The following is a 144,179-nucleotide window of genomic DNA, read 5'->3' as shown; positions in this document are numbered from 1 at the left end:
ACTTACTTTGTACCCCGAGCTGGTGCCCCTGTTAGGAGAAAACAGCACCAGCCCGGGGTAGCTGTAGCGGAGCGCTTCCTCGTTTCTGCTTCGTTTTGCCGGGACCCCACGACAGGCGCATGCGCAGTAGAGTGAAAAGCCAACTTCTCTGTTAAAGTTTGGCTTTTTCACTCTACTGCGCATGAAGTAGGAAGCGCTGCAGCTACCCCGGGCTGGTGCTGTTCTCTCTGAACAGGGGCACCAGTCCGGGGTAAAAGGTAGGTGATTTAAGTCACTTGGGGGTACCTAACATTTTGGCACCCCCAAGTGACTTTGCCTTTCCTTCTCCTTTAAATGATTTTGATGCTTCCCACTGCTGCTGAGCTGCATTGAACACTACTACCCGTTCCCTTTACATTACCACACATTCCTACCTGCTCTGCTTACCACCTCTCTTTCTCCTCTTCTATCCCTTTCTCTTCTAGTCTCCTCTTGTCTTCTTCATTTCCTTATTACTTGAAGGCAAGGCAAGAAGAGTGGGTCACATTCAGTTCACTAAGTACAGTTTTAGTTGCATAACCTACAACTTGGACATTTTGTTTCTTTTAATGGAATCCTATAGTTGATCTGAGACAAATAGTTGCTAGTGGCAGCAGTAGTTCTATGTTTGATTATCTGGTAAATGAGCCAATGTGCCCAACAAAGTAATTTGTCCCTTACGCTTATGTCTTATTTTGTTATTTCCAATGCAATAATGATGGTTGTACTAGGCTAAACACACAGGATCTTGGGCTTCACTCTTCCATATCAGTTGGCATATCCAGTATTAATTTTGCTGTCTAGTTCAATACTCTATAAAAATATGGTATTTAAACCAGAGAAGGCAGTTATTATGTATAAAATGTATATGTAAGCTTGTGTACATGTTTGTTTTTATTAACATCTACACTAAAAGGGAAATACTGAACAAACAGGGAAGTTGAAATTATTTGTTGTGGGACTGGAGACCTGAGTCAATGCTGTATGTAGATAAATCTTTAACCACCTCATTTATTTATTTAGAGCTGAATTATTTATTGCAGTTAAGGGGAAAAGGGATAAATAAATGCAAGGGTGTTTACAAATGCAGAAGTATGAATCCCTTAGCTGTAATACCATCTCTCCTCGTGTCTCATTATTCACATGCTCCGTAATTCGCAGGTCAACCTATATTAATCTTTTAACAAAGATAAATGGGACCTACAAGGCCATCTAAATGAACAATTTCTATCATACCTATTAAAACAAAATAATTCACTCTCACATTTTATTTTCTTAGGACAAAATATTTAATTTCCCAGAATATGGCTATATAATTGTTTATTTATTTATGCATTTTCACTAACTGATAATGTTTCTTGTCTTATCCAAGACCACAGTAGACAAAACAATTTACAGTTAAGTCAAGAAAAATAAAAAGTATAAATATAATATCAAAGTCAAAGATATTAAGGCCATTAAAGTGCATAGGCATTACAGTGGAAACAATGGCAGTCCTATGGAAATTCTAGAAGAAAAAGCTGGTACAGGGATAGGACCCATTATCCAGAATGCTCGGGACCAAGGGTATTCCGGATAAGTGCTCTTTCCGTAATTTGGATCTCCATCCCTTAAGTCTACTAAAAAATCAATGAAACATGAATTAAACCCAATAGGATTGTTTTGCTTCCAATAAGGATTTATATCTTAGTTGGGATCAATTACAAGGTACTGTTTTATTACTACAGAGAAAAAGGAAATCAGTTTTAAAATTCCAAATTATGTGATTTAAATGGAGTCTATGGGAGACGGGCTTTCCGTAATTCGGAGCTTTCTGGATACTGGGTTTCCGGATAAGGGATCCCATACCTGTACTGTTAAACAGTGCTGTTATTGAGAACAATAGGGGCATACATCTTGCCTTTACCATTATAACTTTGTGGACTGCAACTGAAAACAATAGGACTATGTTACATTGTGTGAATTCCCAGTAAACTAAAATGGATTCACACCTAATATTACCTTGGGTCCCCTATGGTACATGGAGCATAGGTGATGGTCAAGTAAGACCCCTACTCGTGATCAGCTCTAGCAGCCTCATCTAATACCTCAAAGATTTTTGTTCCTCTGCTTGTGAGGGCACACAATGCTATAGTTGCCTGTGGAGAAATGCTGCCAAGGCAGCCTTAATGACATTCTTGTAGATGCATCTACTGGCCCACTCACTAACAGAGGTTAACCAGTCCTGTATGATTAGTCACACTGGGGCTACTATACTTGTTATAGCATTTTACTGCTGCTGGAAAGTCCTCCGTGTGACACAAACTTTAAATTTAAATTGGAAAGCATAATGTAATTGGTATGAAATAAATGGTCTAATTTAACCAGAAAAATACTGTAAAAAAAGTAAAATTTGCAGCCTTGTTTGAGCTCCAGGACTTAAGTGTGTGGAAACAGAGCAATGCATTTCAGGCATTATCAGAGCAATGTAAAACTGCTCTCTTTTTTATTTTTTTGTTATTTTTCAATAGCGAACTGTTCGCCGGAGAACTAATTCGCACGAAAATCGTGTGTTCGCAAGTTCGCAAGTTCGCGAACTTTTAGCGAAGTTCGCAATTTTGGGTTCGCCTTAGCTGGAGCCAAATTTTGACCTCTCACCCCAGAGCCAGCAGATACATGGCAGCCAATCAGGCAGCTCTCCCTCCTGGACCACCCCCGGACCACTCCCTTCCATATATAAACCGAAGCCCAGCAGCCATTTTACATTCTGCCTGTGTGTGCTTGATGAGTTAGCATAGGGAGAGAGCTGTGCAGGGGTTTGAGGGAGAGTTTAGGTAGCTTTGCTGACTAGTAATCTACTTTCTACTGCTCTGTATGTAGCTGCTGGGGACAGCTGTCCTGTGCTGATCATCTGCTGTAACCCAATAGTCCTTGTAAGGACTGCTTTTATTTTCTGATTACTGTTACTCTTCTTTTCATTGTCTACTGCACAATTGCATGTGAACCGGCTGTAACCTTTACACAACTTGATTGGCATGTAGATGCCGGATGTTTTAAAGCAGTTTATTACACAAGTTTAGAAATGTAGTGTGATTTCTGCCCTTTACAGCACAAAACGCAACGCTGTGTCAACAATGTATTTTTCAGAGAAATTTTTGCCCTTGATCCCCCTCCTGCATGTCACTGTCCAGGTCGTGGCACCCTTTAAAAAACTTTAAAATCAGTTTTCTGGCCAGAAATGGCTTTTCTAGTTTTTAAAGTTCGCCTTCCCATTGAAGTCTATGGGGTTCGCAAAGTTCGCAAAAGTTCGCACTTTTTGGCAGAAGTTCGCGAACGGGTTCGCGAACTTTTTTTGTGAGGTTCGCTACATCTCTATTTTTCAATTCTGTTAGTACACCATGTAATAAAACATGGGCATACTGTAATATTCACAAAACGTTTGTATACTATGTAAAGGTTAAGTGGAGCACAGGTTATAGAAAATAATTTTGTGTTTGTTATTTCCCTTTTGTATTTATATTTCAATTAAAGGGGAACTCCAGCTTTTGGATAAAAAACATTTGAAACATTAAAGAGCTCCACACAACAGAGTAACCACTGATATACATATCACTGTAATTTGTTCCTTCTAAAAGTATGAATTGATACCATTTATATATGCTGAAATCCAGCTGCAAAGCAGTTCTACTATTTCTGCATCATTTGAAATCTTAGCAGGGGAGGAGGGACTAAAACATTGATGTTACTAATTCTCCACAGCTTACAGACAGCATGCAGGAACTACATATCCCATAATGCACTGCAATGGCACGCTGCACTTTCTGTATTGACGTGTGCAGGGTATTATGGGATTTGGATTGATGTCGGCTGAAGGCAGGTTGAGGACAGTCAACTACATTTGAGAACAGGGGCCAGGCCTAGGTAACTGTTATTAAATTAAACATCATGAGAAGGCTGCATTTTTTTTAAATAATGTATATTGCAAAGTTGCTTGAATTTATATTTACTTTTCAAAAAACTGTGTTTGAGTGGAGTTCCCCTTTAAATACCCCTTTTATACTGTACAGCATTTAATTAAGTAGCAACTAAACATGAAATTAACACTCAGAATGACTAATAAACCCTATAATATGCAAATGTGTCTGATTTCTATCATTTTTTGGAAAGAGGAAGGGAGGACCGGATTATGCACAGGGATTTATGGTACCGCCTCCATTAACAGGGCCCTTGTATTCCCAATTAAACTTTGTTGTCTGTGTTACTTTTTCCAAACTGGGAAAATCACTGCTTGTTGCCTTCCATTAATTGCATTTAATCCTGTGTTTGGATTTTATGTGAGACAATATTGTTTGATCCACAGATTAGTATGGTAATTGCATTTTGGCTTTGCTTGCCTATAGACTTGTCCACACCCTCTTGCATGCAGTCATTCTCCCTCTTGCTGTGGTGTGGGGCAGTATACTGAATATAGAGAGTTATGGTGCCATGTTTTACAAGGGTTTTACTGGGTTAGTATACATGTCTGTCATCTCCCCAGCCTCTCAGAGGATTGCAAGTTTTTAGCTTGGTGGGTTTTGTGTGCTCTTTATGTTTAGAAGTTGGACTTTACTGAAGAGTCATTCCATTCAGTGTAGCAGAGATTCGTGCTGAATTTACCTTTCTTTCCTTCTCTGTGTCCATTTTATGAAATACATGCCTCAACCAGATGTAGTAAGGGGATTATCCTCATAAGTGTATCGCAAAAAAAATCAACGTGACATTTAGGGGCAGATTTATCAAAACACGCGTTTGAATTCCGAATGGGAAAAATTCGGATTGGAAACTAAAATTTCTGAAGATCGCAAATATCGCGAAAATGCTTACGAAAAAATCTTATTAGTCACGATAATATCGTATTGGCGATCCGAATGTCACGGAATTTTCGTACCGAACCATTGCAAACAGCGGCAGAGCCTCTCCAAATTTTTTGAGCGGGCGCTCGAAAAAATTGAGCGTCCGCATGAACGCTCCGAGCGTTCGGGTCTTTGTAAATCTCCCCCTTAGTGTAAACAATGCTAAATCATTTTTGATTTAGTAAAGAGAATTCTCTATTTTATATGTTGAAAATCTAGTATAAGACTTGAGCTAACATGTTTTTTATGGTTTGTAACAAAGACAAACCACTTTAGTTTGTTTTACTCAAAGAGGAACAATTTGCAGTTTCAGAATTGATTTTGTTGTTTTTTTGTCTCCAAAAAACGTTAAGCTACTTAGAAGAATATTTTAGATCATATTTATTCCCAAAAGATTTGAGAAACAATATAAGAACAGTGTCTTTGCACTCTTTATAGCCGAGTGGAGCCAAGGAGAAAAGAAAATAAAGTTGTTGTTTTTTTCCTGTCTTAATCCATTGTGTAAGCAAGTATAGCTAAGCAAAATAAAAATAAATCTTTATGTTTTATGGCTGTTCCATGTAACTAGTGCCCTATATAAATCTATGTAAGGAACAAACAATTCAAACTGCATTACAATTTCACTGATCTGTATAGTGCAGAACTCATAATTAGTGTGAAAGATGAAGATGAAGAAGAAAACAAAGAAAACATGTTTATTTAGATCTTTGTATGCATATAAAGGCTCAGTAGGTAGGCAAGAGAGACAGAAAGGCACAAAAGATATTTTTGAGCATGTTGTCAATAAGAGAGTAGAGGATACAAAACTGGGCAAGCTGTAGGAGTAGTCATAGAACATATACAAGTATCAGACCCATTATTCAGAATGCTTGGGACCTGGGGTTGTTTAGATAAGGGATCTTTCCATAATTTGGCTCTCCATACCTTAAGGGGGACATTTACTAATCCACGAACGTCCGAAAAGCATCCAAATGTGTTTTTTTCGATATGATCTGTATTTTTGCGATTTTTTTTCGTCGCCGTCGCGACTTTTTCCCCACTGTCACAACTTTTCCGCAAATTGTTGCAACTTTTTAGGCGCCGTCTCGAAATAATCGTACTGTCGCGCCGAGTACGAAAGTTTCGGATTCATTCAAGCTTCGAAAAAATCGCAAAAAGTTTGTTTCCAATCCGTTTTTTTTTCATTCTGGATTCGGATTCGTGGATTAGTAAATCTCCCCCTAAGTCTAGTAAAAGATTATTTAAGCATGAAATAAACCCAATAGCCTTGTTTTGCTTCCAATATTTGCTTCCTATTCATTTTATCTTAGTTGAAATCAAGTACAGGTATGGGATCCCTTATCCGGAAACCCGCTATCCAGAAAGCGCCAAATTATGGAAAGCCTGTCTCCCATAGACTCCATTTTAATAAAATAATTCAGAATTTTAAAACTGACTTTCTTTTTCTCTGTAATAATAAAACAGTACCTGTACTTGATCCCAACTAAGATATAATTAATCCTTAATGGAGGCAAAACAATCATATTGGGTTTAATTAATGTTTTATTGATCTTTTAGTAGACTTAAGGTATGGAGATCCAAATAACAGAAAGACCCCTTATCCGGAATACCTTTGGTCCCGAGCATCCTGGATAATGGATCCTATACCTGTACAAGTAACTGTTCTATTATTACAGAGAAAAAGGAAATCATTTGTAAAAATTAGAATTATTTGCTTATAACAGAATCAATGGGAGATGGCTTTCCCATAATTCAAGAACTTTCTGGATAACGGGTTTCTGAAAAACGGATCTACATAATAAATAGAGCCAGCCACTGCTCATTTAGCCACGATTGCTTAGGCCAACATGTGGTTTCCTCAAAATCCATGCTGGGGCTTCCGTCTTCAAATGGAGCAACTAGAAACACAAATCCTCTGCATAATTTGGAGCTGATTTACCAGTGGAAGAAAAAAATTCCGAGTTACGATTGCTCAATACTTTTGGCACGTGTTATCATAGAGGAAACCACGCATGAGGTAAGGAACTCATGCAGGGTTTCTAGTAAAAAAAAAACCCTTGTTTCCCCTGAGTAGACTTTTTTAAATAAGATAAAGTTCAGCACCATAAAGCTGTAGATAAAGCACATATTAAAAGTATATTGCTAGTATCCCATAGGACAAGCACATAGGAAATGCACATTGCTAAAAGCATATATGACAAGTAGTAGGTGAATATATGCTAGAAATGCTGAAAATATGCAGGTATAGGACTGCATAATATGTTGGCGCTTTATAAATAAATGTTAATAATAATATCTTGTGATTTTATTACTACAAAAAAAAGAAAATCATTTAAAAAAAATGTAAATTATTTGTTTAAAAGTCTATGGGAAATGCCCTTTCCATAATTCAAAGCTTTTTGGATAATGGGTTTTCGGATCAAAGATCCTATACCTTTACTATATGTTTTTAGGTTAGGCAGAAGCTACGAGAATCATTTGTTGGACAATTATGTGAATATTTCATAGACATTACAAATCATGTCTGAGCATGTTGTCAATAACTTGTATTAGGAAAACTGCTAAAAAGAAACCCAAACACTTTTTAATAGATATAAAAAATCCATTTGCACTTTTCTACTGAATATTGTTCAATGCCTGTGGCCTGTCTAGATGACATATACATTGTATATAGTATTTATGTTTTGGGGTTATAAACATAAAACTTACACTTTACTGTGTTGCTGGACTCTGGGATAATATGTTCAAAGCAACACTGATTTTTTAATTATGGGGGAAAGTATAGTTCTAAGTGGTTGGGGATGAAAGAGGTGGGAAAACTGAATTATGATCATGGAACACTTGATTTATTATGCAAATTAACACATTTTCTATTTTAAATTTAGGAAAGCCCTCCATGCTGCAGCTGGTGAGGAGCAGGTTTCCAGTGGATAATATGGTTTGCATTAGCTAACCTGCAGGTCCAGTTGGTCCAGGCAGAGCACATGGGTTGAAGATTTGGGTGCGAGTGCAGATCAGTTTTGGGGACAGTGAGTTAGAACAGCACATTTATCTTATCCTAAATCTGCAGCAATGATTGAACAAGAAATGTCACTTTGAAAATACCTCCAAATTGTTTTTATTTCAGTTCTAATTCCACAAAATCAATCAAGCAGTTGCTTTTATTGCATTTTCAGCCTGCTGCTTCCATTACACTTGCTTCAGCGGTCTTGTCTGCTTCCATATCCTATTTGGTGGCTTAAACATGGCATTGAAGCCTACTGTTAAACCGACCTCAAAATAGCAAGTCAGTCTGAATTGGTGACAATCAGTATCAAACTCATTTTGCACATAAATAACATTATAAGGGTTTCCTTATAATACATGCATGGAAAAATAAGGAACACAGAGGCACCATTCCAATAACTCATTACAACTATGATTTTCACAGCAATGTACTACAGACATAAAAGTTTCTGTTTTCACTGTATTTCTGGCAGTGTTTGCATAACCTCTATGACGCTTTAAACATTCCATGAAAAATGAAATCATACCGTAAAAATATAAATGTGAAAGTACAGACTTTGGATTAAAAGAGCTGCCATCATTTTCAGTGTATCCGCTAAATAGGCATGCCATAATAATAATATATTAATATAACGTAACAGCAGGTGAGTGGTGTTTTATAAAGAGCCTATTTGCATAACTGACTGAACACGGTACATTTTCAGTGACTAATGACATCACAAAGCATCTGTCTGCACAGTGCAAAAAACATGTACATTTAAAGTAAACCTTGCTTGTCAACATTTTCTGCGCTGATTTATACTTTATAATGTATTTTAAGAGCAACATCGATACAGAACAGATGAAGAGATGGATACAAGAAGAGTGTGCTATTCATTAATAACATTGCAGCCACAAACTGTACTTTTACTTGATTATTATGTATGCTTCCAAAAATGAAAATGTAACTGATAAGAGGAATACCATTATTTAAAAAAATTAGGTTCTTATTTATGCTTGTTGCCCATTTTCTGAAAGGGTGATTTAGAGGCAGATTTATCAAAGTACGGTTTTCGTGTATTGTGCTTTTTAAAGTACGAAAAAATTGTATATGGTAGTATGAAAAATTCGTACTTTGCTCTGCAGGAAACGATTTCTGACTTTGATCCTTCAGTGCATGATTTTGGAAGCTTCCCATAGGAATCAATGACACTCTGCAGCTCCAACCTGGCCCAAGGAAAGTCTCCCATAGGAGTCAATGGCACTCTGCAGCTCCAACCCGGCCCAAGGAAAGACTCCCATAGGGCTCAATGGCACTCTGCAGCTCCAACCCGGCCCGAGGAAAGTCTCCCATAGGGCTCAATGGCACTCTGCAGCTCCAACCCGGCCCAAGGAAAGTCTCCCATAGGGCTCAATGGCACTCTGCAGCTCCAACCTGGCCCAAGGAAAGTCTCCCATAGGGCTCAATGGCACTCTGCAGCTCCAACCTGGCCCAAGGAAAGTCTCCCATAGGGCTCAATGGCACTCTGCAGCTCCAACCCGGCCCAAGGAAAGACTCCCATAGGGCTCAATGGCACTCTGCAGCTCCAACCTGGCCCAAGGAAAGTCTCCCACAGGAGTCAATGGCACTCTGCAGCTCCAACCCGGCCCAAGGAAAGACTCCCATAGGGCTCAATGGCACTCTGCAGCTCCAACCTGGACCAAGGAAAGTCTCCCATAGGAGTCAATGGCACTCTGCAGCTCCAACTCGGCCCAATGAAAGTCACAATACCGAAGCTTGAATGAATCAGAAACTTTCGTACTCAGTGCAACAAATACGATTTTGTCGCACAAATTGTCACGCTTTTTGTCACAAAGTACAAAAAATATTGCAGAAAATACGCGAAAGTTGTAAACTATAGAAAAAATACAAATTTTTTGTATTCGGACCTGTCGTACTTTGATGAATGTGCCCCTTCATCAAACTTTTAGCACTCTACTTCACTATGGTGTCAACTGGAAGTAAAAATTAAGAGTTTTCAGCTCAGAAATAGCATATATACAGCTCTAAATTGTTAGAAAAGTTCCTTTCTTTTACAACTGTTCTTCATAGGATAAAATAGGCTCCTATGTTGCCATTTTTTCCCAGCAATGCCTTGATAGCTTCTAAGAGAGACAAGGAGAGGGCTGCGGAAGGGACTGCGATCTAAAAAAAAGTGTTCACCCCTAGGACTGGGGAAGGCTCCCATGCAATGGGCTTATTTATCAGTTTTCAAGGTTTGTGAACTTTTGCAGTTTTCTCTACTTCAAATAAACTGAATTATCAAATAAAAAAAACTTGAATACCTCAAATTTGTGTATAAACTCAAAAATCTCATATTGAAAAATGGTTTGAATTTTGTTAAACTCACAAGCTTTTACATCCAAATGTTTTACATTTCAGTTTTTGGATTTTTTGCACTTTATTGAACCATTTAAACATGATAAATCACCCCCTAAGGGCTGTGGCACACGGGGAGATTAGTCGACCCCGCAACAAATCTCCCTTGTCGCGGGCGACTAATCTCCCCGAAATGCCATCCCACCGGGCAAAATGTAAATCACCGGTGGGATGGCATACGCGGCGCTGAGAATTCCCCAAAATCGCGGAACTTTCCTCTCAAGACAACTTCCGCGATTTCAGGGGAAATTGTGGCGCCACGTATGCCATCGGCGATTTACATTCTAGCCCAACAGACTGCATTTTTTCCTTTATAGTGAAATTCTAGTGCAGATTCACATAAAATGTTGCTACTGACAACACTGGAATTTATCTGGTTTGGCTTTGATTAAATGAGATAAGGATGCATAGCTGAGACAAAGCAAAATAATGATTGAATTAAAAAGAGAACATTAAAATAGGGCAAATTTGTTGCATTTCCCTGTAAATTTAGATATTATTCATTTGAGAGATCTGTATTTTTACTGATGTTATGAAGATATTTGGAGGAGTTTCACTTTTGCTGGTTTGAGACAAATGCGGTCAGTTTCTTGTGGCAAAGAACTTACACATAAAAACTAACAAATAATATAATTATATGCATCCACATCAGGCAGAAAAACAGAAAGAAATGTAGCCTCCTATGGGAGGCTTCCAAAATCATGCACTGAAGGTTCAAAGTCAGAAAGGTTTTTCTGCCGTTTATGATCATTCAGATACGAAAATTTTGTGACTATCGCAAACGATCGTTTCAATACGAAAGTTTCGGATCACTAGTACTTAATTTTGGTATTCAAACAGAAAGAATTTTTGTGACATTTACGATCACCAGAAATGATCGGATTTCGTAATTCGGATTCGTACCTTAGTGAATCTGGCCCTTAATATATCAAGGTACTAAGGACCTACTATAATAGTGACCATAATTAAATTGTTCCCTGTGCAACACATGGACTGTGAATAAAAAGATATTGCAAAAAATATATATATATATATACACACACACACACACATATATATAGTGTATGTTTCAAAAGATGCTTCTTTAAAATGTTTTGAAAGAATGAAGAATATACTGCATGAAAGCAATTTTTATACAATTTGGTGCTGCAGAATGTAACTGCTCTTATTTATTACAGTATTATATTACAGTGAATTGTTATTTTCAGGTTTAGTGGAACAAGGCAGCTTTGAATTCATTTCTCTGCTGATATACAGTAAATCAGGGTAAACTCAAAGCAGGGTCGCTTTACCCCTCCATAAGGGCTATACTCCACAGGAGATTTTGTAGGACGGTGTGGGATCAACAAAATGCATCCTACAAATCAGATGTAGATACATGGGTCAAAATATAATGGAACTGATACAAAAATCAGATGTTTAAACTACATGAAAGGATTGCCATCCGACATAACACACCTGTCGCAAGAGAAAGCTGCATGCTGTGTCTTCATCTGATAAGATAAAAGCTGATGGTGAAAGCCTTTTTTTTCTTATTGAAATACATTGACTGTTGGATGGAGATTCAGGAACAAAACACACCATCTGAGTTTATCTGATCCAACTTTATATTACAGCCTATGAAGTTTAGATTTAGTCTGTTGCTGTTGCATTGTGTAGCGTGATGTTGCATGACAAGATTAGATAAAATCTGACCCACAAAATCTGATCAAAATCTCCCAGGGAGTTTAGCCCTAAATGGCATGTGACAGTTCACTCAATGGCTCAAGTTAAAACTGTTGGAATATAGTGAAATTCTTTGAAATTTGAGTAAAAATTAGTAAGGAGCACGTTCAATGACTGGATCCAGATTTACTTTTGAAAATAGAAGATACATAGTAAAACAAAGCTTGATATCCTGGATTCATCTTTTATTAATTCAGCATATTTGTTACATTACAAATTTCGGGGGTGCTGCAGTTTAAATTATAGTGGTCCTAAAGTAGGGATTTTAGGTAAACAGTTCCCTGTTTTTGTATTATGTAAATAAAGCAAAGGCAAATAAATGGGCAAATCTGTAAATAGTGCTTGATCAAGGGCAGTTCTACTTTATAACCCCTTTTAATTCCATATTTTTGTTAACTTACTTTACTTGCTATTCTTATAAAACCTATTCAACATTTTTAGCAGACAGTATTTCAATACGCAGATGTGTTTATATTAAGTAGGGTGATGCTTGTACTACAGATTTGCTGGGTGGACTTTAATGGGATCTTTATCCGGAGTCCATTACTGTCTTAAACTGTGTCTGTAAAAAGTACCAGTAAATATATAAATCAAGCATGCAGTCCAACAATTGATGCTGATGCTACAATAAACTGAAGATGCAGATATTCCCCCAAATATTAATAGAGAGTCATTATACATGGAACATATTCAGTTAAAACTGAATGTAAGGTACAGCCGGATTCGGTGTGAGACCTGGTATATTCCAGAGTTTTATTAGTGACATTATTGCCTCATGGTACTGAACTTTAGTTAGAGATTTTTTCTGTATGGATATACAGTATATGGTTTATTCATTATAGGTGGGCAAGGAGCAAAAATGTATCCACACCCCCAAACCCTTGAGAGAAATTAAGCAAAAGAAGCAGCATATGGGTGGAAAGTGGAAATCTTACCTGTCTTTTTTTTCTTCTTGTAGGGTTTATCAAAAGCCTCAACCTTACACTTAGTACAGTCAACTGGACAGTAGAAACAAATCAGTTAAAATGGGGGCATGGTACTAAGAAAAGACATTTTCATTTTTAACTCAATAATTTACAAATATATATTTATTAATTCTCCGACACATAAGAGTGTTATATTTATAATAGTCTCCCTTTAAATTTATTAACACTGAGATGGGTTTATGTAAAAAGCAAGATAATGCTGTATACTAAAGAAAATATACACACATCATTTTCTCACTAAATTGAATTCAAACATTATTAGCATTCTTATTAGCAATGATACGCTAGAGTATATTTCTTGCAATTTGGAAGCAGTCGGGTTTTTATAACTCGGATAATAAAGCATTTCAATTTTCTACTTTTTAATGGTCAAAAACAGAAAAATGAACTTATGCCCTTGGCAATGTGGAATTATTTTGGCAACATCAAAATATGTAACAGCCCCATTATCAATTACTATAATCATCAGCTGGGAAACGGCCGTGTGTCAACAGTTTACAGCATTTTAGGGAGGCAGACGCACATAACTTTTTAATGATAGGCATATAAATCCCCCCCCCCTTGCCCTGAAATTTCACAGAAAACACGTGCCCTGTGTCTGACCAGCAGACAGGCTTCCAAGGTTCTAATGAGATCTGAATTCAGCCATATCCTTATGGTGAGTTCTACCCAAATTCATCATTTATTAAAATGCTCATCATCCATTAAAAGGCTTCTAGAATAAATATCATACATATAAGCAGAGAGCACTTACTATAAATGAAAATGAATTTGTGTTGGCGTGCAATATGAAATTTTCCTGGCAATAACTGCAGGCAGAGTGGCTGTGTAATTAAAAATGATTTGTTGCGCAGCTCTTTCAAAAATGGTAGTATCATTTAGTCTATTCGTTATTAGGAGGAAAAATAGTCTTCTGTTAACAGCCAATTTACATAAGCTTATTCCTCAGTAAATACATTTATACTAAGTCATTTTTCCCCTTATTCAGCCTAACACCTGTGCCCTTGTTAGATATTGTAATCTATTGACACTAGAATTATCAATTGGTTAATAACTAGTTTTCACCACATGCTACAGGAAAATCAGCAAGAGCACTCAAGTCAAGTATTTTATCTGAAATGAACCAAGAGTAGCAAGATACAATCATGTGCTTCATGAGCTGCTGCAGTGCTCTATCTTGATAAAACTGTTAATTAAAAACAGCTTAGCTACTTTTTAAAGCTGTTCCAGAAAAGAAATACGACATTATTTTATTTAACAATTATTTAGGACCTCATTTGTACCAGTCCCACCCTAAAAACACCCTTAAAACACAAGAAATGGGGAAATTCAGAATATTAGGGAGGGACAGATTTATCAAAATGTGATGTTAGAGCTCACCTCAGAAAAACTCACCCCCTTTTTTCAATTCTTTTGGGATTTTTTTTAGAAGCATATTATTCTAACATTCATCCATTAATAAATTTATTTCTAAAAACCCCAAAGGAATGAATAGAAAGTGGGTAAGTTCTGTGATGAGCTCTAATTTCACTTATCTTTTTTTTTTAATGATTAATTTTTACTTATTGTGAATCTGCCCCTTAATGTACTGATTGAGCATGTTCAACAAAGCTTCTGAGTTGTTATATAGATTATTTTATAGCATGGTATGTCATTGGTATAAAATAATTAACCTTTTTCTACCCATTCAACTTCTTAATTATATTAAGATGCAATTTTAAAGTTAAATGACAAGGAAATTTCCCAAAACTAAAACATGGGCATATTATAGTCTATCAAAAGATTTACCCGATGGTTGCAGTAGCAATATTAGATCCACTAATGACATCCACCAGCCTATTATGTCTTCTGCTAGCCTAGTAAAAGGAGATCAATATGCTTTGTGCACATGCACAGCTCTATGCACCTGATGATGTCCCCATCTGTTGACTCCCGAGTGCTCATATTAGAGGGACCTGCCATCACCCAAGCCTAAAATACTGCTGGATTGCTGTGGCACTGCTGGCAAATTCATTCATTATCATTTTTTGTAATGCACCCTAATAGATGGTCAAGACTCTAATTTAGGGTTTTCTGGTCCTTTAAGTCTCCCCTTACACAAGTATGGTTTGGATCCCCCATTTGAGAAATAATTGGCTCACCTGGTGTGCATATCATTCATATATTTAAACACCAATGTTCAACTTATTAAGGTCACTATCCTAATTGAGCAATTGTGCACTTTACTGTAGAGCTTCTTTGTAGAGGCTATTAGAAAACTGTATAATTGCTGATTTAGCTATAACAGTCTTTTTTATTGAAAACATTTCAAGCACAACCAATCACACCAATACTTGAAAAAGCTACCCCCACTACTAGATATCTTACAGCAATCTCCTTTCAAATAAAGGGTATTTAGAATGCTACGGAAGCTGATAAGGAGAGTGGTGTCCAGATAGCTTGATAGGCAATGGCAGCGTAGCTGAGACAGCAAGAGAGTATTGTTCCATATAACTCTCTCATCTTTTTTTCTGATTCATATCATGATTGCAGTTTTTATTCAGAGATGCACACAATGAATTCTCTAGGATATTTCTTAAGAATTGCCTACTGTGACTTTCTTTTGGAAAAACCCCCAGGGTCCATTACTACAGTCAGCCCTACTCCAAAACTGTGTACATTTCCTTTAGTGAAACTTACCCAGTGCCATTATGATATAATAACCCTGACCTAGTCAGGTCCAGTCAACCATTGAATCTAAAATACAGCAGTCTCCTACCTTAATTTTGCATGAAAAAAGATAATAAGCTGTATAATAACAGCATCAAAACATGGTTAATGTCATGTGCGTGAAGAATGCATGGGTAAGCAAACGGAACATTTTTACAACTCCAAAAGATTTCTGATGATGTAGATTTTTATCAAGAGAAATAACATTACATTTCACTGTGTACAAAGTACAATTTAATGTTGTAACTTAATTGCAGAGGTAACCACTTAGCAATACTATGGGTTAATTAGGGATTGAAATCACACATTGCTTTACATCCTTTCTATATTTCCAAGATGGATAGTCTTTATATAAAATGGATTATTGTAAAACACAACATAAAAATGCAGAAAGTTTCTTGTGCAGCATGAAGCAATTATGCCTCCTATTGCAAATAAATAAGTAATATACAAAGAGAGGATGACTCAATACTTGTGCTTTCTCTCGTGTACAATAGTGGAAGGACCAATGATGTCAAATCAAAAGGTCACTAGAGAAACTCCGCTTTTATCATTTCATGTAATTTTCAGAGTTTGACATCATTAATTTAGTCTGAATGCCTGGTTACCATAATGATTAAGATCAAATATATATTGCAGTGGTTCGTGCAGTGCCCTAGATAATGCTTTAATTACTCATGAAATTGCTTGCACTAATTTGAGAAGACTTTCTTATTTCAATATCATCTTGGATACTAATATTTTATTCATGGAATGGGGTATGGCTATGTAACAGTTGTACAACGTATATATTTTTTTACTTGAATAGTTCTTGTGCTGCCATTAGCTAGGGAAAGTAATCTCACACATAAGAAGTCTCACACATATTTTACCTAAAACGACTGTTAGTGACTAAGATTAGGAAGGATATTGGTTCCATTAAAGCTTCACTGGAGCAACGGAGTATGTTATGTGGTTTTGTTGGAAAATGTATTTGTATAGTTTTGTAAATATATTTTGAAGCTTCTTAACTATGGTTTTGCTTTGGTTGTTTTTCATTGTAATCTTTACACCACGTTTGTGATAAGGTGGACATACACTTTAAGATCTGCTTGTTTTGCAAGGTCGCCAAACAAGTGACTCTTCTTCTGATATTCCCACCTAAGGTGGGTGATATTGGGCTCATTCGATTGTTTGGCCCTAGGAAATTACACTAATGGGCATTGACACGTTCCCCAATCCAACAGGAAAATCAAACCTGCCTGATTTTTGCCCAGATATTGGTCAGGGAGGCCCATCGGAGTCCTCTTACAAATGCAGATAAACTGCAGAATCGGTCTAAATGACTTGAATCAGCAGCAGCTGAAATCTGCATGTGTATGGCCACCGACAGGCTTTATCTTTCTACATAGTACATTACATTTAATAACCATTTTCAAATCATTGCTAGACAGACAGAAGTGGAAGTTCACCTTCAAATAAAAACTGTATGTTATAGTTGAACCCATTCTAAGCTGTTTTTCTAAGCAAAATGATTGTCCTTCATATTCTGCTTGTTTCTGGTCTACGAATAAAAATGGTTGTCAAAATCACAAACCCCAGCAACCAAAAAGTAGATCGTTTTCAAGGATTTTGTTTTATCTTTATTGCTATTTTTTATTGTTTCCATTCCTATTCAGGTTTTCTACTATTCATCTTCAACTCTATCTACGTTTTGATTGTGTGGGTAATAAAGTTCTAGCAACCAGATAGCTTTTAAGTTCCAAGCCTGACAGCTGCACAAGGAAACTTAATTCAACATCCACAAAAAATAAATAATAAAAACCGATTAGAAATTGGTTGTAAGCTGACCATATATGAACAGATATATTACTGATTATGAAGTTTCATCCTAAAAGGTACATGTATGTCCATGGAAGAGACATTCTCATACCATGGATTTTGGTTCATTGATCTATCCATTTTGGAGATTTTGGTCTTTTTAGCTCTTTGGCTCAAACTTTACTCATGTAAAGTCAGTCTGATAATAAAGGGCTCCACAATCCTTTTCTTACACTCCCTCAGTTCATTTTCAGTCCTCATGCACCCTAACACTAGCCCTAACGCTAAAAGCATTACTCTTTTTTGTTCAAACTTATCTGTACTACTAGAAGTTAAGCACTCAGACACTGCTTGCCCTTTTATATATACAGTGGAGCTGGAATAATTGAGTATACTCGACTTTACAGTATTTTCTGTAACTTACACACACAAAATGGATACAGTTTATCAAATTCTTCACCTGCAATTACCAAAAGAATCAAGAATCAGTTATTTTCCAATTTGGCAGCAAAGATCCCAGTTCAATTCCAACACATGGGAAAAAAACAAAGAGAAATAAAAAGAAACACTAGTCAAACAAAATATTTGGAAACATAAACTAGTCAATGTATATCACTTCTCACGTCTGTTGTTGCTAATGATATGGGTAATCCTACACCTGTGGCACAGTAAAAAGAAGCTTTCTTTTCTAATATATATAATGAGCCACCACCCTCCAGGATGTAAAGGGATTGACAAAACAAAGGATCTAGCTCACAGCATGCAAGAAACAACTTCAATCCAGTGTAGATATCTTATGCTAAAAATATTGCTGTTTTTAATCTCCTTAATATCCATAATTCCCCTCAGGACATTATATAAACAATCTAAAAACCGAATATAGTATAGTATCATTTATTCATTCAAGGTGAAAATCAGCATGGGTTGGTAAAATATACAGCATAAAAGAGTGCATACAAACGAACACAAAGCAACACTACCACTATATTCCCTTTTTACACTTCTAAACCAAATTTCAGGTCAGGCCCCCATGAAGGCAGAATTCTCCTCTCATCTCAATTCTGTACACTCAAGCCAAAAGAAAATGCATTTTGCTACAATTTAAAGCTTCATCTCCCCCTCACAAGTTGCTGCCCAGAAAAATGTAAAAACTTCCCTCACAGTGATAAAAAAGGAGAAAAGGCACCGGTTACATAGCAGATAACAGATAAGCTCTATAGAAAATCAGGGAATCTACACATCTATTATCTGCTTTATAAGCGCTCTGGCACACGGGGAGATTAGTCACCCGCGACAAAACTCCCTGTTCGCGGGCGACTAATCTCCCCGAGTTGCCTTCCCCTGCCATCCCACCGGCGAAAATGTAAGTCGCGGTGGGATGGCACAAGCGGCGGCGCGATTTCGCGCATATCAGCGAAAAAACCTCGCGAGGCAACTTCGGTGATTTGCGCAAAATCGTGCCGCCGCGTGTGCCATCCCACCGGCGACTTACATTTTCGCCGGTGGGATGGCAGGGGAAGGCAACTTGGGGAGATTAGTCGCCTGCGAACAGGGAGTTTTTGTTGCGGGCGACTAATCTCCCCGTGTGCCAGAGCCCTAACCTGTGCCTTTTCTCCTTTTTTGAATAGCTACTCCCATGGCTATACAGCCGCTTGTTTATATAAACTATAGAAGGATTTCTGAAGCAGACATGCAATGTTTACCATTGCAGGGCAATAGCACATAATATATTAATTATTTTGATACACTTTCATTTTTTTGTTGTTATTGTTCCTTTAATTCTGTTGAAGCTGAAGGGTTACCAAGTAGTACCATTCCTGCTTTATGTCTTAATTTGTACAAAGCTTTTTAAATACCCCAAAATCCAAGCAGTACATGAAAGGGTGTTTGTAAAGGATTCATGAATATGTAATGTAAGTTTCGAAGTAAGTGTGAAAAGTAAACTGACCTCAATTACACCAATGTGTTCATTTGATCATGTAGAGAGGACCCTAAGGGCCAGATCGTGATATTTTTTTCCCCAGGATTCTTTTTTTTTTTTTGCACTGATGATCACAATTTTTTTTATTGAAAAATGTGAATTTTTTGGCAAGTTATTATACGTCAAAACCGATATAAAGCATTTGATACAGTACCACACAGAAAGATAAAAATGAGGAATATTGGCCGGGAACATAATATTTGTTCTTGGATAGAGAACTGGCTGAACGATAGATTACAAAGAGTGGTGACAAATGGAATTGGGCCAGTGTTGTTAGTGGAGTTACCCTTCCAAAAAGCAGGTTTCCAGAATAATGGAGAAGATTTTAGCATTGTTGAGTTATAACATGTTCACAAAATGTTTGCGGTGCTCACGTGCCCCGACTAGTGGTAGACATGAGAATTGGAACCAAGAAAAAAAAACCCTGTTTGCTGTTATGGTACTTGGGTCCTATTAAAAGTACTTTGAGTGGGAGAAACAATAGGTTAAGCAGTTCAATTGTGTAGTGCTGGCTCTGAAAGCTCAGAATTAGGCACAATGCAACAATATGGATGACTACACTCCAATATTACAACTTAAAAAATACATTTATTGGTTAAGGAATAAAATTTTAAATAGCACAGTGAATTATTTGCTATGTAAACAGTGTAATTTAGAAATAAAAAATCCTCCCTAAATATTCTGCATTGGCATCTTTGGTGTGTCAAATGTTTAATTCCTGCTGTTTACATATCAGAAGGTACCACACTGAAGGTGTGTCAGTCCAATCACGCAGAAATTATTTTAAAATGTTACATAAATTTACATTTTACTTCTCAAAGTAAGAAGTGAAATAGGTTAACGTGCTCCTTTAAAAATATTTTTTCACAATGTTAATTATCCATTTATTTTTTTTTTTTTTTTTTAGCATTGCAACTGAAGTGCATAATTACCATTTAGTCATTTACATAAAGTTATTTTGCTTAGCATGAGTTGGAATTAAAAATTCATATTTAGTAAAGAAGTCTAACAGCAAAAACTATTTTGTAAATGGCTGTTTGAATTGCAGTGCTTTTCCCCGCGTAGCAGTGCTTGTATGTTCTAATTATAATGACTTCCAGCTAACACGTCACTCTCCGAACACTGCAGAATTCCCCTACATTTCTGGTGCGCAAAGTGCACGGCCGCATAAAACACTATAATTTTGTAATTATGGTAATGAGACGCATTCATTTTATATTGTGTTCTAGTCTAAAATAAAAACGTTGCTAAAAAATAAATAGTTGCTACATACAAAAGATTAAATTTATCACCTGTTTCACATAAATGCCAGTAGCTGAATCCTTCCTTTCATAATATATAACTATTTAAATGCTTTGAAGACTGTTTATGTACAGTAGGCTTAAATTGCTCTTAAGTCATTGGAATTTTTTCTACCATAAGGGCTCTGGCACACGGGGAAATTAGTCGCGACTTATCTCCCAGAGTTGCCATGACCCGCCATCCCACCGGCAAACATGTAAGTCGCCGGCGGGATGGCACACACAAGTCTTTTTCGGCGATTTTGGGAAATCGCGCCGCCGCGTGTGCCATCCCGCCGGCGACTTACATGTTCGCCGGTGGGATGGCGGGTCATGGCAACTCGGGGAGATTAGTCGCCCGTGACAAGGGAGATTTGTCACGGGCGACTAATCTCCCCGTGTGCCAGAGCCCTAAAGGATTTCATTTATGTCCAATTTGGTTCACTGGTTCAGACCATCCTACTGGTGCCACTACTTGGATCATATTTCCTTTTCTGCTAGGGAATTATATGCAACAAAAGGGCTATGGGAATAAATAATGATGACTGTGGACAGGCAGCCTGAATAGCAACTTAGGCAAACTAATACACAGACAACTATGGGCAGATTTATCAAAATATGACTTTAGACTTCTTAAAGGACATATTAACCCCCAACAAAAATGATCAGGGAACAGCCTATTTGAAAACTTTAAATACCTGCCACTTCTGTTGTTCAAAGGTTAATAGTAAGGCTGCAGCATCCCCTTAATCACTTTCTCCTCGAGTAACTCACTTGGCCCCCTCCCTTAGAAATTGACTTTGGCTGTTGACTACTGAGCATGCTCGGTTCTTCTCAATTCAGGTTACCCTCCAGACTAGCAGCCAATGAAGAGATGGCACTTCTGGTTTCTATCCATCTTCTGGAGAAACATATTTTTTTCTCCTAACCCCTGGCCTAAATTAGTTTAACCATTACAGTGTTTAGTCCAAGCCGGACTTCAAAATAAGTTCTGCCTGTGTAAGCTTGAATGCTTAATTGCATGAACTTTACTGCTCATATGTGCTGTTTGCAGATGCAAATGTCACTAAATATGTGTGAGAGGGAAAATGACAGCCAGGTCAAAGCTGCTATTTGTTTGAAAATATAATGGTGCTGGCGAATGTATGGGTTATATACAATACAAATGGTGTGGTTTGGGTGGGGGAGACGTGCCCAACTTATATGGTAGCAAAATGTAAATGCACAAAAACTCACCCATGTTCTATTCTATGGGATTTTTAGAAGCGTATTTATCAAATGGTGAAGTCTAACTTTCACCCATTGACATTGGCATTGCACCTAGCGCAATTGCTGCCAGTGCATCAAAATGTATACATTTGGGCTTGTACTTCCTTACAAACCAGACGTGAGTGATGTGGGTGGCCTCTTCTTTAGGCACAAGTTTGCTGTGCCCATTGACACAGAGCTCTCAGGGAATGCTGGAGCTACTGCCTGGTCCGAAGGTTCCTGGGTTCCTTTGTGCCAATGGCTGCAACTGTTTCAATTAGGAAGGACTGAGCGACACCAAGCATAACTATTTGGAAGTGCAAGAAGCGTATTTTGATGCAAATAGTGAATGGGGTTTACATGCCACTGACTGCAGGGAAATTTGCAGGACTGCAACTGTGCTTGCAGAAATAAATGAACCCTAATGATATACTTCAGGAACTTAGGCTTAAAAAAATTCTGGACTGCATCATTATCTTACTCATTTCATGGGTTGGTTGATGCCTCTGTATGAGTGTTCCAGAGCCTGGGAGAGATAGGACCCAAGAGAACTATAATCAAGCATTGTGAACCCTCTGAATGGAGATTTTCCAGTGTGCATGTAGATTCATGTTAAGTTGTTCCATTACCAGAAGAGCTAGTTAGTGCAGCATTCTAAAGATCCACTGAGAATATTTTCAATGGTGTTTGTGCCATAGAGGCAGAGCCAAAAGTCCGAAAGTAATGTAAGTATTTACTCTTTGTTTAAGAAATACTGCCCCACAATGTATTTGTAAAGGGAGACTCATCTACTCTATTCTTTAGTACAATATGTACAGGTAAAAGGGGTCTGAATGTATCATATGCCTACACTGGGGCAAGTTTATCCAAACTGTACCTGCAGCTGGCTAAAAAAAAATAATATTTGCCTGGTTACTATGGGTTGCTACCCTGGTGTAAAAGTGCCCAGTTTTTATAAATGACCACCATTTTGCTGAGTGGTCATTTATGATATGAATGTGTGATCAAAGCTGCAGAATCAGGCCACTTTAACCATTGCCTTTTTCCTTTGTTCTTGCTAGTATGCAATCACTCCAAAATAAACCAATGAGAACACAGAACTGGATGTTCTATGGCAAAAATAGTACTTTTGTGTAGGGACTTCAGTCTCCAGTGGTTGGCACCAAAGGGGTTAAATGCCACCCATTTGCAACATTCAGCATTTCTCATTTTATTTTTAGAATGTTTTCCCTGTATAGCAAGAAGCGATCTGGTAAGCCTATTCTGCTGCCCCTCTAAAAGCAGACAGATGTTAAAGAACACGGAAAGGTAATAAATAATCAAGAAGTATCCAAAATTTCTCATAAAACCCAACGCTAACACTAGCTCTCATGCCTGGTATAGGCTTTTTATTTAGGTTTAGCGATGATGTGAGTGTCAGAAAGATGAAGGGAGTAGGTGAATTAACATTCCGCCTAACCAAGATGAGGGCCATGAATGTAAAGGAATATAAAGCATTTCCAGCCCTGAATACTTGGGTATCATAATATATTTACATTATAGGGTCTTTTTTTTTTTTTTGAATACTCTTTATTTTTTTTATAATTTTTTTAATTAAAAAAATACTTGTGTCTAAACACGCTCCTGTACCTGCCAGTGTGTCCATCCTGCCTCTTCTGATGAATCGTGTGCAATTGCATTTATTGACTAAGGGGAACCCTGGAGCTAGCTCCACCCTGAACCTGACGTTGCATCAATAGGCTCACCAGATTAGTTTCCACTGAATCGCATTTTAATGCCAATTTAAATGCGGGCTAGTAACACAACTCAGAGAGTGGCCCAATTATGCTAGCATTATGGGGAAATGATGTAGACCAGGGATGACTTTGATGCAGTTGGTCAGCTTGAAGTATCTTGCAAAATATGGACAAGCAATCCCTGTTTGCATAAAGGGGAGGGCATTGCTTAATGCACAGAATGTCTTAATGTCCTATATATAATGATAATGGGTGAGTGCAGAGGATCTCTTGTTGCTGTCTGTATCAATTTTGTGGTCACAGCCTCATTGCACCCCCGCCTAATGGTTTAAAATTCAGTGATGAGCACAACTTATGTTGTTTAATAAAAACATGGCGATTTGCATGCAAAATTACATTTTCCACTCTCCTCTTGTGATTGGAAATGAACCTTTAGCTGACCATATACAGGCCAGTCTGTGTACCTTTCCTTCTTCTTTAGATCCACATTCTCCTTAATTAATTGACCACTAGTTCTGTATTTGCAAGGGTCAGGCTGGGGGACCATGTAGGTGTCTCCTGTCCTGCCCCTAACTTGTGCTCAATCATTAGGGCCTTTATGCATGGGCTTTTCTTCCTGTGTCCATCTTTGGTGAATGTTTCATGTGTTCCAACATAGGGGTATGCAGCCCGTCCTTCTGGATTGCACAGTACTTACTGAGGCGTGTGCAAGCACTAAACACAAGTGGAACATGATCTAAAAGTGCTGTATTTATGAGGGGCAGGCTGGGGGAACATATAGGTGTCCCTTGTCCTGCACATAACTTGTGCTCAATCATTAGGGCTCTTACATACGGGCATTTCTTTCTGCAACCCCCTAAAATGAATCCTTCATGAGTTTCACCATGGGGGAACACAGGAAGAAACACAGCCCAGGAGAGCGGCATCCCTTCCTACCTGTCGGCGCACCTGTTCCTGGGTCCATATGTGCATGCTTACACTGGCGTCTGGACATAAGCACGTTCTGTCACACAGTGCTACGCGATTACGACATTTGGTGAGAACATTTGAACATTTGTTTCTTCTGAACCTTGCCTGAGCTGGCTTTGTGGTAATACAGTTTGGCCTTCTGCCTGTTACCGACTTCCTTTTCTTGCTGCCAGGCCTGCCCTATTGCTTGTTTTTGACAACGCATTTGCCTAATCCTTGTTTGTACTTAATTATTGGAATCCTCTCTGCTGTGATAAGGTTCCCTGTCTATCCCACAGCAGAAAGTTCCCAGGTCGGTATCCCAGGGCTCCCCGTTTTACCAAGGGGGGTTTTCTCAAGCGGTCCCAGGGCTCCTGATTAAAAGGGTAGTTCACCTTTAAGTTAACTTTTATTATGTTATAGAATGGCCTGTTCTAAGCAACTTTTCAATTGGTCTTCATTATTTATTTCTTATAGATTTTTTTTATCTATTTGCCTTTTTCTTCCAACTCTTTGCAGCTTTCAAATAGGGGGTCACTGACCCCGGAAACCAAAAAACAATTGCTCTGTGAGGCTACAGTTTTATTGTTACTGTTACTTTTTATAACTTGTTTTTCTATTCAGACCCTCTGCTATTCATTTACCATCCTCTCATTCAAACTGCTCCTGGTTGCTAAGGTAATTTGGACACAAAAAGTGAAATACTGTAACTAAAAAACTGAAAATAATAAAACACTAAGACCAATTGCAAATTGTCTCAGAATATTATTCTCTGCATCATACTAAAGGTTATCTCAAAGGTGAACAACCCCTTAAACAGACTGTTAAGCTATTCTTCCGGACAGCACTGTACTCACTGAGGCGCATACAAGCATTGAACCCTGTGTTCCAGGCCCAGACTGGGGCTCAAAATAGACCCCGGCATTTCAAGTAAACAGAGGCCCAAACATCCCCCCATCAGCCCACTAAATAGTGACTGTCTATAGTATTTTACAACAGCCTTTGCCAGAACCCACAGATTGCCAGTCCAAGCCTGAATTCGATCTGGAAAAATGAGCTGCATTTCTTGCTGCATTCATCATCAGTGGAATGTATAATGGATCCACCACAAAGGGGGGACACAGGAAAGAAAGCCCCAAATGTGTAAGAGCCCAGCAGTAATAATAATTTGCATCCCTAAGTGCTCTAGTAGAGGTATAGGACCCGTTATCCAGAATGCTCGGGACCAAGGGTATTCCGGATAAGGGGTCTTTCTGTAATTTGGATCTTCATACCTTTTTTTTTTCAATTAACTTTTTATTAGTTTTCAGGTTTTGGGGTACAGAATGAAGAGGGGGAGGGGAAATAGGATAAGGGTAGGTAAAGACAGGATACAAGTAACATGACAAGGCATTATTGTTTTACAATATCTTGCTATTGTGTTATTCAAACTTAATTTAGAGACAATTTTCAGTAAATGACAATATATTGCTCTGGTTTAAACAAGATGTTCTTTATGTGATAAACATGCAAATAACATTGTAATTCTGTTATAGTATTTACATCGTTGGAGTTGCAACTCATATATATAGGTATTTTATATTCCCTGTTTAGACTCTATGTATTCAGACCATAATCTCCAATTTTGAAAGTGTTTAAATACATTTCCACGTTTGTATGCTATAGATTCTTCCATGTTTTTAGAGTCTTCTAGTAGGTGAATCCATTCAGCTGTTGTCGGTGGTTCTGTGTCTTTCCATTTTCTTGGGATGATTGCTTTAGCTGTCGTGATAATGTATTTAATCAGAGCATTGGAGATTATATCATTTTTTTTAGAATCATATAGTAAAAGTATTGATGTAGAATTAAATTCTAGTTCTTTGGGGAAGAATTTCTCAATAATATTTTGAATATGTTCCCAATATTGTTCTAATTTTTTACATTTGTACCATAGGTGTTCGTAGGTTCCTATTTCAGAGTTGCATCTCCAACACATGTCAATTATATCAAACATTTTTTTTAGTTTAACTGGGGTCATATACCACCTTGAAAGTAGTTTATAGTTGAATTCTTGTAACTTCGTTGAGGTGAATATTTTGGAATTGTTTTGGCATATGTTTTCCCAGTTTTCTGGGGTTAAATTGATATTAAGATCTTTTTCCCATTTTTCAGCAAATGGTGGTTTGATGTCATGTTTTGCTATCAGTTTTTTGTAGAAAAATGACAGAGGCCTTGGGATATAAGTATTCTTGTTGATCAGAGTTTCAAACCAGGTAAGTTTTCTTTCTAACTTTGTTATTTGTAGTGTATTGATATACTCTTTTATTTGTTCGTAAAGGTGAATTGGGAGGTTGGATTTTTCTTCAGATATAAAACTTAACTTTTCTGTTGTTGACATTTGTTTTTTTTCTAGAAAATCATTTGGATCTTCATACCTTAAGTCTACTAAAAATCAAATATTAATCAACCCCAATAGGATTATTTTGCATCCAGTAAGGCATAATTATATCTTAGTTGGGATCAAATACAAAACACTGTTTTATTTTTACAGAAAAAAAAGCAAATCAGTTTTAAAAATCTGAATTATTTGATTAAAATGGAGTCTGTCGGAGACAGGCTTTCTGTAATTTGGAGCTTTCCCTTACCTGTACTTGTATCTGAGACATTGGTAAATGATCCCCATACTGACGTCAGTGCAGTTATTATACGGCTAAAAAGCCATATAATAAAATGTTTATTGTTATCTGCAAAAAAACAAAAGCATACTGTAGAAGGGAATGCATTTTAAATGTTCACTGGAGTGGCGATTTCCCTTTAAGAGCTACATTCCCCAACTAGTTTTCCCCTGCATGCTGCACAGAGTTGTTTGTATTCCAAAGTCCCACCAATCACAGCTGCCCAGACATTATCAGCTGAAGGCAGGAAGCAATGTCAGATTTGTTGCTTTGCCTTGCACTCAGTATTCCACATGTTCCTCAGAGCATTTGTGGATTTATTATTTAATATAAAAGGCAAAGCTGTTGGGGAAGGGAAAGGAAGTGCTGAATATAGTAACAGAACTGCAACGTTTGTGAAGTCTGCAGCTTTGTGAGAGAGCCCTACTGGTAAGTGACTTGTGTAATAGATCTGTGGGTGGGACTCGTGCCTGAGCGGAGATCTATAGATTCCAGTACAAGGGGTTTGTCTCCTACAGCAGAGCTTCTTCCTGCAACTGAACTGCCAGCACAGCTTTGTGTAACATTCAGCTGGAGGGGGGAATAAACATACTCGAAATAAGCCGCTATTATTTGTTGCCACTATAAGTAGGGCTTGTTTTTGTGCTCTGCTGGCCAAGAATGCATTTATGCTATAATATAATCTATATCACTTTTATTGTTGCTAGCAAAAAGAGAGCTGGTAATAAAGTAGCTTTATTAGTAAACAACATGTGTAAGTGGGTGAAAAATATATATAAATGCAATGTTATAGTGAATGTAACATTCATTCAATTAACTTTATTAAAGGAAGGAAATGTATGATCACTGGGGGTGGGGGGGCTGCCAAATGTTAGGCACCCCCAGTGATTGTAAACACTTACCTGATTCCCCGGGCTGGTGCCCCTGTCAGCAAAAAACTGCACCTGCAAGCAAGCAACCTTCTTCCTCCTGTCTTCTTTATTTGCAATTCTGGGGCTTACACATGCACAGTGCAGTGAAAAATACCATTTTATATGTTGAAATGCAGCTCCTAACCAGTTCTTCTTGTTCTGCATCATTTGAAAATCTTGCACGGGAGGAAGGACTAAAACATTGATGTTACAAATTGTAACAACTTCTCCACAACTTAGGCTGATGCCACACGTGGCGTTTTTACGCTGTGTATTTTCGAATTCTCTCGGCGGCTGAAAAACGCTCAATATCATCATCCATAGGAATAACTTGAAAAGACTCGAAGCAAACCACACAATGCGTAAATACGCTAGAAAACGCCTTACCACGGATTTTCCAAGCGTTTGCCGAAATACGCCAGTATTTGCACAGCAAGCTATTCCTATGTGTACACAAAGGCAGCTGCCAGACCTAGCGGAAATACGCAGCGTTTTTACTATTTCGCACTATTAGCACCATGGAAACGGGATTTGCTACGTCACCAGTACTAGGCTGAAAAACGCCATAGTCAGGGGCTGTGTGGCTTGTGCTGCGTTTTTAGGCTGAGAAAATACGCAGCATGAAAACACCACGTGTAGCATCAGCCTTACAGACAGCATGCAGGGACTGCAATATCCATAATGCATTGCACTGTGATGTTCATTTCTTTATTGACATCAGGTGTACAGGGAATTGTGGGATTTGGGGGAATCAGGCTGAAGGCAGGCTGAGTATCTGACAGCAGCCCAGAGCATGTGCTGGGAATCAGCAGAAAAGAAGATGAGGAGCTGCTGGGGGCATCTCAGACAGTTCTTCCCTGCTAAAGGGCTGTGGTTACTTTGGGCTGGTGCAGAAGCCCCAAACATAATGTATAACACCTCTAACCTATTTATTTAGTTAAGCTTTAGTTCTCCTTTAAGTTGTGTATGGGTGTATGGGAGTTCCCCTAAAGCTTTTTTTACTTTTTGCTTTACAATTTTTTTTTGTTCGTTTTTTAATTATTAGTCTTCTTTTTCTGCCTCTGCCTGCAACTAATATATTATCTGGGTGTCAGGGACACTGACCCAGGAAAGGAGACATTGGCACAACGTATATAGTGCAAGTGGGGCTTAGCCCCTGCGTGTTAATTGAAAGTGTAGCAGCAACGTTTCGAAGGCGTACCCCTTTTGTCTGGCATCAGGGTCACTGACCCAGCCCACATCCAAAAACACATTGACTGTGCAGGTATAACTGTATTGTCATTTTTTTTAAGCCTTCTTATATATGTTACATGTATAAACATGTATACATGTTTACTGTTTAGCAACAATGTCCTATCCTGTGAGCACAGACAGACAGAGCAAATTTAATAAATGAATGTATCACTATGTGATACAATCTATAATAATTCAGCATGTGTTTGTAAGTTTGGAGTGGGACTCTCCAGTTGTGACTGAACATCAGGGCGGACTGGCAATCTATGAATTCTGGCAAATGCCAGATGCCATAGACCATCACTATTTATTGGGCCGGTGGGGGGCTGTTCAGATCTTTGTATACTTGAAATGCCTGGGCCTGTTGTGAATACCAGCCCAGACCTGCTGAACATCCAGCATACCATCAGAGCCAAAGGCCAGTGATACTAAACTACAATGTTTAACATCCCTCAAAGGTGAAGGTTAATGGCACACACTGTTTTTCTGCCAGTAGACAAAATGCCTGTTTGACTCCTGTAAGGACTTAAATTGATTTAAATGGCAACCGCATATCACTGTGCACATAAGACAGGTTCTGTGCTTTGTGACATTAGTCCAGATAAAGAGGGCTGGAATGCAACTTTTACTACATCACTTATATAAGGCCTTTTTTTGAACTACAACTAATATTCTGTTACAGCTCTTGGAATTTGTTTTAAGAGTAATTCAACAGACCATCGATCCTCTTCCTTCCGTCTTCTGTCTTCGGAATCCCGGGGCTGGCGCATGTGCAGTAGCGTGAAAAAGCAGGGTTTTTTGTTAAAGTTTAGCTTTTCACTCTATTGCGAAAGAAGAAGACAGAAAGACAGAAAGAAGAAGACAGAAGAAGGAAGAGGATCACTCTGTAGCAGCTACCTAGCAGCTGGTGCATTTTAGGTATAAGGTAAGTGATTAAAAATGAATTAAACCCAATTGGATTGTTTTGCCTCCATTAGGAATGAATTACACCTTAGTTGGGATCAAGTACAAGGTACTGTTTTATTACTACAGAGAAAAAGAAAATCATTAAAAAGGTAATTATTTGATTAAAATGGAGTCTATGGGAGATGGCCTTCCTGTAATTTGGAGCTTACTGGATAATGGGTTTCCTAAGTAATAACCTCAACTGAGTGTCTTACAATGTACTTTGTTCTACTTAGTTACATATATTTCTTTTTCCTTTGCTATCTTATAGACGTCCCCGTAGTTTGTGTGATAGGCTGGTAAGAGCTGATTTGGGTACTAAACATAGTGATCCACAGAGGTTACTCGTACCTTTGAGAAATGGCATCTACCCTTGTGGTAGATGGGATCAGTGTTCAAGTGTAATACGCACAGATTCCTTCATCCATCCCTGTTCTGGTTGCAGGTTTGCCATTAAATGTCACTATATATGTGACTCGGATTATGTGGTTATTTACTCAAGTGTCCATGTGGACTGGCATATGTGGGGAAAACGATACAATCTGTACGTGATAGGATAAGTCAACACAAATCCACTATTAGGAAGGAGGTGGTAAAGTTACCGGTTCCAGCGCATTTTTTAACTGCTCACCCTAATGCAACTGCACTAAGATTCCTTGTAATAGAGTCTTACAAGGTAGGGTGATGTATATGCTATTGCAGAGCTAAAATGCCTCAACTGCAATGCAATTTAGCCTTCTCATTGAGTTAAATGCATTTTTTTTAAAAATTATCTTTTTTGTGAATTTTATTAACCCATATTTTACATCCACCAAGCAACTTATTGCAAAAGCCTGGCTTGTACCACAATTACTTTTTCCTGAAGTCAAGTCTAAACTCTATAACATTTTAATTATAAAACTCACCAGCATTCTCCATGATAAACAAAAACAATTCCTGAAGGTCTGTAAAGCATGGATCAAATATAGATTTCCACAATCCTTTCATGAATCCATACAGACTTACTAAATAATCTACAATAAGGCAAGTTATCTTCTTATAAATCCAAAGATGGATAACTGACCTTTATTCCACAATTTATAGTGTTTTCCCTATGTTTGCTTTTTCATTCCTAACCCCATTTGCTTTTACTTTTGTTCCCTCTTTTCCTTATTTTCTCTTTCTGTTATATCACTTTATTAGCACCTAATTGACAGAACAGTGTTGTACAATATTCTATATGTTGAGATTCTGATCATTATAAGGACACATTTGATTTTGGTGGACTCACTGTTATATATTTTCTGTTGACAATTATAAATCAATAAAAAAAATATTGAGACATAAAAGATATTATACACACCGCAGTACTTTCCAGCCTTTGAGTTTAACAAGCCCAGTGCATTCAACAGTAGTAAAACCAAAGCAACTATTGTTGCCATCCTGATAGATTACCAGCTGGCTGGTAAAAATGACCTTTATGACCATTGTTATTAATAGGGAAGTAAATCACATAATAAGGGAGTGTGGTGTCTAGTAACAACACCAATGTCACAAAGAGGATTTGGATAATATTCCAGGTAAAAAGCAAGGTTCACTGCTTAACATTATTAGTTCTTTTAGGTTAAAAAAGCAGCACTCTGGACAACTCTAAAGATAAAACCATTCTGTTCTGCTACTAACTAACTTTCAAGCTGGCCATACACATAAAGATCCACTTGTTTGGCAAGGTTGCAAAGTCTTTGCCTCAATTGGCTATTCATGCAGAGGCCAAAATAAAGTTGCTTCAATCATGGACCCATGTTGGACCAGTCATGCGAGGACTGTATCCACACAGCAATGTGGTCCTTGTCCAAAGGAATTTTCAAAGATGCCCAATAAATATCTGACTGACTTTTAGACAGATATTGGCAAAGCAGGCAGTCACAAATGCCCTAAATATGAGCTAATAAGCTGCTAACTCTGGAGGAGCCAAGTTTTTACACAGTACCAGCCTGTGTATGGCTAGCTTTAATATGAGCTATGTGGGCTTTATTAAGGGCAATTAACTTGTATAAAAAATTTTTTTACAGAAAAATATCCACTTACAAACATTCATAAATCAAGTTGAAAAAAGGGGGATTTCTAGTACATAAAAGGCTAATAGCTATGTGTTTTAAAGGCTTCCATTAAGCATGTTCCATGCATACATTTTTAAAAATGTACTGAAATGTGCCTGTTCTAAGATCTCAAATCATTTTTCAAAAAAATATGAGAGTAGGTGGCATTACTGGAAGTTCTGGTTCTGGCAACTAGATCATGTGTGCTAATTCCATCCCGTTGCCAACAAAAGAACTATTAATTGGAGGAATTGTTTTTTGTAATAATGGAGCTTCTACTCACACATAACACCAACATGTTCTGTGCCTGGTAACATCTGTGGGGGTGTAAAGGTCACTGCTGTTTGACTCTGGAGCAAATGCTAAGTAACGCAAGAATGCAATATTTGTGATAATGCCTCTATGGACAAACTGAGGTCTATTCAGGATTAGTTTGCTTTTGTGGGAGTAGCTTGTTGCCTTGCCTGGACAAAGCCCTGATCTCAACCCAAATTCCAGAGACAGGTGTCTGGCATTTTTGGCCATATTGTGTACTCTTTGGGGAACATTTAATAAAACTTGATTTTTTGTTTTTGTTTTTAGAAACTCACATAAACTCTTGAGAGTTTTTTATTAAATACATTTGATCAATGATGTATTTATTAATATTCACGTTAATTTGTAAGTTGATCATACAAAAAACTTGAGAATGTATTTATTTGCCAAACATTTTGAGAATATTACAGGAAATTTTCAAAAGAATCAAGAACTTCAAAGCAATGTTTATTTTCCTTGAATCTTCCTTTTTTCCCAAATAGAAAGTGCTCCAGTGGCCATTAGAAGCATTGGCACTCATTCTTGGAAAATAATGTATTTAAGTTTAACTTGGAACTATGTGAAAGAGAAAACAATGATGGGATTAACTTCCCGTTGAAAGTGTGTGAAATAGAAAACAACCATCTATTCTGGATACCTAAACCGTTAAGAATAACCCCAATAGATCTACTACCAACCTCCAAACACGCACTAGACCTATGGGATACAATGGCACACAAATCAAAACGGACCCCAACCAACACCAGATTTATAACTCTATTCCACAATAAAGAATTTACACCAGGCTGCACCCCCGCGAACTTCAAAACCTGGATAGCCGCAAACCTGACTACTATAAAGTCCCTCGCACCAGAGCAAAAAGTAATCTCATTCCAAGAATGTATAGATTGAAATACCAAACACCCAACTGTTTCAATACTTACAACAAATAAAACACTTTATCGAATAAAAAATTAAAACACACACAAACAAACCAACCACTCACCTACTTTGAGAACATCTGCCACAGGCAATCCCAGCCAGCGCACCTAATCGCTACAACAAAAATACATGACCAAATGGGAAGAAAACCTGGGGATCACAATACCAGAACAAACTTGGTCACATAGATGGACCACAGCTAGCAAAACTTCAATCTGTGCAGCCTCAAGCGAAAGAGCATATAAAATCATCTATAGATGGTATTACACCCCAACCCGCATCAGCAAACTCACTAATAACCCAGAACTATCAGCCTGTTTTAGAGGCTGCGGAGAACGAGGATCATTCCTACACACATGGTGGACATGCAAAATAGCTCAAGAATTCTGGTAAACAGTAGAAACTCTGCTCTCCGAGTTCCTCCACTGTACAATAGAACCAACCCCACAACTATTCTTGCTAGGAATGAAAGCGAGAAACACACAATCCAAACAATCACGCAAATTAGCCACACATATCCTAACAGCAGCAAGATCACTACCTACCAATGCTAATCACAAAAATAAATTGGATCAGAGCCATGGAAACAATCAGAGACAGACTCCTTGATAGGAGCTATGAAGGGGAGCTGGAGTGGTATCCATGGGCCCAATATCTGGAGAGCCAGCAGACAGAAAGCACCGCATAGAAACCGTCTGAGAACCGGTAACCCCTAACTTTCCTTCTACCCTGCTCCCCTACCTCCCTATCCCACTAACCCTACTTCTTTACCCTAACCCCAATTAACCTACAACCCAATAAACTACAGCCTTACAGAAATGAGCAATAACCAAGACAACAAAAGGAAAATGTACAAAACCATTATGTTATCACTATTAAAGCCCTCACTATACATAAGAAGGAAAAGCTGTTTGATTGTATAGCAAGATACACAGAAAGGGGTTGTGGGAGCACTCCAAGGCTAAATAGAGTATACAAATACAATGGAAGTGCAACTGATCTGGCCAAATTAACTACAAGCATACAAAGAGAGGGGAATTGATCAATAGATAGTTTACTTACGCATAGATAACTGATCTGGCCAAATTAACTACAAGCATACAAAAAGAGAGGGGGATTGATCAATACATAGTTTACTTATGAATAGATAATTTACTTATGAAACAGGGGACCAGGGAATGTGCATTGATCAATCCCCCTCTCTTTTTGTATGCTTGTAGTTAATTTGGCCAGATCAGTTGCACTTCCATTGTATTTGTATACTCTATTTAGCCTTGGAGTGCTCCCACAACCCCTTTCTGTGTATCTATGTATTTTAGCAGAGTTATTCTGCAGGAAGAATGGCCAAACTTCCATGTGGGTTAGCACCCCCACACCCATCCCTTTAATGGTGGTCTTATGCCTTTAATAAAATGGGTGTTGGTTAATGGGCAGTCTTCTCCTTTACAAGCCACAAGCGGGGGAGGATTAAGCCTGTAGAACCAAGCTGTGGTCCTGGCAATCTCTCTCTATAAAAGCTGAAGGCATGGGAGTGACTAAGCCCTCTGACTCAAACCAGCCCCCAGGTCAAGAATGGGAACAGTGCACGGGAGTGTCAGCCTTTGAAAAATATGACCAGAGGTAAATAGATAGGACCACCATACGGGGTTTACCTTGACATGGTATGGTGGCTTACCAATCTTATGATCATAATTTTGTAACTTAAAACCCATGTTTTTATTAAAACATGCACTAGCATAGATAATTTACTAATGAAACAGGGGACCAGGGAATGTGCATTGATCAATCCCCCTCTCTTTTTGATTGTATAGCAAACCTGTTGATCTAGATTTTTCCTAAAAAAATCATTAAAAAAAACCTTCAAATTAATTAAAAAAATAAAATAGAAACCAATGATGGGATTAACTTCATTTTGAAACTGTGGGAAATTAAAAACAATAATGGGTTTAACTTTCCCTTGAAAATGTGTCAAAGACAGGCTGTCAGTGGTTCTCGGCAGCTTAAACCTGGCGTACTTTTTGTCATTTTAAAAAAGTCACATAAAGTTTTATAAAGCTCAAACATTTGTGGGTCTTAAAAAAAAATATACAGAATTATCTCAAATTTTGTATAATGTATCGTATAATGCAAAAAAACACAAACATAAATCTAAAATAACCATAACATTAAAAAAATTCAAACTTTTCTCAAAAAACCTTAGTAAATGGGTCCCTATGTGTAAGTAGTCCCAAGACCAATTGCTCCCATTATAGTTAGACAAATATGCTATGTACATGTCACACAGATGAGTGACTCCAGCTAGAGCAACTGGAGATGGCTTGCAAACACCATGGAAACAGCCCCAGTTGTGTGCAGGTATAATCTAGAAGATCTACACATGTACACAAGTATGTCTACTTGACCTCATACAAGTGGCCTTACTGTTAGCTGAACTTAAATAAGTATCATATACAGTAAATATGACACCCTATGTACAGTGTGTGTGTGCATGGGGGGAGCTTTGCATACCACACATTATTATACATTATATAAATGTACAGTGTTGCATTAATACATTTTGGCCATTGTTTGTTCAATGCATTAATGCATTAAAAATGACTGACACTTTATTAATGTGCTATTTTATAGGTTACGGTATTGGTTGCAACATATTGTACTGTTGGATTGTAAGCAGTAAATGTCCAGGTGGAAATATAATGCCTGAAGGGTTTTAATGTTGAGGTAAATAGTGTGCCTTGTGAACCAGATGAGAAATAAAATGTGTTCCATTTTGTATCTAAAAGAAAGAACTAAATCTAAAACTTGTATTGTGGGAAAAAACCAGAGACCATTCCTTTTGCTGTACTTCTTAGTTTCTATTCAGGTATTTTCGATGGCCAATACAGAGATATAAGGGACATATTTTCCTTATTTATTCACAGGTTGATTATACATATATAATATAACAGCCCTTGTGAGAAGCATCACACATTGATTTTCACCTCACCAAGCCATTTCCTTATACCAGGTGGCTATTTTTAATAGGAGAACTGAGCTCTGATCTTGATTGCTATTGATTGATTTGTGTTACCTTTAATGAATTGCCATGCTTTCTTGTACATGTCTCTGGTGGGAAATGTCAGTAGCTTCAAGAAAGTCTAATTATTTTGTAACTGTACAATAAAGTGTTACTGAAGTAGAACTTGATCTTTTAAAAAATATACAATCTTTCAAGCTTTATAGTGTCCTTTCTTTAGTACAAGTGCCAATTTACTGATTGTTGCCAGGTTAAACACTTCTTTTCCGGTTCTTGAAAAGCACTTGAAAATGAATGGCTATCATTTAGCCAGGTCAGAGAGCCTGCTATTATTCTCCACTGAAAACCTGTATTTATTGTGTTTGTATGTAGTAAACAAATTTATAGGAGTCTGTTTAGGAATAGAAGACTTGTAATTTGTTGTTATAGAGCACATTTTGTGAACGAAGTAATCCATTTTTACTACTTATAGTGAATTTTGTGGGCGCAGACCACAGTGATTCAAGACTATTTCTCGCACCTTTCGTTTTATGTTACTGCATGATTTTGAGCCCTTAAAGGCCATGGTAAATGGGATGAAATTGAACAGTTTCCTACATAAGTGCTTTCCAGCTCAGTGGGAGGGTGGCAAAAAGCCTGAATTCGCCTTGTCATAGACTTCAGTGGTAACTTCTCTGACCCTGTGGGTGCAACTGTGGGTCAATGGGGTATTGTATGGAAATACTTCAATGAACGTTTCTGAACAATAATTCAATTAGAAATGCATTTGCCACCCACCTGCACAGCTGGAAACTGTGTGGACAACAAACACTCAAATTCGCCCTTTGTGCATTAAGAGTTGGTTGCCATTACTGCAGATAAGATCTTTTAACTTCAATGTGTAGCCCTAGAGTATAAATTAAAAAGGATAATAGAAGGTAACTTAAAGTTTTGTCATTTTTATTAAGGCAAATGTTACTTTTTTATGAACATTAAACTCCTGGGTGACTGTGGAAGGATGTAGCTATGTATATATATATCATTTACCCATCCTGTTTATACTACAGGTTCTGCATAGGACCTGGGGTTTCAAGGGGTCTTTCCGTAATTCAGATTACCATACTGTAAGGGCTGATATATTAGATAGCTTCAAGAAGGGGCTGGATGGCTTTTTAGCAAGTGAGGGAATACAGGGTTATTGGAGAGTTGATACAGGGATTGGTCCGATTGCCATCTTGGAGTCAGGAAGGAATTGTTTTCCCCTCTGAGGCAAATTAGAGAGGCTTCAGATGGGGTTTTTTGCCTTCCTCTGGATCAACTAGCAATTAGGCAAGTTATATATAGGCATTAAGGTTAAACATGATGGACCTAAGTCTTTTTTCAACCTGACTTACTATGTTACTTTTTTACTATGTATGTCTTTTAAAAATAATACGGATTAATTATATCTTAGTTAGGATCAAGTACAAGGTAGTGGGATATACATAAATACATGCATACTGATTGCCACTGAATCTTGCTGTGTGCCAAACTGTAACTGTAAGTTAAACAGGTTGGTCGCCTTTTAATTAACTTTTAATATGATGTAGAATTTGCTATTATGTGGCAATTTGCAATTGGTTTTCGTTTTTTATTTTTTGTGGTTTTTCAGTTATTTAACATTTTGTTCAGGAGCTTATGCAGTTTGTAATGTCAGTAGCTATCTGGTTGCTAGGGTCTTGTTTACCTTAGCAAGCAGGCAGTGGGTTAAATGAAAGACTGGAATATGAATCAGAGAATGGCCGAATAGTAAGATAACAAATAAAAAGTAACAATATTAATATTAATTTGTAAGCGCACAGAGTAATAGTTTTTGGCTGTCGGGGTCAGTGACCACCATATAAAGCTGAAAAAAATGAAGTAGTGGAAGGCAAATAATTTAAAAACTATAAAAAATAAATAATGAAGCCCAATTGCAAAGCTGCTAGGAATAGGGTGTTCTATATCATACTAAAAGTTAATGTAAAGGGGAATTTTCCATCCAAAACCAAGACTTATGGGTAAGCTAACTTCCTAAGTATTTTTTTCAGCCACATTTGCTTTTGTTGCTAATTCCTAGGGGCTGGTAATCATACCTGGTAAAGATTTAAGCAATGAGATAACTACTGTACTTTCATTATATTATGCTGCTGCACAATTTAAAAAACTGAGAAATCATCCATATAGATGACATGACACTATCCAATCAATGGCAGAATTGGTGGTGCCAGTATCAATTTATTGTAATATTGAATAGCCCTGATGAGTTTCATTTTAATTTCCCTTTCGTGGCATCAAGACCTATCTGGTGATTGTTAACTGAATAGGTCCGTATTAAGCGCTGATTGTCACAAGTTTGATAACGATCTAAGAGAAATCCATTGCAAATCCAAACAAACAATCGCATGTCTTGATGGATAAAAAAGTCAATAATACGAAAAAATACATTGTGTGAGGGCAATGTTGTTGGCTTGAATGTAATATAATTGCAATAATCTGGGGGTTTCTTTGCACATTTTAATTGGTTTATTTATTTCACACTTGTATTTCCACAGAAATATGAAACCTCAGCCCTGGATAAGAACCATGTTCATTCTGCATATTCTGCGTGCAAGTTGTGTTTACAGTTCAAGACCTAACTTTATTCTGATAATGGTTGATGATCTTGGGATCGGAGATGTTGGCTGCTATGGAAACAAAACAATTAGGTCTGATAAACATTTTATATTTATATATGTATATTGAATTGGTTATTAATGTAATATCTTCAAATGAAATAGTTTGCATTTTGAATATATAAAGTACATGAGTACAAGTAACATGCCCATATACAGGCAATGCTACTTCTTTGTGCCAGCTTGTGCATGTGTAGGCATATGGTGATTGGCTATACATTAAAATGAGGAGCTAGATGTTAACCATAATTATAAGAAATCATTTGTAATTTAGAATATGTAAATTCAGCACCATTAAATAAATGACGAGAATTGTGTAGTATAACTTATTAAGATTTATTATCCATCGTGTTCTACCTCTCTAAGCCAAGCAGACCATGAAATACTGTATAAGTCATGTTGACTTATGGGTAGCAGAATCCTTTAATAGGCTAAGATTACATGTGTATTCCAGTCTACTGGAGGACCATGCTGCCCCCAGTTCTGCATGACTTACTTATCCAGTAGTCCCTCCTTTTCTTGCTGGAGTGGTTGAATTTCATTGAGCTAATGGTTGGGGAGTTGGGGGTAAAGGTAAAGGTAAAAAAAAAAATATATATATATATATATATAGGTATGGGATCCATTATCTGGAAACCCCTTATCTAGAAAGCTACAAATTATGGAAAGCCTTTCTCCCATAGACTCCATTTTAATCCAATAATTCAGATTTTTAAAATTGATTTCCTTTTTCTCTGTAGTAATAAAACAGTACCTTGTATTTGGTCCCAGCTAAGATAAAATTAATCCTTATTGGAGGCAAAACAAACCTATTGGGTTTAATTAATGTTTTATTGATTTTGTAGTATCAGTACGGTATGGGGATCCAAATTATGTAAAGACCCCTTATCTGGAATACCCTTGGTCCCAAGCATTCTGGATAACGGGTCCTATACCTGTATATATATTAATATTAATTGGGATGTGCTGGTTGCATAAGTATTCAACCCCCATGTAAGTACTTGGTAGGACCATCTTTAGCTGCAATTTCAGATGTTATAAAAGGCACTAAGCTTGCCCAGTCACAGTAACTCATAGCAACCAATAAGATGTTTGTTTTTAAAAATGTAAGCATTATATATACACCTTTTTTGTCTGTTACTAACTATACAAGTTTGCACATTGCTTGGGGGTGATTTTAGACCATTTTTCCAAGCACATCTTCTCAAGGTTATTCAGATTAGTTAGCTAGTTGTATTACACTTGTGCCCCTCATTTTTTTTACATAGTCCCACTGATTCTCAGATGAATAACAATCAGAGATTTAATATATATATATAATGTATATATTTAATGTATATATATAATATACAGATGAAGCGCAGGTTTTCCCAAAACTTAACTAGTTACAAGATAACACAGGCTATCCTGTTGTGTTATCTCGTGCCATCTCCCTGCTGTGTCAGGGGGAAAAAAGCCTTCTTAGGCTGTTATTCTGTTTTCAGACAGCGGGTGGTGCCTGGAAAGTAACATGAACGTGCACAGTAGGGGGTCCATTTTGACACCAGACTTCTCCAGCCTTATCTTTTTTCTGGAATGTGGGAAGTGCTAAGAGGGATTAAGATTACCCCCTGGTGAAAGCAAATAGAGCACTAGTCTCTCCTGTGGGTAATTACACACTGGGCTGTTTCTGGGCAAATTCAGTTGGTACAACGTATATCAGGCGCATAATCATATATTTTTAATACTGTAGTTTGGCATTTTTCCCTCCTCTTTTCACATTATGCAATTTTGTTTTCCTCAATCATTTAACTATTAGAGTTCCCAGATCCCTGCAAAGAATGGGCCCAGACAATAAATAAGTTCCCTTTTCTCTGTAATAATAAAACAGTACCTGTACTTGATCCCAACTAAGATATAATTACCCCTTATTGGGGCAGAACAGCCCTATTGGGTTTATTTCATGGTTAAATGATTCCCTTTTCTCTGTAATAATAAAACAGTACCTGTACTTGATCCCAACTAAGATATAATTACCCCTTATTGGGGGCAGAACTGCCCTATTGGGTTTATTTCATGCTTAAATGATTCCCTTTTCTCTGTAATAATAAAATAGTACCTGTATTTTATACTGGTTTTTTTTTTTGTGGTTAGGATGGTTTTGAGAGAGGGCCATTTGTATAACTCAGCCTGCAGCCTTGTGCTTTATATGGGCACATAACCCCTCAGTGACTTCTAAAATCCTTATCATTTACAGTAGGGGGTACATTATCCCTTATAATATACGAGGCCTGCAGCTTTGTACCTTTATCACATAATGCCTCCAATATCCCTTTTAATACATAAGAGATTATTACAGCCATGTTTTTCATTTATAGTTATTAAGGTTAAGGCCACAGGCAGTGACAGCAGCTTTGGACAAGTATAAATGATAAATAAAGCAGAGATTATCAATAGTTAAGAAATATATCTTTCCACAACTTGGGACAACCTATCTGTACTGAACCCAGTGAGTTTCTTACGCCCTGTAGGCAACACTGACACCCAACACTGCACCACACCATACCTCCCAACATTTAAAAATTTAAAAGAGGGACAAAAGTATATGCTGCGCTAAGTGATGCAATATTTTTTGACCACGCCCCTCTGACCACACCAACATTACAAAACACCCCCATTTTCCATGGTTGGAATGGTAGCATCAGGCACACCAAGTGCAATAGTGTTTGAACTCTTTTACTGCCAACGACGTATGGCATACGTTGTGGCAGTAAAAGGGCTTAAATGCCAACGACGTGTCCCATACGTCGTTGGCATTTAAGCGCAGCTCTCTGCAGCGGCGGCATCTGCCGCCGCTGCAGAGAGCTTCTATCCATGACACCCCCCTGGGCAACGTGACAGGGGGGCTGTCATGAGGGTCCTGCAAGACGTTCGCTCGCAGGACCCTCCAGGAAGCAGCAGACGCGATCGCATCGCGTCTGCTGCTTCCTCCTTCCCCCCTGCCAGCCGGCCCACTGAAGAGGAGGCGATCGGGTCTTCAGGACAGATAAGAACTTTTTTTTTTTTTATTTACACACTTACACACACACTTACATACATTTATACACACTTACATACATTTACACACACTTACAGCACACAGTTTAGCAGTTTTTTTTTCATTTTTCACACTTTTATACACTTATTTACACTCATATACACACTTACACACTATAACACAACTTTTACACATGTACACACATCTATACACAAACACTTTGTTTTGTTTTTTGTTTTGTTTTGTTTTTTTTTTCATTTTGCCACTTTGTTTTTAGTTTCTTTTACCCAAAAACTGTTTATTTTGACAGCGTGACTATTACATAGTTACATAGTTACATAGGGTTGAAAAAAGACCATTGTCCATCAAGTTCAACCCATCCGAGTAAACCCAGCACACAACCTATACTAACCAATCTATACACTCACATACATAAACTATATATATACACAACCAGTAATACTAACTGTAGATATTAGTATCACAATAGCCCTGGATATTCTGCTTGTTCAAAAACTCATCCAGGCCCCTCTTAAAGGCATTAACAGAGTCTGCCATTACCACATCACTAGGAAGGGCATTCCACAGCCTCACTGCCCTCACCGTGCAAAACCACCTACGCTGCTTCAAATGGAAGCTCTGTTCCTCTAATCTATAGGGGTGACCTCTGGTGCGCTGATTGTTTTTATGGGAAAAAAGAACATCCCCCATCTGCCTATAATCCCCTCTAATGTACTTGTACAGAGTAATCATGTCCTCTCGCAAGCGCCTCTTTTCCAGAGAAAACAACCCCAACCTCGACAGTCTAACCTCATAGCTTAAATCTTCCATCCCCTTTACCAGTTTAGTTGCACGTCTCTGCACTCTCTCCAGCTCATTAATATCTTTCTTAAGGACTGGAGCCCAAAACTGCACTGCATACTCAAGGCGAGGCCTTACCAGGGACCTATAAAGCGGCAAAAATATGTTCTCATCCCTTGAGTCAATGCCTATTGGATCAGATATTCTGACTACTAATTACACTGTCATGTGACTTATTTTGTTGTTTCACTGATTTGCACAATTTTTGTGATTTTATCGCATTTTATCCCTGTATAAGTGTTCCTAATCTGTTTTTAGCGTAGCTTTGCCAGGTGTAACTTTGGTGTACAAAAATAACTTTGCCTATTTTAAATTCATCAGAATGTGTACTTTCCAAAAATATATGGTTTCCTGGGGCTCTCTGTATAGTTAGGGGGGGGGGGGGGTTACTGCACATAATACGCTGTCAGGGGGCTCTGTGTTGAGCTGAGTTGGCAGGCGAGAAATCCTTATGCGCTATTTTCATTTTGGGGTCAGTACACACTGCAGACTTTGGTATATCTATGCATATTGGGCATCAAACTGTTCTGTAGGCCTCTGGTGTTCCTATTTGGGGTGACTTGCCTTTGTACGCAAGAAATTGTGTTTCGGCACATAATACACATAATACACATAATACACTGACAGGGGGCTCTGTGTGCAAAAGCTGAGTTGGCAGGCGAGAAATCCTTATGCGCTATTTTCATTTCGGGGTCAGTACATACCACAGACTTTGGTATATCTATGCATATTGGGCATCAAACTGTTCAGTAGGCCTCTGGTGTTCCTATTTGGGGTGATTTGCCTTTATCTGATCTTTATCAAGAAATTCTGAGAGATAAATGCGGCAAATTGCAACATTTTTATGCGATTTTCTAAATGTCATATAAATCTGCAAACTTAGGAAAGCTTTACAGCTTGGTACTTTGGAGCAAAAAGAAATGTTTACCCATTATAGATTCGGGGGGATGTGTACTTTCCAAAAATATATGGCTTTCTGGGGTGAGTGTACTTTTTTTGTACCATTATCCCACATAAAGGATGTAAATGTGTTGATTTAGCAGGAGCTGAAATGATACTTCATATGGGGGTATGTTCCCATCGGGCCCCTACATGCCACATACTTAGCTAAACCTATACATATTGGGCATCAAACTGTTCAGTGGACCCCTGGCGTTCATATTTAGGGTATTTTATTTGGTTATTTTATGACCTGTAGGAGATAAGATACTATAGACTGGAAGTTTTGAAGCAATTTTTAAAAAAAATCAAAAATTTTGATAAAAAACAATAACTTTAGGAAAGCATTGCGACTTGATAGTTTGGAGTAGACAGACAGTTGTGCCTATTCTGTATTCCCCAGAATCTGTTCTTTCCAAAAATGTACAATTTTCTGGGATAAACCTTCTGTTAGTGGAAATTTTGTCCTTGAAATCTAAGGTATGCCGCTTTCTGGAGCAGTGCTTTGGAAATTTGGTAATGTACTGCTGGGAGTTTTTGAGAAATCTCCATAAAACTATATATATTTGGTATTGGCACGTTCAGGAGACATGGGACTTTCCAAATCAGTTGTATATTCGTGCATAAAATAATTTTTGTTTCTAGTATGTGTGTTTATATTATGGAAAATTAGATTTTTTTTGCATTTTTAGACATTTAGAAGCCTATATCTTGTTACAGAATTGGAATTACACAAAAATTCTACCATATTTTGAAAGCTTAGGTTGTTCTGAAAAAAACGATATATTGTTTTCCTGGGTAAACTAAAAGTCCCCCAGAGGAAAGGCCCCTAAAGTGAAACAGTGCAAAATGTTCAAAAACTGTCTGGCAATACAAGTTCCGCTTTGTCCAAAACAGCTTGCAGTAAAAGTAAAAAATAGCTGGCATCATAAATCATGAGCTGCCCTTGAAAATACAAAAAGGAGGAGGCCAGGACGCGCCTGTGGCCATCAATGGTCCTTCATAGTTCAATTCCCTTGGTGCGTCTGCCTCTATCAATGGGGCTCAATGCTGATACCATTTCTGATACATGCCCTACCTAAGGCATCAGCTTTGAGACCCAAGGAAGCTCAGCTGCCAGGGCGGGACTCGAACTCCAAACCTTACGGGGTAGGAATCGAACTCCAAACCCGGCGATGTAAGGGCGTGCGCTCTACCACTTCGCTATCCTTCCTCCTCCCACTTGTAACATGTTTTTTCGTAATCTTGTCTTCTGCATATTGGCGGTTGGTGTATCCTAACCGACTGACTGAAACACTCAGGGTTAGAGCCTGCTGCTTGCCCCAAGCCCTATATAACTAGGGGGGCTGTTATAGTAGGGGGGAATGAATCCTCCATTTATCAACATTCTCTGGGGGGAATGAATACAAGGGTATAAATTTTACCCCCGGGGCAAGAGAGGTCCCCAAATTTGCCCCATTGACTTATGATGGGGATTTTGGCAAATAACTAGTTTGTCGTAGACCCATGAATGAGGTGTCAAACCGTGCAGCTTATTCGGGAGTGGGGTGCTATGCCTTTTCTGAGGGGTGGGCGGTTAATTGCCCCAGCAGGGGGCAATTAACCACCGTTTGTCATATACCCATGAATGAGGTGTCAAACTGTGCGGCTTATTCGGGAATGGGGTGCTATGACTTATCTAGGGGGTGGGTGGTTAATTGCCCCAACAGGGGGCAATTAACCACCGTTTGTCGTAGACCCATGAATGAGGTGTCAAACCGTGCGGCTTATTCAGGAATAGTGTGCTATGACTTTTCTGAGGGGTGGGCAGTTAATTGTCCCAGCAGGGGGCAATTATCCGCCCATAGACTTAACATTGAGACTAACTTTGACTGAGTCCCACACCATTTGTCGTAGACCCATGAATGAGGTGTCAAACTGTGCGGCTTATTCGGGAATGGGGTGCTATGACTTTTCTAGGGGGTGGGAGGTTAATTGCCCCAGCAGGGGGCAATTAACCACCATTTGTCATATACCCATGAATGAGGTGTCAAACTGTGCGGCTTATTCGGGAATAGGGTGCTATGACTTTTCTAGGGGGTGGGCGGTTAATTGCCCCAGCAGGGGGCAATTAACCACCGTTTGTCGTAGACCCATGTTGTGCAAAACTATAAGTTCCATGCAGGATGCTGCTGCTTTGCAGAGCGATTTGACAAAATTGGAAAACTGGGCAGCAAACTGGAAAATGAGGTTCAATGTTGACAAGTGCAAAGTTATGCACTTTGGTAGGAATAATATAAACGCGAACTATCTACTGAATGGTAGTGTGTTGGGGGCATCCTTAATGGAGAAGGATCTAGGGGTTTTTGTAGATCACAAGTTGTCTAATTCCAGGCAGTGTCATTCTGTGGCTACTACAGCAAATAAAGTGCTGTCTTGTATAAAAAAGGGCATTGACTCAAGGGATGAGGACATATTTTTGCCGCTTTATAGGTCCCTGGTAAGGCCTCACCTTGAGTATGCAGTGCAGTTTTGGGCTCCAGTCCTTAAGAAGGATATTAATGAGCTGGAGAGAGTGCAGAGACGTGCAACTAAACTGGTAAAGGGGATGGAAGATTTAAGCTATGAGGTTAGACTGTCGAGGTTGGGGTTGTTTTCTCTGGAAAAGAGGCGCTTGCGAGGGGACATGATTACTCTGTACAAGTACATTAGAGGGGATTATAGGCAGTTGGGGGATGTTCTTTTTTCCCATAAAAACAATCAGCGCACCAGAGGTCACCCCTATAGATTAGAGGAACGGAGCTTCCATTTGAAGCAGCGTAGGTGGTTTTTCACGGTGAGGGCAGTGAGGCTGTGGAATGCCCTTCCTAGTGATGTGGTAATGGCAGACTCTGTTAATGCCTTTAAGAGGGGCCTGGATGAGTTTTTGAACAAGCAGAATATCCAAGGCTATTGTGATACTAATATCTACAGTTAGTATTACTGGTTGTATATATATAGTTTATGTATGTGAGTGTATAGATTGGTTAGTATAGGTTGTGTGCTGGGTTTACTCAGATGGGTTGAACTTGATGGACAATGGTCTTTTTTCAACCCTATGTAACTATGTAACTATGTAACCCATGAATGAGGTGTCAAACTGTGTGGCTTATTCGGGAATAGGGTGGTATGACTTTTCTGAGTGGTGGGCAGTTAATTGCCCCAGCAGGGGGCAATTAACCACCGTTTGTCATAGACCCATGAATGAGGTGTCAAACTGTGCGGCTTATTCGGGAATAGGGTGCTATGACTTTTCTGAGGGGTGGGCAGTTAATTGCCCCAGCAGGGGGTAATTATCCGCCCATAGACTTAACATTGAGACCAACTTTGACGAGTTTTGCCACGGCAAGCACCACTCACATTTTCTTCAGGAAATGTACCTATCTAGTTATTATTATTACCGTGGCAAAACTCGTGCCCCTGCTGGGGCAATTAACCGCCCACCCCTCAGAAAAGTCATAGCACCCCATTCCCGAAAAATTCGCACGGTTTGAAACCTCATTCATGGGTCTACGACAAACGGTGCGGGACTCAGTCAAAGTTGGTCTCAATGTTAAGTCTATGGGCGGTTTGACAGTAAGTGCCCAGCTGGTATATAATACAGGAGATATCCTCTGAGCGCTGTTACCCCCTGCTGGTATATGTGCCACACCTCTCACAACTCTGGTCATGCCCATTCCCACACCTTGTGTCTCAACCCTTTCTCCTTGTAGACTGTAAGCTCTTTTGGGCAGAACCCTCTTCACCTCTTGTATCGGTTATTGATTGCTTTATTTGTTACTCTGTATGTCCAATGTATGAAACCCACTTATTGTACAGCGCTGCGGAATATGTTGGCGCTTTATAAATAAATGTTAATAATAATAATAACTAGAGAGATACATTTCCTGAAGAAAATGTGAGTGGTGCTTGCCGTGGCAAAACTCGTGCACCTGCTGGGGCAATTAACCGCCCACCCCTCAGAAAAGTCATAGCACCCCATTCCTGAAAAAGCCGCACGGTTTGAAACCTCATTCATGGGTCTACGACAAATGGTGCGGGACTCAGTCAAAGTTGGTCTCAATGTTAAGTCTATGGGCAGATAATTGCCCCCTGCTGGGGCAATTAACTGCCCACCCCTCAGAAAAGTCATAGCACCCTATTCCCGAATAAGCCGCACAGTTTGACACCTCATTCATGGGTCTACGACAAACGGTGGTTAATTGCCCCCTGCTGGGGCAATTAACTGCCCACCCCTCACAAAAGTCATAGAACCCTATTCCCGAATAGGCCGCACAGTTTGACACCTCATTCATGGGTCTACGACAAACGGAGGTTAATTGCCCCCTGTTGGGGCAATTAACCGCCCACCCCCTAGAAAAGTCATATCACCCCATTCCTGAATAAGCTGCACGGTTTGACACCTCATTCATGGGTATACGAAAAACGGTGCGGGACTCAGTCAAAGTTGGTCTCAATGTTAAGTCTATGGGCGGATAATTGCCCCCTGCTGGGGCAATTAACTGCCCACCCCTCAGAAAAGTCATAGCACCCTATTCCCGAATAAGCCGCACAGTTTTACACCTCATTCATGGGTCTACGACAAATGGTGCGGGACTCAGTCAAAGTTAGTCTCAATGTTAAGTCTATGGGCGGATAATTGCCCCCTGCTGGGGCAATTAACTGCCCACCCCTCAGAAAAGTCATAGCACCCTATTCCTGAATAAGCCGCACAGTTTGACACCTCATTCATGGGTCTACGACAAACGGTGGTTAATTGCCCCCTGCTGGGGCAATTAACTGCCCACCCCTCACAAAAGTCATAGCACCCTATTCCCCAATAAGCCGCACAGTTTGACACCTCATTCATGGGTCTACGACAAATGGTGGTTAATTGCCCCCTGTTGGGGCAGAAAAGTTGGGGCAATTAACCGCCCACCCCCTAGAAAAGTCATACCACCCCATTCCCGAATAAGCCGCACAGTTTGACACCTCATTCATGGGTCTACGAAAAACGGTGCGGGACTTAGTCAAAGTTAATTGCTGCCCCCTGCTGGGGCAATTAACCTCCCACCCCTCAGAAAAGTCATAGCACCCTATTCCCGAATAAGCCGCACAGTTTGACACCTCATTCATGGGTCTACGACAAACGGTGGTTAATTGCCCCCTGCTGGGGCAATTAACCGCCCACCCCTCAGAAAAGGCATAGCACCCCATTTCCGAATAAGCCACACAGTTTTACACCTCATTCATGGGTCTACGACAAACGGTGGTTAATTGCCCCCTGCTGGGGCAACTAACTGTCCACCCCTCACAAAAGTCATAGCACCCTATTCCTGAATAAGCCGCACGGTTTGACACCTCATTCATGGGTCTACAACAAACGGTGGTTAATTGCCCCCTGCTGGGGCAATTAACCGCCTACCCCTCAGAAAAGGCATAGCACCCCATTCCCGAATAAGCTGCATGGTTTGACACCTCATTCATGGGTCTACGAAAAACGGTGCGGGACTCAGTCAAAGTTGGTCTCAATGTTAAGTCTATGGGCGGATAATTGCCCCCTGCTGGGGCAATTAACCGCCCACCCCTCAGAAAAGTCATAGCACCCCACTCCCGAATAAGCCGCACGGTTTGACACCTCATTCATGGGTCTACGACAAACTAGTTATTTGCCAAAATCCCCATCATAAGTCAATGGGGCAAATTTGGGGACCTCTCTTGCCCCGGGGGTAAAACTTATACCCTTGTATTAATTCCCCCCAGAGAATGTTGATAAATGGAGGATTCATCCCCCCCTACTATAACAGCCCCCCTAGTTATATAGGGCTTGGGGCAAGCAGCAGGCTCTAACCCTGAGTGTTTCAGTCAGTCGGTTAGGATACACCAACCGCCAATATGCAGAAGACAAGATTACGAAGAAACATGTTACAAGTGGGAGGAGGAAGGATAGCGAAGTGGTAGAGCGCACGCCCTTACATCGCCGTGTGTGGAGTTCAATTCCTGCCCTGTTGGGTTTGGAGTTCGATTCCTACCCCGTAAGGTTTGGAGTTCGAGTCCCGCCCTGGCTGCTGAGCTTCCTTGGGTCTCAAAGCTGATGCCTTAGGTAGGGCATGTATCAGAAATGGTATCAGCATTGAGCCCCATTGATAGAGGCAGACGCACCAAGGGAATTGAACTATGAAGGACCATTGATGGCCACAGGCGCGTCCTGGCCTCCTCCTTTTTGTATTTTCAAGGGCAGCTCATGATTTATGATGCCAGCTATTAACCCTTTTACTGCCAGCTGTTTTGGTCAAAGCGGAACTTGTATTGCCAGACAGTTTTTGAACATTTTGCACTGTTTCACTTTAGGGGCCTTTCCTCGGGGGGACTTTTAGTTTACCCGGGAAATTAATATATCATTTTTTTCAGAACAACCTAAGCTTTCAAAATATGGTAGAATTTTTGTGTAATTCCAATTCTGTAACAAGATATAGGCTTCTAAATGTCTAAAAATGCAAAAAAAATTTTTCCATAATATAAACACACATACTAGAAACAAAAATTATTTTATGCACGAATATACAACTGATTTGGAAAGTCCCATGTCTCCTGAACGTGCCAATACCAAATATATATAGTTTTATGGAGATTTCTCAAAAACTCCTAGCAGTTCATTACCAAATTTCCAAAGCACTGCTCCAGAAAGCGGCATACCTTCGATTTCAAGGACAAAATTTCCACTAACAGAAGGTTTATCCCAGAAAATTGTACATTTTTGGAAAGAACAGATTCTGGGGAATACAGAATAGGCACAACTGTCTGTCTACTCCAACTAAGTCACAATGCTTTCCTAAAGTTATTGGTTTTTATCAAAATTTGTGATTTTTTTAAAAATTGCTTCAAAACTTCCAGTCTATAGTATCTTATCTCCTACAGGTCATAAAGTAACCAAATAAAATACCCTAAATATGAACGCCAGGGGTCCACTGAACAGTTTGATGCCCAATATGTATAGGTTTAGCTAAGTATGTGGCATGTAGGGGCCCAATGGGAACATACCCCCATATGATGTATCATTTCAGCTCCTGCAAAATCAACATATTTACATCCTTTATGTGGGATAATGGTACAAAAAAAGTACACTCACCCCAGAAAGCCATATATTTTTGGAAAGTACACATCCCCCCGAATCTATAATGGGTAAACATTTCTTTTTGCTCCAAAGTACCAAGCTGTAAAGCTTTCCTAAGTTTGCAGATTTATATGACATTTAGAAAATCGCATAAAAATTTTGCAATTTGCTGCATTTATCTCTCACAATTTCTTGATAAAGATCAGATAAAGGCAAATCACCCCAAATAGGAACACCAGAGGCCTACTGAACAGTTTGATGCCCAATATGCATAGATATACCAAAGTCTGCGGTATGTACTGACCCCGAAATGAAAATAGCGCATAAGGATTTCTCGCCTGCCAGCTCAGCTTTTGCACACAGAGCCCCCTGTCAGTGTATTATGTGCCGAAACTTCCCCTAAGTATACACAGACCCCCACAAAACCATATATTTTTGGAAAGTACACATTCTGACAAATCCAACAAGGGTAAAGAGTCCTTTCTACACCAAAGTACCAATCTGCAAAGCTTTCCGAAATTTATTGGTTTTTATGACATTTCAGAAAATCGCCTAAAAATGTTGCAATTTGCCGCATTTATCTCACACAATTTCTTGCGTACAAAGGCAAGTCACCCCAAATAGGAACACCAGAGGCCTACAGAACAGTTTGATGCCCAATATGCATAGATATACCAAAGTCTGCGGTGTGTACTGACCCCAAAATGAAAATAGCGCATAAGGATTTCTCGCCTGCCAACTCAGCTTTTGCACACAGAGCCCCCTGACAGCGTATTATGTGCAGTAACCTCCCCCCCTAACTATACAGAGAGCCCCAGGAAACCATATATTTTTGGAAAGTACACATTCTGATGAATTCAAAATAGGCAAAGTTATTTTTGTACACCAAAGTTACACCTGGCAAAGCTACGCTAAAAACAGATTAGGAACACTTATACAGGGATAAAATGCGTGTGCAAACGCAATGCAACTGTGCAAATCAGTGAAACAACAAAATAAGTCACATGACAGTGTAATTAGTGGTCAGAATATCTGATCCAATAGTCACGCTGTCAAAATAAACAGTTTTTGGGTAAAAGAAACTAAAAACAAAGTGGCAAAATGGAAAAAAAAACAAAAGAAAACAAAAAAAACCCAAAGTGTTTGTGTATACATGTGTGTACATGTGTAAAAGTTGTGTTATAGTGTGTAAGTGTGTATATGAGTGTAAATAAGTGTATAAAAGTGTGAAAAATGAAAAAAAACTGCTAAAATGTGTGCTGTAAGTGTGTGTAAATGTATGTAAGTGTGTATAAATGAATGTAAGTGTGTGTGTAAGTGTGTAAATGAAAAAAAAAAAAGTTCTTACCTGTCCTGAAGACCCGATCGCCTCCTCTTCAGTGGGCCGGCCAGCAGGGGGGAAAGAGGAAGCAGCTGCAGCCGCCGCCGCTGCAGAGAGCTGCGCACAAATGCCAACGACGTATGGGACACGTCGTTGGCATTTCAGCCCTTTTACTGCCACGACGTATGCCATATGTCGTTGGCAGTAAAAGAGTTAAAACACTAGTGCACTTGGTCTGTCTGATGCTGCCATTCCAACCATGGAAAATCGGGGTGTTTTGTAATGTGGGTGTGGTCAGAGGGGCGTGGTCAAAAATATTGCATCACTTAGCGCGGCATATACTTTTGTCCCTCTTTTTAATTTTTAAATGTTGAGGGGTATGGTATGGTGCAGTGTTGGGTGTCAGTGTTGCCTACAGGGCTTAAGAAACTCACTGGGTTCAGTACAGATAGGTTGTCCCAAGTTGTGGAAAGATATATTTCTTAACTATTGATAATGTCTGCTTTATTTATTATTTATACTTGTCCAAAGCTGCTGTCACTGCCTGTGGCCTTAACCTTAATAACTATAAATGAAAAACATGGCTGTAATAATCTCTTATGTATTAAAAGGGATATTGGAGGCATTATGTGATAAAGGTACAAAGCTGCAGGCCTCGTATATTATAAGGGATAATGTACCCCCTACTGTAAATGATAAGGATATTAGCAGTCACTGAGGGGCTCTGTGACCATATAAAGGCACAAGGCTGCAGGCTGAGTTATACAGGGAACTCTGAGTATCACTCATGTATGATAAGGGATAATGTACCCCCTACTGTAAATGATAAGGATATTAGCAGTCACTGAGGGGCTCTGTGACCATATAAAGGCACAAGGCTGCAGGCTGAGTTATACAGGGAACTCTGAGCATCACTCATGTATGATAAGGGATAATGTACCCCCTACTGTAAATGATAAGGATATTAGAAGTCACTGAGGGGTTCTGTGCCCATATAAAGGCACAAGGCTGCAGGCTGAGTTATACAGGGAACTCTGAGCATCACTCATGTATTATAAGGGATAATGTACCCCCTACTGTAAATGATAAGGATTTTAGAAGTCACTGAGGGGTTCTGTGCCCATATAAAGCACAAGGCTGCAGACTGAGTTATACAAATGGCCCTCTCTCAAAACCATCCTAACCACAAAAAAAACCCAGTATAAAATACAGGTACTATTTTAGTATTACAGAGAAAAGGGAATCATTTAAGCATGAAATAAACCCAATAGGCCTGTTCTGCCCCCAATAAGGGGTAATTATATCTTAGTTGGGATCAAGTACAGGTACTGTTTTATTATTACAGAGAAAAGGGAATCATTTAACCATGAAATAAACCCAATAGGGCTGTTCTGCCCCCAATAAGGGGTAATTATATCTTAGTTGGGATCAAGTACAGGTACTGTTTTATTATTACAGAGAAAAGGGAACTTATTTATTGTCTGGGCCCATTCTTTGCAGGGATCTGGGAACTCTAATAGTTAAATGATTGAGGAAAACAAAATTGCATAATGTGAAAAGAGGAGGGAAAAATGCCAAACTACAGTATTAAAAATATATGATTATGCGCCTGATATACGTTGTACCAACTGGATTTGCCCAGAAACAGCCCAGTGTGTAATTACCCACAGGAGAGACTAGTGCTCTATTTGCTTTTACCAGGGGGTAATCTTAATCCCTCTTAGCACTTCCCACATTCCAGATAAAAGATAAGGCTGGAGAAGTCTGGTGTCAAAATGGACCCCCTACTGTGCACGTTCATGTTACTTTCCAGGCACCACCCGCTGTCTGAAAACAGAATAATAGCCTAAGAAGGCTTTTTTTTCCCCTGACACAGCAGGGAGATGGCACGAGATAACACAACAGGATAGCCTGTGTTATCTTGTAACTAGTTAAGTTTTGGGAAAACCTGCGCTTCATCTGTATATATAATATATATATATATATATATATATATAAATGTATATAGTCCCAGAAAGTACAGCACTCAACAGGTCTTATGCAAGCAAAAATACGGTTGTTGTTTTTTTTTCATGGGACAATTACATTATTTGTTACTAGCATCCAGGCAGACAATATATTTTTTAGTGTGAGTGCTTCCTACTTTGGGACTATATATATATTATTTAATAAAACTGGTTATACATGTATAAAATGATAAAAATTAACCGAAACTATTTAAAATAAGGACATTTGTGGATCATAGTGTCTCTGTAATGAAAACAACTATTGACAGCCTTACCCGGGGCAAGCATGAATTTAATTCCAACCTTGTATGTAGCAGTTACATTTATGTGGGTGACTGGGCTTAATAGCTTCTCGATAATTTTAATGCAATGTTTTTCAGAACACCTAATATTGACAGATTAGCAAAAGAGGGGGTGATGTTCACTCAGCATTTAGCAGCTTCCCCACTTTGCACTCCGAGTCGTGCAGCATTCATGACTGGCAGATATGCAATTAGATCAGGTAGGAAAAGACCCCCTCAATGTGCTTTTCCTTTTTCAAATGTGCATTTCCTTGTTTGTATTAGAAGTATGTCCTCCCTCTAGGTACAGCACCAAACGGCAAATGAATGTGATATATTAAGAACGACTTGTCTGCTTGTGATGTGTCTTTTATAACAATCAATACTGAATACTTTATATTCTAAGTACAGATTCATGCGGAAGATGAGGTCTTCCATCTCCTTTAGTTTATTGCACAATACAGCCAAGCTATAAAGACTTGCCTTGTATTCTGTATACCAGCACACCCAAGCAAAATTGCATTCACATTTAAATATATTTTTATTTTGAGGGTTTTCTTGGAGTGCTAATTTGACCAAATAAATAAATATTCAAACTATTAGTGCAGATCCCCTAAATATACTGATTGCTGCAAAAAAAATCACTTTGAATGGGCACAAAGATGGATTTGAAATTATGCCTATTATTAGACAATATATAAGGTACACCTACGTCGGTGCATAAGGCAAAAAAACACAGCATACTCCTGTGTATTTGATTTGAACAAGCTTAGAAAACCTGTCTGAGATATTCTGTGAAATTATTTTGGATAGCCAGCACTCCTGTAATTGTATGGCATTATGTTTAGGGTAGTCCAAATATTTTCGTTAATTTGCGCAACTTTTCCGTACTTTGCATCAGTTTGTGCCACAAAATCGTATTTTTTGCAACAAGTACGAAAGTTTTGGAATTCATTCAAGCTTCAGTATTGTGACTTTCCTTGGGCCAGGTTGGAGCTGCAGAGTGCCATTGAGCCCTATGGGAGACTTTCCTTGGGCCAGGTTGGAGCTGCAGAATGCCATTGAGCCCTATGGGAGACTTTCCTTGGGCCGGGTTGGAGCTGCAGAGTGCCATTGAGCCCTATGGGAGACTTTCCTTGGGCCGGGTTGGAGCTGCAGAGTGCCATTGAGCCCTATGGGAGACTTTCCTTGGGCCAGGTTGGAGCTGCAGAGTGCCATTGAGCCCTATGGGAGACTTTCCTTGGGCCAGGTTGGAGCTGCAGAGTGCCATTGAGTCCTATGGGAGGCTTCCAAAAACATGCACAGAAGTTTCAAAGTCAGAAATTTTTTGTGCCTTTTAAGATATTTTCATGTGACCACGATCTGAAATTTTCGTACTTTAAGCGCACATCAGAAAATATCGGATTTAATCCGAATTTTTCTACCGTGCTTTTTAATGTCCGAAATTCGGACTTTGATAAATGTGCCCCATAGTGTATGTAGTTGTCTTTGTATGCATGCTGGTCCTTTTAGCAAAACTGGAATAATATTGGAGAGAACCGTCTCATGGCACTCTTGTAAGGGACCAATTTACTAAAATGCTAATGTTTCTCATTTTTATATTTTTTTTAATTTGAGTAAACTCATTTCCACGAATGTCTGACATTTACTTAGAAATCCGAATCAAAGTCAAAACTCCAAAACCTCTACAAGGCAAAAGAAGGATCTTTCAGAAAGGGAAGGGATATCTGCCATTGACTTCTACATGATCTCGGCAAGTTTTAGCTGGTGAATTGTCGGATTCAGATTTTTAGCCTTTTGGACACATAGTGAATCTCGAAAAAGTTGTAACTTTTAGTGCTAAAAATCAGAATCGGGAAAAAAAGCAAACAGTAAATGACCCCCTAAATGTTCATCAAGATGATCTAATCGGCACTTTTTCTTATTTCAGATGGATTATTATTGGCCCAGTAAAGTACTTTACAGTTGATTGATTTACCTGGAGGGGAGGGGCTCTTCAGATATCTTAGCGTGAATGTTCTTAGCCAATGACCCAGAACTTTTGCAATGTGTAGAATAACAATATAAGCAATGGTTCTCATGTGGATCTGGAAAGCCAATTTAAAATTCCATTAGTAAACCATGCACACATTCTACTATATTTTTCATAATTAAGCTGCACACACAAGAATATATTTATTTAGAAGAAGCAGCAAGACTATTTCCATACTTATTACAGTTATGAGATCTCTTATCAGGAAACCTGTTATACAGAAAGCTCTGAATTATGGGAAGGCCAGCTCCCATTTTAACCAAATAATCATAATTTTTAAAAATGATCCCCTTTCTCTTTGTAATAATAAGACAATATCTAGTACTTGATGGTATGCTGCATAAATCCATATTGGTGGCAAAAAACTTCTATTGGGTTTATTTAACTTTTAAATGATTTTTGGAAGGCTTAAAGATCCCTTGTCCAATAAAATACAAAGTCCCAAGCATTCTGGATAATAATATCTGTATTGAATAGAAACCTGAACAGAAATAAAACTATGTATGGAAAAATGTCAACATATGTAAATATTACTTAGGCAAATAGGTTATAATTTACCTTTCTGATTGATTTGTCCTATGTAAGTGGTGTTTCTTTTCTAAAACACATTTTATAGTTGCAAAATTATGTCTTTTTGTGTTTTATACATGAAGGTAGCATATTAAATGAGGTCCAGAATTCATGAATTTCACAAAAGTCGATTTGTTGTTATTGTGGGGGACATGTATACCTAGAGCACGCCTCTATAAGAAGTGATGTTTATTTAGTAAATTTTGGCTAGATGTTTCCCTATATCTAAAGAGAGCTTAAGATCCTTAACAGAATTATATTTTAGTAATCGGGAAGTCATGTGCTTCAGTAGTGAATGCTTCTCTTGGGACAGAGCCTGTTATATTTCCTCTTGATGGCAAAGAAACTTTGATAATTATAAGGATAAAAGACTTGGAATTCTCTTAGAGTTAGATTCATTACTCCCAGTGTCTTCTAAAAATAAAAGATATCTCTTCACTTCAGGCTATATAACAGAAGCTCTGTCAATTTTATGGGCCTGTGTTATATAAAATTTATTTGCAGGATTTATTATTATGATTTGAGGATTGTTTCCTGAGTAGATGTAGTGAGCTGTATTTCAGCCGTGATTCATCACTTGAAAAACAACAGAATCATTAGATGTATTCATATTCTTCTTTCAGAAGAAGAAATTTGTTTTAGAGCAAAAAAAAACCCCATGTCATATGAAAATAGGATTATAGATTTTATTTTTCAGTATTCTGGAAATGGTTAGTCTTAAATATTCAATCCCATTCTTTGTATACCACAAGAACATCTGAACACAAGAAACACTCTTTCTTAAACTGTTAAGCGTGTAGCGATTAATACCATCTCTAATAGGGTCGTGTAAGAGTTGTCTCCCCATTTATCTTTCCTACTCTTTATATCATGATCAGTTTGTTCAGCAAAACATATTATACATGAAAAATGAATCTTTTTGGACAATAAATTACCGAAAGATACACCTATTCCTTAAAATGTTGCTGCTAGCCACTGTTCAATTCTGTCGGTTGATACCCGTAGTTTAATATATTATACCGAGGTGAAACATACAACAATATAAATCCACATCCCTCTCTTCCTCAGTCTTTGTTTGCTAAAACATATGCTCTGTCACCGATTGAGAAAGTGGAATTTCAGAACACTCAATACTTGTGTCAAGAAGAACAATGTGCTAGAGCAAACCGCGTTTTGGGAGAAACGTTTGCTAAATAAAAAGTGATGCTGGTAAAACTTAGCAGTTCAATTGCTACTGTATTAATTCTGCATTACATACTACAGGGATCAGTGTTGCATAGAGAAGTCTACTGGCTTGGTTGCTTGAGAGTAGATATACTATCTATAGTCTTCACACCTGCCATAATGAGAGAGTGCATATCTTTAGGGAATTTACTGTAAAAGAGCAGGCGGCCCTGGAGACTTTCCATCATCATAGAATATACTATATTTTCTGCTACTTTTAATGAGGAAATATGTTCATTTTAACAATGTTAGAAGGTTTCTGCATTAATAGTTTGTATGTTCTTTTTCATTATTATTCTGGGCATTAAGTGCACCTTCATTACTGCACATAATAGTGTCTCTTCTAGCCTATTGGCTACAATGTGCAAAAAAAAAGCGACAAAATGCCTATTGATTGAAATAAAATAAAATACAGCGAGCTAATGCCCATTGACTAATATATTTTTCTCAAAATATTTCTAAATCTCATAACTCCTGTCCAAAGTGATTTTCTTAAGATCAGTTACTGTATTTTAGACTTCTAAATAAAAGCCATAGCACAATGAATGACTATTGGAACATTACATATGTGTTTTTCCTATATTTAGGCATGGCCTCTGAGTCCAGAATGGGAGTGTTTATATTTTCTGCATCATCTGGTGGACTGTCTACTGACGAATTAACATTTGCTACAGTTCTAAAGAAGGCTGGTTACTCTACAGCAATTATAGGTAGGATGATCTAAACACATAAATGTAAATACATGGTGATCCCATATATAACTTTAGGTAAATAAGCTGTAATGCTAAAACTCTAAACCCATTAACTACTATTCACTGTACAAAGTAATATATTTACTGTATATAGTATGTTTTGGAGTTTTTCAGATAAATAGACCAGATGCAGTTTTCAGATGTAAATTGCTTTTCCCCCACAATGCAATGCATTATCAGTGGGGAAGCCATCACTCATCATGGCAAGCCTGTTGTGCTTATAAGGCACACTCAGATGTAAAAAGGGTTGGTGAACCACACAAGCATTAAAAAAGTTCTTTGGAGATGCCAAATAAGGATTATGATTGGCTATTTAGTTGCCTCATGTGGACTGCAGGAGGCTCTGCTTGGGGTAAAACTGTTTCTGTGCTTCCAAAACTTGCCTTCAAGCCCCAAATGTAAAAATGGGCACCTATTTTGAGGCCATGGGGAGCAACATCAAAGGGGGTGGTGGGCAACATATTGCTCATTGCCCACTGTTTGGGGATCGTTGACTTAGACCATGTCCATTCAGAGTTCTCTAACATCAGTAACCACACTTGTACATAATTCATCTGAGCATACTGGGGGGCTTTGGCACTCAGTGCAACTATCCGGAAGTGCAAGGAGTATGTTTGGATGCCTTTAACAAATACTATCAATACACATGCAATTGAATGTCCTGGTTAGCAAACCACACTTGCACTCTGAATTGAGCCTTCTGAAAACATAAATGGTTGTTCAGAGGGTGGTTGTCACTTCTGGCTTGCAGTGCACATAGTGTTTTTTAAAGCGCAATTCACTTGCCACAAGTCTCTTGTGGCTATTGACAAAATAGGGGGAACCATGGACCAAGGTAGCAGTAACTCCAGGGTTCCCTAGCATCAATGAAAACTCTAAAGCAGACTGGGATGGCCTGAATGGTGCTTAGCCAAACCATGTGGAAATGCAAGCAAGTATATTTAAGGAATAGCTTCAGTAAGTATACAACTTTGCAGTTGTATTCATAAATAAGACTTCTGGAAACATGGTCATTTTAGAAAGTGGTTTTCCATTTCATAAATGGAATGATTTTAGGGTGACTTATTTAAAGGGACAATATACATCCCTTTTCAACATGAGCTCAATCAATAGGGCTTGTTTTAGCAAAGAAATATCAATTGTTTTTGTTTATTGGCACACAAAAAAAATTGTTCCAGTTTCACTTTAGCACCTCCTGGGCCCACAGAGCACAGAGGAAGTTAATAAAACTAATTACCTGTCCACTAATTACCTGTCCATTGTCTAAGCAGCAGCATTTGATTAGCTCATTTTTAGAGAAGGGAGATATTCTTTTGTCCAAAGGTAGATGGGGAGCTCTGAACAAATTGCCCTGTTTATAAAGTAAGGTGGATGGGAAGTTCAGGAAAGAACCCAACTATCAAACTTGTAATATGGCAAAAAACTTGTTTTTTTTTAAAGAAAAAAATAATAGGCAAAATACATTTTCAATGCAAGATGTTTAGGTGTATACTGTGCCTTTAATGTATTTATATGGTTTTCCACATAATCAATATGAAGCTAATTTACTAACGCAGGAAATAAATTGCATCAGTGCAGTTACCAGTAATTAGTTTTATCAGTCTTCTGCTGGCCAAACATGAATTTCTCAAAGCACTTCCCATTATAGATAAAGAGAATTGTCGCGTTTGCCCACATGTTTCGGGCAATAGCTGCTCACTTGTGATGTGATACCAGTAGTTTCCATTTATCTTATTAGGACTGTGGCATTTTGACACCGCATTTTGTCCTAAAAATATAATATAATGAGAACCTGCTATGAGTGTCATTGTCTTCTGTTGTGATCAGACTTCTATTTCTGCTTTACGTGCTTTTAAATTTACTCTTTTGTGGGGAGTGGTTTGGCATCAATGTAAAAATGTAAACCTCAGCTAAGAGTTATGCTGCTATGGGCATTTACAGTCTTTGTAGTACACTAAGTCACAAACAATACCTGGAAGGCATTTTTACTGATAAAACTGATCTCTCAAAGTGAAACATTTCATAGGATTATTGGATGCCTTATTGATGGAATTATTGTATTATTTATTTTTTTGCAGAAAGGAAAACTAAGCTACTGAAATGTAACTGTTGTCCCTCTGCTCTTTTCTTTAGGGGAATATGCTCTCCAGGGCATTTGCACAATTGTTTGATGTGAAAGGATGATGGATAGCAGTTGAGATTGGGAAAGTGTTCACTTGTTCTACCACAGTTCTTAAAATGTTTTATCTGAAGTATTAGAAGGTAGAAATGTGTGGCATTACCCCTTTCACATCTAATGATGAATGGGGCTCTCAAGATGTAACCCCCAAGATTACTCATGATGAATTCCACGTTTCAGCACTCCTGTTATATTGCTCAGTGAGCTATTTGCCAATGCAACAGGACAGGAAAAGAACTGATTTTTTTCTACAATTTTTTCCTTTTTTTAAAAAAAAAATGACATTACAAAAAAAATGTTTGCATGTAGATCCCTACAATTAATTCTAAGGATACATATGATGTTGGCCCTCAAGTAGTGAATGTTTATAAAGAGTTATAGTAACAGGTTTGGCAGTATTTGAACTCTAAATCCCCTTCCTATATATACCATATATTTAATGTGCCTGGTAGTATTTTTATGATGTGCTTAAACTAAGGATTTTTTTTTACCATTTAAAATACCAACAAAGCAAAGTCTTCCAAGTCTTCATGTAGGGTTAAGAGCAGACTGAAGGTTTCTTTTTGGTATTACCCACCCTGTGTGTGTGGTTAGTTGGGGTAAAGAAAAAAGTTTTAATGTGTGGTGTTTCTACCAAACCCTTATCTTTGCAGTTATCAATTGTGGCAGGATTGCCAAAATGAATTTTGAGGTACAATTTCTAAATCGCACAACTAAATTGCTTACACTATTAACTAATTGCCAAGGTGATGAGAGGATGGATCGTAGATTAAACACTGATTTCCTAAAATCTACATTTTATAACCTGAGGTGGTCCCTACCATACCTATAGAGTTAAACAAAGGCTTGAAAAAAAAGACCAATTTAAAATAAGACATTGAAATATAACAGAGCATATTTTTTTGTTTGGAAAAAGAGAATAAAGTTAATTGGGAAATTAGTGAAGGGAATCAGCCATGTGGTTTATGTATTCATTTCCTTGTCACTATCAGTTAGATTTCTGGTGTCAGTCTGTTAAGGCAGACTTAACATATAATTTTATTATACAAGTGACTTACTAAATAATCATGTCAAATTGAGATAGCTATACCAGTAAATGTTGACCTTAAACCACCATGTAGAGATGCTTTGTGTTTTACAACTACAGGGCAAGATGCACATTGTAATATAAGCATTAAGAAATGTGGGAGTAAAGGACACAGATCTGTTCCCTAATTGAAAAGGGATGTTTCTGTGCCCTTGCTTTGTGAGTCAGTCTTATATCAGCCATATATATTTGATAAAACTTAAATTCAGTTCTGGATTATATCAATAGAGCATATGACAGGTTTGTGATAAACAATGGCGGAATAGATTTCATTTCTCTCTGATGAGATTAGGGACTGATACCCAATGGCTCCAACAAGTCTGCCCCAGCCTGATTGGAAACAATAGGCAGATAATCCAGTTATCTTGGCACCTATAAATCTCCCCACTCCTGCATAGTAACAAAAGGGATTTGCTGGGAGGCTGGGCCAACGGGGTATAAAAAGAGCCCCAAAGAGAGCTTGGAAGTGAGTCTTCAGAGAGAGGGAACAACTGCACATTGGATCTACAACTTCACTACCCTTTGGCCCTTATTCACTTGGAGTTTTATTTGGACTTTGTATAGACTTTTGTGGGACTTCAGAACTGCGTTTAGTTATCCATAGAGGAATTTGTCGTTGGTTTCTACAAAATAAAAGGATAAACTGTCACGTGGTTTTGTCTGCAATATTCTGCCCTGCTTCATTGACATGACAGAGCATATTGTTAAAGAAATATAATTTTGTGTGTTTTAAATATGGGCTATTTAATGTTATATTGATAGACAGAGGCCTGCTATTGTTCAGGGGTATAGTTTCCCTTTACTAATACCTAACCAGATTAGTATCAATTCAAACAATTGTCCATTAATGGTTTACATTTTTGATGCTTTTTTAATGTTACTCAAAAAAAAAAGAAACATGAATGCCTCATATGTGCCTAATGGCTACAGGACTGTATGGCTACTTAATAGTTAATGTAATGAAATAAATAATCCGCAGATCTGTTATAACATTATTTGTCTTTATTTGCATGTAGGAAAATGGCACCTTGGACTGAACTGTGAAAAAAACGATGATTTTTGTCATCATCCTCTTAACCATGGATTTGATTATTTCTATGGGATTACAACTACAAACCTCAGGGACTGCATCCCCGGCCATGGAAGTGTATTTGTTGCAGGAGCTGCAGAATATATCAGGGCAATGTTTCAGATTTCATCTCTAGCACTGTTCACATTTGTTCTGATTTCCTGCACAGGACTAGTCGCCATTCCTTGGAAGCGCATTTTTTACATTGCTTCCTTTACCTCTGTTTTGTTGGGTGCTGTGATACTCTTTTTTTGGAATTTCCATTACTTGAATTGCTTTTTAATGAGAAACTATAAGATTATTCAGCAACCATTAGTGTTTGATAATTTTACACAGAGAATTACAAGAGAAGCTTTACATTTTATTAAGAGGTAAGTTCTTTCTTTTTTGTTGACACAAATGCATTTTTTCCCTCATTAAATGTTTGCCTGTCTGTTTCATCTCATTAAAATGTAAGGTGGTCATACAAGGAAAAGTAATGTTGGACAGTGAGTTCTGAAAGAATTGATACTACATTGCTATCTGTGATTCCTATTAACAGTTTGCAATATTATTGGAAATCACTTTGAATTACAGTCCGTTTAGAAAGAAGACTGCCAATGCTTCTCCTCAGCACATAGAATCTTTCTACTAGTGACGGAGGCTATTTCTCCCTCTTTGTTTCCCTACACTGGCCAACCAAGCAAAGACATTTGGTCTTTCCTGTGTCTGTCCAAATCTGACCAAAGCCATTCAGTCAGTATTATAAGTAAGTGAAACAGGGATTGATACAGCACTACTGCAGTCAGCACTGTATTCACGAGGGAAGCAGCAGGTCTCTGTGCACTGAATGGAGAGAGACCAGCAGCAGTAAAAAGCTGAACCCAGTGTGGAAAGTGCCAACTGCTGCCATTTTTCTGCTCTTGGCACAAGTCTTGGGGCTCATTTATCAACACAGGGCAAATTTTCCAGTGGGCAGTAACCAATAGCAACCAATTAGTGGTCAGCTTTTTTCAGCCAGCTGTAGGTAGAACAATGAATCCAGCAGTTCAAATGGTTGCTGTGGGTTATTGCCCGCTGGCACATTTGCCAAGTTTTCAAAACTAACCCTCTATTCTGTAAATAAACTGTAAGGTAGAAATGCTGTACATTATTTTTTGGGCTTCTTTACCATCCCAGGGCAACCACAGCCCTTTAGCAGGGAAGAGCTGTGCCTCCAAAATGCCCCAGTAGCTCTCCATTTTCTTTTCTGCTGATTCACTGCACATGCTCCATACTGTTTAGTTTAGAGACTTCCATCAGATTGCAGTTAACTTGCAAACCATTAGTATGTAGCAAGTTTGGTGTGACCCTCCAGGTGTAGTATAGTGTTACTGGGTGTTTTTGTGAATTGCAAGTGATCATATGCAGAATAGTGTGACAGATCTAATAAACACAAACCCAGCTACATACCCTGTGTATGTGGAATGTTTAATTGTAATTCCCAAGTAGAATACCTTTAACATTATGTTAGTCAGTTGGATCTAAAAGGGAAAAACCAATCATTCTAATATGACTGTGGCTCATAATTCAATATCAAATTATCTAGAAATGTCCAAAACCATTAACAGAATTACATGAACCACAAATACAGATCGACATAACATCATAATAAAAAACAAGTTAAAATTCATGTATTCCAAGAAGTACTGTTTCCCCCTACTGTAAAATACAAGGCTGTCACCTCAGAGTGTGAACCCATGAAACCAATGGCCTTGTTGGTTTATGTGGTTATGATACTCCTTGCTGAATTCTAATGCCTTGTGTTTTACAATAGGGCGTATATTATTATATCCTAATTTGATTGTGGTCAAAACACATAAGAAAGGCACAACACAAAGACATTCTGCTGAAGATTCACACAGTACAATGACCGCTGAAATTAAGTGAGCAATTTTCTCTGCTCGTTAATTGTAAATAGATTAGGTGGTTTTTTTTTCCTTTTTGCTGTCGCACGGGAAAAAAGAAATCAATATACTTTTTTTTTTCCATTGTTCCTTCTCTAAGTAATTCATAGTTTAAAAAAATGAAATCCCCTGCAATGCAGCTGCTTGAAATCTTTTCAGAGCTGAATTTTATGATTGGCAGGATAGTTATTGGTTATACTGCTTGTAATTACTGAAGCATGCTACATCCATTAATTTAGTCACTAGGAGTTTTACAATAATATAAAATGTGAATAGATAGTAATTAATGTACTTTAAATTTTAATGCATTTATTACTTAAGCCCTGCTAATAAATGGCCTAATTCATAGACAGTTCGGATTTTATAAAGGTCAGGAAATGCCATACTTAACCTTTAGAATTAACAAAGCATGTATCTTGCACTTTTCTATTTAAAAAGATACTTTTTCAAAGTCAAAGACCTTTATTTGGTTATAAGGAGCTATAAAACCATGGGTTGTGGACAGACATGATCAATTTACTGTTCAATAAGTAAATGAAATAGAATAATGACATTTGTGCCTAAACTGTGACAGTAGTTAATAAAAAAAAAGTGTCATTGCAAATCATTTGCATTTGTAGTACATAGAAAAAACTGTTTATGTGCATGCATACTTATTTACTGGAATATCTGACCAGATATTATACAATCTGCTCACATGTGAAAGCAGTTTGCATAGAGCTCTTGAATACACAGGAAGGTCACCTAAATGGGCCCAAAGTATCACTTGTGAATCCTATCTACTGTAGGCAGTTGGCTCTTACACTGGGTGGAGATTTTTAAAGACACATACCTGATTCCTTAGACTCAAAAGAAACCATGATTCATTATAAAAACAATTTCCAAGACCCTTTAGGCTCATTGTGTCTTTCAGCCAGGTTTGGACTGAGATTTAAAATAGGTCCTAGCATTCCAAGTTCACAGATGCCCAAATAGCTCTCCACAGAGCGTATAATTAGTGACATGCTTTTCCCTAAAGATTCCCAGTCTGGGCCTGTATGTATCTCCTCCAGTTGTGATGTGATGAATTCTGGGACTTGAAGTCCATGTGTTGTCAAGAGAATCTGTGCACCACCCACTATGGAAAGTAGAGGCTCTTTAACTCCCAAAATCTCTATTCAAAGTAAAAGGACTTCACAATGGCACAAATTGAGGGGTTGCATTACACTGTGAGCCTATGGAGGCTGAGGATCCCAGTGAGCACTCAGACAGTCTTTCATGGTTGCCTTGCAAAAAGCATTCTATGCAAAAAGCATATTTCTTTTTGGAAGTTCAGATAGTGATTATGCAACTTTTTTACATACCAACTGATTGAGCTCATGTCCCTAGGTCGAGATTTAAAGACAGTCAGAATTGTGAAATCAGTCATTCTTCAATTAATTTTCTTTTTTATTTCAACTGCAAGTATGGGATCTATTATCTCAAAACTTCTCAAACCAAAAATATCTAGAATATAACAGAAGCATTTTTGCAGATTTTGCTTTTTTGTAATAATAAGGCAGCACCTTGTACTCGATGTTAACGATACCAACATAAATCCATGCTGGTGGCAATATAATCCTGTAATGTTTTTTATTTATTTAGTAGCCTTAAATGGGAACTCTGGCATCTGAACCAGAATTTGTTAATGTGCCCCACACAACACAGAAACCCCTAATATACTTATCACTGTAACCTGTTTCTTCAAAAAGTATTAATAAATAACATTTTTATATGCTGAAATGCAACTGTTGAAAAGTTCTTCTCTTTCTGCATCATTTTAAATCCTGGCAGGGGAGGAGGGACAAAAACACTGATGTTACAAATAACTTCTCCACAGCTTACAGACAGCATGCAGGAACTACATAACTCACAATGCATTGCATTGTAATGCCACTTTCCTTATTGAGATCATGTGTGCAGGGGATTGTGGGATTTGGAGAATGCAGGCTGAAGGCAGGCTGAGGACAACTGACTACTGGTACATTTTATTTAAGTCTCAAAGTAGTCTGTCAGATCAACAGGGGGCTGGGCTTAGGTAACTGTTCCAAACCTTATTATTACATTAAAAATCATGAAAAGGCTGCATATTTTTTACCTGATGAATATTTAAAAGTTGCTTGAAATTACGTTTCATTTTTAAAAAGCTTTGTTTGGGTAGAGTTCCCCTTTAAGGAGCTGTTATTCAGAAAATCTCAGGTTACAAGTTTTCCTTAAAAGCAATCCATAATATGTTTATAAAATCTTTTTTAGAAATGTTTAATTGTTGTTGCTTTATATATCTTCGTGTTGTAACTAGGTTTGATCCCTCATGTCTATTTATAAATCATTTCTTAGCTTTGAAACTGGTGAAAAGCATTATTTCCTGTGGAAGACTAAAAAAAAATAGTTTTTGGCAAAATGAGTGAAAGGCAATTTGACATTTACCAACTTGTCAAAAATAAATTGCAAAGTCCAAAATGGTATAAAGGTGATAGGAATGATATTAACATGTTACTATTTCATTGTTGACAACTATTTCTCTTTCTATTTGTTAATAGAACAGTTTTCAACACTTCGTAAATTGGCAACTCTTTTTTGACAGGAAAATGTAAAAATGCATTGAAATAGCGTTATTTTCGTCATTTTATAAGCATTTTTGCTTAATTCAGTTTCAACTCTTCATGAATGGTATTCATTTTTTAATGCCTTTCGCTTTTTCTGTGCTAGGCAGCTACTGTGCTAGGCAATTCATGTGGCTCTGTCCCTAGTTACAGGATTTGACTGCAGTTTTCAGGTCCTTGGCACAATGCCTTTAGAAATATTTAGTATTTATTTTACATTATATTTAGTTTGAGCATGTGTATTTGCAAGTTTGGAAAAAATGTGTTTTTCTATGCTAATATGCTAATGAAAATGTGTAACCTTAAGTGTAACTTTATTTGTCTTACAGCAACAAAGATACACCATTTCTTCTATTTATGTCCTATGTTCAGGTCCATACAGCTCTATATGCTTCTCAGAATTTCAAAGGTAAAAGTAGTCATGGGATATATGGCGATGCAATTGAAGAAGTTGACTGGAGTGTAGGTAAGAAACTGTACAAGCAATATATAACATTATTCTTTACTTGCTGAAGGAAAGTTGTTTAAAGAAACCTTTTTGTCATTATTTCTCCTCCCAAAACAAAGGGGGAAATAAAAAAACAGTCCAAACTGGAAGGACAAGGAAAAATGTATTCACTGAGTGTGCATACCACATGGCCATTCTTCTTCTAATTCCCAGCAATCCCTTGCATAGCCTTAGCCTTGTGCATGCAAAGTATATGAAAATCAGCAATGATACTATAGTGTGCATGTACAAGGCCAAGCCTACAGCAGGGAATAAAAGTAAATGATGGTGTGCAACTTCCTTAGAAAGAATCTCAAAAGGTATTTGAGAAAAAAAAAAGAAAAAAAAATCATAGAAGAAAAATTAAAACTGAAGGTGTATGGGGAGAGAAAAAAGCACAAGGAAGATGTAAAAGTATTTGAGGGATGGAAAGGGAGAGGAAGTCAGATAGCACAACATGAAGGGGCTTAAAGGGGTTCTGCCTGATTTTTATGGTATAGTTAGTGTTTGTCCACGGTCTGTGCCCTGTTTGTTATACTGATTCATGTAGAGAAATCCCTAAATTATTGGGTATAGTATAGTTTTTCCTGATAAAATTCAGGACCGTACCGGCAGTGCTAATAGCCCATGGAAGCACTATTTGTTTAGGGTAGGTGAATCCTTTAGCAGTCAGGGAGCTGCTATCTTGTTCTGCTGACTAGCTACTGGGGGGGGGGGGAAGGGAGAGGTGATATCATTCCATCAGCAGTAAAGTGTGACTGAAGTTTATCAGAGCACAGGTCAAATGGCTTTGACTACCTTGGAAAGTAAGGGAATTGCTACCCCCAAGTGACTACCAAATGACAGGAAAGTTTTAGGTAGTGCTACTGAGGGCAGAGAAGTTGAATGACTAGCATGTTAATGATATAATCTAATGACCGATAAATATCAGGTGTTATACTCTATGGGCACCTAAAACACAGATCACACCACATAAGCCTACCTTGTTTACCTGTTTGTTAAATGAACACTAAATATTTAACTTCATGTTTCAGTATATTTTTAAAAAACAATTCAAACATATTTTATGAACACCAGATTTTTTTAAATTGTTAGTGTTTGTTATGCAAGGTACTGTTAAATGCTCAGGTAGTACAAATGATAAAGTTCTGATATAAGAAAAAATGAAAGCCATAATTTTGACCTTGTCAGAAGCTGAAAGCAGATGACACCACTGATAATGCAGGGAAATATGAATGAACTAGTGATGAAGGAAAGATAACTCTAAATTTGACTGACATGCCACCAAATTGGATTGCTTAGTGCCATGCTGATGTGTAGGCAAAAATGATATTCTTAAGAAGATGGCAAAAATGCTAGATTGCACATCTATGAATAATTACTCTGCATGGAAGCTTTGCAATTTGGAATCTTTCATGCATAAAAGGGTTAATGACGGGCCTTAGCTGAAGGAGGTATGTTGTGACTATTATCTAATACATACATTACACTGTATATTTTTTATTGTACAGCAGTTATTAAAATTGTTAACATAATGAAACCTGTACAATCAGAATAAACAGAGCTTACTTTAACCATTGATTTTGCTGTTGAATATTAACACATACAGTAGATACTGTAACAAACATAATATGGAAACTGTGGTGATTAGGCAATAAATAGGACAAAGGCTACCAAAGTTCAGTAATTCATAGGAAGCAATCGTGAAGGTAGATAGAGTAATTTGTCTTCTGGACTATATGTGCCTGTTGTCTCCTCTGTGCAAAAGTATGGTATTAATGAAAAGAAATCTTAGAAATAACCCTAGTTCCCCTCCAGAGGAATCTTTCTTCCTTCCAAACTGCTTCTGGTCCTCATCACTTCAATCACCACGTAGGAGCATAGATTCGCTCACTCTCTGTGCTGCTCTGCATTTGTTAGCCTTGAGAAACAAAAGCTGCTTGTGCAGTTTGGGAAGGGAGTGATGGGGCCCTAGGGCCTCAGAGTTTGGTTCTACTTTTAGTGGAAAGAATGGACAAACTATTGGGAGGGCCTGCAAATAATCTCACAGAGGTAATGGTGACCTCTTTAGAGGATTATGGAGGATGCTAAAGCTCACTTCTTCTAGCATGTTCTTCTTACAAACATACCAAAAAATATCAGATGTATGATAACCAGTAGTTTGTTTTTTCCTTACACCAAATGCATTAAAGGACATGTAAAGCCTACATTTGCCTACAATGTATATCAGTTGAGCATGCCTCCCCCAACCAAATGGCATCATTTGTACTGCATATATCTCCTCCGCTTGCCAGCACCATCACTTTTTCCTAAAGCAAATAGCAGTTTCACCCGGTGGCCATTTTTCCTCTGATACATAATCAGTTACATTTAAATCTGCAAACAGCACACACACACAGACCCTTATTCAGCATACATTTCATCAAGAATACAGGCTCACACAGGCACAACTGTCAGATAAAAGTTCTGCTTTGTTTGAGCACTGTAATGGTAAAGCTGAGCTCAGGAGAAAAAAATTGAAGCAGACAGCTAGAGCTGGGTTTCTATGGAAACCAGCAATGCCATCTCTTTACTGGCTGCTAGACTGGAGGGCGTGTTTAGTAATCTGAGCTGAGAACAACTGAGCATGCCCACAAGCCAACAGCCAAAGCAAATTCCTGAGGGAGAGGGCTGAGTGGGTTTCAGGAGGAGACGGAAATCTAAGTGATTAAGGGGATGTTGCAGCCTTACTATTAACCTTTAGACAACCAGTGTGGCAGGTATTGAAAGATTTCAAAGAGGCTGTTCACTGATTAAATTTGTGTGTGTGGGGTTTACATGTAGGGGTTTTTTACCACACAAAAAGAAAAAAAAATTTCCCCAGCGAAAATAAATGCATGGCAGTGCAGTGTCAAAGGATGAGTCATGACTAGTATATATTGGACAAACAATCCCTGTTACTTAAAGGGGAGGGCATATCTTGGTAGCTTCAAGGACAAGGAAAGGTTAATATAAATTAAAAGTAAGTCTAAAGGCATTCTTTTTAAGTACTTACTGCATATCTAAATTCCCAGATCCCTGCTTGCTTCTCTGAGATATGGTGCTGGCAGCCTACAGCAGTGTGAAGACTACAGTGACATCACTGAACTCTCTCTCCCCTTCCTGTAGGTGCCAGCGGCAGCCTTCCTATTCTCTGAGCATGTGTGTAACTTGATCCTGTCTGCTGTTCTGAGCTACACATGCCCACCAGCCAATCAGAATCTGCCGGGGTGGGGGGAGGGAATGAAACACATGTGCAGTATGAAGCAAGGAGGGAAAGGAAGGGATAATACCTTTTTAAAGATGGCTGCCTGTTCTAGAAAATGTGAAGTAAGTGTGACTATTTGATTAGGTGAGCCAAAAGTGTGGCGTTTTTACTAAACAATAGGAGGACTATTGGGCAGTATGCTTTTTACATTTTGACTTGCATTCTCCTTTAATGCACAGAATGTCTTAATGTCCTATTTATACTGATAATGGGCGAGTGCAGAGGATCTCTTGGTGCTGTCTATATGAATTTTGTGGTCACAGCCTCATTGCACCTTTGCTTAACGGTTTAAAAAATTAGTGGTGAGCACAACTTTCCCTTTGTTCGCTGTAGTATATATGTAAGGCTATAGAAATGGAAAAGGCGGTTTACTTTTTGGATGTAAAATTAAAGCTAACCACACTGAAGGAAATAAGGGATGAGAGGTGGAATTGTAGGGTTTATATGAGCAAAATACACAGATGTTGTAAAACAAAAAAAAAACCATGTTAAATATATAGAAATATACAGTATAAAGCAAGGCAAGTATATTAGATGACATTCTTATTATAGGTCATTTTAATTACCCAAATGGGGAGGCGTAAAAACAAACTTACATTTTACAAAACTTAAATTTTGAATCTAAAAAGCTTGATTGAATGAAACCGTAATATATAAAGCCAAATGCAATGAATTTACATTCTACTCATAATTCAAAAAAAAAAAAATTTTGTTTGAAAAACTTAAAAAACTTGAATTGAAAAAATTGCTTACATTTTTTTTTGGGGGGGGGGGGCAACTCCCATTGACTTCTTCATGAACTCATGCTTTTAGATACCAACGTTTTGCATTTGAGTTATTCAATTTCTTTGTGCTTAATAAATATCAGACATTTTGGAAACAACAATTCATATTCATGAGTTTTAGTGCAAAAAAATTGAATCATGGTAGAAATGTTAATGTACACTTTGGGAAAAGAAGTAGATTGTTGAGTATAATAAAAAGTCTGTTATTTGCTTCAAGTCTTTGAGAAGCTATTTAGATAAAATGGCCAATGTATCATTGCTTGGGTATAGTTAGCAAGTGGTAATCATAATTAGAGCTCTGTAAAAACATTACCAGAGCTTTTAGATTAAACAATTCATTTTACACGGTGGAGCAATTTGTGTCATCAGCGCAAACAATTGTCGGAAACCTTTCTCCCTGCATCTGACTTACATCTGTGAATAAGAAAAAATGCTCAGGACTACACTAACTTAGCCACTGTGGATATATTTATAACCACAATATGAATTTTTCTGAATGCAACCTTTTTTCCCCCAGATTTTACAGCATCATTGTGATTGGGAGACAAGTTTTTATTGTACATTTCAGGATGTGGATGCAAGTTGTGGCTAGCACTATAATAGTGGGGTACCCTAACTTCCAGCGTGCCAATGCGTGGCATTAATAACAGCATTAGCAATTTGCTAGCCGCAGTCTATTGTGGGAACCCTGGAGTGGCAGTAATATCAGGGTTCTTGGCATCAGAGCAGCCTGGGTAGGTACATTAGCACTCATAAAGTACACAGATGCCATTGAACATGTTTGGGTGCAGGTCAGGGTTGAGCCCTAATCCCCCGCAGGGGCCCCCGCCCGACGTCCTCCCCTGAGCGTGCATAAGGGAAACGCATCAGGGGAGGACAACGATTGCCCTGGGAGTGGCAACAGGGATTGGTCTGGGCCGCTGGGGCCCACCGGCTGTTTTCCTGGTTTCCTGGAGGCCCAGTCCGACCCTTATGCAGGTACCTTTTATGACTGGTGTCAGTTCACATACAGAGTTATGCTTATTTTAAGCACTGGACTAATATATTGTATATGAGGCTTTATGTTTTTAGGTTGTACTCCAGATTCTTTTGTACAGTATAAGAGAATACATTTTAGTTTAATTTAGTACTTTTGTTTAGAGTTTTGAAAATAACCAAATCAAGACCATGTCTTTCCAAAGAGCATTCTTTAAAAAAGGGTTGCGTTCTTTTAGCCAGCACACTTAAGGGGGCATTTACTAACATTCAATTTTTTTCCCCCCAATTTGTGTTTTTTTGTGCTAAAACTTGAATTCTAAAAAGTTGCAGTTATTGTGTGACAAGTCATAAAAGGCACGATTTTCACAACTTTTCCATGACTTTTTTTCATTCGTGCTTTTTCAGTTCAGATCTTTTGATAAATGACTGCCATTTGTGGAAATGAGTTTTAAACAAATATAAACCCGAAAAAAATACGTTTTAGTAAATCTGCCTTCATGTGGTTAAGGATTTTGATTGTTGATGCTTGTTTAGCGTCAGTGGGTTCCTAGGAGTTCTAAGAAGCAAAGTGTACAATCAATCATTAAAGAAATTGAACAAACATTTGTTTATATGTATTTATTTAGACATACAGTGGTGTCAATTGCATCTTTTATTGGGTAGCATTGGCAACACTTCGGCAAGATTGGCCTCTTCTTACTATTTCATGCCTCAATCCTAAACAAAGTAACAGAAGCAAGCTGATTAAAAGGAAACTGTTATGGGGAAACATGCTGTTTTAAAAAGGCATCCATTAACAGTGCTCCTTACACTTAATCCTGCACTGAAAATACTCCTCTCTTTATGCCCAATTAAAGTAATAGGTAAATGGCATACCTCCTAACATTTGAAAAATGTAAAGAGGGACAAACAAAATGGCGTGCATAACACAGTGGAATTTTTGGCCACACCCATTTTTGTGACCACAAACACTACACTCTATTGTTTTAAAATAAAAATGTAAATAAATTATTTGCACAACACACAGTGTAATATCATATTAAAAACTACACCATCAAAACCATGACAGAATTCCTTAACAGACATGGAGGAGAACTGACTTTTGGTACATACAATTTAAAAATAACTCTAAAGCACCAGTAACATCAAAAGGGGAAACAGCTCTTGCCTAGTGCTAGTACGATCAAAACAGACCCATTTTGAAAAATACATTTTAGACTTACCCTGTTTAGTTAATGTTGATGTATATTTAAAAAGTGCATTTTCTTTCAGTGTTAACTTGCTGCTACCTTCAGCCTCCATGTTTACTGTATGTTTCCCAACGTGTGATTCCCTTGAGGGCAACTCAACGTGTGGCTTCATTTTCTGCACTACAAGAAGTCAATTCCTTCCTTATCAGTTGCTTTTTTGTACTGGTGGCAAACTTGCCAGAGGTGTTGATGTGTCATATAGTATAAGATCAATTGAAACACTGAACATTTTACAAGTATAAAGGGTAAAGAAGACTCTCAAGTCAAAGTAAAGCTCTCTTCAGAAAAGGCACAGGGCTAAGTCAATATTCTTTGAAATGCGACCAACATATAATGTTTTAGGCACAAACATATTAAGCTTTATTTTTATTTATTCCAGTTTATAGCTGGAATCACTATCAGTAACAATTTGATTCACAAGAGCTTTTACTTAACCAATGGCAGATCCTAATCTGTGGTTTTGATTTTAGCATGATAATTAGGGGTACTCTCACAACAATTAAAATTTAATATAAGCTTTGTCTCATGGAAATATACTGCTTTCTAAATATGATTATTTCAGATAATTATCCTGTTAATCATCACTGCCTCCCTCTCACCAATCTGTCACTCTTCATGCTAAAGTCAAGGTAAGTTATTGATTGGCAGGTAGTAGTGATGGGCGAAATGTTTTGCCAGGCATGGATTCATGGCGAATTTCCACGTTTCACAATTGATGGATTGTTTCACAATTGACGGATTGTTTCACAAAACGGATGAAAAAATACCGCGTGGAAAAATTTGCCGTTCGTCCAAAAATTGTCGAAAGAATAGTTGTGTCAAAAGAATAGTCATACGTCCAAAAATTGTCACAAGAATAGTTGTGTCAAAAGAATAGTCATGCGTCCAAAAATTGGCGCAAGAATAGTCGCGGGCGTCAAAAGAATAGTCGCGTGTCCAAAAATTGTTGCAAGAATAGTTGCGGGCAACAATATTTTTTGCTGTGCAACATTTTTCCATTTCACGAATTTTTCACCGTTTTGCGAATCTTTTGAAAGATTCGCAATTTTTTTGCCGAAGCGAAACGGGACAGATCAGAGGTCTAATGCATCTTTTTTGGTGGGGTGGGGGGCTCCCTTCCCCCCCCCCCCAAGGACTCCAATTCCTGCATGAAGAAAGAATATAGAAAGACAGATTGTCCCCGTGAGATCTACTTCTGACTCCTCCCCCAAGACACAGTGTACGTACACAACGCAGCATACGTACGCATTCCCACTAAACGCGCTGCACCTACGCATCCTCTGGTTTAGACGTGGTCTACTAGAAATTCACGGGGGATCGACTGGTGGACCACAATCAACATATTGGCCACCCCTGATTTAGAAAGTTTCTTATTTTAGTGAGAGGAAGCTTATATTACATTTTCATTTTTGCCATAGTTCCCCTTTGGGATAGTTTGCTCCATACAGGGCTTTGTAAAATTATTAAGACATGTAACTACAGAAAATAAGACAGACATTCTTAATGAAGTTCACTTTAAACATTCATAAAACACTTCCCTATGAAGTTCCTTCATTGGACACTTTAATTAATTAAACACAGTTCTAAATATAAGATGTTTTAATCTTGTTTACAAATTCACTTGTGATTTATATGATGTTGTTTTCCCCAGAACTGGTTTTGCAGGCTGTAGATTTTTTTAATTTGTTTATTGTTGACCTTAAAATGGTGCAGTAGTTATGAAAGTATCCCGCTGTATTGTTTCTAGGAGACATAGTCAATGGTTCTAATCACATGTAGCACATGCAGTGAGCAGCAGTGTAAAACTGAAATCTTTTTTTTAAATATTTTAATGTACAGTTTTAATGCATTTGTATTATATGATGTGTGTGTACTGTATGTTATATTTGTTTTGTTATTTCAGGAGAACTTTTGAATGAATTAGACAAAAGCCACCTTCAAAACCAAACAGTTGTTTACTTCACTTCTGACAATGGTGCACATTTAGAAGAAATCTCATCCTCTGGTGAAGTGCATGGAGGCTGTAATGGGATCTATAAAGGTAACTTAATTCTGCATGTATCTATGGATATTCTTGAATACATAGAAAGCCTGTATAGAACAGTGGCAATGCTTTGTATTAAATAATAAAAAAATGAGTCTAAAACATCTGGACTTTCTGAAAATAACTAAACTTCCTAACACCATTTCACCACTCAGCGGCGTGACTTTTTCAGTGGTAGGGAATAGCATTCAGTGGTAGGGAATAGCATTCAGTGGTAGGGATTGCATTCAGTGGTAGGGAATAGCATTCAGTGGTAGGGAATAGCATTCAGTGGTAGGGATTGCATTCAGTGGTAGGGAATAGCATTCAGTGGTAGGGAATAGCATTCAGTGGTAGGGAATAGCATTCAGTGGTAGGGAATAGCATTCAGTGGTAGGGAATAGCATTCAGTGATAGGGAATAGCGTTTAAACCCTTAAGGGAAATACAGTCACCAAGATTGTAAGCTCTACGGGACAGGGACCTCCATCCTCTTGTGTCTTTGACTACTTATGTACACAGTGCTGTACAGGAGAATAGATTAATACAAAGAGGGGGTTATTAAAATAATAATAGATAATTACAAATTATAACAAATACAAGATACAGTTGCAATAACATAAGAGTCAAAGAGACAAGAGCATGGGGGTCCCTGTCCCGTAGAGCTTACAATCTAGATGGGAGGGTAACTTATAGACACACATAGGAGAATATAAGTGCTGTAGGTTACAGTGGGTGACACTGCGTTTCCTAACTTACACTGGGTTTCGGCTCCAATTATCTTGACCTGTTTGCTTTTTTCTCCTAGTGGGCTTTCGTGAAAAATAAAGTTTGGCAGCTTTTAGGTCCCGGCTTTTAGGTTTTATGCTCGGAGGCTCGAGCAATCATAAATAGGACCCATAGGTTTGCCTTCCTACATCTGAAGCTGTATTGCATTTTACAGTATATGAGGTACACAAAGCCACACCCTTTTCTTATTGAAATAAGCAATGTAATGTAACAAAGATTTGCATGTTGGTAATTTATAGTAAAAAATAAATAGTTATCCATTTTGCATATCGGAATATATACTTTACAAAAAAAATGGTTTTCTTAGTTCTGCTTACATTTTGCATCTTTCTTCACATACAGTTCACATCATTTGCTGATTTGATGTTTCATATAGTTCATTATTTCTTCAATAATAGTAGATGCACCTTAGTCCCTTAAAGCTTATAGCTTCAGACACAGAGACTCCGATATTGCCTCTATATGTCACATGTGAAGGCAGATGAATTAAAATCTGAAATTTTGATTATTTCCCGAATTCAATAAACTCAAAAATCTAGATTGCACACTTATTTATAAAAAAAAATGAATCTGAGAACTCTCAATCACTTAAATACAGAAAAAAACACTCAGTAACAGTGAAATCACTTTCACTTTCTACTCATCATTCAATTCAATTCAATAAAAATTACTTGAACCTGAAAAATACACCTCCTATTGACCTCCTACATAAACATAAATATATTGCCATGGTTTAGCTCTTAGTTTTTTTCCAATGTTTTAGGGTTTTTTGCCACTAAAATCTTGAATATTTGAGTTTTGGAAAATCAAATTTGAAAATAGCAGCAATGATTTTTTTACAGCAAACAACTCAAATCATAGTAAATTTGAATGTTGATAATTTTGCCCCTGGTAAGACGTAAGTACTCGCAAACCACTTTATACATACATTTTACATAAAATTGCTCATTTATAAGACACCTTATAAACATTTATAATTAAAAACGTCCTTCTGGTTTAGTGCCACTCATGGCAGATATTGGATTTAATGCCGGCATCTCCATTCTGCAGCATCTGCATTTATATTATCAAGCCATAATGCTTATAAAGAGATTTGTGGGTACCCACTGATTGCCATCAGTGTAACATGGTACAGGGTCTTTGTTCCTGATGCTGTAGTATTTTCAGAGTTGGTTGTTACATACCCTAAGGGGCACATTTACTAATCTACGAATCCGAATCCAAATGGGAAAAATTCAGATTGGAAATGAACATTTTGCGACTTTTTCATAAATTGTCACAACTTTTTCGTAGCCGTTACGAATTGCGCGAATTGTCGTGACTTTTTCGTAGCTGTTACGATTTGCTCGTATATTGTCACGACTTTTTCGAATTGAGCGCTCGTAAACAGCGGGCAAACCTTTCAGACTTTGCATGATTTTGGAAGCCTCCCATAGGACTCAATGGCACTCTGCAGCTCCAACCTGGCCCAAGGAAAGTCACGATACTGAAGCTTGAATGAATCCAAAACTTTTGTACTCGGCGTGACGGCTACGAAAAAGTTGTGACAATTCGCACAAATCGTAATGGCTACGAAAAAGTCGTGACAACTTACGAAAAAGTCGTAACGACTACAAAAAAGTTGCGACAATTTACGAAAAAAAATGCAAAATACCGATCATTACGAAAAAAACGCATTGGGACGCTTTTCGGACGTTCGTGGATTAGTAAATGTGCCCCTAAGTGTGGATAACTATATACAACATGGGTTTTTTTTTAGATTTGTGGTGAAGAATAGTGATGACCAAAAAATTTGCAGAATACCTGCATTTCTCTAATTTTTTTCCGTTTCACAAATTTTTTGCCGAAGCTAAACAGGACAGATTCGCTTATCACTAGTGAGTAACAGTACATTGCTGGAAGGGAAATGGCTGGAGATTTACATTATATCAAATAGTCCTTTTGTGGCAGCCGGTAGCACAGGAAAAAGTGTGCAGTTTGAGGAAGGGGGGAATTAATTCTACTTAGTATTAATAAATCATGGAAGCTGAAAAACAGTTGTATATTACAGCAAGGCCATGATCCAAAACATACCACAACATCAATAATGAACAAAGAGATAAAGGTTTTATAATGGCCTTTGCCATACCAAGACTTGAATAACATGTAAAATCTGTGGTGGGATTTCAAACATGCAGTACATGCAAGGTGACTTGAGAATACCTCTGAACTATAAGCAAGGAAGAAAATTCTTGCAAGAATGGAAAGACAGCAGGCTGTTAGCAACATTTGGAAGCTGTGGTTTCTGTCAGTGTTATTAAGGACTGACTGTAAGGTGCCCAAACATTTGTGCATGCCACATTTTATGTCTTGTTTATTAGCTATCAATATTTACAATAAATAGTAAATTTGTTCCCAGTACAGGCTGTATTAAGAAAACCAAAAATGACACTGTGACTTTACCTGAATTCCATGACAGGCCTATAATGGTTATTCTGACCTATCCAGTTAAAAATCATTTTATTCATGCATGCATGCTTGACTTTGGCACAACAGTAACACCATATAATTAATACCAATATAATTTGCAATTTAAGGAGGAAAATCCACCTCATGGGAAGGAGGTATCCGTGTTCCAGGGCTTTTCCGTTGGCCTGGTGTGTTAGAAGCTGGTACGGTTATCAATGAACCAACAAGCAACATGGACATTTTTCCCACAGTTCTTAAACTTGCTGGTTCTCCTGTTCCGCAAGACAGGTACAAACCCTTCTTTTAATACAATTGCAGAATTCTACCATCCCAAGTCCAACAGTGATATTTTCTTTATGTATGCTAAATATAGTTGATGAAAATATGAATTTGTTCTTTCCTTTCTGATCAATTTATATATTCTGTTTGTAGAAATCAGAATTGCACAATTACAAAAAGGATTTTATTTAAATGATATGCACTTTTATTCTTTTTTCCAAGAACACTTGCAAGCTTTCCATTTTGTATATAATTGTATGTTTAAGATTATAAGATTTCTTGGTATTTTACATTGTATATGAGTTATAGTCATTATTTTTTAACACAAAATTCGAATGCGTGTTTCATAATAATTTAACATTACATATCTTTCATTATGAGATAAACATTATCATTAAGAACAAGATATATTGTCCATATCTTATTTGCAGCAAGTCCTTTTTTCTGTGGAACAAAAGAATCAAAGAGTGATGTTTAATTTAACTTGCAGAATGTTTCCAACAAAGGTATAAATCAATGGCTTATTTAAAAGTTGTTAAAACTTCGATCAACTTTTGCAACTTTTTAATGTATATCTTCCTGCTAGGCAGATTGTAAAATAAGGCCACGCATTTCAAAACCTGACCTGTATTACCCTTCTTATTTAAAGCTGTTAATTTGCAGTCAAATTAGTTCATCGAAGTGCATTAGATTTTTGTTTTGCAATTTGAATGTTAAGTTACCATCAGCATCAGGGTCACTTTTAATATTGTTCTGCAAGGTTGGAGACCCTTCTGACAGCCTGGTGTTTTTTTTTCAAGTGCACAGAAAGCCACTCCAATGTCTATGATATAGTATTTTTTTTTTTTTGCAAAGGAAGAAGCAGAAATGTCCTAGTCTTAAAGAATAGCCGACAACTTTAAAAAGGTGTGTGCATGAAATTCTTTCTATTTGTTTTGTGGCAAAAGAGCCCCCCAGCCAATAATTGCAATCGCTGGCCAGGATAAAGAAAGGAGTGGTCTTCTGTCACCTGACCCTCTTCCTTCCTCCCAAATTTCCTGTGCCAGACGTTTTGCTCGGGAAGTGCCCCCTCTCCATTGCACTTTGTCGCTCTGCCTAAATACATCTGATAGGTAGCAATCAGTGCTATAAACATTGCCTGACACAGCTATGATCATAGCTCTTACTGTTGTCTCCTTCGGTTCTGAACTTTGGAATTATAAATACAAAGAATATCTGTTGCTATGCCTGTTACTCCACATCACAGACTACAGTGCCTCTTATGCTTCTTAAAACACACCGGCACCAAGGGAAATCCAGTAGGAACTCTAGTACAACATTTTCTGTGTTGGCATTACATTGACTTAGTTGATGCAATGAAAGTAATACATTCTGCTACATGTATGTAAGAACAGGTGCAACCAGCTGCATCTCACTCTTACAGCTGCAATAGGCAGAGTTGTTGAGAGAGCAGTGATACCTTTATGACTTTATGTTTCAGTAATACTCTCTAAAGGCTTGCTCAAACTGGTGACTTGTGATATTTAAAAGCTTTGGTACAGCAAGTACAAAATGTATGTAGCTGGAACTGTGGTTGAAATTTTGACAATTGTTTCCTATTGTTAAAAGGGGCTGGAACAATGTGGGCGCTAGCTTTATTGATGTTTTTTGTGGCAGTTTAATTATTGGCACAGGATGAAAATGGAATGAAATTGTGTCACATTACTTTTTATCATGGAAATGTGGGCAGTTTGAAAATAAGCTGCAAAAGACCGATATTTCAGTCTAATGGCTAGGATTTTCATGCAAATACTTTAAGATGACTGCAGTTTGCTTGCAATAGTTCCATTTGCAGTACTGTTTGAAATTCTATAATGAAGCAGAGTATAGAGGAGTAGAAGAGAGGCTGAAGAGCTAGTCCAAAGGCTGAAGTCTATGCATGAGCATAGTGAGCATTAAGGTGAGTTCAGATGGCAGGCTGCAAAATGATTGGTCTCTGGACAGGCTGAGGATGGTATCGGTCAAAATACAGAAATTAGAATCAATAGCAAAGCCCATGACTGGCTGGCCATATTCACATCTTATGGATGCATCCATACACCATGAGCATGCTTAAAAATGCCCTTAGACTTGCTTGCTGTTAATTTGCCTAAAGAAGTGCACAATATGATTGTTGTGTTGTCATGTTATTCAATAGATTCATTTGGTGCAAGTCAGTTGCACAACCAAAAGATCGTAGTAGTGGACTCATTTTTGAATTGCATTTATTATGCAGTAAAAAAGACAGTAGGGTTGATTCACTAAAGTGCGAAAACGCATAACGCATGTTTTTTTTGCGTTAAAATTGACGCGAAAAAAATGCACGATTCGCTAAAGTATTATCGCATGTGTTAAGTCGCATATCGCGTGCGTTAATTTACGCGCAACCGCATGCGTTACTTTTTCCCCATTGCATTAATTAGCGCGCAGAAATAATACTAACGCATGATTCACAAACACTTAGGGGCACATTAACTAACCCACGAATCCGAATCCGAATTGGAAAAATTCTGATTGGAAAACGAACATTTTGCGACTTTTTCGTATTTTTGACGATTTTTTCGTCGCCGTTACAACTTTTCGTAAATTGTCGTAATGGTTACAAAAAAGTCGCGACAATTTTTTTTTTTGTGCCTGTTACGATTTGCTCGTATCTTGTCGCAACTTTTTCGTATTGAGCGCTCGTAAGCGGCGGGCGAAACTTTCAGACTTAGCATGATTTTGGAAGCCTCCCATAGGGCTCAATGGCACTCTGCAGCTCCAACCTGGCCCAAGGAAAGTCTCCCATAGGGCTCAATGGCACTCTGCAGCTCCAACCCGGCCCAAGGAAAGTCTCCCATAGGGCTCAATGGCACTCTGCAGCTCCAACCCGGCCCAAGGAAAGTCTCCCATAGGACTCAATGGCACTCTGCAGCTCCAACCCGGCCCAAGGAAAGTCTCCCATAGGGCTCAATGGCACTCTGCAGCTCCAACCTGGCCCAAGAAAAGTCACCATACTGAAGCTTTTTCGGCGCGAAAGCTGCGAAAAAGTTGTGACTTTTCGCGCAAGTCGTAGCGCTACGAAAAAGTCACGACATTTTGCGAAACATTCGTAATGGCTACGAAAATGTTGCGACAGTTTCCGAAAAAAATCACAAAATACCGATCATTACTAAAAAAAACGCATTCGGACGCCTTCGGACCGTTCGTGGATTAGTAAATCAGCCCCTTAGATGCGCTAAATATGGCATTAGTCTGTGCAAAAAATAACACCTACTTGGGGCAGGCGGTAATTATAGAAAAGTACAGTTAATGAGCTTTTGGCAACACAATAAGGACTTTGCAGAGGGATTTATTCAAGTCTGTGTTGGCCCTAGAGTGATGCAGCCTACAGTTTGCAGGGAAATGGTCATTTTCATAAAAGTAGTTTTACGAAAGTAATGGTGTGTATGGCTAATATGGCGTGCGCGATGCGTTGATTAGCGCGCATTCCATCAAATACCGCACGAAAATAGTCTTCGCGACTTAAATAATGCAAGCAGCATCGCGTCTAAATTAACGCAAATATACTTTTAGTGAATCATGCGCTGATGCGAAAAATTAGCGATAACATTTTTAACGCATGCTATAAATAGCGCTCTAAATATCAACCTTTAGTGAATCAACCCTTATATTTTGATTTGAAGAAATCAGCCTAAGACATTTGTTGCTTGCAAATATATTTTTGTTTTCTTAATGGTTACATTTATTTAGTAACCTTAAAGGGATACTTCTAAATTACACTAACATTGCAAATAACTCACTCTACCAATTAAAATGTTATTCTTGAAGCAACAAATGTATTTTTTTCAGTTGTAATATTGGTGTGTAGGGGCCATCTTGAGCCTGAGTCTGAGCTTTCAGAAGGAGCCAGCGCTACACATTAGCACTGCTTTCAAATAACCTATTGTTTCTCCTTCTCCCATGTAACTGGAGGAGTCTCAAGCCAGACTTGGATTTCTTACAATTGAGAGCTATTCTGATATCTACTGGGAGCTTCTATCTTGCTCCCTTCCCATTGTTCTGCTGATCAGCTGCAGGAAGGGGGGGTTGATATCATTCCAACTTGCAGCTCAGCAGTAAAGTCTGACTAAAGTTTATGAGAGCACAGGTCACATGGCTGTGGCACCCTGGAAAATGAAGAATATGTCTAGCCCCATGTGAAATTTCAAAATTAAATATAAAAAAGTAAATTTGTATTTTTGAATAACGGATTTCAATGCAGGAGTCTGCTGGAGGAGTTTTATCTAACTCAGTGCTGTCCAACTGGCGGCCCGCAGGCCTCTGTGTGGCCCCCCACCTGTCTGGCTGCTTTGATGGCTTACCTTTGTGTAAGATTTAAATAGTATCAGTACTGAGATTAACTGGCCCCCTGCATGGTTCTCACCTCAGATTTAGGATGTAATCCCCCTGTATTGTTTAAATATGTAATCCCCTGTGTTTTTCACACCTTTTAGTTTCTGCATTGTTCACCTCCTGCAGTGTTCACACCTCAGGCTCAGGCTGTAATCACCCACATGGGTATGGAACACACAGACAGCATAGGGCAGGTATAGTATGGCACATAGGCAGCATAGGGCAGGTAGGGTATGGAACACACAGGCAGCATAGGGTAGGCAGAGCATGGCACACACAGACAGCTAAGGGCAGACAGATTATGGTACACACAGATAGCTAAGGGCAGACAGAGTATGGCACACACAGGCAGGGCAGGCAGATTATGGCACACACATTCTGCCTGTGTGTGCCATACTCTGCCTGCCCTATGCTGCCTGTGAGAGGTGAACCTGGCAGGGGTTTGTTCTGGGAGTTTGTTAGTAGTTGGAAACAGCCATTAAATGGTCCCCAAGGTGTGTAATTATGTTGCTGGGGGTTGCTGTGCTATCCACAGGGGAGGAGGAGTCATATGGATTTAAGGGTTTGTCTTAATATGACATAATATAATTCTTTCATATATGAATAACTGTTGATATACCCGCAGTGAAGTCCAAGCATTTGGGTTTTTGCTCTACTACCACCATTGTGATAAAATGGGTGTGGTTCAAAAAACGGGAGTCGCCAAAACTGGCTTCCATTAGCGGCCCTCCACCATGTATGCTAGAGAAATTCTGGCTCTCGGCACCGCAGAAGTTGGACAGCACTGATCTATCTGATGCATTTAAAACATGTTTCCCATGACAGTATTCCTTTAAGGCACGGTATTGCAGATTAATGAAAGATTTCTATCCGGGAAACTGTAAGTCCCACACATTCCAGACAGTAGAACCCATTCCTGTAATCATCAGTTTATCATTATCACTAATATGCAACATTTTGCGGATGTACGTGTAAGTATGGGATTCTCTATATGGAAATCTGTCTTTCAGAAAGCTCGGAATTATGGGAAGGCTATCTCTTAAAAAAATAGAATTATTTGCTTAAAATGGACTATAGGACTGAATTTTCAAACGATTTCCTATTTCTCTGTAATAATAAAACAGTACCTTGTACTTGATGGGAACTAAGCTGCATGAATCCATATTGGGGGCAAAACAATCCTATTGGGTTTATTTTACGTTTAAATTACTCTTAGCAGACTAAAATCACTTACGGTGATTCAAAATATAGAAAGATCCCTTATCCAGAAAACCCCAGGTCCCAAGCATTCCAGATTACAGATTTTATATCTCTTACTAAAGTTGTAATGATTGTTAGATTTTTACTTTAAGATTGGCCCCTTCTCAGTGAAACCAAAGCCGCACAGTTAAATCAGCTTTATACACATTGCTTTCATTAGCAATCCTGTGAAGTGAGTGTCACTGCTTGTACATGTCTGAAAATTTGAAGAACCATGATGAAAGAAACTTGTTTTTAAAAAGCTTTAAATTAGGAAAAAAGTCTATTTTTGGGGGGACTTAAATAGATACAAACATAAAATGTGCAAGCTTTATCAGTCATAGAATGTATGCAGGTTTATTTATATTTCTGAGGGAGTCTGATGATTATTATTTCAGGCGGGTATACACAGTGCTTTTCTGATGAACTCTCTTATGGTTTCTTCCATGTGCAGAATTATTGATGGACATGATCTGATGCCTTTGATGCAAGGAGAAAGTATCACATCTGAACAGGAATTTCTATTCCATTACTGTAATGCATATTTAAATGCCGTACGGTGGAACCAGAGAAACAGTAAGTCTGCTGCAAGAAGTACAATTGAAATATTTATGTAATGTAAAGGAGATCACATCCTACAAGTGCGCAAATACTGTACATTTCATAGCACATCATTCTGTTTCCAGAGAATCAGAAAAATCTGGGTAAAGCTCAAACATGAAAACAACAACAACAAAATAATCTACGTGTTTAATCCATTATTCCATGGCAATCCATAGCATTAGCTTTTAGTGGTCATTGAGAGGTCTGAATGGGTCTTATAAATTAAGGATGCACCAAGCCCACTTTCTTTAGTTCGGCCGAACCCCCAAACCCACCCCAATGGAATACCGAACCAAATCCTAATTAGCAATAGGAATTAGAATAGAAATTTATTTCCCACCTAACATTTAACTCTTTCGAATGCTAATTAGGACTGTGGATTTGGCTGAAACCAAACCCTGCCAAAAAAGGCTGAATCCTGGTCAAATACTGAACCGAATCCTGGATTCGGTACATCTCTACTTATAATGTGGCTCATGTTTCTGCATTATTATGTATCTATTAATGTAGTTTTTGGAACTGGGGTTGCTTGTCTCAAAAGCTAGATAAAATACTGATAGCAAGTGAAAATTTATAGACTTATATAAAGTCGGCCTATGTTTGTGCTGTCTGCGTGGTGGGCTAATAAAACTCAATCATATGAATCATATGTCTAAAGGCCAAATTTAATGAAATAATGATGTCATACAAATTAGGCAATGCAAACCTCAAGGCAGTCTTGGGAGCCATAAATATTCCACATACCTGGATTATGGCTATACTTCACATTCAGACTCTTTTCATTGTTATTGCAATTTGAATTGTTCCTTGTGACCTCTGAGAACAAAAACCTGAAGCATGATGCGTAGCAGCAATGCACACATGTACACAATGCATTCCTATGTTTTATTATATTTCAGTTCATGTACTCTGTTATACAAAGTTATTTAATATGATCCAGTACATCACATTAAATATCATCAACTGAGCTATTTAAACCATGGTAAAATACATCAGAAAGCCTTGCAAGGAGTCAGTGATATAGTAGTGAATACACTAGCATGGCCACATGCCCTGTGCTGGTACTAAAATGGCAACTTATATAGTGGAAGGGAAAAAAAGTCCAGCCTGCGAATAATCAAAAAACTTGTCAGGTCTTCCTGCCAGTGTAGCCAATCGTAAACAGCAGTTCCACAAAAGTCAGCTGCCAGAATATTTTCCCTAGTGATGCCTGCTTATCCCTGTGAAAATAAGATCATTATTTTTATTGCTGGCTAAGACCAACACCATTTTTATTGCTGGCTTAGACCAACACCATATCTTTTATTAATGTGAAAAACGTGCTCCTTAAGCACTCGTTTCTAAAAGTTCAAAGACCTGGAGTTAGCAGCAGTTACAGATACAGGTATGGGACCTGTTATCCAGATTTCTCAGGACCTGAGGTTTTCCAGATAAGAGATCTTTCCATAATTTGGATCTCCATAATTTAAGTCTGCTAAAAATCATTTACATATTGAATAAACCCAAAAGGCTTGTTTTGCCTCCAATCAGGATTAATTATATGTTAGTTGGGCTCAAGTACAAGGTTCTGTTTTATTATTACAGAGAAAAAGGAAATCATTTTTAAAAAGTTAGAATTATTTGCTTTTAATGGAGTCTATGGGAGATGATCTTTCCATAATTCTGAACTTTCTGGATAACTGGTTTCCGGATAAGGGATCTCATGCCTGTACAGTCAATATTTGATATTAATTAGCCCTCCAAACCGTAGTGTATATGAACACTTTATGAAATTCCATAACAATGATCCAAATCTATGGGATTACCCAAAGAAATAAACATTGGTGTGGCAGCTAATAACGTCAATATTATATGGAGAGAAGTATTATAGTAAATAAGGGGGTGATTTATCAATGCTCAAATTATGATTTTGCAAAAATTAAAATTTTTTTGTGCTAAAACTCATGAATTTGAATTATGGTTTCAAAAACTTTAATGTTTGATATTTATTAAGCAGAACAAAGCTAAAACACTTCAGCATCTACAAGCCTGTGAGTTTACATAGAAGTCAATGGGAATTCTCCAAGACAAAATTTATGTTGTTTTTTTTTCATGGTTTAATTCTATTAAAATGTTTTAATAAATAAGCAAACATTTGAGTTTATCATTGGAACTGAAAAAATTAAACTTTACATTTAACAGATTTGAAAATGGATTAATAATTATCATCTTGTGAACACATGTTTAAGTACATGCAGCAACTTTTTTTTTCCCCCTTGAGCAAAATTGTTGTATTGTAGGACACATTGTCATTTAGTGTAGGTTTGTTGATTGAATTGAGTTTCTACTTAGGGTTGGATTGAAAATGTTGTTCTTCGATTTGGTCTGAAAATGAGCACTAACTTTTAGCCCCAGGGTATTTAAACTACGGCTACCAAAAAGACAAGGATGTAAAAGACAAGGATGTATGTTGACTGATATGAACTAAATTATTACATGTCACTAATAACTCATAACATTCTCTGACTGGAGGGAAAATATGAACTAATGTGCATAAGTGATGACACATCACATGTGCTTAAGTAAATCAGTAAATTCCTGAGATGATTTGGCCTGGTTACTCAGATAATTCATCAGAAGCAATACAAATTGGCAGTATTCATCAGGCAACAGCAGGACAATCCAATGGAGTAAAAGCTAATGAATCTGTATAGTGTAGAAGGAGATAAAAGACCACACAACATTTCCAGGGTTTTCTATTAGAACTACAAGAGGCAAGATGTTCAGGGGGATTATTCTGTTCTTACTTATAATGAACAGAATTACAATTTTTTACATTATATTATAGTTGTGAACAAATACATTTTATTTTATACTTGGAACACAGCTGAACGGGATGTGTTCTTACAGCCAAGAAAATAATCTCTTTTGTTTTTCTTTTAAAAAAATACTGTACAACTAAGATCTAGGCCATGGTATCTTACTAAACTGACCCCATTAGAATTATGGTGACAATAATTTATGCAACATGGAAACTGAAATACTTTATATAGAGAGGCAAATCGAGGGAAAGCAGTATACAGTATTTGAGTATGGAAGTTTTATATTCTGATTTTGGCCAGAGGATATGCTTTCCGGTAGCTTTATTCTTCTAGACCAGGGGTCCCCAAACTATTTTACCTGTAAACCACATTCAAATGTAAAATGAGTTGGGGAACAACACAAGCATGAAAAAGCTTTATGGGGGTGCTAATTAACGACTGTGATTGGCTATTAGGTAGCCCCTATGTAGACTGGCAGCCTACCCAAGGCTCTGTTTGTCAGTACACCTGTTTTTTTATGCACCCTAAACTTTCCTTCAAGCCAGGAATTCTAAAATAAGCACCTGCTTTGAGACAACTGGGAGAAACATCCAAGGGTTTGGGGAGCAACATGTTACCAGTTGGAAATCACTGTCCTAGATGCTGAAGTATGTTGGAATAGCTTGGCTATTTAGCCATATTATTGGAACCTCTTTGGAGAGTGTCTTTTAAATAAAACACCCTAATTAAAGACAGACTAAAAGGTGCTCTTAGCCACCCCACCCCCCTGCAAAAGGCAGTTTAAAATTGACATTAAGGGAGCTGTCTTAGGCCACAGCTTTTAAAAAGTTAAACGGCTGAATACCCCTCAGGGAAAAATACATGTTCTTTTGGTATTGGATTTCTTGTAGGCCCAGCTATAATAAAATATCTTGTGTTTAGCTAATGGTCTGAAGAACAGGATTTATTATATGTCATGGTCTGCTGCAAAGCACCTGATTTGCTACACTTGTGTATATAAAGATAAAAGGCTTTACACAGAAGTTGGATGGTTTGTTATCACAGTGGCAATATAATGTTTATTTCAAAAATTTGGACTCGCATTATACTTTATATTTGAATATTTATTATGTGAACTTTTTTGTAAAAAGACAATTATTTTGATAAAATCAACCCTTTATAAAACTAAAATAAATATATATATAAACTGAATGAAAGGGGAGAACCGGATAATACATGTGAATATTTAACCTTATACATTACCAAAGTATTTGGGGTGATTCTATGTGTCAGTACTGTTATCCCTTTTCATTCGGCATCTGATTAAAGGGGCACTTCATTTCCACTACGCCATCATCTTTTCATTTTACAGCCTAGTTGATAGGTAGGAACATTTTTCACTGCTGGCATAAGCTGTTTTCTTTGTTTACCTAATTATCTTCCTCTGCCGTAGACGTCAACTCCTATAGTCCTGTTCAGCACTGCCTGAAATTATAAGAGCAAGAGAAATAATTGAAAGATTAGGTGAGGGATAGATATTAAACGAATGCACCAACATAATCACAGTCTATGCAGTAAATAAGGGTTTGGAAATGTCTATGGCCTTGTTCATTACATAAAAGTCCACATTCCAGAGCTCTTGTATAAGCACATAACATGTCCCATATCCCATTGTGATTTGCTAAATACAGTGTCCAGGGAAAATTGAGAGATTATATATAAAAGGATCTTTTCTGAGCCATCTGAATATTCAGAAAAAATATCTGCCTTTTATTCTTGAACTGTGCTCCAATCCAATGTTATCCTAGTCAAGTTTAAAGGACAACTCTACTGGTAAATCCTTGAGACATAAGGGATAATTTCCTTAGTAGAAGAAGACACTGCCTTGTGCTTATTCTGCATTGCCACAGGTCTTTATGTTCCATTTTGGAGTGCAGAGACCTGCATAGACACACAACTTAAGCAGAAAATGTAGGCTGCAATGGGGCCCTCTCCATCTTTCCTATGGCAGGCAGAAAGAACAGGGCTGGCTTTGCACTCTTGGCATCTAGCACTGAATTTTAAATATGGTGTGAGGTAGGTGCAAAGTCCAGCATTCCCTGAGGAGATATTGCTCATTAAATGAGCACTAAAGGGCACACTCTTACACCCTTTAGTGCTATAGCATTTACATCCTGGAGAAAAGTAAATGGTCCCTAGACCCTTATACTCTATGTTTTTTAGCCAAAATGTTTGTGATGTATGGCAATTCCTGTGTTCTGTACCACTGGTCACCTTAAAAGGGCCGTATACATTGAAAACACCTTCACTAAAAACAAGCACCCTAAATAGGACTTGTTGAAATTCTATCTATAATTTTAATGTTTTTTTAAAAAAAATCCATATTTTCCTATCCATTATCAAGTACTGATGTGAAAGATATTTTCCACTAAACCTAACCCCCCACCCTTGCTTTATAAACAAACCCATATAGCCAAAACCATATATATTTCTTAATCAAACCAATAGGCAAATAGCATGTTCATCACAATATCCATTATCTCATGTTGAAAAGGGGTGTATACTGTCTCTTTAATGTCAACAAATCTTTTCCTCTCTCTTTTATTACCATGTTATAAACTTTATCAACATTTTCAAGAAACTGGCTTGTTTGGCTACCTAGTCCTTGATAATGATTTACTTGTAAAGAGCTCTGAGAAATAAAGCTTGGTAGTCCCCTCTGGCAAAAGGGTTTGATTTCCCAATAGGAATTCGGGGAAGCATCTACGATTTAAACTATAGCAGCCACAATTGCTAAACTTAAATCATTTTTTTTAATAAAAGCTTGTTGTATGAATCTATATTGACTCTCAGAAGTGATGTCTCTCTGTTCTTTAGAATGAGTGATTAGATGTTATATCTGCCTGTCTATTCTTGTGCCCCGCGTAAGCAAACTGTACATGTGGGCGAATAGTCAACAGAACAAAAGCATGTATTTTTACTCTTTTATTATTTATGTATAATATTGATTAGTATATTGCTATTTTCATTACAGTTATATTCTGTTGGTGTCTTCTGGTGACCAGTTTAGATGATTACAGTACAGGTATAGGATCCGTTCCATGGAAACCAATCATCCAAAAAGCTCTGAATTTCGGGAAGGCCATAGACATTTTAATCAAATAATTAATGTTTTTTCCTTTTATCTGTAATAATTAATAAGTACATTGTACTTTATCCCAACTAAGACAGAATTTATCTTTATAGGAGGCAAAACTATTCTATTGGGTTTGATTAATTTTTAAATGATTTTTTAGTAGAGGGGCACATTTATCAATGTACGATTGGGCCCGAATGGGAAAATTTTTTCTAATGTATAGAACTTTGCGTATTTTCCACAATATTTTCGTTCATGCTTTGTGTCAATTTGTGCGACAAAATCGTATTTGTCGCAACGACTACAAAAGTTTCGGAATTCATTCAAGCTTCGGTATTGTGACTTTCTTGTGGCCAGGTTGGAGCTGCAGAGTGCCGTTGAGTCCTATGGGAGGCTTCCAAAATCATGCATTGAAGGTTCAAAGTCAGAAAGGTTTTCGTGCCATTTACGATAGTTCGGATACGAAAATTTCAAAATCCCTAGCATTCTATATTTATTCACTATTCTTTTATACATAACATCCATGATTTCACAGTACATTTTTCTGGTTTGGATTTGTTAAACATTCTCAATTTTTTATTCGCTGTATACATTTTTAATGTGGATCTGCCAAGGTGTACAGGTGCACAGCACCTTCAAAATAGCAAAGAAATCCCGGGAGTTATGTTCAGAGTTGCTGTTGCTTTGATAAATACTGTCATCCAAGAAAGTAATTGTAAGGGTTTACTGACATCGATGATACTCTCACTCTAATCACTAAAATGGGTGTTTGAGGTCAATTTTAACTAAGTCTGTAACGGCATCTAGTTTTAATGGGCAGAATTGAGTTCAGAGCTGAAAGACTAAAAGAGTAGATCAGGCCATTTAGTAGTTCTGCTAAGAGTTGCTCTAAGTCGCGTGGTTCACTTCTGACCCTGTCCGCATCTGAAATAGAATAATAACTGTTGCTTTATCTATGCATTATCTTTATTGAGAATTTGTACATCAGATTGCTGAGACATTATTTTCCTGGGTCTCCAGACTGAAAATTGCCAGCTTGCAAGTAAAAACACTGCTAAAAAGGTCATTGATTGTGGTCGAACTGAAGCCCTTAATGACTTCATCTCTGTATGTCCCCCTTGCCTCCTTCCTACAGGATGTACTGTACTACACATAACCAATTATTTCAGAACCAAAGTTTGATTGCAGGACTATCAGGATAATGAAATTTATCCTAAAGTGCTATCCAAGGCTACTACTGGTTATAGTAAGAGTAGTGTGAAATAAAGGTGGCTAATCTGTGTTATTTGCTAGCACTACATAAATAATGATGATAAAGCCTTAACAACCTAAGGGCAATGATACACATGGTAATCGCTATTCTACGCCCTTTACATATGGTGATATTCATGCAAAAAATACATAAGAAGTCTTCTTTGCGTGATTTCTCTGTGCCATGAAACATGTTACAAGGAGAGATTTGAATTCACAGTGGAATAGAAGGGCATATTGTCAATTGCGGGGAAGGCATTTCCTACAGGCAACCAAGAGACTTATATTTTATTGCCTTTAAGAAACAGAATCTAAGCATTGTTGCAACAATTTTAGTTATATCATGTATTATATGCAGTGCATTCACATTCTAGATGTGTGTATGTGTGTGTATATAGATATAGATCTATATATACTGTATATATATAATATATATAGTAAGCACAAACAAACCGCACTCACAGGTGTTTCGTTTTTTTGCTTTATACAAGTCCTGTGAGTGCGGTTTGTTTGTGCTTACTAATTATGTTATGTTAACCATGCACCCAGGCAGTACCTGGAGTTCTCTGAGTGCATCATTCCTGGGCTTTTAATATATAGATACAGTATAATATATATATATATATATATATAGAGAGAGAGAGAGAGAGAGTAGATATGAAGTGAATAATGTATCACCTGTTTCAAAATGTACAAATATTTAAAGGAGAACTATACCCCCGGGCTATAAAAGCCCCCTTAACTAGCACTGCCTTGACCCCCCTAACCTCTCCCTTATCGCATAGTTTCTAACTTTAACAACTGTCCCTGGCCGACATCTTCTTTGCAACTAAACACACTTCGGGTCTCACCACCAACACGGACCTGCAGATTTCCTGCTACCTCCAACTGCGCATGTGCAAGCAGGGTTCGTATTGGCGCAGAGACGCGAAGACTGTTTAGTTGCAAAGAAGATGACAGCCAGGTACGCAGCTGTGCTACTTTGCTGTTTTAGCTTGGGGTTAGCGATAGGGACAGTTGTTAAAGTTAGAAACTATGCGATAAGGGAGAGGTAAGGGGTGGGTCAAGGCAGTGATAGTTAATGAGGCTTTTATAGCCTGGGGGAATAGTCGTCTTTTAAAGTCACAAAAGGAGTTCCATAACCATATGACTAATGATAGGCGAAATTTTTCAGCAGGCATGGATTTGCAGTGAAACCACATTTTGTCATTGGCAAAAAAGTAAAAAAAAAGTTGCCCACGTGAAAAGGTCATGCAGTACTCGTGTTTCGTTTTTTGCCGGCGCAAAATGGGACAGATTCACTCATCACTACATACAGGGCTGTGGAGTCGGTAGATAAATTCTCCGACTCCTCAGTTTCTGATACGTCCGACTTCGACTCCGACTCCTCTGTTTTTAATATGCTAATGTATTTTATACATTCATACAATCAATGAAAAGCATGCTTCATGGTCACTCAACGTGTTCGTTTATGCACTGCGTGCATTGGGCTTTATTCTTATAGCAGAGAAGTAATTAATTATGACTGTTTGTGAATTGGGACATTTAAACTTGCTTTATTTTTAAAAGCCATCTAAAAGCTGTTATGATCATGTAGAAGTCAAAGGCAGCTGTCTATTCTCAATCTTTCTTTGCTTTTTGGTTTGTGCCTTATACTTGACCCCACCAAAGATTTAATTAATCTTTATTGAAGGCAAAACAATCCTATTGGATTTATTTAATGTTTATTTTTTTTTCAACAGATGTAAAGTTATGGAGATCCAAATTATAGAGAAGATCCCTTATTTGGAAAACCATGCATTCTGGATAAGAGGTCCCATACCTTTATATGGGAAACATTATACATTAACCCTTCAGGGCTATCTGAAGCAATGATTAAGCATTTTGCCTCAAATCTTCCCTTATTTAACCCTCAGACTGCCCTCTTCCACTGTACTGGAATGCTGTTGGAGCACCATCTCTGCAGTCTGGGAACCATTTTAGGTACCATCTTGCTTGGGTATTGCCCCTGCGCATACTAATCTACAAAATATCATGAGATACCTAGGGGCTCATTAACTAACCATTGATTTTAAACTTTAAACTCGATTTGGATTTTTTTTTAAAAGTCGCAGAGAAAAAAACGCTCCCAGATTTACTATGTGTCAAAACAGATAAAAATCTGAATTCTGACAATTCACCAGATTAAACTTGCCAACTTCATGTAGAAGTCAATGGAAAGGTCCCTCCCCTTTCCTTGAAGTTCTTTTTTTGTCTCAAAACTTTAGAGATTTTGCTTGGTTTTGTCCCAAGACTTTTTTTCTTGCTACAAAAATCCTGATGTTATCAAATTTTCATACAACTTTTCTCATGACAACTTTTTCTTGCCGCTTTTTTTAATAAATATAAGACATTCAGGGAAACAGATTTAGTCAAATTAAAAAAAAAGAGAGAAGAGAAATTATGGTGTATGTGCTACACATATTACAATATTCTTCAAAATTCTTTATATATATGTTGCTCTTTCTACAAACAGCTCTTGCAGCTGTTGATTTACACCCCTTGGTATAATGTTTAGTTCAGTTGTAGGGTAAGTCTTTCTGCCCCTATTGTGTGCATAATATACATTGGACTTCTGGAAGCCAATTCTGAATCTAGTTGGTTTGAGAATAGAATTGCTTGTTGGAGCTTCTTGGACTCAATTTTCTCTACTAACTCCGCTATATTTTTATTATATTTGCTTTTATCTAGAAAGTCATGATTACAAAGTATTTGTCAGGTGTTAGAATCCATATCTTACTATGATTTAAAATATATTTTCCAAAATATTTCAATTTACAGCAGTTTCTAGTTTATTTGTCTGCACAGTAAATATAATGCACGCTTCATTGAGCCCTAAACACGCCTTAACTTATCATTAGAATGATTTGTGGGTTCATTTTGTTCTTGTAAAAGAATCTGTTCTTCAAGAATGCAGTACAGAATTTCATATTCACAAATGTAGTGTCTGAGTTATCCATCCTCTCATATCTCCATGAAGTTTAACAAGAGAACCATAATTAAAAACTCTTCAATATTTACCAAACCTTCTTAGACAAAACCAGAGATGTATTGGAGATATGACTTCTTAAGCATGCAAGTGAGTGAATCTGTTATTTGTATTCACAAAGGCTTGCCTAGCACTTACAGCAGAATCACATTAACTGGCTTTTCCTTTGGTAATCTCATCCAGTATGGATTTTTTTAATCATTTTTTTTTACATTTTGCTTTATCTTGGCAAAAAAAGAAGGGGAGGTCAAGAGACAGAGAGAATAATACAGCAGAAATATAAAGGAGCTAATTAAAAGAGATAAAAGTAGGGACAGGCTTTTTTTTGTTCTGTTGGCAAGAGAAGGCTTTATTACAACAAGGAAAGGGATATAAGGAGAAAAACAAGAAAATTGAATTATAAAAAAATCATGGTTGCTATCGTAAAACGTATTTGATTACCCTCCCCGTGATGTTAAATTGGGAGACCTAAAAAATGGGCTTTCTGTATGGCATATTTAGACACCTTACCTATTAAAACACAAAACTGAAACAGTCCCAATGGTCAAAAAGTATAACAAAAGTATCACAGACTATGGTGGATCACTGTTGTAGTTGTAGAGTGCTATGTTTCCCACCAATGTGGTTATTTAGGGAGTTCAGACAGGACGGAGCAGAAGAATTTAAGTAGTAAAGGACATGACAATATCACCTAGGGTGATTAGTCTCATAAAAAGTTCATTAATTAAGTGGTCAAACTTTTTTAGTTCAAGCCACACTTAAAGGTTTAATATTTGGCCACGGCAGCCAAAGTATTGGCGTATCAGTCATCCATTCATAGTTTCAAGAATATTTAAGGCAACAAATACATTTTCACCCTAGTGTTCAACCCAACTGACTTTCATACTGGGCTTGCAGTTGCACCCAGGAGAACAAATGGGCATTTTCTCAAATTCTCACCATAACTGGTCTTCAGGCTGAGCTCCCCTGTCTGTATTCCAAGCCCCCTCGTGAGGGCCAGCTACACAGTTTGGGAACTACAGCCTAGTTGGTAACAATTTATCATGCCCAATGCATAATCAATAAAAATACAACAGGGCTGAATAACACTAAAGGAAGGCATTTACTAACGTTAATAATTTCTTTTCACAATTCATATTTTTTTATGTAAAAATTAGATTTTTTTTATTGGAAAAAACTGCTTATTTGCCAGTCATCAAAACTGCAACAAATCTGAAAGTAAAAATACGCCTATCTAAAAGCTGTCAAGGGCATGTAGAAGCCAATGGCTTATCTTTGCTTCATGTTTTTAGAGGGTGTATTTTTAACATTCAGTCCAATTTAGAACTTGAAGGTTTTTTGAATTTAAAAAACTAAGAAAAAAAATGTGATTTTCATGGTGACCTAGTTTTTTTGAATATATGCTAATGGTTAAAAAAAAATCATGAAAAACCCTCCACGGTTTATTTTAATTTTTTTTTTTCCACCTTTTAGGTTTTAAAATAAAAATGTAATTCAAATCTTAATATAATCTGCCTCTAGGCATGTTTGTTTCAGAGCCTGGTAACGTCTCCTTCTAAAGCTCCTTAGCCAATTGCTTAATTCTCCAATATTTTCAGGGCCTTGCTAGTTTATAGTTATTTTATGCATTTTAAAGGTATCCTGAGAATTTTAAAAGCAGAAATAAATAAGACTAAACAAGAAAAAAGCTTGGTGAACCGAAGCTCTGTACGGTCTGTAGGAATACCTTTTAGTATATAACATATCTGTAGAAATAATTGTTTGTTGTTTAAACATTTGCTCTAGTATAATACCCTTAATTCTTTAATATACATTCTATTTGTAGCATTAAGTAAACAAATCTGTTTGTATGGATTGTTTGTAAATATCACTGGAAGGCCTGCTTCTGCTCTGGTGTATCATAGTTTAATTAACTTGTCAATGACTCCATTCTTCTAGCTTAATACAGAGATTTGTTAGTGACGGCTGAACATATTGGTTGCAACATTTCCATTTTAGCAGCTCGAAGCCTGCTTGGAAATACAGTGCATGCCCCTCTGCTGTAATATACTGTATGTGACATGGAAGCGAATATGTTAGCGGGTCATAGTGGGGTGCATGGTTTGCTACACTACACAGTGAAAATATGCATGGATACATCACTGGGAATATAGATGGGTGTAAAACGTTATAATAAAATAATTTTGATACCAGGAGAAATAGATGTGTGTGTAAAGGATTTCTGTTCTGTGCAGGCTCTCCATTATTTTGTATTTTATATGCAAACATTAAAAGCGCACTTTAAACACTTCATTTGCTTTTGTACCTGGAAATGGATGGAAGGCAGCTCTTTTGAGCATGACAAAAGTTGGTAACAGGTAACCCATACCACTCAATTCACTCATTAAATTAATTTAAGCCTGTTCATTGGGATCCCTAAAACAAAGAAAACTCACATTGCGACTCTATAGGACCTTGCTAAATTCAATCCCCTCTCTTTTTGTTAGAGCATAGGTGCTAGGTGGATGCAACTGCTTCCAGCTCTTAATGATTCTAGCTCTTGAAAAATTTGTGAAATTGCGAAAATTCACAAAAATTCATTGATGTCAAAGACCAGTTTTTCTCTGTGTTTTTATTGTGGTTACTTTTTCCATGCAAAATGCATTGGAGTCTATAGGACTTTTTCCACATCAACTTTTTCTGGGCAGAATACATTTGACTCTTGTCATCTTTTTTATGGAAAAGCATTCATCAATTTCATTAAATATTCGCCAATAGTGAAATGCAGAATCCATACCTGACAAAAATTTGGATCATCAATTAGAAGCAATAGGAAAAGGCAATAGATTGTTTGTATGAGAATTTAATATTCAGGTTGTTAAAGTATGCATTAAACAATCGGAGTGATTCAATTTAAGTTTTTCCGCCAGATTTACATTACTCCATTGGGTAGTCGACCCAAGGCTGACTTCCCTAGGTGTCAGGATTTGGAAGCCTAATTTCTCCGCCTGGCATGTCCACCACTAGTCTACTGGAAAAAAGTAGCTCAATACAAGGAGGATAACTTGACCATCCCAATGCCAAAATATGCCTACTGATAGTAGCATTTTCCGCTGAATTAAGCTCTGTCTCTCTATGCCTCTCTATTACTGTACTATGCCAAGAGACTATTTGCTATGAATAGAATGGGAACCACATGTCCCACAGTTGCACAGGAGGTTAGTTAAGTAAATAAATAAATTTCCGGCTCACTTCCAAAGCTCAGAGATTCCTAGCTAAATTTGATAAGATATGGTCCCCACAGTTAGATATTAACACCTATAAAAGAGATGATATCTATCTAAATGATATGAAATTTTTATTCTGCATGTGAGCCTGAACTGGTTGAGCGCTTATGATGTCAGTTGTGTTTGATATATCTTCTTGTCACCCTATCTGTACCATATGCCATACAAGTACTGTCCTTAATATGCTTTTTGTTTATTCCTTTTTATGCTTTTTCTTCATCATATAATCTAAAACTGCATAAAATTAAACCTTAAAAAATTAGTTTAACTCTAACTACTACCTTGCCTATACAGGTGTGGTTTAGTAGAGTATTGCCACATGTACATGTCCTGTTTGTAACCTGTATGAACTGCAAGTTGGATGTCAAGTACACTTAGATTGTGGTCAGTGGCATAACTCAAGGGGAAGCAGACCCTGCGGCCATGGAACAGTCCAGTCTGGGTCTGCTTCCTTTTTGGGGGCCTGTGGGTGACCCGCAACACACATGAAATTTTGGGTGCCATGGGGGGTGACCCACAATTTTTTTCACATTGCGGGTAACCCCTAATTTCTAGGGTGGAGGCCCAGTTAAACAATATTTTGGGGTAACCAGGGCCCAAAAGTTATGCCACTAATGCTGGTACTAAAGCCAAACTTAAATATTGAATTAAGAAACCAGAGTTTGTAAACAAGAACATACTTGCTCTAACGCTTGCAACGTATTCCCAAAATAGTCTTGCTAACCTTTAAATGTCTTTATATAGAACATAAAAGTCTTTCAGACTTGAATTCCAAACCTGAACACCATTGTTATTAGGAAAATGCAATATCGAAACATGAGCAATAGCAGAAAGCATTCCAATTACAGCGACCCAAGAGTTAACAACCCTGAAATTGAAACACGTTTCATTTGCTAGATTGCACTAAGGCATTACTTTTCGTAAGGTTTATTAGGGCTGCAAATGATAGCTTTAATTCAATATTGACTTTTGCCAGCACCCAGCATACCTGCGCTGTATTTTATATATTAGCGCTTTCACTGTGCAGACAAAACATATTTGACATTTAAGGTGCACGGCTTGATCTTCTTAGAGTCTCAATTGTAGGTTTCTATTAGAGATGCAGGCCTTTTTCAGATGCAGACTGAAGCTGTGCAATGAAGTAATTGCTATTGTAATGGAATATTTATAAGCAGATAAGTGCTGATAAAGCTTCAGGGATAATTTATATTTAAGATAATATACAAAATATATATTTATACTTTACATATGCAATCCCCCCAAGTTGTTTTACAGCCATTAAAACTAGAATCTGCCCAATAAAGCCTAAACAACACTCTGTGTAAGGATATAAGGAGCGTTTTCCCTTAGCTACAGCCATTGTTAAGCTTTGAGACAAGGACCATCTCATTATACAAATGGCTTATCAGTGTACTGGTTATTTAACTAGCTTCTCCTCTGCCCAGCAGAACCAGGAAGTGCTAAAGAGGAAGTGGTTTCATTTTCTTGTTTAATGCAGGAAATAGCAAATTCCATTGATATTTCATAATCAAAAGAATAGGCAAGATGTGTGTTTAGCAAAAGACCCATTCATGCTGGAGGTAAACTACATTTTAAAATCTCTCTTTGCGCTGTAATGGGACATTTTAGTTTCTGATTCACCCAGGTTATGACTAGTGATGAGCGAATCTGTTCCGTTTCGCGGCGAAAAATTGGCGAAATGGCGAAAATGTTGTGCGACAAAAAAAATTGTCGCCCGCAGCTATTATTTTGTTGTGCGGCTATTGTTTTGTCGCCCGCGGCTATTTTGTCGCGCGGCTATTGTTTCGTCGCCCCCGCGGCTATTATTTTGTCGCATGGCTATTGTTTCATCGCCCGCGGCTATTGTTTTGTCGCGCACCTATTATTTTGTCGCCCGCGGCTATTATTTTGTTGCGCGGCTATTGTTTTGTCGCCCGCGGCTAGCATTTTGTCGCGTGGCTATTATTTTGTCGCCCGCGACTATTCTTTTTTTATGCCGGTGACAATTTTTGGACGTGCGCCGAATTTTTCCGCTGCGAAATTTTTCATCCGTTTCGCGAAACGATCCGCCAATGGCGAAACATGGAAATTCGCTGCGAATCCATGCCTGGCGAAACTTTTCGCCCATCACTAGTTATGACCATTAATGCCCAGCTACATATTTAATACACATTAGATTCATACCTCCAAATGATCCCAATTTAGGAGGACACTTCTGAATTTCATATCCCAAAAGGGTCAAGACTTGCTTGCATGTTTAATTTTACGTATTTTCAAGATTCAAGATTCAAGATTCAAAAAACTTTATTAATCCCAAAGGGAAATTGTTTATGCTTGGTTACAGGTGCTCCCAATTACCAAAGATATATAAATTTAAACAAACCCTTCCAAAAACATATTACACAGATAATAAAGGTATGCAAATTCAACCCTGGCCTACATAAGGATGGATAGGGAGTATGGTTCTTTACACTAAACAATGCTAATATAAAAAGGATAAAATGCAAATGTCTTTGGCTCCATGCAGCTACCTTGCTTGGTTATTAAGTTTGTATCTCCTCATTACTTTGATTTTTCCAATCATATTCTCACTTGGTTTATGCATCTTTTCTTTTCTCATCATTCCCTGGTTTGGACAGCTTCACTTCTACACTTCCTAGTCTGTATTCTCTCTGCCTCTACAACCTTTCAGTACAGAATTTTTTTGTATTTACCAGCTGTTTATGAATACAGAGACTACACTGTAGAGTCTTCTTACCCTGGTGGCTTACCAGTCTATTTCAGCTGAGTTACCTAATCTGTGTAACTAGAGCAGAAACATGTTAGTTCTCCCATAACACAAATAGATAAGTAATAGTCACTTACCTTCTGTGGTCTCACTGGCTCTATCTGTTTGTGTTTCATGATCTTGTCCTTTTGCAGAGAATAAAGACTTACTTAGGGCAGTGCCACATGGGAGATTAGTCACCAGCGATAAATCTTCACTATTGCGGGCGACTAATCTCCCTTACATGCCATTCCATATGCATCACTTTGGTTTTCCGAAGTCGGACAAAGTTTCCTTGTGAGGCAACTTCAGCCAACCGAATCGATGCATACACCATCCCACTGGCAATTTATATTCTTGCCAGTGGGATGGCATGTCAGGTAGATTAATCACCCGCAATAGTGAAGATTTACTCTATTTTGAGCGCTTATCTATAAACGATGTGCGATGGCACAAGTTAAGATTAGTCACTCACAATAAGTCTACTCTACTGCAAGCGACTAAACTCCTGCAAATGCTTTTCCACCAGCAACATTGAGCATTGCTCGAAGTTGCTTCACAATGCTAGAGATTAGTCGCCCCTGGCAAAGCAAATTTATCATATGCAACTAATCTCAACTTGTGCCATAGCCCTTACCTGATGTAAAGAGACCCGATTTTTAGATACCAGCTTAGTCAGTTACTTTTTTTAAAGTGATGTTTTCCTAACCTGACCCTGATACATTTGCAAACTGTTTCTCAATTTTCGTTTGCACATATAAACACTTTCCTTAAGGGTGCTTGCATCAAAATGTAGTCCTTGCACTTCCATATAGTTGCACTCTTCACGGCTCAGTCATTTCTGTCTTCTGTTCCAAATTGAATGCTGCTGCACCTATTGATACACCCCAGAGCTACCGCCACCTCCTGTCCAGGTAATAGCTCCAGGGCTCCCTTCATACCTCTCGTCAATAGGCACTTGTGTCTAAAGAACTGGATGCAGATGTCACTTGCATGGTGAACATGAAAAATTATGGCAGGCAGACTTCTGCACAATTGTAGTATGTGTCTAAAGCATCTCCCCTTTGCAACCACAATGACCTTAGAATTCTTGGGAAAACGCAGCTTGCATGTCTAAAATATGTGTAAGCTAGGGGTGTCTACGAGGACACCTACATACCACCTCCAGCCTGCTTCTCATGAATCCAGAGTTGCCATATGCAGTCAACATTATATATCCATTATTCTGGAGCCCAAACTTGCAACAAAAGGTGCTGTTGGTGCTTGTTTTTTTGCCTGCCATGTGATTTTTATATTAAATCAGATTAAGCCAGTAGAACTTTACAGGGGTCATTGTGTGCATGTGAAGTTTAGATGCCGTACCTTCAGAAACTCAGTGTCAAAATTATGTGCACTCTAAATGCTTAAGGCTGAAATTGATGCAGGTTGCTGTGGAAATTCTGAAGCCGCCTCCACCACCTTTAAAGCACTTGCGGAAAATTTGTATCAGGAGGCGGAACAATTTCAGTGGCACTGAACTCAACTATGTGGTGCAAGGAGTAGCTTTGTGCACAATTACCTTTTGGATTTTTTGAAAACGTTGCTCAATTGCAATTGCATTTGCGGTAAATAAATGACACCTTCAATCTTTTCCATATTAAACTTTAATACTATGGGACAGATTTATCAAATTACGAGTTCGAATCCCGAAATGGGAAAAATTCGGATAAAATACGATAATTTCTAATGATTGGAAATGTCACGAAAATGCTTGCAAAAAATCGTAATAGTCACGATAATATTGTAATGGCGATCCGAAAGTCACAAAATTTTCATATCCGAACGATCGTTAACGGCGGAAAAACCTTTCTGACTTTGATCCTTCTGTGCATGATTTTGGAAGCCTCCCATAGGACTCAATGGCTCTCTGCAGTTCCAACTTGGCCCAAGGAAAGTCATTTCAAATTGTTGCAAAGTACAAAAAAGTCTCAAAAAATACAAACAATATTAAAAAAAATGAGTCTTTTGTATTTGGAAACAATTGTACTTTGATGAATGTGCCCCTGTGTGTTTTTATTTTTTTTATTTTTATTTAGACGAAGCTGGGTTTTACATATGAGCTTGTATATGCAATATATATATTTTTATTTTAACATATTTATAATATAAAAAGATTGCTACATCAGAACTGCATTGATCCTGAGCAGCCCTAGCAATGCTTAGTAGTTCAGTCAGCAAAAGAGCAAAACACTATATAGTATATAAACAGAACAATGGCTATTATTATGTATCACAACAAGACTCATAGAGCCTCTCAAAATAAATTTACTCCTAAAGAAGAAGCAAGGCAACATTTACTGCTTATCTCAAGTCACAATCAATAAGGAAAACAAGTATTTCCAGAGCTGAGGTGGCATTTCTCTTCTCTGTATTTTTGTTTTGCTGAAATATTATAAAGTAGGTTAAAATGCTTTCACTTCTAAAAAAAACTGCAAATAACGTATTTTCTCTTTCATCTGCAGCTTATATATATCTGTGGCTGCTGCTGTGTTAGTTTATTTAGTTGCGTAGTGTGAATTGATGATAATGTATCACTGTGTTTGATTTGGATAAGATTTTGGGTGTTGATATGTTATCATATAGCTAATATTTTCCTAAATAACTTATTGGGGGGTGATAAAACAACAGCATATCAGTGTTCAAAGGTGGATACTAATTGTTTCTTATTTTTAGAGATGATGCAGAGTCGAGGGGTTTACAAAAGTACAGGGCAAGGAGCAAACCAGAAAGTTTACATATTTTTTCTTGAGTTACCATTTAGTGATGGGCATTGTGCTCCCTCAGAGATCACATGACAGGAAATAATGCCGCTCTAACTGTAACAGGAAGAAGTGTGGGAGTAAAATACAGAACTTTGTCCATTAATTGGCTGATGTGGCCTAGCATGTATGTGTGCCCTTGGTTTGTTTGTGTGCACCGTGAACCCTATGATCCCAGGAGGCGGCCCTTAGTATTGGCAATTAGTCATATACTACTAGAAAAGTATATTTTTATCAGAAAGTGATGATTATTTGTTATTTAATCAGTAACTCCCCAAAAAATATAAATGTATGTATTTGCATTGACATTCAAGTTATTTCTCTCCAAAACTTTTACAATGCAGACATATGGACAATATATGTAAATACATGTTGGATATCTATTAGTACTTTCTGTCAACTTAAATAGTTTAAGTTAAGAGTTTTATTCTCTCAAGTTGTCACCTGTTGTGAACGCCAGTCTGCCCAGTCCTGCGCTTAAGGGCAAATGCCCATACCTAGTGCACTCTTACCTTCCAGTTTGTGCCTGTATGTTACCCAATCACTTAGATTGTAAGCTCTACGGGGCAGGGACCTCCTTCCTACTGTGTCTCATACCACATGGCACTTATATATACAGTATATATATACATATATGTATTTATTGTATTTATTTATTATATCACTCGCCCTCCCTGTGTGTAATTTTGTATTCTGTAAGACTGTACAGCGCTGCATACCCTTGTGGCGCTTTATAAATAAAGTTATACATACATAAATACATACATTTACAGTGCATCATGGGCCTGGAAAGGTATAATTTAAATAACAGGGTCATCCAGCTGCCACTGTGAGACTTGGAAGTTTTTAAATGCTAAGGTTGGTTTGGCTCAATAGCACCTAAAAGAGATGACTACCTTGTGGCACTGCTGTCCATATATAATATATATATATATATAAGACCTTATTGTATTTCAAAAAGACTTAAATAACAGCAAGAATAACACTTTGGGAAGATGGATTAACTGTTCCATGCTTCATATAAAAACATCCTTTATCTATGACGTGGGGATAAAGTGGTTATTTTCCCCTTTCTATATATCAGCATATCTAATTTAATGTATGTGTTTTCATAAATTCTTTCTATGTCCAGTTTTATCATTTATAGACACTGCTGTTGAAGTGCAGCTATGAACATTTATTACTTAGGAATGCACTGTTCCCTGTTGGCTTATATGCACTGTTCATTAAGCACCTGATAAAGGATCTTTGGATCCAAAACATGTTGTTCACTGTACAATGAATAAAATGAGATGAGAATATGATTTGGTTTTCCAGAGTGAATTTATGTTTTGGACTTATAAATGTTGTATGCCCATTCGTCAGACCACCCAGCTGATCATTCTATCTCTTCATCAGGACACTCTGCAGATCACCCTATCCACACTGCTGTCAACCACCTCCTAGTACTGACCTTTGGATTTTAACATTTTTAAAAGGGATCTATCGTAAAAATGAATATTTTATATAAGTTTCATCTGACTGGAATAAAAAACTTTATAAATTAAATCAATTAAAAATGTCTTTACTGTTTCTGAAATAACCAAGTTATAAAGTTACATAGGGTTGAAAAAAGACCATCAAGTTCAATCCTTCCAAGTAAACCTAGCACAAACAAAAACCTGACTATCTATATACTCACATTCATAAACCCTATATACCAACATCAATACTAACTGTAGATATTAGTATCACAATAGCCTTGGATACTATGCTCATCCAGGCCCCACTTATAGGCATTAAAGGAACAGTAACACCAAAAAATGAAAGTGTATAAAAGTAACTAAAATATAATGTGCTGCTGCCCTGCACTGGTAAAAGTTGTGTGTTTACTTCAGAAAGTCTACTATAATTTATATAAATAAGCTGCTATGTAGCCATGGAGGCAGCCATTCAAAGGAGAAAAGGCACAGGCACATAGCAGATAACAGATAAAACACTATTGTATTCTACAGAACTTATCTGTTATCTGCTATGTAACCTGTGCCTTTTCTCCTTTTTTCCAGCTTGAATGGCTGCCCCCGTGGCTACACAGCAGCTTATTATATAAATTATAGTAGTGTTACTGTAGCAAACACACCAGTTTTACCAGTGCAGGGCAACAGTGCATTATATTTTTATTACTTTAAAGCTATTTCATTTTTTGGTGTTACTGTTCCTTTAACAGAATCTGCCATTACAACATCACTAGGAAGGGCATTCCCCAGCCTCACTGCCCTCACCGTGACAAACCACCTACACTGCTTCGTATGGAAGCTCCGTTCCTCTAATCTAAAGGGGGGGCCTCTGGTGTGCTGATCATTTTTATGGTAAAGATAAAACATCCCCCATCTGCCTATAATCCCCTCTAATGTACTTGTACAGAGTAATCATGTCCCCTCGCAAGCGCAAATTTTCCAGAGAAAAAAACCCCAACCGTGACAGCCTAACCTCATAGTTTAAATCTTCCATCCCCTTTACCAGTTTAGTTGCAGTCTCTGCACTCTCTCCAGCTCATTAATATCCTTCTTAAGGACTGGAGCCCAAAACTGCACCACATACTCAAGGTGAGGCCTTACCAGGGACCTATAAAGAGGCAAAATTATGTTCTCATCCCTTGAGTCAATGCCCTTTTTTATACAGACAGCCTTTATTTGCTGTAGTAGCCACAGAATGACACTGTCTTAAATTAGGCAACGTGTTATCTACAAAAATCCCCAGATCCTTCTCAATTAAGGCTACACTATGATTTCGTATATAACTTGTGTTTATATTATTTCTACCTAAGTTCAAAACTTTGCACTTGTCAACCTCATTTTTTTGCATTTTGCTGCCCAGTTTTCCAATTTTGTCAAATCGCTCTGCAAAGCGGCAGCATCCTGCATGGAACTTATAGTTTTGCACAATTTAGTGTCGTCGGCAAAAATAGAAGCAGTACTCTCTATGCCCACCTCCAGGTCATTAATAAACAAGTTAAGAAGCAAAGGACCAAGGGCTGACTCCTGCTGTACTCCACTAATAAGACTGGCCCAATTAGAAAATGTTCAGTTTACTACCTATTTGTAATATATCCTTCAGCCAGATTTCTGTCCAATTATAAGTTACTCTTCACTCTCCCACATCACCATCTGTCTCTCTTCATGCAGTAGGTGAAGACAGGTTTATATGGACACTTATGTCTAATACATCATTTGTGGTGGTTGCATACTTTGTCTAGAAGAAGTATTGGAGCTCATTCATTCAAAGTAACTGGCCCCCCTACAATGATGTATTAAGAAATATAGTATAAAGAAATATAGTATAAAGAAAGAATGCAGAGAGACAATTGATTATATTTCAAAAGTTTCATATTTCCGTGAAACAAAGCTTACATTTTCATTTTCACCATAGTTCCTGTTTACCCTTCTCTGCCATGCTGTAAACTCTTGCTAATACCTGCCCATTAATAACTACCCTTAATAACTACCTGTACAGTCAGCACCAGCTTTTGTCTCATATCTGCTTACTCCTGCTTATGCCTTGTCTCTAATCCAACATTAAGACCAGTGGGCCCCAGTAGTCTGAATTGGCCCCTGCTTCCTAACACTCCCCTCCTCCACTATGCCCGTTTTACTGCAATATTTGTGCATCATTGCATTGTGAGTAGTCCATAGTGGCATCATTGTGTCAGGGCAGTCATGTAATGATGTTATAGAGCCCCAGAACACACCAACTTGTCACTGGTATAAGTATTGGTCTAATGGGTAACTGGACTAGTACCTTTCTTAGCACACTCTATATCAGCAACAATGTGTGCATTGCATATTTACTAGGTTTTGGTTGCTTTCTGGATGTAGTAAAGTTACAAATGTTTAAAATGTTTACTCTGCTAAGTATGTAATAATTACAGTATTATAGTGTAATACAATGTAGTGTAGCACCATATGCATTGGGGTCAATAGGAAGTCTACTCCACGCTTTTTATTGCATCAAATTCATTGATGTTAATGGGCGCTTCATTCTTGGCACAAAAATTGTGTTTATTTAACACAATTAACAAAAATACTTGGATAAATTCTAATAATTCCTGGATAAACAATATGCATAACAAAACTCTTTTTCTCTGTGCAAAAAAACCCCAATTTTTCCCAGCAAAACAAAACTAGATTTGCAAAAATATTCGCTGCTGGTGAAAACACAAATTTCACTCTAAACTCAGACGAAACAATTCTCTCATCCCTAATACCCTCCTTAACACAATTCCTCTTGACAAAAGGTGAAAAATATGTGTCTTCAAGGAAAAGAAATGCATATACCAAAGAGTCTTAACACCTGCTGCCACTGACTTAACTTAGCACTTCTATTCTTAGAAATAAGCGTTTCAGAAATAGGTTAAAATTTGACAACATTACAAAAGCTATTCCACATGAAGCTTTTAAATCTTTCAAGTACGTGAATAATTATGCATTTTTACATTCATGATCACACATCTATAAAACATCTGCTGTATGTCAGGCTGGAGAACAGATGAAACTGCATGTCTAAAATAGAAGATGACTTTCAAATGCAGCAAATTTGCCATTAAGAAGAAAAAGAAATTAATAGAAAATGCATCAGTGTAACAACTAATGGGAAAAAGACAATGGCACAAATGGCAGTACTTCTGAGAAATGTACCGCAGAGCTCCCAATACCTTTTGGAACATTAAGGTTCATAAAATAACATTCCTTTATTCTGTTTAAAGGGACATCCACCCTGAATCCAGTGTTTATATAGAAGGTTTGCATTTTGGGTCTTTTTCATATTTTGATTTTTGCACTTTACCTTTCTAATGGCTTCTTCCAACCTGAAATGTAACATTCCATCTCATTACCAGGCAACACCCTACATTTTTATTATTAGCATTATTTTTTATTGCTTATCCTTTTGTAAAGGCTCTCTTTATGTAAAGGTCAGAGCTACATACTATGTACCAATCTCTATAATCCTATCAATATAAACTTATTAATAGTTATTCAGCAATAACAACAATATGCTCAAAAGGGATAGGAACACCAACTCACTGGGTGCTTCTCACAACTAAAATTGCTTACTCTCTACCCTGGGCTGGCAGCCATGTCACAAACTTCCTTCCTTCTACCAGGAATCTCTTACATTGCCCTTCTGGAAAGTACCCTTGACCAGTGCATTTGTTACAGAAGAAATGCACCAGCCTGTGGTGTTATATTATGGCTCAAGATAGAACTCTTAAAGGCATTTTCTGCTTGAGAAGAGGTTCATGGTAATACTAGGTCATGTGATCATAATATTTGGTTTATGCAAGGCTAATTGTCCCTCTACCTTGGCAAACTTAGCTTAGCCTGATGCAATTTGAACTCTCACTGAGGTACTTGGTAAATAAGAGGGTGAATCAACAGTCGAATTTGATTTCTTTCTCAATTTAAGGTTTTTTTGTGCTTAAAAAACTCGAATTTGAGTTACGTTTCCAGAACTCGAATGTCTGGTATTTATTAAGTGCAAGAAACCCGAAAACTTGAATGTAAAAATTTGCCATATAAAAGCTTGCGAGTTTCTATAGAAGTCAATGGAAGTTGTCATTGGCAAAGTCAAGCCATATTTTAAAACTCCATTTTTTTTGATGTGCCTAAATAATTTTTTTGCTGAAAAATTCACCAGTGGCGAAACGCAGAAATTTAGAGCAAATCCATGTCTGCCAAAAAAAGCGCTCATTACTATTGCTTAGCACTCAAGACATAACTTGCTTAGCACTTAAATTCCTCTTTGACCAGTAAAATTATCCCCTATCCCTTCTGCTCATGCCATGCCCCTCTCTTCGTTTTCACTTTTCTTAATATACATCTTCTCAGCACAACTTACCCTCTATTTCTTTCTTCATATTCCCTCACTTCCCTTTCCCTCCCAGCAGCAGAACAATGGGAAGCTTAGAAGAGGACAGCTCCCTGACACTACTAAAAATGCTCCAATGCCCCACCTCGTGCTAGATATGAGAAAAGCACTCAATTGAAAAACACCCAAAGTCCAGCCATGACTCTGAGTAGAAGAAACAATAGCTTAACTGAAAGCAGTTCTGTTGTGCTGTGCCGGCTCCTTCTGAAAGGTCAGAATCAGGTACAATGGACCTACACACCAATATGACAATTAAAAAAATATATTGGTTTAAGAATTAAATTCCAAATGTTAGAATGAATTATTTGCAATGTACATCGTGTTATTTAGTAATAAAAACTTCACCATAAAAATCATAACAGAATCCCTTTACAATTATCAAAGGTGTTCCAAACAGCCTACAGGTCAAACATAACAGAAAAACAACATCCTCTCCACAAGCCACTTACACAATTTGGACCATTTCTTCACCTTATTGATCTGGCCTGTACAAAAGATGTCATTATAAATGCATATACCATCTGGCTATGGAAAGTATTTAGCACTGCCTCATTGTCTATCCATTTGCTAATGTATCATACAGATACATAATTCAGAATGTTTGTTCACACTGCAATAAATATAATTGCATCAAAGGAATGCTTTAGCCTAAGGGGGTGTTTTAAATATTTCTTATAAGCTCTGAAAAAAAATCATGCACAATGAAAATTAAAAATGCACAATTAGTTTTACATAAACCCATTAGCTCTTTCTTTATGGAGTTATTTTCCTGACTTCTCTCAATATTAAAATAAATTGCCGACCTCTCTGTAGCAAGCCTGAGTTAAAAGCAATTTCACATTTAATGGATTTGATTCATGTTACTGTCATTTATAGAACTCACCTGACTTGTACTACACAAGATGCAAACAGGGGGCAGATTTATTTAGCATTAGTATATTTTTTCCGAGTAGTAACAATGATAAAGGAAAGAATTTCAATACTACCAGGTTTACAAATTGATATTTCTCACATTAAATTGCATAGGGGGTAAGAAACAAAAGGTCCTCTGCACTTACCCATTATCAATATATACAATACATTAAGGGAGTGTTTACAAGCAGTTAGATTTTTATTTTTTGTCTTGAATTTTTTGTTTTTCAAAGTGGCTAAAAATCTGAATCTGACAATTCGTCAGCCCCTAACGCCTCTACAGCGGTGCAGAGTATTCGCACCACTGGAGGGATGGATAGTAAAAGCAAGGAATCTCTTGGGGGGGGTGGCTCACATATTGGCACTCTTTAGTGAATTTTCTCATTTCTTGTCCTTTAATGGTATCATCAACATAGAATAACTCTAAGGGGCTGATTTACTAACCCACGAATCCGACCCGAATTGGAAAAGTTCCGACTTGAAAATGATCGGTATTTTGCGATTTTTTCGTATTTTTTGCGATTTTTTCGGCTTCTTTACGAATTTTTCGTTACCAATACGATTTTTGCGTAAAAACGCGCGTTTTTCGTAGCCTTTACGAAAGTTGCGTAAAATCTTGCGCTTTTTCCGTAGCGTTAAAACTTACGCGAAAAGTTGCGCCTTTTTCGTAGCGTTAAAACTTAAAAGGTGCAAAGTTTCGAGTAAGTTTTAACGCTACGAAAAAAGCGCAACTTTTTGTGCAAGTTTTAACGCTACGAAAAATCGCCAGATTTTACGCAACTTTCGTAATGGCTACGAAAAACTCGCGTTTTTACGCAAAAATCGTATTGGTAACGAAAAATTCGTAAAGACGCCGAAAAAATCGCAAAACATACGAAAAAGTCGCAAAATGTTCGTTTTCAAGTCGGCACTTTTTCAATTCGGGTCGGATTCGTGGGTTAGTAAATGAGCCCCTAAGATTTAGAATTTAGCATGAAAGGAAATAAATGTCAGAAAGTCTTTAGTAGTGATGAGCAAATCTATGCCGTTTCACTGAAAAAATTTTGAATCTTTGAAAAGATTTGCGAAATGGCGAAAATGTCATTCAAAAAATGACGCACACAACATTTTTTTTTGATGCATGGTGAATTTTTACTTGGCGAATTTTGACGCCTAGTTATTTGGCAATAGCGAAACCCGAAAATTTGATGCAATTCCATGTCTGGCAAATTATTACGCCCATCACTAGTCTTTAGATATTGTAGTGCCAGGTGACCTGCCAGTGGTGACAGAACACATATGGGAACAATTTGGCTTCTATGATTGCAAGCAAGTCAAATAAACTCACTTGTTCATGAGTACCTGAACAATAAAATGACATTATATGTAACAAATACATTTCCAAAACATGGTTACATCTTGTCATTAGTAAATTCTGAAACCTTGTGTGCCAGGCCACTTTCAGGCAGCCTACGACCATACTAGGAGACAAGGCTAAAGACATGCTTGTAACACAAATGCCCAAGTCATTTAGGTACTTGTAACCCAGCATTGTAAGAAGAGGTGTAATTAATATTGGGAAATATTGTTATGTAAAATTTGTATAAATAGTGCCATGTCCATTGATCTAATTGGAGTTATTAATGGTTTGGACAATTAAATCACCACAAGAAATCTCTGTTTTGAAACCTTATATTGCTTTATTAACAATATGATTGTTTATATTTTTACTTTATTAGGACTCAAATGTATAGATTCAATTACTGCAGTCAGGGCCATAGACCATAGAGAATCTCTAGAGAAAAGGAAAAATAATTATACATTTCTTTTATTAGTCAGTGGGAACTTTTAGATATACTTAAAACTGCTACAGTATATGTATTTCTTTATGTAATAAACTTAAGGAACCTGAGTTGAAACATTAAATAAAAACTAATTTTGTTTTGGCCCATTAAGACCCGTAAGTGCTGGATTCTGTTATTATAGCACCCATTCCCTGGTCCCCTGCTTGTTTTTCAAGCCATAATACCACATCAAGGTAAACCCCATTAGTTGGTGGTCCTATTTACCTTTGCTCAATTTTTTTCATAGGATGGCATCTCCCTGCATGGTAGCATATTTGAGATGGGTTTTTCCTGACCAAGGTACTGGTCTCATTGGGCTTGATGCACTCCCATGTTAGTACCATTTATAAGGGAGAAGTTGCCAACACCAAAACATTGGTTTCACTGGCTTTCACCTTCCTTCCACGTTCATGGCTTGTAAAAAAGAGTGATTGTCCAGACTAAAACCTATTTTTAAAGGCACAAGTCCACCATTAAGGGGACAGGTGTTGGGGGTGCTACAACCACATGGTAGCTTGGTCATAGTTCCTTCAGAATAACTCTGCTAAAATACAAAATACATAAGGAAGAGGGGCTGTGGAGCACTCCAAGGCTAAATAAAATATAAAAGCAAATACGAAAGTGCAAATGATTTGGCCAAATTAACTACAAGCATACAAAAGAGAGATTTTACTATCTATGCAAGTGTGTGTATTTTCAACAACAGTCACAAAGTTTTGATCATAAATTTATGTAGGTATATATATATATATATATATATATATTGGCTGTTCTTTCCTTTTTACTTGCTTTATAGTAGAATATTCCTTCCTCAGCTCACCTTTTTCACCTATTTTTGTTCCATAATTTTCACCATATATAAACATAGAGTTTTTCTGTATCTTAGAAAGGAAACTTAGAAAACTTAGAAAATACACCACCTGCTTAATTCATAGTAAAAAAAAAATCAAAAAGAATGGCCCAGATAGACTATCCCTTTAAAGCATAATAAAATGTGCAACACATATAATTTGTTTACTGATTTCCTTAAAAATGACTTTCAAAATCTCCTACCTCACACTGTACAAGGTTACATGTAATGGTTTCAGTTCAAGAGCTAGTAGCAAACACAGAAAGGGCAGGAGAGAGAAGTCGACTGGTGTGGCACGCGTTTCACATCCGGCACATGCACTTGTCAGCAGAAACTCCAGGTACAGCCCACTCCATTGCACCACATTACTAACTATGTCACATTACAGACCTGGCTGCATATCTGGAGTGACAGTTACTCCATGATAAATGACCCCCATTATGGCTAGGAATTATACCTTAAATTACTACTTATTATTGGGACCAAAACATGCTGGACAACTTCACATAACGATGCCAAGAAGAGTAATGTAAGGCAGCTATTAAGCAGACATAGCTAGTGTGATTGATGCAAACAATGAGACCATTCAAGTTTTACTTAACTGTATGTGTACCTGAAAGGAAAAGTGATTTATGGATGCATTTGTGCACTTCAAAGCTACCTGTTAGGCGTTTGGCAGCTTCTAGGTTCCAAACAAATATGCCCTTTCTTTTTATATAGGACATGGCTGCATGCAACTGGAAATAAAAGCAGACATTGAATCTACTATATTCATAACCCTTTGCAATGGGATATATAGTTTTATACATATATATGTATATATATATATATATATATATATAGAGAGAGAGAGAGAGAGAGTTTTTTTCCACAATTCCAATGTAATTTAATATGCAATGCGAAGGAAAATGTGTCCTTAGTTGCAAGGCTGCTGTACCTCTTGATGCAGCGTACATAAGGGAACCCTGGAGTTATAACGTTGTGTACGTTGGCGGTAGCTTCATGATTCCCCTATTTCAATAGGCACACTTAATTCATCAGAAGAGATTGGTTGGCACAATATTGCTTGGTGCCAATACACAGAAGTACAAAAAGCTTTTTTGGCCGCAAGTCCCTTTAATGAATAGCGTCAATTCGCCCAAGTCCTCAACTGCACTTGTGGCTGCAATTGTAAATGATCCCTATAATATGCTACTGATATTTCTTAAACTGACTTTCATTGCCAGCCCTGAGGACTGCCATTAAGTTTACCAAACTCAGGCTGCATGGCAGCATAGTCATACTATTCAACCCTTGGGCTTAACACTTGAGCACTGGATGATTTAATCAGACATAAATTTTAAACTTGCCTAATGCACAGTTCAGACTCTGGTGCAAACATAATTAGTTTTGGTTTTGACAGCCATGATTATCATTATGGAAATTAGGAATCACAGTAGAATCACCATAGTGAGGAATGCAGGGTTCTTTTTCTAATATTACTGTATAGGTGTGGGATCCCTACTATCCAGAAAGACCCAGATTAGGAAAGGCCATCTTCCACAGGGTTCACCTTAAGCAAATATTTCATATATTAAAAAAAAAAAAAAATCTTTAATAATAAAACATTAGTTTGTACTTGATGGTAACTAAGCTGCATGAATCCATGTTGGTGGCAAAACCATCCAATTGGGTTTATTTACTGTTTAACTTATTTTGGTCATTTTAAGGTATGGCAATCCCCAGGAACCAAGGTCCTGAAATGAACCCTGTACATGGAAAATGCAGACCAACAAATGCTTTAGTCTAATTAATACAAACTAGAACCTACTGCATGTGTGTTTGCAAGGTGATTGCTCAGGAGGAAGCATTGAGTCTTCTATAAATGTAGGGTAAGGATAATTTAATTTTACTCGTGCAACTTCTAAGGAATTGCAGTGCTGGGAGCTGGATTATTTCTGTACTCCATTTGCATTCTGGACATGGCATGTGGGATAAATGATGGGACAATTAGCACCCTGTTCATAAATACGCTCTGTTAAAAAGATGGAATATTGGTTAATGAAGGACCAGGCTACTTTGAACTGATAGTAAAGAGTTCAGGGAACTCCAGCAGCAACTCTACAAGCAAATAAATCTTTAGCAATTTTCTTTGCTTGCCTCACTGATCAGTACTAAATAGGTTGACCATTAAGACCTGCTGTCTTTTTTTTAAGCCACTCTTCAAACTTTGTAAGTAAATATAAAGCTTTCTACCTTCATCTGCTGAGCCTGAGCGTTATGCAGTGTTAATTAAGCTTTCGCCTGCTGTTGATTTAACAATATCTCATTAACACCTGTCACCTGAAATAATAACTCCTGCTCTCTCTCTCTCTCTCTATATATATATATATGTACATCTTTCTAATCAAGCATGATGTCTTTATCTTTCTTTGAAGATGCACAACTGTTTCTTGTGTGCCAAAGGCTCTTTACTGAAATAATAAACTTTCAGATGGAAATGTGATGGGTCAGAATGTTTGAACGGGCACTATGAAATCTTCAAGAGGATAATTCTGTTCTATTTCAACATATAGTAATTGGAATATTATCAGACACTCTGACACAACTAAGACATTAAGAGATAAGCCTCGAGGGAATTGTAATTCATAGGATTTACAGCATGTGCCCGTTTAAAAAAGCACACAAACCTAAATGAAGACATTAAAAAAGTTCCCAATACAGAGAAGAACAGCAGGTACAGTAAATTAGCTTTGAAAAGCGAAGAAGAAAATATTCCCTTTCAAGCTGCACTGAATTTCAGCTTAATGACTCACATAAAACTAGGACTTAAAATCTCTAGAGCCTTTCCCTTCTAAAAATAGCTAATATTCAATTTAGTATTGTATTAGAGAAGCTATCTGCATCTTTTTTTCAGCAAATAAACAGTTGTGGTGTTTTCAATTGCTTGTCATTTTTCATGGCGTGAAAGATTTACTATTTAATTTAATATTCATCACCAAGCAAGACTAGATACAGGTTATGTACAATAGATAGCTGCTGGGGATGGAGGAAGGGGTTGAGTTGTCAACAACTGCCATATAAACAGACATGGTAAGGGATATAATTATCACTAGCGCATTCAATTTCTCACATGAGAACCAGGTGAGAAGTTACAAATCACCTTAAACTGGACACCTATAAATACTCTAGTGCTGATTAGTATAGCCACATGCTGGCTGAATATACAATATGCAATGTACTGAATGGATTTTATAGTAGGAATATACAACCTTATTTTAAAAGCATACGTGTGTATAGATAGATAGATAGATAGATAGATCTCTGTTAAAGCTAATGACTTGTCTACATGGGCTTTTATTAAAAATGCCAGCCACCTGATGAACTTTATGACTTTATTCCAGCACCTGATGGGTACTTAGCAACTGCCTGGTGCAGGGATATTTCATTCATGTAAAATGCCAATATAGTAATAAGCAATTACAATAATTTTTTGTGCAGCACAAATCCTAGTCACTTTGACCCCCAAGGCAAGATGTGAAAATAATGAAATTATGCCCAAAACATTTTAATGCAAATGGAACAAAGGGAGGAGAGTATTAGTAAAAAGCTAAAAGTCAAGTTCATGTAGAAGGCACTGGGAGCTGCCCTAGGTAATGTTTGTTGTCCTGTTACTTCAAGGTATTCAAGTTTTGTATACTCTAAAATTACACAAATTCAAATTTTCATAAAAAGGCCCTCCAAATCTGTAATTTTTTCAAATAAGCTAAATATTTTCTCACTTTTCTATAGAAAATCTTTAAAGACCCCAGCTACATAGGCCAATGTTTAGGCATGGCTGGTGTATGGGTGGGGACCAAAGAGTAGCTGGATGCTTCTCCAAACCTCTTTACACCAGATGCTTCAGGGCTCATTTACTAATTTAAAAACACTGCAACTGATTTACTATGGCTAAAAATCCGAAATCGACAGATTAAACTTGCCAGTTCATGTAGAAGTCAATGGCAAAAGTGGCAAAGGTCCATTCCCTTTCCTTGAAGTCCTTTCTTTTGTCTCAAAACTTTAGAGATTTTGCTGGGTTTTGTCCGAAAACTTTTTTTGTGGTGACAATTTAAAAAAAAAAAAAAAAAAGAAATGAGAAATGATGGAGTTTTAGTAAATATTCCCCTCCATTTTAAAACTGATTGTAATCCCTTTCAGACTTTACTATGCCTAGTTACTTTGTTTTTTATTTATTTAGGTTAGGGCCAATAGAAGGTGGCTGTTTTTCTTTTCTTTTTCTTTAGTTAATATGCAAATGCAAATAAGATTTGGTTCAGAATATGGTTAAACCTAATATAGAGAAAACAGATTCAGTGCATCCCTAATTTTGTTTATTCTAAGAACAGTACAGTAATGCACTTTTGGGGCTCAGCAGATGAAGGAAAATATTTGTTTATCCCTTATCTTTACTTCATCCGCTTTACTAATCAACTGGACAGTAAAATTAGAGAAAAGGTGGTTACAGATGGAGTAACCTTATGAAGTCATTTGACGGTTTCCGTACCCCACCATGTCATTCCATTTAAGGGGCCCATTTACTAAGGAGTGAAGTTTCACCTCTGGAAGCTTTGCCACACTTCGTGCAACCATGTCAGGCGGAAATTCGTGAGGAGTACGCTTATTCAATAAAACATGAATTTTCGGGGCAGCAAAAGAATGCTGGCGAGATTTTTTGCCACTGCATAATTTCATTGTGAATTTCCTCTGGAGACACTATCTTTCATAGAAAATGCTATATATATCACTTTAAATATTAAAAAATGCATGATTTGACACAGGATGTGACATTTTTGTCGAAATGCAGGATTTTATATAACTGATACAGTCACTTTGCCAGTTCCATCAATTCGCAAGTCAGAACCAGGTGAAATACACTTTATCCAAAAGGGGAATGAAGAGAAAATTTCACCCTTTGATAAATTACCAAATTTTCGCTTCTTCGTCTGGGCAAAAATTTGCCTGGCAAAAGGATGCAATAATTCTCAAGTGCTTAGCTTTTTGCTACCGAAAAGTTTCCTTTGCCCTTTGGTAAATTGGCGAATGTGCTGATAATAAATCTGGTGCACAGCGAAGCTTGCCAGGTGCTACAGGTGCAAATTAATATTTTTATATAGTGAAGATTTAGCGAGAAAAACTAGGAGAACCACCACATTAGTTGAAATGAAAGAAGTGCTGCAAGCAATATTTTGCAAGCGCGTATTTCTTTTGCAAATGGTTGTTTTGCACATGTTTTTCCCTAATGCTTACATTTTGCAGTGCTGTGCCCATCTTTCCTTTGTGCATGAGCATGCCCTCTGTGCATGTTTATTGTGTGTGAATATAACACAGATTTTCACTTTGTGAATATAAATGCGCAATTTTCCAAATCAGTTTAGCAAATAGTTTTTCCGCCATGAAAGTTGTGGAGTAACTCGGTCGCAAAGTCTGCACATAAATATTTGTTGTTTGTGAATATTCAATAAATAACTCCAAAGTGCCCTCTTCTGCTTTAGACTTAGCGATGAGGTCTTATGAGGAAAAGAAGAAAAAAAAAAAAAAGAAAAAAAAAATATAGTGTAATACTGTTATTACTTCACAATGTGCACTCTCATGTGCTTTTTAACACCAGTGATGACTTTTACTTATATCACCCTTTTGTGCCCAGTTGTGATATCCCTTTCCGATTGCCAATCTACTTACAGACCCCCTTGGGTTTATATGGCATCCAATTGGTTCACTTGTAGCTCACGACTCTCTGCTTTCCCACCTCTTAGTTTCAGGCAGTGTTAGGAACCACTTCACATAGGTAAATTTCCAACTTTAGCAACTTTAGGTTAATTCCACGACCTTTCCGCTTTCCTTCCCCTTCTGTGCACTTACTGTGGGATAAATGCATACGCCATATGTGTAAAAACTTAAATACTTTAATATAAATAAAACTTCCCAATACACTCACAAACAGAGTATAGGATGCGCATGTCAGGAGTCACTGGTATGGATCAGGTGGCTGCTCCTTTTTCTTTCCCTGTTCCCGACCTGCAGTGTCGTTTCTGGGTTCAGCAGTCCTGCCCTGTTTAGTGCTCCTCCTCTGCGTCCTCTCTCACCGCTGACGCGTTTCGCCACTTCCGGCTTCCTCCTGAGCGATGACCTCACTACATCCTGGCTATGTTTAAATATCCCACAGTTCAAAATGTCCAAACTTTATTGTACCATTTGTTTGCACAATGTCTCTAAGTCCATGTGTTCACTTTGTGCTTAGAGAATTCAATCAATTCCAACTTTATAAGTATTAAAACAGCATAAAAAAACAATAGATTTTTATATCAGCATAAAACAGCATAGAATAGCCAAAAAAAATATTTTTAAACCCTTTCATGTAAAAACACCTTTTTAACCCATTCATAAAAAAATTATTTTACATTTTTTTAGAAAACTTTTTAGGAATCACAAAAATGCCCTCAGATTGTAATCAATATTTAGGCCTAGCGGGTTTAATGTTTTTAATTTATATATCCACCAACTTTCTCTACGCAATGTATTTCTCACTATATCTCCACCTCTCCAATTTGGTTCTATTATCTCTATACCGTAGCATATTAGCCCCTTTGGGTTTTGGTTATGTGCCAGTTTAAAATGTTTTGAGACACTGTGTGTCTCCAGACCTTTCTTAATATTACCAATGTGTTCTCCTAGTCTCTGTCTTATGCTTCGATTTGTCTTTCCTACATACTGTAGGCCGCAAGGGCATTCTAGCACATAGATAACATTCTTAGTTGTACATCTTATTATTGTATCAATTTGAAACTCCTCATTTGTTACTTTTGATGTAAATTTTTTTGTTTTCTTGCCATATTTACACGCTTTGCAGGTGACACATGGATAATACCCCACTAAGCTTTTATCCTTTGATTTTGCTCCTGGTGGTATACAGCTCCTTGTCACCCTTTGTTTCAAGTTGGTTGCCCTTTTAAATATTATTCCTGGTTCGCTTGGTAATTGTTGATATAAATCTGCATCTAATTTCAAGACTTCCCAATGTTTTTTGATTATTTTTTTATTTCCTTACTTTGAGGATTGTATTGTGTTATAAAGTCAAACCTCTCATTTCCTTCTATTTGATCATGGTCCTTATATACCAGCAGTTGTTGTCTCTCTAGTCTCTTAGTTTTTTCTCTTGCCTCTTTTATTTCCTTAGGTTTATACCCTCTCTTTTGAAACCTCTCTGTTATCACCTCTGCTTGCTTTTCAAACTCTCCTATTTCACTGCAATTTTTCCTCACTCTCCTAAACTGACCATAGGGTATGTTTTTAAGCCAAGCTGAGTCATGGTTACTTGAGGCTAGTACATAGTTATTTACATCTACTGATTTAAAGTATGTTCTGGATTGTATTTTTGACTGTTTCACGTATAGTTCTAGGTCTAAAAAATTTATTTTTTCTCTACTGTAACTCAGATCAAATTCCAAATTCATATCATTGGAATTCAATCCATTAAGGAATTCTTTTAAATCCGTTTCAGTCCCTCTCCAGACTATAATAATATCATCTATGTAGCGCCGCCATAGGGAGAGGTTTGCCTCCCAGCCTTTTAGATGTTCCCTTTCCCAATAACCCATGAATAGGTTGGCATAACTGGGAGCAAATCGTGTCCCCATGGCGGTGCCACACAGCTGTAGAAAATACTTGTTATTAAACCAAAAATAATTATGATGCAACACAAATTCTATTCCTTGTAAAATAAATTCTTTCATACCCAATTCCATGTTACCATCCTGCCCTAGGTAATAACTGATTGCTGCTATCCCCTGATCATGCTTGATTGATGTATATAAACTTCTTACATCTAGGGTTGCTAATATCATATTGTCCTTCCATTCTACCCCTTCCAGCAAGTTAAGTATTTGGGTAGAGTCTCGAAGGTAGGAGGGTAGTTCTCTGACATAATGTTGCAATTTTGTATCTAAAAAGTGAGATAAATTACTTGTAAGTGATTCAATTCCAGAGATGATTGGGCGTCCTGGGGGGTCTTTAAGACTCTTATGTATTTTAGGGATTGTATAAAATACCGGAAGCTTGGGGTATTTCATTAATATGTATTGTGACTCATTTGTTGTTATTACCTTCTCTTTTTCTGCTTCTCTTACCATTTTTTCCAATTTATTTTTGAACACATTAATAGGGTCTCGATTTAGTTCTTTATAGGTTTCTTTGTCACTTAGTAGTCTTTCACATTCTGCAACATACTTTTCCTTGTCCATTATTACAATCCCCCCTCCCTTATCTGCTGGTTTTATGATAATCTCTGTGTTTCTTTCCAAACTTTTTAGAGCCTCATACTCCTCTTTGGAGCAATTATTTCTTTTCTTTTTGTTGTTCTTTTTTACCATCTCCTCCAAGTCCTGCATTATTAGTTTCTCATATGCTTCAATCCCTTTTCCCTTATCTTGTTTCGGTATAAAATCTGACTTCTTTTTTAACTGTTTCTCTTTTGATTTCATGTCATAATTTCTTATTATTCCATCATTTTTCATAAAATAACGTTTCAATGTTAGTTTCCTTATGAACTTCTGAGCATCAATTAACAAGTTAAAAGGGTTAACCCTATTGGTAGGTGCAAAGGTTAATCCTTTGCTTAGTATCTGTACTTCATTGGAGGTGAGATCTACACTGCTGATATTAAAAATCCCCTCTTTTTTTAGTTCCTCTCTATTTAGTACCTTTTCAGTCTGAGGGTTATCTGTCTCATTTTTGTTATTTAATTCCTGCTGTCTATTCTTCTTTTTGCCTCTTTTTCTTTTTCCCTTCTGTTTCTTAGAGACCCTAATTCTTCTTTGTGTTTTTCTCTTTGTCGAAATTCTACTCCTTCCTTCTGGCTTTCTTGTCTTTTCCTTTTGTACCAATTCCCTTCTTCCCAACTCGATCTCATTTCCCTTTTTCTCCTCCAGTCCGCCATTCCCCCTTTCCATCTGTTCTGGTGTCCTTTTTGTCCCACCCCTAAAAAATTACTTCCACTATTCATACGCCATTCTTGATTATTTCTCTCATTATTTTCTCTCCTCAAACCCCAATTCCCTCTTCCATTCCATCCCCTTTCCTCCTCTTTCCTTTCCTTTTTCCTTTCTTCCCTCCTCTGTTTATCACTAATTCTATTTTCCACTCTATTATTTTTAATACTTTTATTTCTTCCAAATATATTCCCTCTTTTATAATCCTCCTTATCTCTTAAAAATGTTTTACTCTTTGTTAAAATAATCTCGTTTTCCATTTTAGTTAACCTTTCTATCATTTGTTGCTCCAGACCTTTGCTTTCTTCCAAATCTATGTATTCTTCTATTTTGCTATTTATTTCTCCTATTTTTTGATCTACCTCTTGTAAATGGTTAGCATGTCGTTTAATAATTAATCTCATAAGAGAAAAGCTGCATTCCTCTAGGATCTGGTCCCATTCCTTATAGAATTGTGGATCTGCTTCCTCAAATGTAGGTTGCTTTATTACTCTCAGACCTCGAGGGATGCGCCCTTTCTCTAAATATCTTACCAATGTCTGTTGGTCCCACCATAATTTCAATTCTTGTTTCATTAATTTCTCTAATTCACCATATGTGTCATACAATTCAATATCTACCAAGTTACTAATATTACTTGTGTCATTACCACTACTTTCTCCAAATATATCATCCATATCATAATTCTTATTGTGTCTAAATGCATACATTTTTACACTTAGTGCCACCAAAACAACTTTTACAAATATAAATAAGTGCAATTCTCAGTGTATGCTCCTCACTTCAGATACCTCGTGTCCCAGGTCAAATAAAATTCAATAAATAACTCCAAAGTGCCCTCTTCTGCTTTAGACTTAGCGATGAGGTCTTATGAGGAAAAGAAGAAAAAAAAAAAAAAAAAAAAAAATATAGTGTAATACTGTTATTACTTCACAATGTGCACTCTCATGTGCTTTTTAACACCAGTGATGACTTTTACTTATATCACCCTTTTGTGCCCAGTTGTGATATCCCTTTCCGATTGCCAATCTACTTACAGACCCCCTTGGGTTTATATGGCATCCAATTGGTTCACTTGTAGCTCACGACTTTCTGCTTTCCCACCTCTTAGTTTCAGGCAGTGTTAGGAACCATTTCACATAGGTAAATTTCCAACTTTAGCAACTTTAGGTTAATTCCACGACCTTTCCGCTTCCCTTCCCCTTCTGTGCACTTACTGTGGGATAAATGCATACGCCATATGTGTAAAAACTTAAATACTTTAATATAAATAAAACTTCCCAACAGAGTGATAAACAGAGGAGGGAAGAAAGGAAAAAGGAAAGGAAAGAGGAGGAAAGGGGATGGAATGGAAGAGGGAATTGGGGTTTGAGGAGAGAAAATAATGAGAGAAATAATCAAGAATGGCGTATGAATAGTGGAAGTAATTTTTTAGGGGTGGGACAAAAAGGACACCAGAACAGATGGAAAGGGGGAATGGCGGACTGGAGGAGAAAAAGGGAAATGAGATCGAGTTGGGAAGAAGGGAATTGGTACAAAAGGAAAAGACAAGAAAGCCAGAAGGAAGGAGTAGAATTTCGACAAAGAGAAAAACACAAAGAAGAATTAGGGTCTCTAAGAAACAGAAGGGAAAAAGAAAAAGAGGCAAAAAGAAGAATAGACAGCAGGAATTAAATAACAAAAATGAGACAGATAACCCTCAGACTGAAAAGGTACTAAATAGAGAGGAACTAAAAAAAGAGGGGATTTTTAATATCAGCAGTGTAGATCTCACCTCCAATGAAGTACAGATACTAAGCAAAGGATTAACCTTTGCACCTACCAATAGGGTTAACCCTTTTAACTTGTTAATTGATGCTCAGAAGTTCATAAGGAAACTAACATTGAAACGTTATTTTATGAAAAATGATGGAATAATAAGAAATTATGACATGAAATCAAAAGAAAAACAGTTAAAAAAGAAGTCAGATTTTATACCGAAACAAGATAAGGGAAAAGGGATTGAAGCATATGAGAAACTAATAATGCAGGACTTGGAGGAGATGGTAAAAAAGAACAACAAAAAGAAAAGAAATAATTGCTCCAAAGAGGAGTATGAGGCTCTAAAAAGTTTGGAAAGAAACACAGAGATTATCATAAAACCAGCAGATAAGGGAGGGGGGATTGTAATAATGGACAAGGAAAAGTATGTTGCAGAATGTGAAAGACTACTAAGTGACAAAGAAACCTATAAAGAACTAAATCGAGACCCTATTAATGTGTTCAAAAATAAATTGGAAAAAATGGTAAGAGAAGCAGAAAAAGAGAAGGTAATAACAACAAATGAGTCACAATACATATTAATGAAATACCCCAAGCTTCCGGTATTTTATACAATCCCTAAAATACATAAGAGTCTTAAAGACCCCCCAGGACGCCCAATCATCTCTGGAATTGAATCACTTACAAGTAATTTATCTCACTTTTTAGATACAAAATTGCAACATTATGTCAGAGAACTACCCTCCTACCTTCGAGACTCTACCCAAATACTTAACTTGCTGGAAGGGGTAGAATGGAAGGACAATATGATATTAGCAACCCTAGATGTAAGAAGTTTATATACATCAATCAAGCATGATCAGGGGATAGCAGCAATCAGTTATTACCTAGGGCAGGATGGTAACATGGAATTGGGTATGAAAGAATTTATTTTACAAGGAATAGAATTTGTGTTGCATCATAATTATTTTTGGTTTAATAACAAGTATTTTCTACAGCTGTGTGGCACCGCCATGGGGACACGATTTGCTCCCAGTTATGCCAACCTATTCATGGGTTATTGGGAAAGGGAACATCTAAAAGGCTGGGAGGCAAACCTCTCCCTATGGCGGCGCTACATAGATGATATTATTATAGTCTGGAGAGGGACTGAAACGGATTTAAAAGAATTCCTTAATGGATTGAATTCCAATGATATGAATTTGGAATTTGATCTGAGTTACAGTAGAGAAAAAATAAATTTTTTAGACCTAGAACTATACGTGAAACAGTCAAAAATACAATCCAGAACATACTTTAAATCAGTAGATGTAAATAACTATGTACTAGCCTCAAGTAACCATGACTCAGCTTGGCTTAAAAACATACCCTATGGTCAGTTTAGGAGAGTGAGGAAAAATTGCAGTGAAATAGGAGAGTTTGAAAAGCAAGCAGAGGTGATAACAGAGAGGTTTCAAAAGAGAGGGTATAAACCTAAGGAAATAAAAGAGGCAAGAGAAAAAACTAAGAGACTAGAGAGACAACAACTGCTGGTATATAAGGACCATGATCAAATAGAAGGAAATGAGAGGTTTGACTTTATAACACAATACAATCCTCAAAGTAAGGAAATAAAAAAAATAATCAAAAAACATTGGGAAGTCTTGAAATTAGATGCAGATTTATATCAACAATTACCAAGCGAACCAGGAATAATATTTAAAAGGGCAACCAACTTGAAACAAAGGGTGACAAGGAGCTGTATACCACCAGGAGCAAAATCAAAGGATAAAAGCTTAGTGGGGTATTATCCATGTGTCACCTGCAAAGCGTGTAAATATGGCAAGAAAACAAAAAAATTTACATCAAAAGTAACAAATGAGGAGTTTCAAATTGATACAATAATAAGATGTACAACTAAGAATGTTATCTATGTGCTAGAATGCCCTTGCGGCCTACAGTATGTAGGAAAGACAAATCGAAGCATAAGACAGAGACTAGGAGAACACATTGGTAATATTAAGAAAGGTCTGGAGAGACACAGTGTCTCAAAACATTTTAAACTGGCACATAACCAAAACCCAAAGGGGCTAATATGCTACGGTATAGAGATAATAGAACCAAATTGGAGAGGTGGAGATATAGTGAGAAATACATTGCGTAGAGAAAGTTGGTGGATATATAAATTAAAAACATTAAACCCGCTAGGCCTAAATATTGATTACAATCTGAGGGCATTTTTGTGATTCCTAAAAAGTTTTCTAAAAAAATGTAAAATAATTTTTTTATGAATGGGTTAAAAAGGTGTTTTTACATGAAAGGGTTAAAAATATTTTTTTTGGCTATTCTATGCTGTTTTATGCTGATATAAAAATCTATTGTTTTTTTATGCTGTTTTAATACTTATAAAGTTGGAATTGATTGAATTCTCTAAGCACAAAGTGAACACATGGACTTAGAGACATTGTGCAAACAAATGGTACAATAAAGTTTGGACATTTTGAACTGTGGGATATTTAAACATAGCCAGGATGTAGTGAGGTCATCGCTCAGGAGGAAGCCGGAAGTGGCGAAACGCGTCAGCGGTGAGAGAGGACGCAGAGGAGGAGCACTAAACAGGGCAGGACTGCTGAACCCAGAAACGACACTGCAGGTCGGGAACAGGGAAAGAAAAAGGAGCAGCCACCTGATCCATACCAGTGACTCCTGACATGCGCATCCTATACTCTGTTTGTGAGTGTATTGGGAAGTTTTATTTATATTAAAGTATTTAAGTTTTTACACATATGGCGTATGCATTTATCCCACAGTAAGTGCACAGAAGGGGAAGGGAAGCGGAAAGGTCGTGGAATTAACCTAAAGTTGCTAAAGTTGGAAATTTACCTATGTGAAGTGGTTCCTAACACTGCCTGAAACTAAGAGGTGGGAAAGCAGAGAGTCGTGAGCTACAAGCGAACCAATTGGATGCCATATAAACCCAAGGGGGTCTGTAAGTAGATTGGCAATCGGAAAGGGATATCACAACTGGGCACAAAAGGGTGATATAAGTAAAAGTCATCACTGGTGTTAAAAAGCACATGAGAGTGCACATTGTGAAGTAATAACAGTATTACACTATATTTTTTTTTTTTTTTTTTCTTCTTTTCCTCATAAGACCTCATCGCTAAGTCTAAAGCAGAAGAGGGCACTTTGGAGTTATTTATTGAATTTTATTTGACCTGGGACACGAGGTATCTGAAGTGAGGAGCATACACTGAGAATTGCACTTATTTATATTTGTAAAAGTTGTTTGTGAATATGCCGTATTTAAAAAGCTTTTGCAGACATTCGCACTGTGAATAAAAATGTGCAATTATCCAGCTTTAGAAATATAAACATGGGCAGGGCAAATATGTTCACTGTGCCAATAATTCTGTGCTGTGCAAATTTTATAAATGACCCCCAGTGTGTCCATCAGAGAGACTTGCTCACAGGATATTGAGAGTAAAATTAGGGGAAATTATTATTCTTTATTTATATGCCAACATATTAAAAACAATATACAGAGATTATACATTGTTCATATCAATTCCTGCCCCAATGAAACTTACACTCTAAGGTCCCTCTTACCCATTGTGAGTTTTAACAGGAGCCAGTTAACCTGCCAGTATGGTTCTGTAGTGTGGAAGGAGAAAACATTCAAATGCTTTCCTGAACCTAGGAAACCCTTGGTAGCAATGCAAGGCAGCAGTACAAACCACTGTGCCAGTGTGCTGCCAGTAAAGCTTATCCACCAATGGACTGCCCTTATTAAGACATATGGCTCAGATGGTTCATTATACTCCCACCATATCATCCTGCTGATCCAATGTTAAGTATAAAATAACCAGGAGAGATTATCAATGGATATCATCTCTGAATTCCCTTTTCCTTTTCTTGGATTGTTAGCTATAGCTGCTAATATTTTTGGCACACTTTACATTTTTCTGCCTGTGTTTCTTCAACACGCCGAAAAGGTAGATGTGTTGTCTTCTGCCCTGCATTGTGTGTACAGTGACGGCATTGACCCAAAAGCGGATTTTTTTTTTTTCCCCAGCATTTCTTCAAAAGGCAGAAAAAATGCAGAGTGTGCCATTGGTCTAACACAAAATGACCAACTAAGGCAGAATAAAATGCTGAGTGTGCCATTGGTTTAACACAAAATGACCAACTAAGGCAGAAGAAATGCTGAGTGTGCCATTGGTCTAACACAAAATGACCAACTAAGGCAGAAGAAATGCCAAGTGTGCCATTGGTCTAACACAAAATGACCAACTAAGGCAGAAGAAATGCTGAGTGTGCCATTGGTCTAACACAAAATGACCAACTAAGGCAGAAGAAATGCCGAGTGTGCCATTGGTCTAACACAAAATGACCAACTAAGGCAGAAGAAATGCTGAGTGTGCCATTGGTCTAACACAAAATGACCAACTAAGGCAGAAGAAATGCTGAGTGTGCCATTGGTCTAACACAAAATGACCAACTAAGGCAGAAGAAATGCTGAGTGTGCCATTGGTCTAACACAAAATGACCAACTAAGGCAGAAGAACTGCCGAGTGTGCCATTGGTCTAACACAAAATGACCAACTGCATAGATATGTGTCTGATGATTTAATGTTATATTTATGGATTTTACTGACGGATATTATTTTAATTTTTATATGTTCCACAAATATTTACAATTGTTTTTCTTGTTTTCTCAGGAAAACAACTAATTAGCTTGATGTTTTGATAGAAAACATAAACATAGCTCATTTATTTCATTTTGCCTGATTCAGCAACAACGTTGAGCTTTCATTTCCCATTACTTTCCACCAATGACAGTGTGCAGAAATAGGCTGAAAGTAAAGCTCTTTTTATGAACTGATATAAATTTGGTTTATGTACTATTAGAAGCAAAGCTTACATCCGAGCACTCCCTCATTCAGTACGGGGTAAGTGGACGCCTTGTATATTAAGGTCAATGAACCTGCAAGGGAAATAACTGGAAAACAGAGTTTTACTTTCAATCATTTTGCTTCTGTCATAAATGTTTTAATGCCTCTTCAGAATATTTGCTAGTAGATTTGTGTTACATTTCAGCCACTTTCCTCTGCAGAAAAGAAAGATATTTCCTAATGTTTTAAACATTAATACAAGTATCTTGGCTTGCCTCAATTCATCTAAATAGCTAATGTATTTTTATGCAACATGTGTAGTTCCGATTCCTCTTTCCATTTTCATTTTGCATTCAGAGCTTTGCTCTCTAATACTCTCTGCACAGTATATTTTCCTGCTCATATTTCACGGCCTTGATTTCTAACTACGACAGAAAAAAAAATGTATAACCATCATTAAATGTCATTGGCACAGTATATGTTTGGCACGCTGGTAATAATGATATATAAGCTGTCTTTTGCTTACAGTGTTTTCATAAATAAAATCTTTGAAAGGTGTAGATGTATTTCCATTATTTATCCGAAAACACAAATTAAGTAAACATACAGGCATATATAGCCAGATATTAATGTTATTCAGCCACATGTAAAGCAGCGTGCTAAATATATATAAAGACTCTTAAAGTGGCACAATCTTTTTAAACTGTATTCAGTATTAGGGATGTAGCGAACCTCAAAAAAAAAAAAAAAGAACTTTGCGAACCCCATAGACTTCAATGGGAAGGCGAACTTTAAAACCTAGAAAAGCCATTTCTGGCCAGAAAACTGATTTTAAAGTTGTTTAAAGGGTGCCACGACCTGGACAGGGGCATGCAGGAGGGGGATCAAGGGCAAAAATTTCTCTGAAAAATACTTTGTTGACACAGCGTTGCGTAAAAACGCAAGCTATTCCTATGTATACGCAAAGGCAGCTGGCAGACCTAGCGGAAATACGCAGGGTTTTTTGCTATTTCGCACTATTAGCACCATGGAAACGGGATTTGCTTACACGGAAAAACACCTAAGGCGAACCCAAATTGCGAACATCGCAAAAAATTTGCGAACTTGCGAACACCCGATGTTCGCGCGAATTAGTACGCCGGCGAACAGTTCGCTACATCTCTATTCAGTATGTATTTTACTGTATTCCTGAATAACTATTCTCAGCAAAAGGAAACACCTACATTTGCATATTTTTTAATTGCTTATTAGTGATGAGCAAATCTGTGCCGTTTGGCTTCACCATAAAATTCTTGAAACGGCAAGAAAATTCGCGAAACGCATTTGTCAAAGGTTTTTTTTTTTATGCCCGGGACTATTTTTTGTCTCCCGCAACTATAAAAAAATTTGCGTGTGGCGAATTTTCACAGAAGTTTCGCAAAACAATTCGCCAATGGCGAAATGTCGAAATTTGCTGCGAATCCATGTCTGGCGAAAATATTCGCTCATCACTATTGCTAATTAATCAGTGCATGGTGGAGGTAAGATGCAAAAATATGGATGCAAACCCCTATGTTTTTGAAGGGACACACATAGGTGTCCCCCCCTCCTGCCCGCTACCTGTCCAATAATTTGTGACTTGTTCAGACATGCAGGTTAGACAATGCTGGCAGTCCCTTTGCGCTACAGAACCTGTTGCTATTTCCTATGGCAGGCACTGAATACAGTAAGATAGATTTTTTAGCTGGCGCAAGGTGCAGAACTCAGATAAGCATTTGCTTTGAGACTTAGCAGAAAGCCATGATTTTGTGCCAATTAGTGCTCTTGCCAGGGGTGTATTTATATATAGGCACCTGTGCCTAGGGCAGCAGCTTCAGGGGGTGGTGGCCCACAGGTGCCTACATGATCAAAAAGAAAGGGTAAGTTCAGGTGGGAATTGATGTCACGCTTAGAGAAAGTGACATCATACACAGTGTGCACATGGTCACTTCCACAACCTGAGGGGTGCACGAGTGCCTAGAGTGGCACTAGACCTAAAAACAGGGGCATAAGTCAATGACCACTATAGTATTTAAATAAGAGTATAGCTAACGTAAGTAAGACAGATACACTGTTTTTTGTCCTTCACTTTCCATTATATAGAACAAACACAGAAAAGTGTACTATGGGACCCATAAGTCTTTCCCACTTTAAAAATTGTTACGGCTTTATGCCCATTTGCTAAGTGGGTTACTTCATACTTCATTCTTCTGTTTCCAAGGGATTTATATTTACACATTAACCTGACCAATCATTTTCTCTTTCAGGCTCATCAGTCTGGAAGGTGTTCTATTTCACTCCCAACTTTCAGCCTAAGGATTCCAATGGCTGTTTTGCATCGCATGTGTGTTTCTGCTTTGGAAGCTTTGTCACTGTCCATGACCCACCATTGCTGTATGACCTGTCTAAAGACCCTGAAGAAAAAAGTCCTCTCACACCACAAACTGAACCCGATTTTTTGAAAATACTTGAAACCATTCAGCAAGCAACAGAAAATCATAAGAAGACTCTTCAAGCGGTTGATAATCAGTTATCATGGAACAATGTTATTTGGAAACCCTGGCTACAAGTGTGTTGCTCATCATGGACTGATTTTTGTTACTGTGACCTTGATAAGGATTTGAGGATAGAATGAGTGAGAGATAATGCACATGCTCTTAAATACTTGACTCCACTCCCCTACTCAAGAATCAGAGTTCAGTCATTATTATCCCATGCATCTTTTCCCTCTGAATCACTTTATTTTAGATGACAGTTTGATTTCTAAGACTCTACCTTAAACACATATATTTTTGTCCTTTCTATACTAAGTCCCACAACATACATCAGCTTTTGAGCATTCCAATCCACTTTTATGTGTTTACCCTCAAGCGTATTCGCTTATATTTTGTTATTGTCCTTCTGTCAGAGAAATGATTCAATTTGGCACATCATGAAGCAAAAAATATCTCTGCATTGGATAAATGTAATGTAATGTTTGAAAGAAAAATGTCATTTTCCCTCCGCTGTACTAAACAGAAAACACAACAAAGAATGTTAGGAAAATGACATTGGAATTCGAATATGATTATAATAAAATGCTTAATAAAATCACTTCAAAATCTCCAGTAGGAGCTAAAATCTAAAGTGGTAAGATGACATAGTTTTAGCCTTATCTGCCCTCTCGAAAACCTTCCCTTTTTAGATAAGGAACATGTATTTACCTTTACTGGTCCATTTGAAGCAGATAAGTAGCTTGTTAAAACAGAACCTCTAATATTTATTTTTTGGGTGCATCAATAGAATCGATCAATAGAATAGGCAAAACTATCTATCTACTACAAATTACCAAGTTGCAATGCTTTCCTAAATTTATCAGTTTTTATAAAAATTTGTGAAATTTTTAAAAAATGATTTCAAAGCTTCTAGTCTACAGCATCTTATCTCCCACATATCATTAGCTACCAATATAATACACCCTAAATATGAATTCCAGGTGTCCACTGGACAGTTTAATAGCCAATGTGCATAGGTTAACCAAAGTATATGACATGTAGGGACCCCAAAATAATTATATCCCTATATCCCTATCTTTTTTGTCATTTCAGTTACTGCAAAATGAACACATTTACATAAGTTTATGTGAGGGTAATGCACCCCAGAAAGCCATATATTTTTTGAAAATACACATTTTGCAGAGTCCAAAATGGGTAAATATCTCTTTCTACTGCAAAGTACCAAACCACAAAGCTTTCCTAAAGTTGGCGATTTTGAAGACATTTCTCAAAATCACTTCACAGCTTCTAATTTGCAGCATCTTATCTTGCACATTTGATTAGGTACCAAGATAAAAGACCATAAATATGAACGCCAGGGGTCCACTGAACACTTTGATGCTCATTGTGTATAGGTTTACCTAAGTATGTGACATTTAGGGGCCCCAAGGTGAAGATTCCCATTTATCTAAGTATGTGATATGTACTTGGCATTTAAAGCCTTTTTCTACAAACATGTATTGCATACGTGCTTGGCAGTAAAAGTGTTAATGAATGGGATTTTCCACAGAACTGACTGCAGGAATTTGCATGTCCACAATTCCTCTAGCACTCGTAAATGACCCCTAATCTGTTTCTTTCACCTTAGATAAATTAACTCATAATTAAATGGTTTACTACAACTCGCAGTAAGTCAGAACCTGTAAATTATTACTGATCACACCTATTCAACACCACTATTAAAAAAATTTGTTTAGTACTAATGTTCCATTTTACTATTCATTCAGGGGGTGGAAGCATATACTTACACTGCTATTGTTGGTCTATGAACAGGTGTGAGCAAAGTCTCCTGTAGAGTCAGTTAAGTTCATATATATAATATGCATATCCTATATGAAGGCCTTGAACCAGAAATCCAGCTAACGTGTGTCCATGGCTACTCATGAAATGAAATAAAACAAATATTTGGTTACATCTGGTGAGTATTTTGTCCCATTGCTGGTTTTAGCCCACATAATATTGTAAAATTGTATGTCAGACAGGAGAGATCTTTAAACCACACTTGCAGGTAAGTTCAACTTATGTCTAGGGGCATAATTCTATAATAATAATAATACAGATAGGGCTACCACTAGTGAGGAGCAAATTTTTTCCACATTTCGCCATTGGCAATTTTTTGTCACAACCGCGCCCATTTTGCCACGGGCGCACTCATTTTGCCGCGACCATGTCCACTTTTACACGACCGTGCCCAATCTGACACGCGAAAAAAAAATTCTGTGCGACTAATTTTTCTGCTGCGAGTTTTCACGGAAGTTTCGCAAAACAATTCGGCAATGGCGAAATGCAGAAATTTGTTGCAAATCCATGCCTGGCAAAGAAATTCGCTCATCGCTACTCTACAGTCTTAAGGTTAATGTCCCACAAAGATATTAGTTGCTATGATTTTAAAAAAGTGAGTTCCAGTGACAAGTCGTTTGTTTTGTCTCTAAATAAAGAACAATATGAATCTCCAGTACCTTAAACCAACAGTACTACTTCGAAATGCAATCACTCCAAAACGCTATGAGACCATTTTTGGAGCAATGTTACAAAGAAAGCATTGTCATTCAAAACTATTAGAATCACTGAAAGGAAAACCCACTGGGCAGGAAGTAGCTGTGATTGTTTGCAAATTTCCCCATTGGAAATGCCGGGGAATATGACGCGCTGACTTGGAACTTGTCGCTGGAACTCGCTTTTTAAAAATCGTAGCTTAATGCTGCCATACAAGTGGATTTTTAAAAGATCTTTTTGTTGTCATACCAAGAGTGCAGAGACGTGCAACTAAACTGGTAAAGGGGATGGAAGATTTAAACTATGAGGTGAGACTGTCGAGGTTGGGATTGTTTTCTCTGGAAAAGAGGCGCTTGCGAGGGGACATGATTACATGAGTACAAGTACATTAGAGGGGATTATAGGCAGTTGGGGGATGTTCTTTTCTCCCATAAAACGATCAACGCACCAGAGGTCACCCCTATAGATTAGAGGAACGGAGCTTCCATTTGAAGCAGCGTAGGTGGTTTTTCATGGTGAGGGCAGTGAGGTTGGGGAATGCCCTTCCTAGTGATGTGGTAATGGCAGACTCTGTTAATGCCTATAAGAGGGGCCTGGATGAGTTCTTGAACAATCAGAATATCCAAGGCTATTGTGATACTAATATCTACAGTTAGTATTAGTGGTTGTATATATAGTTTATGTATGTGAGTGGATAGATTGGTAGGTGTGGGTTGTGTGTGCTGGGTTTACTTGGATGGGTTGAACTTGATGGATTCTGGTCTTTTTTCAACCCTATGTTACTATGTAACTATACAACCAAGCTTATCTTGAAACGATTGTTTAACAGTAGGATTTGTCCATCAACGAAACTGACCATTTAAAGCGATATCGTCTAGGAAAAACTGTGGGTACCTGCCTGTTTGCTACTTCAAACAATTGATCCATTGACAAATTTCATTGTTAGGCTAATGCCACATGAGGTGTAGAAAAGCGCTTGCTGAAAATTCCACCCTACATGTGCCTGCACCTAAATAAATGAGATACGCTCGGGTGCAGGCACATGTAGCCGATATCCGCATGAAAACGCAAGACTTTGCATTAGTTCGCGTTTTCAGGCGTTTGTCGGCTACATGTGCCTGCACCCGAGTGTATTCCATTCATTCGGGTGCAGGCACATGTAGGAGGCAGGGCGGAATTTTCAGCAAGCGCTTTTACACTTGCCGAAAATATCCGCCCTATGCCTCCTGTGGCATTAGCCTTAACAACAAAAATGTTCAAACCTGCCTGATTGATTTTCTGACCGATGTTGGATAAAAGACGTGCGATCTGATATTGGTTCAGTAAGGGAAAATCGTTACATGTATGGCTAGCTTGGGGGTGCATACTAACAAGGTTTTTACTTGTGTTTATGAGGTAGATTTGCATGTATTTGACTGCACACCAACATAAATGTTAATTGATTTTGTTCTGCCCTGTGAGTTTGTAACTACAGCAACAGACATACAAGCCAAACACATGCATTCAGCCTGATGTCTGCCACTGTGAGTACTGAGCCACTGGGGAGCCTGAAAACAATTAACACTTGCAGTGGAGGGGAACATACTGTATCTAACTGCAGCTAAAGTCTGAGCATAAACTTCTGTTGGTAAAGTTGGTAAATGCCCTTATGAACGAAAATGAACACCAAGCGCTCCGGACTTGAAGGGTCTTTAAAGCAGGTCCTTTATTGATTCATTTAAAAAGCTAAACGCCTGACGCGTTTCGGGCTGAGCCTATGAGTAGGCGTTTAGTTTTTTAAATGAATCAATAAAGGACCTGCTTTTAAAGACCCTTCGAGTCCGGAGCGCTTGGTGTTCATTTTCGTTGATTTGGTATCCTCCCTTTTGCTACGGGTTTGGGGCCCCGAGCACCCGGACCAACCTACTACATCGGTGAGCAGTTTTATTTACGTTAATTCTGACTGAATTTCCACTGTGCCACACTAGTGACAGGTTTGGGGTTTTTACACCTGAACCTTAATGGTTTAATTGGTACGTGTTGTTTCTACCTGTCTAGAGCACAGCGTGATTTAGGATTTAATCCTTTCTACTAAATGCCCTTATGAGTCTGATGAAACTCCAATCCGACTTGATTCAAAATTATAGCTAGAAAATAGCACCTATTCTCAATATACTCACTGCCTTTACATTTTAGCTAAAATAGACCAGCTGCAATTTACCAGTAGATGGTAATCCTTTTCCCTTGTGCTATGGCAAAATATAATGTGGGCTCCCAGGTCACCCGAGTTACCACCTGGTAGCCTGATGGTAGGCCAATGCCCCGGAAGGCAACAGCAAGGAGGGCCATACATTGGGACCACCCTGGACACACTGCAGCTTTAAAGCATTTCAGGGGAATAACATTGGAACAAATACATACTACAGCATTAGGTATATCTTTTTTAATCAACTTAATTATAGCTGAATTACACTACGTCAAATATGCATACATTGTGAAATTGTATAGAGGAATGATTGATGCGAAGAGAAGCAATACACAAGAATAAATCATGCACCTGAAAAAGGAGCCATTAATATATGTAATAAGTAGAAAATACACTATATTATACATTTGCATTATCAACCTCCACCTAATTAATATGCAGATGTCATGGTCAATGGTGGATTTAAAAATAAATGATTGTGAGGCAAAGCTGATTAGGTAAATAAATAAAATAAATGACAAAACTGATTCAGCTGCAAGCAATGCACCTAATGAATACAAATGGGATAACAGCATAGTAGCATAGTATGCTACTGAATAAATGGAATGGATGTGAGTTACTTTGCCAAATTCATTGAACCCTATATTATCATTAGCTGTTATTATTTATGCAGGTGTTTACAGAAATTGTTTATCATTCCCATCAGCCCCTGCCCCGGGGAAGCTTACAATCTAAGGTCCTTATTACATTCACACACACTAGGAGCCAATTAACCTGCCAGTATTTTTTTTTTTTTTTTGGGAAACCCACACAGATAGGGAGAGAACATAAAAATACCACTCACATTTTAAGGTCAACATTCAAAATAGAACTAAACTAAAGATTGCTGTACAAAAATCGCATCACACAGTCCACAACTTGCAGAATCCTGTGTATACAGAAAGTACAGTACTAACCAGGGTGCGTAGAAGTGGAGCCTGTGCTGCTGTCAGGATCAGCGGGATTCGAACAGCACTTGGGGTGTTCCTGGCGGCATGCATTTGCCTCTGTAGCCACTGGAGGCATTTCGGTCTGTCTGTTTCTTCTCTTGTCTCCTACTTTCTGTCTGCTCCCTTTCCTCCGCCCACCTCATTAACCTCATGTGTTTCCCATCTCCTAATCTTCTCCCTTTATAAGCTTTTCCCTGACCATTGCCCCTTGCTTGGTCATTAATTGTCTCTCGTGACCCTGCCTTCGTGTTCCCTGTTCCTGTGTCTGTGTCCTTGTTTCTCGCTGGTTCCAAGCTCCAGTTCTGTGTCCTGATCCTGCCTTCTGCCTTGTTCCTGAGCCCTTCCTAGTTCTACCTTGATTTCCCGATTTTGACCTTGGCCTGTCCTTTACTTCGTCTGACTGCCGCTTGCCCTGACCTTTGGCCTGTTTTTGGATTCTGCCTCTGCCTGCTGTTCTACATTCAGTTTGTATATTCTTTGTGTGTTCGGTTACATCACTAAGTTTATTAAAGTTCTACACTTTCAACATGGCCTCTGGCACCAGTTCTGTGACTTATGGTTACACTCCGGGTTACCCAGTCTTCAGGCTCCCACCTTCCTGGTACTCCACAGCGTCTCCACAGGGAGATTGTGACAGCTGCTAAACAAGCCCAAGTATAGAATCCAACCCTCCCCATTGCTAGCAACATGAAAATGTATAGTCTGACATATTTTGGTGTCTATACTTCATGACCTTGTAAAAAATACATCATTTTAACACACCCTACAGCATCTGATGAGTATATTGTCCCATTGTTGGTTTTAGCCCACATAATAGGTCAAAAATGTGCATCAGACAGAAGAGGTCCTTAAAACCACAACTGCAGGTATTTCAGGCTTATATCCAGGGGTATAATCCTGGATACAGATAGAGTTAACTTTTGTTCCTCTCCTTTCTAAACAATTGGCCATACCTGTGGCCATACATGTGGATTAATTAACCTGCAGGTTTAGGCTAATGCCACACGAATCGTATGGCGCATATTTTCGGCAAACTGAAAAACGCTTGCCGAGAATTCGCTCTGTACACTTAAAAGTCCCCCTACCTGTGCCTGCACCCGAATGAATGGAATACGCTCGGGTGCAGGCACATGTAGCCGAAATACACATGAAAACGCAAGACTTTGCATTCTCTCACGTTTTCATGCGTATATCGGCTACATGTGCCTGCACCCGAGCGTATCCCATTCATTCGGGTGCAGGCACAAGTAGCAGGCGTAGGGCTGAATTTTTGCCAAGCGTTTTTCCGCTTGCCGAAAATATCAGCCCTACGCCTCGTGTGGCATCAGCCTAAGGTAGATTCAGCTAGTAATGAGTTTTCACAGGTATTGCATTTACATGTGTGTCTACTCATTCCTAAGTATCATCACACAGTAAGTTCCTATTTTCCCCATCTCACCTCATTAAAGATCAATGCATGTTTAATAATCTTTAAGTGTCTATTAAAATCCTGTGGCTCACACCAGCCATACCCAACATAGTAAGAAAAAGTCTGTGTGAAAAGTTCAAAACCGATCCCTTCCAAAGTTAATGGACAAATCCTTTTAGTTCAAAACAAACAAGAAAAACTTTAGCGCTATTGGCTAAGGGATAGAAAAAAAATATATATAGTGTAGTATTTTCTCTTAACAATACCCCCTTTGTAATCCAATATATAATTATACAAGTGATCAGTAGAAAAGAGATCAAATCTTTAAAACCAAAAATCTCCAAGAAGGGTATACAAATGCCTTGTCTGGGGTGGTTTTATAAAGGAGAAGAATGACACCCAGTGCAAAAGCAAGTGGAAATGGAACCAAGGAACCCAGGAACCACGGGAGCTGGAACACAGAATGGCTCAATGATCCATCCATGGGGGAAGGAAGGTGCTGGTTTAAATACTCTCTTGATCATGGAATAAAAGAGTCAATGCAAACATCTTGGAAAAAGCGGCTGACACAAATCTGGAAAAACCACCTCAATAATGTTGAAAGTACTAAGTTTGTATTAAAAGCATTCCATTGTTTATTTTTTACACACAATGAAACATAAAAGCCTAGGCAGTAATTGGTGAGTGACTGGGCTCCATCTTTACTCATCTTTTGCATACATTACATGTGATATGTCTGTATTGGGCAGCACCACCACCGGAAAGTATATGCAGTTGAAAGTGCGTGAGTGCTCCCATTCTACCAGTTCTACAAAAATTGGTATTGACAGGGGCCACAAGGAACAAAAAAGCCCTATAATTAATGCCTGTATAGTGTTTCACCTGAAAGTACAGCACTCTGCACCTTGCACAGAGTACAAGCACAGCCTGCCCAGACTATTGCTTCAGGTACCCCTCAGTGTATCATCATCTGCTTTATGTCCCTTACAGCTATGGTGCTTGGCTAGAACTGTACAGAACTGGTAGATATACAATCAAGTTGCTCTAACACTTTTCACCTCCTAATCACTCAGTATATAGACAATTTAAAAGGTTAAAATTTGATATGTGGTTTAAGAATTGCTGAAACATAATGTATAATTTAATCATGACACTTGAAAAATATTGACAAGAACCAATAAGAAAATAAAGGAGCTTAAACCACAAACAGCAAAAGAGATATGACCATGAATAATAAGCAAAAATATTGTGAAATAAGTAAACAAGCATTTTATCCAATATAGAATAGCTGCTACCATTTACTAGATCACAATATTTTACATAATAAAAAAGAAAACCTCCAGAAGGCTGGAGATACAAGGTGTGAGTATATATTTCAGGCCTTGTCATGTTGCACCGTGAAAGCTCTCCGCAGTGGGCTGTATGCTAAAAGTGCAGCAATTCAAATGTTATCTATTTTGTCAGGTGAAGGATTTTTTTTCCCCAGATTAATGAATATATTACAAATCTTTTGTATTGTATTATATTCACAATACAAAATAATACAGACATTCCAGTGCTGAAATACATACCATGTTACATAGTTACAACAAAAGTCCATCAAGTTCAGCCCCTCCAAATAAACCCCAGAGCACACACCTATCACACGCCTATACTGTATATAACTGTATATACCAATACTTATTATTTTAGTGATGCTGTAATGGCAGATTCTGTTAATGCCTATAAGAGGGGCCTGGATGAGTTCTTGAACAAGCATAGTATCCAAGGTTATTGTGATACTAATATCTACAGTTAGTACTAGTGGTTGGTATATATAGTTTATGTATGTGAGTGTATAGATAGGTAAGTATAGGTGTGTGCTGGGTTTACTTGGATGGGTTGAACTTGATGGACTCTGGTCTTTTTTTCAACCCTATGTAACTATGTAACTATATACTGTATATTATATCCACTTTGGGAGTCTGAAGATAATTTGTAACTCTGCACAAGGCAGTCTAAGTAGAGTGTGCAGGTCAAAGCCAGATTGCAATGGTTCTAACAGATTATGGGTGTATAGACAGTCAGTCATACAGGAGAATACAGTATGTTCCAGGATTTTAGAGGCAATAGGTAGTCATTCAGGCAGGTAGAAGGGGGCTTAGGAGGGAGGAGCTAGTTTGTGATAGTAGAGGTGGGGGAATTGCTTGTGGATGGACCGAAGTCCTGAAGAGAATGCATGAGGTTGAGGGATTCTGTTGATGAGGGATGTAGAATGATATTAAATATAAAGCCATTGTGGATTGGATTTTTTATTGTTCAAGAGAGTACTATAGTACACTGGCTTGGCCTTTGACATGGCAGAGTTGAGGGATGACAGTAGAAATGTATAAAGGATGAAATATTGTGTACAGGATTTTCTCCTGACAAGTTCCGAGATCGTCTATAGGAGCGTAATAATCATGTTTGTGAGTTCAGTCAGGGGCGTGGATTTTGATCACAAATACACTTAAAGCCTAAAACATAAAGGGTGACGGTGAGCCAATAGGCTCTCAAATGCATGAAACTGAGGGGGACATATACTGATGCTCAGATTTTTTTCCCAATTCAGATTTTTTTAGCCCTAAAAGTCGCAGAAAAAGAAATTGCACATTTTTCGAGATTTACTGTGCGACAAAACAGGGTCTATGTCTAGACTGGATTACACATAATGTTAGGGTATGCAAAATTGTACATTCTGGAAGCCAAAAGAGGGAATATCTTTTTAAAATGCATGCAGTCAGTGTATTTCAGTCCTAAGTGCAAGTTAACAGAAGAGACTGTAATTGTACAGATTCGTATGTATGTTGAAATGTGGGTTATTATAATTAACCTTGCTCAGCACTATGAGCCGCAGAAATAACATCTGTGCCAACCTCACTTTATTGCAAGCGCAACGTATGTTTAGGTTTATTTGCTATACTCTGCTCGTTACACTCAACCTTAATAACATTTTCCCAGGGTTGTGACCCACAGCAAACAATAATGCAGTTGGGATTGTGGAAGCAAGCTTGCAGTTAGCTGATGTACAGGGCTAGGGCAGACCTTGTTATTCTGCATAATCCTGTATTTTTATTTATTTATTTTATTTGGATTAATCGGAGGCTTCACTTCAGATAAGGAATGTGTGAAATTAGCCTAGAAATTAGGGGGCAGATTTATGAAAATTGATAATGTGTGAGTTTATAAAAGGTAGAAGTTTATTTAAACACATAGGGGTATAGTTATCATGCTGTGTAAAAAAAGGAGTGAAGCATTTCTGGTGATGTTGCCCAAGGCAACCAATCAGCAATTAGATTTCAACAGTTAGAAAACCAAAGCAAAGCATCTGATTGGCTGCTATGAGCAACATCACTGGTAATGTCTTACTCAA

The 144,179-nt window shown here is 37.7% G+C and overlaps 1 protein-coding gene across 4 annotated transcripts; it reads left to right on the top strand.

The window, feature by feature from the left end:
- Positions 1 to 27,569: 27,569 nt before the first annotated feature.
- sts (steroid sulfatase) lies at positions 27,570 to 134,283 on the top strand. Of its 4 annotated transcripts, XM_018091434.2 has the most exons (11): positions 27,571 to 27,789; positions 30,187 to 30,429; positions 39,332 to 39,484; positions 55,086 to 55,207; positions 59,400 to 59,522; positions 63,847 to 64,270; positions 68,775 to 68,911; positions 77,135 to 77,272; positions 80,619 to 80,778; positions 86,855 to 86,976; positions 133,444 to 134,283. In XM_018091434.2, the coding sequence occupies exons 3-11, from the start codon at positions 39,336 to 39,338 to the stop codon at positions 133,809 to 133,811; spliced, it is 1,743 nt and encodes a 580-aa protein (XP_017946923.2). In that variant the 5' UTR covers positions 27,571 to 27,789; positions 30,187 to 30,429; positions 39,332 to 39,335; the 3' UTR covers positions 133,812 to 134,283. The 4 variants fall into 4 exon arrangements, with proteins under 4 accessions (XP_031752544.1, XP_017946923.2, XP_002939014.2 ...); XM_031896684.1 differs by lacking the exons at positions 30,187 to 30,429; positions 133,444 to 134,283 and adding an exon at positions 107,428 to 107,530 and having other exon boundaries at positions 27,570 to 27,789; XM_002938968.5 differs by lacking the exon at positions 30,187 to 30,429.
- Positions 134,284 to 144,179: the final 9,896 nt, after the last annotated feature.

Source organism: Xenopus tropicalis, chromosome 2, assembly GCF_000004195.4.
Source record: "Xenopus tropicalis strain Nigerian chromosome 2, UCB_Xtro_10.0, whole genome shotgun sequence".
Taxonomy (NCBI): domain Eukaryota; kingdom Metazoa; phylum Chordata; class Amphibia; order Anura; family Pipidae; genus Xenopus; species Xenopus tropicalis.
Note: the sequence above shows the minus strand (reverse complement) of the source record. Positions and strands in the feature narration are given on the sequence as shown.

Bases quoted from the DNA above. Each gene is read 5' to 3' on its own strand.
- sts (XM_002938968.5), top strand. From the start codon at position 39,336: ATGAAACCTCAGCCCTGGATAAGAACCATGTTCATTCTGCATATTCTG. The intron at 39,485-55,085 runs GTCTGATAAACA...AATGTTTTTCAG, and splicing joins TATGGAAACAAAACAATTAG to AACACCTAATATTGACAGAT. The intron at 77,273-80,618 runs GTAACTTAATTC...TTGCAATTTAAG, and splicing joins CTGTAATGGGATCTATAAAG to GAGGAAAATCCACCTCATGG.